Source organism: Leuresthes tenuis, unplaced genomic scaffold, assembly GCF_036924035.1.
Source record: "Leuresthes tenuis unplaced genomic scaffold, fLeuTen1.0.hap1 SCAF_9, whole genome shotgun sequence".
NCBI lineage: Eukaryota > Metazoa > Chordata > Actinopteri > Atheriniformes > Atherinopsidae > Leuresthes > Leuresthes tenuis.
Genome location: NW_027325363.1, coordinates 31,130,794 through 31,273,581, shown reverse-complemented (window position 1 = coordinate 31,273,581; position 142,788 = coordinate 31,130,794). Strand labels below are relative to the sequence as shown.

The window sequence follows — 142,788 nt, the reverse complement described above, 5'->3', positions numbered from 1 at the left end:
TATCCCACAGGTGGTGAAACATATTTGACCTGGTCATTTTTTTTGGTAGCCAAAAAAAATCCCACACAGCTGACTTTTTCAGAGGGAATAGCTCTTCCTCTTCCATGCTTTACCTCCTGTGGGACTGGGACGCCTCCGTCTGCAACCATAGACATATAAAGATATATATATAAATATTTATTTGTCTGTCTGCAACTGCACTGACCAAAAACAAAGCAACACAAGCGGTTGTTGTTTGTGTTTATGCATTTAGCAGACGCTTTTATCCAAAGCAACTTACAGGTAGGCAGATAGGGTAAAGGGGTCTTGCCTAAGGACCCCTACTGGAGGTAGTACCTTTCATGCAGAGGATTTGAACCCAGGTCTCCCACACGAAAAGTGGCAATCATACCACTACACTTTCTCTCATTCCCCCTGCTGTAGGGTCCTAAAGGATATTACCCATGTTAACTTTGTAAGTGTTGCTCAGCCATGCTTTGCTCTGTGTTTGTGTATGGCTACCTTGTTTCACCTCTCAACACCGGCTCATGACTTAATTTGAGTCCAGTCACCTGTTGCTTTGTCAATCATTCATCAGGATGGTTGAACTTTTGGTAGGAGGCTGTAATCTTTGATCTTCCACCACAGTCTTGTGAAAAGTGGCGCCCTTGAGTTTGGATAGTTCAGCTCAGCTTGTCTCATGTTTGTGTTTGCGACATGATTGCTTGTTGTGTTATTATGTGACTTGTATTTACACCAAGTCAGCCATGTAGAACATGTTCTTGGCATGTGTGACTGCTTGCACACAGTGTGTCCACATGCAGTTACAACATGTATAGTTAAAGTAAAGTGCTGTTCAGTAGCTTTGAATGGAATTTCTTTTTTCTTTATTTTCCTGTAAGAACACTGAGTTGAATTAGTTGACGTAAATGCATGTCGAAGTTTTTGTGTGACAGCTGTTGTCTGGTTTGCCTTTTCCTCTCACTGTGCTCTGTTTTTATGCTGCCTTCCAGGTGTTTTAAACAAATAACATCATTTCACTACAATAGATAGTACTGTCTTCTGTGTATTCTCTGTTGCTTTTTTACCTACCTCCCAACATTTTTGAAAGGTGGTACCGTATTGACGGACTGGAAAATCAACTTGTTTTTTGGCTTTTTTTTGTGGGAAAAAAAGTCAATTCTGATGCTCCTAAAGGTGCCTCATTAGTGCTAATCTTAAGCAACATTTTTCTGAGTTTGCGATTGAAGCTTCCCAACAGAACTCAAATTAGTTCAAAGCCCCCTACTGACATCTCCCATATTATGAAGCCTCTTATGCATCAGTAAGAATAATCCAGTGGTATTGTTAGAGAGCATGTACTCATAATTGAACACTGTCAAACAAAGCACTTGACACCCACAAGTGAAACTTCTGATGCATTCCAATTGTGTACGTCACTTTGTACTCCTGTCTGCAGCTCTGAGGATTGAAACCTGAGTTGTTTTACAAGCTAACAGCAGATTTTCTGTCCATCAGGTGAAGAACAGAACAAAGAGGCACTGCAAGACGTTGAGGATGAGGCCCAGTGAGACTATGCCACCGACAGCCAACTACTTGAGACCCTCCCCCCTCCTCCTCCTTGCACTCCTTGTCCCTCCACCTTTGTCTTCCTCATCCTCTCTTTTGGCGAGTCACCTTTCTTTTGCTCCTCCTCCCTTCCTGTTCCTTTTCATCACCTCTGCACATCCAAGGCCAAAGCAGGGCCATGGGGTTAACAAGTTCTTTCTTTTTTTATTTTTGTATTAGCCCTTAACAGTCAAATAAATACCACTTAATTGAGACAGGAAATACAATGTTAGAAAGACAAAGATAAAGACGGAGGTCCCTGGATTGTTAGCTGTTTTTTGTCCTGGTACAAGCAGTTCTGAAAATGTTATCTTTGTTTTCATTGTTGTATTTTTGTTTGTGCTTTTTCCTCAATATTTTTATCAGTTGCTGGATGTATTGAGATTTTTTTTTCTTAATGTAATTACAGAAATTAACTTTTATTACTGATAATGTTGAATATTAGTTATGGGAGCTGTTTTATCTGTTTTTAGTGAAATGTCTTGCAGATTATTTTACCATTTTATGGGCAGTTTAAAAACAGGTGCCCTTTTTGTTAATGTAGTTTTCAGAGGAAGTTGGCAAAAATTGTGATATCCATGTGGGGCAAAGAAGTGCTTAACTTTTACACCATAGCGATTATATCGTCATGTTTTCTAGTCGTCCTTGGACTGTATTATGTGCTGAAATACTGTAATCATGCACACTTGCTGAATCTCTGAAGGCTGATTCATCTCTCACTGGTGGTTTTAATTTACTAAAAGAAAAACTGGGCGTTCTCCTTCTTGTATAAAAGATGAGTCCCATTTTTGGCCCCGCACCTGGACGGAGAGCCTGAAAGCTTGTATGAATCCACACCTTACTTTCAGCTCCAACTCCCCTGCTTTTTACTAAAGCTCCTCTACGATCAGAGATTTTTCTTTCTTTTGTGGTTTTCTGTGTTGCTCTTCTGGTTTTACTTCATTATGTGTAATTTGGAGCTGATTTGTACTACTGGATATCTGACTGGAGCCACAGGCAGGGAATCTGTGTTGTTCTTTCTGAAACACAGCATGGAATTAACAATAAACAATCTAAATTAAAAAAAAATATACAAACCTACTTGTTAGTTGTTGTTTTTTTGCATGCATGCATGCATACCTTTGTCAGGCGGTGATTTGTTTACTAATTATTGAGTACTTTAACTGGCCCCGTATTACAGCCTTGTTCTAACGATTCAAACGCACGATGCACAGGTTTCCAAACCCTGTGCACTCTCACCACACAGCAGATGTTGCTACTGAAATCTGAGTTGGCAACTGAGTGTAATCATGAATGCATATGTTCCGTTTGTAGTCTTTGTGAAACATGCCTTGGTTCTGCAGTGTATTTACACTTATTGTGTGAACGGTTAATGGAGATGATGGTCAGAGGTCTGATGACATGAACAGAGTTGCTGTGTGACCAGCATGAAGATGAAACAGACTTTTACTTTTTTCTACTGGAAGCGCCTTGAATGTGACAAAGTCTTGGTTGTGTGTGATCATACGAGCCCTCTGTACCCCTGTTTCTTTTTCAAGCCCTCGCTCATGCATGTTCACTCTGCGGCCTTAACCTTTTACCTCCTCAGTTTCAGTTTCATCTGCTGCAGTTGCACTTTGTGCCACTCTTACATCACCCATCACAGCCTGAACTGGCTGGCCTATATTTAGACTCTCAGCTGAAAGTGGAGGAGCCTGTCAGACAGAGAAAGAGCAGTAAGCACCATCAGCCAGTGAAAGTGACATCCTTCCTACAGTGAGAGGTGCATCAGACTGTAAACTTAAGCGTTCTAAGCAGATCTCCAAGCACTGATCTGGCCATCACAAGGGGGGAAGAGTCCATGTTGAGTGTCCCGTTTACAGGCGCTTCCACACATGGAGGGTGGGTAGCATGCTCAAACATCTGAGCTAAAACTACTGGTGGACTCTTACTCATGTCTTCCCTGTACCAGGACACAACAACATAGTCACAACTTACCAGAGTTTGCATTTGCTGTGAATATTTATTTTCCTCAATTGACTTGATGGTCCACTATCCTTTTATTATGCTAAAGTAGCAGGCCAAAAGTTCTCAAGAAATCTAAATTTCTTCAGATCTAAAGGACCTCAAATGTATTCGACACATTTGTGTTCCCGTGAGGATGAGCCTTAAGCAATGTCAAAAATATTCTATCGTTTCATATTCCAATATGTAAACATGTTTGTGCTCCCAAGATGATGAAGCACAAACATTTGCATTTTTTGTTCAACCCTCTGAGCTTTGGTGAGAGGACTAACTTTTCCTCCAATACTAACAAGAGGTGGATGCTGTAGGTTTTCAATGAAACATCTCAAAGATCCCTTCAGGAGTCATTCTAATATTCCTGTGATGTCATCTTGTGTGATTCGCAGGAAAGTCAGATATCTCACAAATTCCATATTTAGTGGACTGGTCTGCTTTTGTAAGAATTGGTGAATGATTTTTAGGATCCATATGTGTAACTGCTGTGCCTTCCTTTCCTCCGCAAGGGGGCCATATGTGATCATGGTGACTTGCAGTCGGGCAAGAAGTTACAGAAAAAGTGTGAATGTGAAATGCCATCCACCTCCATCCTCATCTCACCAGCTGAATTCTTCTCTGTGAAACAACAGAATTTGTAATGTGGACAGAGTGTACAAGATACAGCATGTTTACCTGAGTAGAGGCTGATGGTGAACATGGGCATGGAGACATGACTGCCCTCTGCAGGCCAAACTAGTCATGTACAAGAGATTCTGACAACCCTTCAAAATGTTGAAAAGTGTTGATGTGAGTTAAGTTTTGGGATTTGAGAAGTCATAAATTAAACATCTGCTGATGCTATAGTTAATGTTCCTTTCCTACACTATGGCTGGCAGCTGTGTTATACTTTGCAAAGTGCATCAGACACCAAACACTGCTCATAACAATAAACTATCATTTCATTAAAAAAGTTCAGGTGACCCTTGTGCATTGGACATGTAAGTCATTATTTATTAATTCATCTATATCCAGTTTAGCAACTCAAAATGTGTTTGTGGCCTGCCTTAACGGAGTGCTAATCATCTCAAAAGTGACGATGTCCGTTATCACACTATAGTAGAATACATTATCTGTTAATATGTTGATGTGTCAGCATTCATGTTTATGCTTTGCCAGCATAGGTAAGACCAAAACATGTCAGGTCTGAATGTGAAGCTTTGAATTTTGTCTCTCACACAAGTCACAATGTACTATTTACCAAATGTAACTCTATCATAAGAACATAGTTAAATGTATAAAATATAGACTCATTTTCTTTTCTTTCAATTGTGTACTAAAGAAAATTAGTATTTCATTATTTCCAGCTTCTGGAGATTGTTGGGAATTAAATGTTGAGTTGTTGGGAATAAGGATCATTCAGATGAAATGATATGTAACACATCTTTTATATACCATGCTTCTTTGTCTTTGTCTTTGGGCTTGATGTAAGGATCCTGTCTTTTGGAAGTCAAAAAGCTCAAATCCAAATGGAGTCTTGAGTCACTAGTCTTGAAGTCCAAGTTGAATTGAATGTTTTTCTTTATTTTGCTTAATTTGAGCCTGAAGTTTTAATTTAGATTTTTTTTACTCAAGTTTATCCTGAAATGAAGCCAAATCTCTGCCCATCTGTCTTTGATCTGCCTTTTATAGTGGTGGCTACTGCCAGACAGAGGTCAGCAGCAGAACTATGAATCAATATCATCTCACTTTCCTACGGTCTGAGCTCTGCATCAGTTTAATACAACACAACACGCTTGCTCTGCTTTTCACACATTAGTCCAACAAAGACATTTCTTACTTTATCTTAGAGGTAGAGTTAGGGTTACAGTCCTTACATACTGACACAAAACATGTATCTGTGTGAGAGCACATGGCAGGTTTTTTGTAAGCCAGTTTATGTATAAAGCCAGAGGTAAGCAGTGGGTTATATGTTGAATGATCCTTAAGGACTGAAAGGTTAAAGTAGCTTAAAATTATTGATGGGTGAGATATCCAACATCAGCAAATTCTGAAGATGAATTTGCCTAAACTCAACTGACAGTTCAATGTTATTAATACATTTGAAACTGTATATTCAGTAATTGTATATTACTGAACTTTAAGGCTAAAGGTGCATCAGCCGTAAAACCAATTCCACGGACAGCTGTCCGAGCAGCACAAAGCGGTTTTGTAGCAGTTCCTTCATAATGTTACGTATTACATGTACTCTTATGGGCCTTTTGGGGATGTGTTACTGCCAGGTAACACCTCATGGTTTCTCCTCAACTGAGCATCCTGTTGTAATGTGAAACCTCAAGAGGGCAGTAGGTTCCAGCTAACCAGACTGTGCATCACTCATGTGGAGATATATTTCCACAGGATATGATGGTTGTTGGAAGTGCTGGAGGTGAACAAAACAAAGTGCAACTTTCCACCCACTTCACTGTTCTCCAAAGGGCTCCCTCTTCAACATCTGCAGCTTAATCAACATCCTGGAGCTTCCTGTGGAAGCTGCCACAGTGTTCTGTTATCACAGCAAGATTATCGCTTGCAGAGTGGGTCCCAGGGTACAAACGTCAATGAAATATTAGGAACTTCCTCTCCTGCTGCAGAGACAGCAGTTATTAATAGCTAGGGTTATTTTCAGGCATCACTTGGGAGATTTGCTTAGTCCTGGTCTGATCTGGTCTGAGCTGAGCCTTCATGTGGGTTCTGGTTACAGAACTGCACCACAAATATACAGCAGTATGAAGCTCTAACCTACAGACTTCTCTGTGCTGCCCACACCCTCAGATTGCTTGGCAGTGCTCATTTGCATAAGACATATATTGTTTATAAGTCTGTGTTACAGTACCTTTGCACCACAGCAAGCTGTTCACACAGTTTATTTCTCTTATAAACATGGGCATCTGCCAGGAAATATATGAGTTAAGCCTATTTACATACCCAATTTCAGAATTGTAGTTTTCTGTAGAGTTAAGGATGCAGGGGCATTGTCTGTGACACAGTTCAGGGTGCCAAACTCTTCTGGCTGATTTATCCTAGTCTTCTCAGATCTCAAATCTCCTTCCCTCTGGGCCACTTGACATATCCCAAGAGTGCTCATTTGAACTATATGTTAATGGTATGAATTATATAAAAGTGGCTACTGTGCCAATAAGTTTTCACATACTGTCATAAACCTAACCCTGTACATTTCATTCTTCCAGTCTTGACTAATTTAGATACTGATCCATTACTTTTAGCACCTGTTTCAATGTCTTGTGGGCATTAAATTAATACCCAGTCTATTTTGAAAAGTTTGTAAAATATTGTACATATTTAAACTTCCCTCTTGAAAAGAAATTGTATTGTAATTGTAAATAATATTGTAAATATACTACATTATTTTCAGGTGTTGGAGAGTTTTTAAAAGCTATTTCAACAGTAATACATTTTACATGTTACTGTAACACTTTTAGATAGGTATTTCAACAATTTATCTTGAAAAAAGTATCCAGTTCTGTATCCAGCTAACTTTTGTGAAAGGTAACATTTATTCTGTTAACAGGTTTTAGTTCAGTCTTTATTCTCACTTGCAATACTTCTCAATTAATAAGATCCTACTTGTGTTTGTACAATGTGTTTGAGATCATGAGTTGAAATGTATCAATGTAGCATTGGTTTGCAGTGAATAGGTTTACTCAAACATTTGTAATGATTTGCACTTTGTTAAGAGCCGGTCGGGTAGGTGTGAATAATGAGAAATAAGTCCATCCTTACTTAAAGACATTAGGGTCAATTCAAGAATCCAAGAATGTGAAACCAAGCATGTGTCTTTAGGAGCAGGTGCAAAAGTCATCGAATATTATGTTGAATCCATCCTAGGACATCTGACTTATCATCTGGAAGACTAAGACCAAGAATAAGTTAAATAGGAAACAACCTCTGAAATCACTAATTTGTAGCACCTAATATCAGAGTCTACATGATTTAACCAGGCCTTCGCAGTTGAATTGCTACAAAGAAAAATCTGCTGCAGGAGGCAAATAACAAGAAGAAAATGACTTGGGATAAGAAACACTGAGAATGGACACTGGGTTAGTAGAAATCTCTGCTTTGGTCTAATCTGAGTACAAATTTGAGATTGTTTTTGTTTCAACCTCTGTGAGATGCAGGAAAGAGGAACTATAATGTGAAGCATGGAGGATAAGGTGTGGTGGTTTCCACTATTTAGAAAGTAAAAAAACCTGTACATGAGTAGGTGTGTCCATTCATACGTCTTAATCTAACAGCTACTAAACAATCCAACAAATTCCTGTCTGCTGCTGTTATTATCTAATTACAGTCATTGAGAGAGAGCTGTACATTATTTTAAGATGAGTTTTAGGTTCTCATCATGGACATTTGTTTCCACCCTCCTGACTGACCATGTGTAGCCACTGCTTTGTTTAATTTCACTTTAATTTACATTACACAACAAGAGGGCATTCATCTTGGAAGTCAATCACAGTGAAACAATGTGTGTGTTTTTTTTAACAGTACTGAGAGAAGCCTCATGTTCTCCAAAACTATGTGTAATCGCTTGTGTGTGCCAGTGTGTGAAGGTCACAGATTTCCTGTTGATGCCAGGCTGTCGAGAAATCCTCCAGCAGAGGTCAGAGGTCAAAGGATGTGTCTCTTTCACTTCCCCCACTCCACACAAAGTAAACACAATACTGAACCCCACATCATTTGTTTGTTGAATAGTGAAATAACATTTCTTCAAAGCTATTTTAATATTATCTACGTTTTACAGTCAGAGCACTGAGAGCGACAACAACGAGCAGCAGAGGAACAGAATACTGTCTGGTCTCATATTTTACAGACATTGCATAAACTGTGCCCTAAAGCTTTTTTTTTATCATTTCATGTATCTCTTTTAAAACAGAATGTATTTCACTTTACAAATTATAATAGAGCAAAATACATTAAGTGCAACATTAAGTGGATTTGTCCCCCCACCTATTGCTGATAGCAGAGGGTTCATCTCAGCAGCAGACCTGTCAGGATGATCATCCTTGTGATGTATGTTTGTCTCTCAGAGGGGAGCTGTTTATATTTTTCTGTCACATAGACAGCAGTAATAGTTGTGTGTTGAGTGTCAAAGCCCTGGTTTGTCTTGTACTTCAGGACGTGTGTCTCACTAAGAGCACAATTTCCTGATTTGCTTTTAGAAAGCATGTAGTGCTATGCATGACTCTTGCTTGTATATCCTTTAGGAAATGCAAGTGGGTTCCGTCATGCACATACACGTATTGTGCATGTGCATCACAGACACTAAATCTTTGGGTGGCCACTGAAAACGTCTGAGGCAGGATGCTGTTTACACACGCCAGCCCTGTGTCTGTGTATGTGGTGGAGGTGGTGCTACCAGAGTTTTCACAGTGAGAAAGTCAACCATAGTTGTCTGAGAAAATGAGTCCACTTATAAATGCATAGTTTGTTTTTGTTTTATTTAAGATACAAATGTATTAACCACTCCCACTGAACACACACATTTTATCTGCCAAGACACACACACAGTTGTAAGACAAAAGACACATATCCTTTGCATGTGACACCCATCTCGAGACAGGCTGAGCTCCATATCCTCTCCACGATCCCTCAGCCAGAGAGACAACATCCTCTGGTGGCAGTGAGGGGAAGCTGGCCTCACTGACACTCTCCGCTCTCAACAGGTAACACCCCAACAGCAAAGCTCCACACCACAGCTTGAAGAAACTTGGTTGATGATTCTTGTGTCAGGAGGTAATATTTCTCTAACGGGTAAAGATGAAGTTTCACTTGTTACACTTATGAAGGGAGACATTTGTCATATACTTTGATGCTTTTGTGATGAGTGTAAAGATCTTTGACAATTAGATTTTTGCTTTTCATCCCTGAGGACGATCTTCCAGGCACATTTTCTTTCTGTCTGGCCTCAGGAATACAACAGAAGACGATTATTCTTAATTTCACATACTTAAAAACAATTGGAGAGAAATAGTGAGTACAACACAAGACAGGGTCGCTCAAGAGAAGGTAAGAAGATACGGGAGAGAAGAGAACAATGATGGAACTGAGGATCCAGCTGATCCCGACAGGGGAAATCATCCTTCCTCCAGGGAAGAATGGAGAAAACTACTGCCATAACTGCAAGGTCAGTCCAAACACAGCAGCCACATCTGAGGCGAGACCTGAAGTCAGACTTTTTTCTGTTCCTTATTCATTTCCCTGGGTTTTATGCAGCTCTAACAGCAGCAGTTAATGACGGCTAAATTTACAGGGGTTCATGTTCCTGTATAGCTAGAGCTGATACATTCAGTACCTGTGTAAACAACTCTAAATTACTCCAGTGAATCTGTTGAGTGAATCCCATCGATAAATTAAAAATATATATCACAATTAGATTATTCATGTTGAAATTGTCTGTTTCTGTCATTTCTGGACTGGCTATATGTGTTATGTAGCAGAGCATATATCTACATTGAAGCCTTCAGTGAGTTCACAGAATGTAAAGGGTACATATGCTAAATCCACGTTTTGACACAAAGTAAAAGAAAAAAAGACAATGTAAGAGATGAGATCATCATCAAATTTGAATTTCAAACCAAGAATGCATAACCTTGAGCAGCTCCGTATACATCCATATATATTATTTTTCTGTAGAGTTTCCTGATTCAAACTGATGACTCAAGAGGAAATTCACATCAAAGTTGCTATAACTGAAGTTGATAACGTAAAAATGCAAAACATCGCCTTTGAAAGTCAGGTTAAATATCAGTCTTAGATTATCAATTAAAGATATGGCCCTGTGAGTGAATCAGTGCAGGAGAATCTGCTATAAAAGAGGCAGAGATGTTGCTCTCTGCACCATCTGCAGCCACAGGGGATATGCTGTATTTCAAAGAGAATGTTTGAAACACCAGTTGTACATTGCATGCTCATCACAACATTTTTAGATGAATTAAGTTTGTGACCAGCTGCTGATCAAAGTGAAAGTAAAAAGCCAGAGTAGTGATTTGAAATGACAACAAACACTAGTGCAGATCTGAAAGATGTGTAAATTAGACGCTGATATCAGTGTTGTATTCACAGCTCGTCCATGCTTCCCAAAAAAATGTCAAGTTGACGTCATAACTCTACAATGAGTTATGACTATAACTCATTGTAACCTAATATTAACCTAATATTTTAGGCCCAAACTCACTTGGGCCTAAAATACCATTTCAACTCAGTCTAGAAGAAGCCTTTTTCTCTTGAGTAATGAATTGATATTATGAGTTAGACCCAGCTAAGTTTGCTAGACCCTGCTTCAGTCTGCAAGAAATCAGGGGATTTATTTGGAACACAACCCCTCCACAAGTTCAACTTAAAAGCTAGACATATTGGAACTTGCCTGGTTTATCTTGAAGATGGACATACAGATGGGAAAACTTTGAGGAGCTCATCTGGGATTTGAAACTGTGACCTTTAACACCTAAAGTGTTGATTATACTGTAACCCTGGACCAACGAGCCAAACTACACTTTTTGCAAATAAAATAAAATCAACTTGTTTTTCACAAGTGAATAAAGCAGTCACACATCTTAATGTTTACTTTGTTCAATTTGTAGGGAGGCCAGTTTAACAGTATGAGTCTCAGTGTGAATATGGGACTCAAATAGGGCCTCTTGCCTCTATTTGAACTAATTAAACATTAAAAAGGTTTTTGGGACATCTCCACTGTTAAATCACCATAGTAGCTTACAAGTGCATTTATCCTGACATATAGTACTCTTTTGTAAGTTTGCAAACTCTGTAAACAAAATATTTGTCAGAGAATAACTCCACTCAGGGTGTGACCTTGTCAGTGTCTTTTATCAGCCATTTGTTGGTTTAATATAAAAAAGGGCAGCAAAGTGAACCAGGGCCAAACGTCCGCTTTGAAAAACAAAATACAAGTGTGAACACACCCATAGTGATGTTTCAGTGCAGAAATGAGACCAGACATCTGCTGTTCCAAACATTCTGTGCTGCTTGCTGTATGTGCTAAGCTACTGTAGGAGGATGGTAATAAAGACAGCTGCTGTCTAATATATGTATGTACAGCATCTAAGGAATGAAGGGAGTAAGCTTTTTAAGGGCAGTCCTCCCTTGGTATAAGGCACCATTTGGTACAGTTAAAGCAGGGATTGACAGGATTTTTTAGTTACAGTAAAAGCAATGTGACATGGTGAATGTAGCCTGCTGTGACCCTCATTAGTTTTATGATTAGGGAGGTATGGAATGTACTGTAGCCTGGGCGAGAGGAAACGACAAAGACATTCCTGTACACAGCTTCATTTATTCCCCTTCCCACATTCCTGCAGGGTCAGATCACCCTGCCTCTCTGGATTTGTGTGAAAGGTATATGTTAGAGTCTCTGACACTGTGACTTGTGCCATTTGGTATCAGACGTTTCAATTAAGTTTTTCAATTCAATTCAGTTTTATTTATAGAGTGCCAAATTACAACAAATGTCATCTCAAGGCACTTTAATAATATAGTCCAATTCAAGCCAGTTGGAGTGCAATTCATTGTAATTATAATCCAATGAAATCCAATTAATTAATTTCAAAATAATCCAATTTAAATAGCATATGCATTTGTACATGATATCCACATATCATTTATATATCTACATGAATCCTATTCAAATTCATATAGAGCAAATTCAAAAACAATATCCTAGCTAAGGAAATCAACAGATTGCACCGAAACCTCTCTTCAGTCCAATCTCCCGTCCTAATGACTGTGGAAAGGAACGACTCCCTTTTAACAGGAAGAAACCTCTGGCAGAACCAGACTCAGGAAGGGTGGCCATCCGCCTCGACCAGCTGAGGTTTGAGAAGATAGAAAAGAGGGGCAAAAAAACACCATAACACCGTTCAAAGGATACCTGTTGGAACAGGGAAACACAAGTTAATGACCATAATAATGTCACATGTACATAATACCATTTGAGAAATTAAACGGGGGGGGGGGGGGGGGGGGGGGGGGGAGAGAGTATAGTGAGGAAAGGTGTGACAGATGAGGTCCCCCAGCCATCCCTAACTATAAGATTTTTCAAAAAGGAAAGTTTTAAGCCTAATCTTAAAAGTGGAAAGGGTGTCTCTTTCCTGGACATTTACTGGCAGCTTATTCCACAAGAGAGGGGCCTGATAACTGAAGGCTCTGCCTCCCATTCTACTTTTAGAAACTCTGGGAACCACAAGTAAACCTGCAGTTTGTTAGCAAAAGATGCAGTTCCTTTAATCCCAATAACACGTTCAAGTCTCTGTAACAAAATGTTGTGATTGACTGTATCAAATGCAGCACTGAGATCCAACAGGACAAGCACAGAAACAAGTCCGCTATCAGAGGCTAAGAGGAGATCATTGGTAACTTTCACCAGTGCTGTTTCTGTGCTATGATGCACTCTGAATCCTGACTGAAACTCTTCAAACAGATTATTTCTATGTAAATGATCACAAAGTTGAGTTGCAACTATTTTTTCAAGAACTTTAGACAAAAAAAGGGAGATTGGATATTGGTTGATAATTAGCCAACACTTCTGAATCAAGAGTAGTTTTTTTAAGTAAAGGTTTAATTACATCAACCTTAAAAGTCTGATGTACATATCCTGTCAACAAAAATAGATTGATCAAATCCAATATGGAAGTGTCAATTCAGGGGAAAACCTCCTTGAACAGTCTAGGAACAGTCTTCTATCAATAATGAATAATAAGCAGTTCTAGCTTTACAAAGGGCTTTCTTACATGTTATTAAACTATCTTTCCAGACTAATTGAGACTCTTCTAAATTAGAGGAACGCTACTGTCTCTCCAGCTTTCTTGCAGTCTGCTTTAAAGCGTGCAGCTGTGAATTATACAAGGAACCAACCTCTTATGACTGATTACCTTCCTTTTCAGAGGGTATCAGACGTTTTGATTGTCCAGTGTTGTATGCATTGAAACTATGGTGCTGTCTACAAGAGAGTCAAGTATTCCTGGAGTAAAATTTAGGTAGCTGTCCTTTGTCATATCTGCATATGGCAGTGAAGAGAAGGATGATGAAATTCACTCTTTAAATCTGGTTACAGCATTATCTGATAGACACCTTCTACATGTAAAATTCTTCTTTTGCAATAAAGATTACATATGATTATCTAAGCTTCCAAAAACAGTTTCGACAAGTGTTTTGTTGTTTTTGTCCTTCCATTATACTAGTGAGGTTAGGTGAACTTTGTTATGTTAAACCAGGAAAATATAGTGTTACAAACAGCTTGTGTCTATTGTGTTTGCATTGGCTGACGCTAACTCTACAGAAGTGAAGTAGAGACAGGAGAAATGCTTGGGTCTGGAGGTGGAGGGTAGCTGTCACAACCAGCCTTTCTGTCTGGTAGTAGTAGACTGTATAACATGACCTTGTCAACAGGACACAACTTGTGTGTGTGTGTGTGTGTGTGTGTGTGTGTATTTCAGTGTATGCTGCTGGCTGTTGGTTGTTTCATTGTGAATCGATCACTCCCCCCTCTGGCTGTGCAGCCATATTACAGTCGAGCTCACCTCCACAGGGTCAGTGAACATGTAACATAACCGCAGTAGCATCTGACAGGAGACTGTTTCTGTTTGAGCTATATGTGTGATGTGAAGGTCCTCCGAGCATTTTTAATCGTATCGTCACAGAGGTTATTACGGAAGGATTTTGTTGAGTTTTAGCAAAGAGTAGGTCCTTAATGAAGAACGTACATAAACTTCATGAAGAATCATAATCTAATTCTGGCACTTATCCCTTTATATTCAAACGTTGACATTTGAGGCCAACCATATAGAAACAGTTGAACTGGGAGACATATACTTTAACTGAATAAACATGTTTTTAAAAAAAGAAGAAATAACAGAGTACATTTTGTCAGTGAAGGAGGTGAAGGTGGAGACTTAGGAGAGGCCCTGCAGCGTAAGCAGGAAGGTGCAACTACGCCTTTATTGACGGCAGGTGGTGTCAGAGCTCTGTCAGGCAGATGCGGCTGGTGATGAGAGATTTCTGCCACGGTGGCTACACCCACAGTGAAAGAGAACTCTTTTCAAACTCATTATTTCATATTTGTAATGTCTATGTGCACCCCGATGATTCTCTCCTCATCCTTACGCGACAGTTGTACAAACTGAAAGTTTGCTCATACCAGACCCTGTCCTGTGGCTTCCAGTGTTTCGTCTGAAGTTTTGTCAGATTGCGGACAAATATCACGCGTATAGGTTTTGCGTGTAGAGAGAAAGGGACTTTTTAGCCGAGCATTAATTTAAGGGCTGGGGAGATGTGACAGCTGCGTTTCCATCCAACAGATAAAGTAAGAACGAAGACATGGCGCATCGCTGTGAGATGGATTTTTGTGAACTTCCTGGTTATTACAGGGTGTGCTGCCCTGAATGACAGAAGAGGAAGGGGGGAAATTATCACACCACTCCCATAGCGGGTTTAGGGGAACTCAGACTCAACAAAACCGCCCACCACGGACAGTGTGTTTCAGATGAACACAGTCTTATTAAATCCAACCTGTGATATAAGTGTGAGTGGTTGGACAGCCGGTGATCAGTAGGAAAAGCCATGTGCTGAGGCAGCAGTTTAGGAGAAGCCACAGCTGTAGCAGAGCCCACAGTGGTAGTGGTGGTGGTGGTGGGTGGGAGGGTCAGGACAAACCCGACAGGCGATACCAGCTGACAGAGAGCACACTGACCGGGCTGACACCCACAGCAGGGGGATTGTGCTAAGTGTCTCCCAAGAAGAGCACGCCGTTTTGACCTTCGACCGTTTTAAGGTACGTTTTCTGTACATACACTTCAAGAAGTACAAAAAGTTGTTTCCGCGCAGTCTGTTCAACCCACTGGTCTGTGAACGTTCATTTGGCTACCAGAAATTAAAAATGGTTCTGTCGTTCAAGGCTCCAAGTGACATTTTGGGAGTGTCTGCTTTATAATGAGTGACACTGCAGCCTGTGAGCAAGAGTTGGCTCGCTTGTGTACCGTATGGAGAAAACCGCGAGCCAAACGTCAGTCGGTATCCCACCGGGTTGTCGATGGAAAAAATAAACCAAATGTTCTGCCAGCCGGCGGACTAACTGAAGCTGAGTGCAGGCAGGGCTGTGGAACTTTCACCATCATCTGATTGGTCGTGTGGCCACAACATCCAGGTCGGGATTGTCTTTTTATAGACGCCGGTCAGAATTAAGACAGATTAAGATAGTTCATTAAATCTCACAGCCTTTCAGAGCTCAGGACTACTGTACTGTAAAGTCTCTTAAGTGTGCGATCACACTGCTGGAGGCAGAGCAGCGGTCATGTTGAAGTGATCTGCAGGTAATTCTATACATGGGCTGTTTTCCCTGAAAGTTCTTGATGACAAGGTCTGATCATCCAGGTACATTTTTACCTCTCCTAACAGGAGCCATGCAGTGCCCTGGCTGAGATGTAGTAGAGCTGTGGGTAGTTGTCTGTAGCTGGTCAGACTTCAACTGACTGGACACAAGTTGGCTGCCCCCCCATCTCTATAGTTGAGGAGTCAACAAGCTACTCCACCTGTTAATGTGTGCTTGGTAAACATGGGAAGCACCTGGCCTGCAGCACAACCTGTTTTTGTCAGAGGATGTTGAAGGGTGACAGATTTTATCCAGTGAGTGAGTTAATCAAGATGAGTTCTCTGAGTTTTTTTTTTTTTTTGTAAAAATGGGCCTTTGGATATACAAGCTAATGACCTTCATCCTGATAAATTAGCCAGATACTAAAGGAATGACTAACCTTGTGCTCATCATTAGAAAGATGTACATGCAGAGTGAAACTAGAAGAGAGAAGTTTGGAAAAGGACCCTGCATGGGGAGGTTGTTCTTAGGGACCATTTGTTCAGAGGGGCTGGCCTGCTGCCTGAAGGTGATGTGGAGGTCAGGGCCTCCAGTGCCTGCAGCTGCCTCCTCACTCTGCTGTCAGTTTGATGGAAGCTGGTGTAACTGAAAGCTTATGAGTCAGGGCTGCAGGTAGTAGCACATACAGTGGTTTTGTGTTCACCTTCATGTGTTGCTTGTGTATAATGTTTAGAGGCTTTGTGGCTTTTCAAGGAGACTAATTATTGCAAAATGTTCAGTGTGAACTTTCTGCCCTGTTATACAACCAGAGACAAAAAGATATGTCCCTGTGATGCTGTCAATACATTTTTCGAAAGCAGTCCCCCAGCTGTCCTTTGTAGTGAGAACCATTTAGCTGTGTTTTCCAGTGGAGCCATGTGCTGCAGAAACCTAAGGGCAGCTATTTAACCCTATTGTTTATTTTAATGTGGAGGAGCTGAGTTTTTATGTGATATTTCTAGTTTGTAGCAGTCATAGCTTATGCTGAGAGTGGCTACAGCTTGTCCAGGGTCAGAATGAGCTTTTCCCTCTGGAAATTCGTGCCTGTTTCTGCAGGCATTAGTGTTCTCCCCCATTGCCTCAGTTTGCTTATCTAAATGCAAACACATTACAAGGCTTTGTGAGATAGCTATGTGTTTATTTTAAATGATTAAGATGATTGTAGATGGTAAAATAAATGTCAGTGAGCTTATCTTGCCCACATTCTCATTTCTATCATGGATCTTTCACAAAGAGGGGTAAACAAGTCAGTTTTACTGGTCCTGGCTTGCTGTTTGACTGTTTATCCGATTAACCAATCTTCTACTGCTCCATAATGTCATAACAATAAATAATTCTAATATAAGAATGACTGTCTTACAGATCACCATTGAAAAGAGTTGATAGTAAAACCAAATATGTTTCGCAATTGACCTGGATATTGGTGGAAACTCTCATGATTCCTAGACCCAACTTTGAAAACTTTATTATGGTAGATGTGGGACCTGCCTTTGACAGGGTGAAGGTTTTTCCAGTAATAGAGTCTCTGCTACATGTCAGATGGATCCGGGGAGGAACCCATAGGACACACCTGATGGGCTGTCAGCCACATCTCCACCCTCACCTCCATGGCAGGACAGTCACACATGGCTGTGCAGGAAATGTTCAGCGGGGGTTATTTCCACATTACTAACCTTACAATGTTTTATATGAAATGTGTGAATGTCAGCTAATAGCATGGCTCTTAGGGACATTGCTGTCAAACTAAATGGCGTTTAATCTGAACATAACTGGAAGAAATGGGCGAAACACTGGTTTGTGGGTGTGAAGACGGGCGGAACCGTGACCATGCCACTGATCAACTGCATATACTTTGAGGGGTGTTGAATGTGGTCATGATTGTAGCTTTTAAAAAGAACATGTCTTTATTGTCATTTGGCTTTTTTGTTTTAAGATTAAGTTAACTTTCACCTGAAAAGTTGAAAAGTTTAGTGTTCGAGTGGAAAAAGAGCACCTGCTGTGCCAAGATGAAGGATTTCCACCAATCCAAAATGAAGTAACATTGGTTTTCAAGTCGAGACTGCCTTTCTAGTTATTGACTAGGTGATAGTTATTTTACTAGCAGAATGTGAGTCATTCATTGATTGTAGTCCAGAGCTTCCATCAGGAGCTTGTTAGTGACTGTCAGAGTGTCAGACTGTCCCTTACATCCAGTCAGTAAACTGTTTATGTCATGTGGCACAGCTGACCTGTGCTGAAACTCATTGTTGTCATGTGCAGGGCTGCTTCTTGGCTGGTGTGTTTCTGGAGTCTGACTTTTCTTGCCTTGTCTCAGCCCTGCAGTGGCAACAAGACTATTAGAGCTCCACTATCATTGTGAGAGTGTTTCTTCGAAAAATTGGTATTTAATTCTTAGGGTATGGTACATGTGTGAGTTCAGTTTATGGACAGAGGCAGGCCACTGCAGCTTTTCCCCTCCAGCTTCCATCTATTTGTGAAATCAAGCTGCTTCATATTTGACTTCAAAGCACCATTGCTGAAATGAGAAAACTATTTCTTTAAAATGCAATGCATATAACTTGTCATTGTAACAGAAAGGATCAGGAGAAAAAGTTGGGGGAAAAACTTGCATTTAGGGCCAGCTGTTAATTACCTCCCACTTGAAGTCAGTCATATCTCGTTTAATAGCTGGTATCTATGACTGCAGTATGAACCCCAGCATCAAGATATTGCCAGGACTTTGGACTTTTGCTTTGATAACATTAAACTCAGCTATCGCTTTAGACTATGCCAGCGATAAGGCTGATAAGGTCTGAATCCAGCCGCAGTTTGGAGTGGATTCACAGCCTTTGGACTAATTTCTGAAGACATGGAGGGACATAGTCATGTCATTTAGAGCCAAAATATATTTTCATGAGAGGCTATGGTCAATCTCAAAATCTTTAAATTTTACTACTATTCTCTATGTCATCAGATTCTCTAATGAAATGGCGGTTAGATTTTTAATCAATCTTTCCTCTCAAGATAGTGCTTTTTGAACTTTTGATTACCACACATATGAAACATTGTCTTCTCGTAATGTATTGAGACAGGTTTTCAGCAACACCAGGTTGTTATCGGCTCGGGTTTATACAGAACTCTATCAGAGATGGTGGACTTACACAAGTGAATATTTGATGATTTTTGGGATTTTTGGGACTGATAAAGTATTTTTTTATTTAATTTATCAATTAAATGACAAATAGGTTTATTAAAAGTGTAAGTATGATTAAACTGAGGGAATGAAATGGGTCCAGTGGGTGATGTTTGTGGTGTCTGTGGTTGTTTAGATGATGACTGCTGCTGGTGAACTGAGTCAGGCCTTGAAATGGGAGTGTGTTGGAGACACTGGAGGTAAATGACTGTTGATCTAAACTTCGCCAGGCAGATGAAGGCAGAGGAGATATTTTAGGCCTTAGAATGTCTACTAAAATCAAATTAAACATTGCTATCTATAATTCTTTTATCGGTCTTATCATTAACTTTTGCATCACCAAACATGTGTAATATTCATCAACTGTCTCACAAATAAATTCAGCACGCTTTTCACTTTTTCTGTTAGTCATCTCACCATGACATATTCATTTTACATTATCATTTGTGCAACCAAACCTGGAGCGACAGATTTAAATTTCCCTGTGCTTGCTGTTTTAATTTAGTGGTTGATGGATTTAAAGTCTCTGATTTAATGGCGCGGCTCTAGTTGAAGGGGTATTTGAAAGACAGACCCTATTAAAGGAGAGTTTTAGTTTTAGTGTCAACTCTGAAGGAATGGAAGTGTTCCAGAATTCAGTTGAAGTTCAAGTGCTTCTCCGTATGTCAGCTGACAGACTGATGCAGAGTGTGTTGGAAATTATGCAGAAACATTCTAACAGATTGGAAGTAATTAGAAGGATGTGCCTGATATTAAGTCAGAGTATATGTTATGTGTATGTTGATGGAGGCTATGCACTGTGCATAAACAAAGTGAGGTGTCTGCTGCTGTGGACAGTTGCTTCAGTTATTCCACAGAATTCTTTGCCACATCCTGAAGCCAGCCCAGTGGTACAGTGAGCACCGCCCTGCTAGGAATAAAAGTTATGAGTGACTGTGTCCTGCTTCTCTGTGGGACTAAAAACCACCCTGGACATGAGTCAAAATGCACACCAGCTTCACTGCCTTTTTTGTACATGCACTGGTAAAGATTGGAAGTCCTCAAATGACCTATCTGCTTTAGTTATTCAAACCAATGAAGTTTAGAGTTTTTTGCAGATGTGCGGTGCCAGAGATGTAACCAACACAGTTCAGTTTATTCTCGTGGTTCCTGACATACAGCTGCATCTTCAGTAGCTCATTGAATGTGTTTGAGAGGCTGTTACAGTCCACTTCATCAGTCTCTCTGAATGGCTTTGTTCTACAGAGTCAAGTCAATGTCAGCTGAGACCAGAGGTGCTTAATAATGTTTATTTACCGCAGTGCTGACCAAGTCTCTTCTTAATCCTGCTCTGTTGTATACACACACACTCTCACCTGTACACTCAGATTAACCCGATGATACATGATAACAGGTAATCCCATTTCATCTGTTATTGCACTTGGTTGGTGCTCAGTGCTGGGCATGAGGCAGGGGAGCTCTGTGTGTGTGTTAGTGTATGCTGCGGGTCTGTTCTGTTAAGCAGGTTTGTTTAATTCTGTTGTAACATGTTGAGCCTTATACTGGGTCAATAGAGTATGACTGTTTAAGTACTTATCCCCATATTGGTTACAACAATAATCTGACCAATAATAGATGTTTATTTTAATGTGAGTCACTGTATTCCAGCACTGCTTCCCATACATGGAGAGGATAGGTGGGCTGAGGAGAAAGAAAACTCTCCCTGAATGGTGTTAGCCATCTGATAATAGCCCCAAGACACCTGTAGAAATATGTAATTGTACTTTTAACCTTCTAACTAGGAGAACCTCTTTACTAATATGAATAGACTAATTCATGACTGAGAGCAAACACATCATCCATAAAGAGTGCGCATCCAGCTGTTAAACCTCATAGCTTTAGTTTTCTTCTGTGTGTGTGTGTGTGAGAGACTGTCTCCCCTAACTTTACTGTGAGAGTTGAGACACTCCCACCTGCTCAACTCAAATCTCGGTGTCTGTCGAAGTTGGCGTTCATTTAGTGGGTTTGTCTTTGTGAGTGCTGGTGACTACTCTGGAGCACATTGGAACATTTAATGCTGCTTTTAAAAAAATAATTCATTACAGAATAATTCCCTAATAACTGCCCTAACACAGTTTCAACCAGTAGACTTATTGGTCAACTTATTGCTTGTCCCTTTTTGGGTTAGTTGTGTTCATTTTAATGATGACCATAAGGCAGAAATTGAGAAATTGTATCTTTATTTTTTCAAATCTGGAGAAACTGGAATCTTTTGACTGGAAATGAGCTGGGGGAAAAAGATGCATAAACCAAGCTCAGTTAGAATATGTACTATGGTGACGACGCAGTGTTCTTGGGTACGACTTCCTCTCTCATTCCGGACCATTTTGTTAATATTTGTTAGTCTTTTGTTGTAGAGGAACAATGTCAATACCAGTACAGGCAGGTGTGGCCTGGACAGAGATAAATGGGCTGAGACAACGAGGGAGCAGTACGGAAAGAGAGTTTAAGCTGGTGGATGTTGAGGTAGAAAAGTGTAGAGGAAACAAGTGTACGATGAAGCTGCATGGTGAGGTTGTGAGAAGAAAAACTACATGTTGTATGAAAGTAAAGGCAGGCACGTACAGAAGGGATGAAGTAGTTACAGCAGCCTGAAGGAATGTAAACAACAGTGGATGGATGAGATTAGAACAGCCTTTAACTGAATAGGCTTCTGATGTCTAATACTGATATCTGAGCCATAAACACTCATTCCCTCCTGGCCTTGACCTGCTCCAAGCTTGACTCTTATGGTTACTATAAGTCCACATCAGTGGCACAGTGACCATAGCCAAGTTACTGTAATCTTTGGGTTCACCTGATCCAGAGTCAGTTCTAATGTGGCTCTGTGCATTTTGAGCTGTACAAACCTAACAGCATGTGAGTCTATTGGATTTCCTCAGGTTAATGTCCTAACTTACCCCTAAAGCCAAAAATATTTGTTACACTTAATATATCCAATACGAAAGACCTTATTTGAGCAGTTTTCTAAAGGGTTGGATTTTGTTTGAATGCTCTCTATCCCTTTTCTGATTATTTCCTGTTCCTATCAGCTTCCTGCTTGAAACCAAAAACATTTAGTCAAATGTCTTTATTTTAATCATCAACCAAATATTCACACAGTAAATAGAATCTATTACAATATAATCATTTTCACAATAGTATAAAGACACTCAATAGTTACTGATAAATCATGGACAGTTAAGTAACTAAATACCATTTTCCTTTGTAATCTTCCTTTTTGTTCTGATGACCAACACACACATTTTTATTTTGCCCTCTATTTTCTAAAACTATGACATCACCCTAATTCTCAATAACCATGAAATAGCATCTGGTCAAATGAAGAAATCTGGCTTGGAGAAAATAAAACATTAAACCCTCAATATTCTCAGATCTGAACTTCTGTTTTAAATGTTGAGTAAGATACGATTTTTCCAGCCTGCATTGCCCTTTGCATTGATGATGCCATCTTAAGCAAAGCCTCATATTTGACCGGTCAACATGGTCCCTCTTGGCATATACAAACAAGTGGCCACACTCTTGCGATGATGCATGATCCTGTCACGCAGGCTGGTCCTTGCAGAAAGCTGTTGATCTTGATACCATGCTGTCCAAATTATCTTAAAGTAGTCTGTCACCTTTGAAATGAAAGTGAATAATACTTTAACCCAAAGTTGGAAATTGTTGTTTTTGTTTGTTTCAGCCTCATCTTAAAAGCACAATTTTTTTTTAAATGAAAACAATTATTGCATAAAGGTAAACAAAAAAGGGAAATGCAAGTTTCCCAGTAATTTTCTAATTGAGGTTTGGCATGTTTTTTTTCTTCAACTGCTCTGAGTCGCAAACCTTTTTAAACAAACACAAATGGCCACCTTTACTATCTGACAAGCTCCAACAGCCCTGGCCACTGTGTGTGTGTGTGTGTGTCTTTGGTTAGATCTGACCTCACTAAGGTCAAGTTATTGTGGGTGTGGCAGTGGTGTGATCTACGCAGGACATTCTCAGAATGATGCTAACGCCACTGACTCTTATTGTAAAATGGAAACCTCTGTTTATCAGATCGTTTATGTTTGAGGTCATACAGCCCCCACTTTCTGACTTAATAATCAGTAGTATTCAACTGTGTGCGACATCAGTAAATTCTGAGTCTGTGGACCCCACACTAAATTTCTCAGAAATTCTTAGGCTGGTGTATGAAAGTACAGTCTATTATCTAAAGATAATCTGCTGCTAGTTGTTATGGCAGCATCCTCTCATACCCTCAGGCCCCCACATGCCGCCAGACTCTCGTCCCCACCCTCATACACAGAATGCCTTCCTGTGTCTATTTTTGAGACACTTGTCATGTCTCCGAGTACGTAATGTTTCATCATCATCATCATAGGTGAGCTTTTAGGACTGTGTGTGTCATGAGGGTTGTGTAGCTGTATGGTCATCACTGGCTGACTGTAACCAAATGACCTGCTACATCCTGGGCACCAGTAATGTGTGTGTGTGTGTGTGCGTGCACACCGAATGGCTGCTTTTTTTCGTTATGGTCACTGGGTGCTGAGTGTTTGGTACTGTGTAAGTGAACATGTGGATGTAAATGAGAGGATGGTGTAACTGAAGGTTCTATTAATAGGCACCTATAGGCACCTATTTGTAAATGGCAATACTGACAGTAGAGTGTCTCTACCGTTTTCAGCTGCGCAGTCTGTTTATTCAGATTGTTGAGATGTTGCAATAAACTGAGGGATCTTTTTGATGAACATCTTGTGTTGAAAGGGGGTCTGTGTTATGTTACTTTCTCCAGAGATTGCTCTCAGATTTCATGCTGTTCACACATAAATTAAATGTAATTTGTCATGTTTAAAGTAGAAGCATGCTGACAACTGTCAACTGCACTCTGAAAAGAAACTGGTGTCCTCTGAGGGGCTGTTACATGTACTGTCAAGTCGAGCTACAGTTACAGGTCGACCTGGCACATTTAATTGGCCCATAATCCTCCACCTGATACTCATGCTCAGGAGAAGAATTGAGTCATTGACTGAAGTATGTCTGACGCTGTGAACTGTGTGAGAAAATGTTCAAGACATTCTGCTGCTTCTAACCTCCTCTGTAGGAGATCATGGTACATGTAAGTACAGCTGAACTCGCTGCACAGATACTTTAATGGTGATTTTATCCGATGAGTCTGCGATTATAAAATCAGGATTTTATTACAGCAGAGCGACAGTCTGGAAATGCTTTAAGCATTCACCATCAGTTGACACGTGGTCTTAATGGGCTGATTTTCAGATCCAGTTTCTGACAAAAGAAACAAAAAATAAGTGAATGAGAGCAGCTTTATTGGGAGTTCAGCTGGATTAATATACACTTACTCTTTACTGTTTTAACTAGAATATGATGCATTGATAGAGCATCTAGGACTATTTGAGTCTAGCTGAGTGTTTATATATAGGAATGATTTTATCTGGGTGTGTTAGTCCAGTTTGAGAAGCTTGATTTGAAAATTATGTTTCATGCATTTTAACAGTTCAGTTTTGGTCAGACTAACACAATAATTTATTTTTTGTCTAGTTTCATGTAAATGTACTCAGTGTCACTCTGACGAATATTAACTTGTTTTCCCCACGTTTCTATCCCTAAAAAAGGCCTCATCATTAGTTGTCTCCTCTTTGAATGTTACATCTAGCTCCCAGAAAACATTACAATTAGTGTGTGAGTTCCTATGAGGTGATATGAAGTGATATTGATGTCAAAACAACCATAGAGATATGCAGCAACGTGTGTGTACGCATGATTATTTTGTTATGCGTGCATGCGTTGTTACGTGCAGTGTATTTCACGCGTGACAAGTAGATGCGTGTTTACACGCTGCTTCATACGACAGAGTTTGCGTACGTCATTTCCGTGTACGGGTGAGCGCGTGACAAAAATGTAAAATTATCTTCATGCGAACGTTAATGGTGTGTTCGCCAAAAAAGCATGGACGTAGTCACTACGCGTTGTGTGATTACAGGCGTGCAGTAGTGCTCACGAGTGAACGTGCGCGTGAGCGGGGGACAATTATAACTCAATGAGGAAACTACATTACACGTCAGGCGCCGTTTGCTGCACAGGCGTCAAAGCACGCGCAAGTGAGACGTTCAGTTGATAGTTGCGCACGCAATTTGAAACGATTCTGACGGCATAGCGTGCGTGCGCGTGTGTAAATGCAAAAAGAGAAAGATTAATGAAATGGAAGATATTAGAGAGGAAAAATAGGTACACTTATAAAAGCAGGACAAATTAAATGGGGAAAGATAGCAGTGTGATGTGATGTGCATTCGATCTCATCTGGTTTTGTTTTGTCCCATAGTTCAGCTGGTATTAATGCCTAATCAGCACAGAGGAAGTGCTCAGAGTAAACAGGAAATTCGCTGTTTGGAAACTTAGCAACTTAGCCCAAGCTGTTATAATGCTCTACGAATACCATTGACATTGTCATATTTCCATTTTTCTTCTATCATTCGAATCTGATGAAATACTTTCTGATTTACTTGATGAAGTCTGTGTGTTGGGACCCAGAGGGCTCAAAACAACAGAAATTAATAGGATCACACTTTTTAATTCAGTGAAAAAACACAGAGATGACACGAAAGGAATAATTTAACCTTTTTTTCAAAGGAAACTCCTCTGTCTTTTCTGTCAGCTTGAATAGTGGGAAACAACATTCTTCATCAGTCAGGTTCCAACTTTCTTGTACAGCAGTCGACAGATAAGCACTGCAGGATTGAGCCTTCATTTTTTAGATTCGGACAGTTTACTGGCCATGTCACTGAGCTAAAATGTCATTCCTCAAGAAAGGTTTGAACCCTCTTTTCTCTGTGGAAAGATGCATCACCATCTTGAAGAATGATCTCAGCATCACCAAACCTCCAATGGATTGATGGATTAAGAAAAGAGTCCAGAATGTCAGAGTCCATTTCCTGTAGAGTTACTGGCTGCCATCTTCCCTGGTCCTTTACCTGACATCAGCCCCATATCATCAGTGATAGTGGAAATGTGCTCGTTTTCATCTTCGTCATCTTTCTGTGTATCATTGAACCTGCACTTAACTAAAGTTCCAGCATCATCTCCTCATACAAAGCAGATTGGTGATTCATCTCTGAATATCACTTTCATCCAACCATCCACAGTCCATGACTGCTTCTTTTAAGCTCACTGTGACCTTGTCTTCTTCTCTTTAGGTGTTAGTGATGGTTTACTTTTATCCAATTTCCTTCACCCAGTTTCTTACAGTTCACTCATAAACATTGACTTCTGTTTTTGCCCATTTGTTTTTAATTTCTTTGTTGAACATTTTCAGACATAATTTGAGTTTTCCGTCTCTTTGACGTCTTCCTTGGTCGACCTGCATGTTTTTCCCTTAACAACCTTCCCATTTTCTTTGTTCTTGCTCTAAATTTCAGACACAGCAGACTGGGAACAACCAACATCTCCTGCCACAGTCTGAGTTGAATGACCCTCTTGAAGGAGTTTTATAATCCTTTCTATAGTTTCACTTTTCTTTAGTTTCCACTGTTTCCTGTTAATCAGCAGGTGCAATTCAGCTCAGCAAGAACTTTTAACTGCATATTTAGACTTGCCAGTGTTTGTTTTTTAAGAAATACTAATTTTTTTTTAAAATCTATAATGTGTTATAGCTGTGTAAATGGGCTTCAAAAGCACAACTATTAAGTCAAATTATTTAATTTTTCCATCAGAAATATGAAAGAGTACGCTGAAAAACTGAATTGTCTTGTCAAGTGAGTTTTCAGGTTTTATTTTTGTATATAAATATGAAAATGGAAACTATCAGCCTGAAAATGAAGTGATTGAAACCTCGTACTTTTCTGTGCTGTGTCTATAAGAAGTCTGTGTTGTAACTGTGATGGTGGCACTCGTTATGATGGAACAGCGACAGTGCAGGCAGCATTGTTTTTAGCTACACTACTACAAGCTCTTCTCTACATAAGGTCTGCTGAGTATAAATATGTCTGTCTACTACAGGACAGGAGGCAGAGCAGAGGTATGGAAGAGAGTGAATAGAAAAGATGAAGGTGGTAAAAGTGATAAAGACAGTGAGGTGGTGGGCCATGGAGACTGTGGCTGTTCAAAATAGAAAAGAGGATAAGCAGGAGCGATTTACACTGTGTTGTGGGAGTGAGGGTTGGAGAGGTTCCTTCTGTGCAAGTCACTACCTGTCCTGTTGACTGTTGCAGCAAAATCTATGTTTGTAATATTTATTTTTATTCTTTTACCAGTTTATCTTTATGGAGGCCAGTCCTGGCTATTACAACTATACATTATGGCCTGTAGATTTAAAGGCATTAAGTTGAAATTCGGTTGACTTCCACTGTACTTGTAAAGACTGACAAGGAGAACTAATCATCAACCAGAGATGCATCTCAGTTGATAAGATACCAGTCCTCTTGACTTCACACCAGTAATGCAAAACAGCAGTTTATTCTTTTAATATGCAGAGAATTGTATCATAGAAAGCCAACCAAACCGCACTGCATTTGATTAGCTTTTCCTCTGAGGTTCAGTATTCAGTCAGTTTATGATGGGCATGTTTGTGTCAGCAGCGCCACGTAAAGGCCTGCATGTGTCCCTTGGTTGATATCAGCTATGGACCCTGCTCTTAATGCATTCATGTGTGCATACACAGACTCTCCGTGAAGCCTCGTGCCTCGCCTAGATGACACTGATAACAGCAGCTGCAATAACTACAAGTGGGGATAGTGTTAGCTGAAGCTCTTACTAGTGATTTGGATGGAAGCATTCTCCTTCCATTCACACAGAAATATTCTGCAGGATCTCTGTCTCAGTTCTCCTTAGGATTTTGCTTTTATGACAGACATCGGAGACGTTAGGGAAATGCCTGCATGACCAAAGAGATGCAACAGTGGAAAAGTAGGTGTGTCTTTGTGCGAAGGACATAGAGTGCCTCCATAAAGGGTGTGTGTGAAAAAAAAAGCTGCTCAGTTTCTCATATTAACCTATTTTCAAACCTTCTTTTTTCTTTGGTCACTTCACTGTACATTGGCAACATTTCACAGTGCTATGGTCTGGTACACATGGACACACACGCTAACACACCCACTGTGGTGATTCACTTAACCCACACCAGTGAGGCCATGAGAGAGTGGTATACTAAGTAGGTAGAGGCAGAGAGAGAAACAGGAACAGCTTGAGTGTTTTTGGCCCCTGGGAAACCCCTTGTGATCTAGTGCTCGCCTCCCTTTGGCTGACAGACCTCCATTTATATAAGAAAACGCACACATTGACTTACTATGTTTGCAGGGACTCTTTAACTGACATGATGCCTAAATGTTATCTTGACTCTAAACTAGTTCTGCCCCTCAAACAGTTATTTGAATATTTTGGGTTTTTAACCCACAGGTATAGTGGGCTCCAGGTTTCAAACCCCAGAAGTTTAGCAAAAAAATAAATAAATCGCACATTTGCCCTCATTAGATAACTCTAGGCCTTCATTCTGAGACACTTTCACCATCTGCAACCAACTTCCTGCTTCTCATCCTCTTTTTATAATTTATACTTCCCTATCATCGTATCACTCTTCAGCCCTCTTTTCTCTGGTTCCCGACTCTCATTTGCCGCCCACATGGCTTACATTCTTTTGGTCTGACATCACAGCCGCCCTGCATTGCCTTTTTTTCAGTCTTGCTCTCTTTGGTTCCATGCCTCCTTTGTCAGCCCTGGATCACTCACTGCCTTCCATGGTGCTATTAGACAGTATTTCTATAATCTTTTGTAGTGAGCCATCCAGATTGGGTGGGATCACAGCTGAAGAACCTGAATCTACACAGATCATATTCTTTACAACGTTTGTCAGGGGATGATGTTTATCTTTACCTTAAAGTTGAAATGGCACAGAAAAAGGAAAGTAAGGCAAGGAGCATGGCTGAGAGGGAGAGAAAAAGATTGAAGGTGGGGCATGATGAAGGAAGAACAATCTTGCTAATGTGAAAGTTTGGATGCAAGTTCATATGGATGCATGTTGGTTGGTGGAGTAACAGTCTTACAGTGACTTAAAGCAGACATGGAGTGGTGTAAAAGGTGCATGTGAATAAGTTTTGGGTTTTCACATTCTATGATTTGTTGACACTGAGTTGGAGTTTGACTCTACTCTGGCTATTGTCTTGCAGATTGCATTGATGGGTCTATAAAACTTAAAAGGCAGGCTGAAAGATTATGTATTGATTGTTTTTTAAGTTTTATTTTTATTTTTATTACTTATATTGGTACCAACTACAAGAGTTGCTTTGTTGAGGTGGATGAAACTGGAATACAAAGGGAAAAAGCCAAGCCTGCCTGAATGCAACAGCACTGAAATGAGCAGAGAAACACATGGAAGAAGTCTGAACTCACAGTGAGTGTGTTTGCATTGGGTGTAAAATGTGCGCACAACAATTTGTTTTGCTTAGAGGGAGGCTTAAAGTTGCCAAACCTTTCCCCCTTAGTTGAGTTGACTCTAGTACATTTCTCCTTCCTTTAATGTCTTTCACTGAGTGCTGCTTTCAAGTGCAATGGGGAGTTCTGCACAAACACGATCTTCTTCATCTTGCTGCTCAAACGTTGTTGATTTTCAGGCCTACCTCCCTCAGATCACAGATTTTGGTTAATGGTGCTATTTATGTTTATGTATTTAGCAGACGTTTTTATCCAAAGCGACTTACAAATGAAGATATAACAAGCTATATAAAAAGCTAACAATAAACTACATAGAAGGAACCCACTAGTCTGACTATGTCAGAGGTGACAGAGTAGAGATAGGGTGCAGGCATAGAAAGAAGTGCAGAAAGATAAGTGCAGAGATAGAGGGGGTAGGGAAGTACAAGGTAAGTGCTAGGATAGGAGATGCTCTCTGAAGAGCTGGGTTTTCAAGAGCTTCTTGAAGATAGACAGGGTCGCCCCTGTTCTGGTAGCGCTCGGTAGGTCATTCCACCATCGTGGGACGACACATGAAAAGAGTTTGGATTGTCTTAGGCGTGGTGTAGGCACTGCTAGACGACAATCCTGGGACGAACGGAGGGACCGAGTTGTGACATAAGCCTTACATATTTAGCAACAATGAGGATCCCAATTCATATTATTGATGTCTTTGCCTAATATCTATCAACATTCTTACTGTGTAGGAGTCATCATGTTGAAACCTTTACAGCTTGGCCTGAAAATGTGCTGTGCAACCTCACAGTCCAGGGTGTGCTCAGCATAATGTGATGCAACAGTACAATACTGAGAGTGAGCTCACCCCACACACAGAGTGCTGTGACTAAATGAATGTAAAAAAAGAGAACATTTTATACCAAAAAAAGCAAATGATGATACTGTGATAATAGTACAAAAAATACAGTTCTATTAAATTATTAACTGGGTTGAAGGAAGATGCATATTTGATGTTAAAATTATGAAATGATGAAAATTACTCACCGGAAACGTTGTTAGGTGCTAATTGTTGCATTAGCACCTAAAAGGCCAGTCAATCTGATGTGTGTTCTTCAGGTAACAGATAAGCAGTAAAGTGCAGTGTGGGGTTAGCTTCTAATGACAGATGACTGTGTACTGTATAATGCTGCATGGCTACACATTCCCAAGCTTATTTCTGGATTCAATGGGTCATGCAACCAGTGGAAAATTTCTATTTATATCCAAATAATTTAGAGCAAACTTTGGTGGAGAGGAAATGTGAGAGGAAAGAAGAATTTAAGTGGAGGGATGCGGGGGAGGGAGAGGCAGTGAGCTCGAGGGGAAAGCCGAGCTCCAATTTGTGATTTCCCATGAAGTTTAGATCACGTGCGTTTGCCTGAAAGCCGTCGCTGGGAATTTGTGTTTTTTTCTTTCTTTTTTAAATTCCCTTTAGCAAAACAACATTGATTTGATGTTTTCCCTAAAACTGACAAATCAACACAGTCTTTGCTCAAAGAGGCAAGGAAGGACAAACACAAGCACACACATAAAGAGCTTGGTAAACCCTGCAATGATTAACCCTGCAGTGATCACAGTTTGGAATGAATAAGATACACCTGCCATGGTGCTGGTCATTAAATGGTTGTAGTAGGCTTACAAAAACCTGTGTTTGAAAAGTCCCACCCATCATCAAACTGCAGGCATAAAGCAATGTTTGTATTGTTTCCATGGATTTATGACCCACATAGTGCTGTTATGCCACATCGTTTGTCCTAAAGGAGATAGTGAATATGTTGTATGTGTGTGTGGAAGAGTAAGGGCTATCAGGCAGAATTCAGGCTGAGATCCAAGTGTGGTGTCATTGTGGATAAGAAACAGGACTGGTTAAAGTGTGACAGCTGAGCAAGATACTGCTGGTCCGATACAACCCCTCCTCCCTCCAGCTCAGCACAGACATGCTGCCTCAGCATGAGCCTGCAGACATACACAGAACACACACACACACAGAGAAGCACACACCTTTACAATCCCCACACTTGCCAGAAGTAGTTTGAGTCAGAGGCATTTAGCTTGCATGAAGAAATGAATAGATGTAATGACATGTTGACCTAGGTGTTAAAGAGAGCTGAGACCCTGAATCTTCTCTTGTGTCTTTGGCTGCTTCCTGCTGTCTGTCCAGTGAGTTCTGACAGTGTACTGAGAGTGAAACACATTGATGGAAAACCTTACTGAGATTTTGAGCAGAGGGCGGGGAGTCAAAGAAGGCAAGTTTAATCTGTATAGCAGACAGTAGTGACTCAAGTAGGAAGTGTGTGTTTTCTCTTGATACCACTGAGCATACAGGTAGTGATTATTTCCTGGCACTGACCGTGTTTTAAAACCCTTAGTTTAAATTCATGAGATGACCAGCAGAGGGCAGTGGAGAGGAGAGCATGTAAGTGTCTCCCAGTTGCACTCTTCTACTCTGCCCCTTTTCTCTTTGAAAAAAGTCAATTTGACCCATGTGTTTTTTCTAAATGACCAAACTTGACCCTTGTCTAACGTCATGGTGTATGCTGCTGTCAAGAACTTGGAGTTAAGTTATTTTGCTCCATTGACAAGTTTTGAAAAGAGCTTTTGTACGTCCTGAATCAGCCATGAAGAATCGTTTTGTGTGTGTTGGACAGCTTCAAGTAAAAATAATTAGAGGAAAGGTCAGAATAACCTTGACCAAGACGTCACCTTCACCAGAACTTCACCTGACTCAGGTGTAGAGACATGTGATATACAAAACAGTGGTAATTCTTTGGATTTCCAGGCGTATTCTCATAGATCCTCAGGAAGGGCAAGTCACCATAATGACGGCTATAAAACCTGGCTTTCCTGCTGCTGCGCTTCTCTTTGAACTTGTTGCTTCCTCCAGTATGGACCAGAATGTTCCATTTATCCATCCCTCCTGTGTTTTTTCTACACTTATCTGTTGACAACTTAATCTTTTGAAAATGATTCTCCAGGAGATGTCTAGCACCGCATGAAAATCAAGCATTTAAAGAGAAATCCTTAAAACAAAACTGCAAAAGATTAGCAGTTTTTAATTCTAAGAAGTCATTCATGCTTGAGACTTAGTGTGAGATGTTTTTTTTTTTTTTTTGCTGATATGAACTGAGTGAAGAAGCTTTCTCCTGCAATGATTCAAAACAAGCCATACTTGTTCAGTCTTTTGAACTTTGAACTTTGAACATGAACATTTAATATGCTAACTGAGGCCTGTAGAGTCTGATATGTAGCTCTTCGGTTTTTTGCAGTTGAACTTGCTGGGATGTCCACTCCTGGGATGATTGACAGCCATCTTGAATGCTTTCCACTTCTGAATAATCTTTCTCTCTGTGCTTTGATGGACTCCAAATAGTTTGGAAATGGCCTTCTAAAGCTTCCCAGATTGATGAGCAGCAACAATTGGTTCTCTAAGATAATTGCTGATGTCTCTCCTCCTTGGCATTGTGTTAACACACACCGGAATGCTCCAGACCAGCAAACGTCTGCTTTTATAGAGGTGCTTTCTCCTACTGATGATCTGTCAATTGGTGCATTGATCAGCAGCACCTGGCTGCTACTTACCCTCTGATTCTGTCTTTTGTCTCTGTGCTTTTGCTCGCCATTGACAATTTAGTATGTGATGGATTGTTTGTTTATCTGGTGTTGTAATTATCTCTCATTATGACCCGATAAGGACCAGGTGAATTTAGAAAATTTTGACCTGATACAATAAAATCTACACAGAGAAAAGGAGCAAGGGTGAAGGTGATGAGTTGATCTGATCACTATGTTGTTGTATTTTTACTCCTCACATTAGGCTTGGCCGGTATACTGGTACTGAATTTGTACTGATGTATTTAAATGCAGGGTGGTCGGGTGTGTATTGGGTTGTGCAGGTGCCCTATGTATAGAGGTTACAGTTCTCGCCGGTTCGAGTCCCGCACCGGACAGCCTTTGCTGCATGTCATTCCCCTTCTCTCTGTTTCCTCTCTCTCTTCTACTGAGCCATCCATTAAAGGCATAAAAAGCCCCCCCAAAAAATAATAATTAAAACAACGGTATTGCGCTAGGATGAGACTTGTACTTTTTTATTTTAATTTTTTTTACGTCTCCGTGTGACATCACCGCATTGTATTGTGAACCGAGGCGAGCTAGCCGGAGCAAGCCAAGTGCCCCTAACTACAGACCACACATTGAGCCCCGCTCGACTCCTTTTCGGGCGCCATCCGGTGGCGGAGACTATGTAGCACATTCACAAACAGCTATGCAGCACCTATGGCCAGAGTTGCCTAAAATAAAGAAACAATTATAATTATATATATTAGATGGATAGATCTTTTTTCTTCCTGTCCATAATTTTATCCATTCTGCCAATATTTGAAACAAAGTTTTTATAGCTTTTCCCCAGAACAGAAACAAAAACATATACCTCGTATAGAAACCTACAGTATATGATAGTACCAGAGATAGTCTGTACATCTCACAGACCATGTATGTGTCAGGAATTGCAGAGGACTGGACCCAAATGCAGACGTTGGTAGAGACAGGTAGGTGAACAATAAATTTTATTTTTACTCACAACCTGAACTCATAGACAACAGGAGGAACACAGGAACAGCAAGCACGGGGAACAGGCTACAACACAGGACAAAACGCAGGCACGGAACACACAGGAAGACAGAACACTGAATTTCAAAACTCAAAAGGGGTTAGGGTTAGGTTTCAAAGGCAGAAAACGCCTGCATTTGCCTTTTGTCCATAATTTCTCGTTAGCAAAGCGAAAAGGAACATGAATGGTTCCCTCAGCTCATCATTCTCCTCTGGATCCAGGCGATCGGACAGACAGAGTTCCATTGCTCGCAAGCGACCTTTCCTGTCCATGGAGAGGACTCGTAGAAGGGAAAGTTTCCCCTTAAATGTTGTGGTGCCACACCACCTTGCTGCCTCCACGGTGTCTTGAAGCAGAGTATCCTCCAAATCAAAAATAAAGCAAACAATTATTATTATTTAATTCAGTTTCAAAGCAAGCAGTCTTTTTTTGGACAAGGTGCAAACAAAATTAAAGCTGCAAGAAGCCATGAACGGTCCTCGCACATGCGCACGTTGGGGTATGCGCTGGACTCCGTCCGATGCACACAGCACAGTTTTCCGTCAAGTGTAGAGCAGGATGTGAGAATCCCAGTCAGCGACAGTTCTGGGTGGATCCCAAGTGCAGCCTATGATGTTTGGTGAAGATCGGACAATGTATGGAGAAGATATAAGTGACTTATTTGGCCACCAGTAGGTGGCGTTAAAAGCATATGTAATTTTGGTCATATGTATGCGTTCTGGTTGGAGCCCAATTGCAGCCTATGAAGTTTGGGGTAGCTTGGATAATGTACGTAGGAGTTATAAGCTTATTTGTTTTTAATGGCGAGCAGTGGCCAGTCGTTGAACTTTGAGGTTTCGCCACGGCCACACCCTTTAAGGTTTGAGAACGTTTTGGATACCTTTTAGTCCCCCATGACTGAAGAGTAACATGGCCAATTTTGAAACCTGTAACATGAAATGTGTAGGAGGAGTTCGATCATATGGAAAGTGTGGAAATGGGCAAAAATAGTGCCAAAACGCATGTTCCACTCAAAATGGCCGACTTCTTGTGGAATGCCACCATGCTTCTTTGTGCATCTGGGCATGATGAAGGCGAGTACCGAGTTTTGTCACAGTACGGCAAAGTGACCCCATTCGTTTGGCGTTATTGCAATGTTTTAGGTGATGCTACAGAGCCATTTTGTGACACCAGTGTTCGCGAACACCAAATTGCGCCGCTTCCCCCCACGACTGGCGTCCCTGCCGAGTTTCGTGAGTTTCGAGCAACTTGCGCAAAGAATAATGATAACTCCTTGTGATACAATAGGGCTTCGCTGCCTTACAGCTCAGGCCCTAAAAAATACTCTTTTGAGGGCACAAACAATAAAGGACAAAACCTGACTTGGGCATGAGAGCATGGGATGGAGTAGAGAGATAAATAGATAGATAGACAACTTTATTAATCCCTTTGGGAGGTTCCCTCCGGGAAATTGAAATCACCATCTCACTCACGCTCAGCACTGTTATATGTGAGTGTGTGTTTAATGTATGTCAGGTAGATGCATCAAGACATCTATTTATGAGAGGGCTTCTCTGGGTTTTGTTTCATCTTGTAAATCTGAGAGAAGAGCAGGGAGTGAAGGAAGATAAAAGCAAGGAGGAGGGAAGGAAAAGAAAAATCAAAGACTTGAATGGCTAATTTTTATTGACTTACTCTTTATTTACCTTTTAAGAGTTTCCCTTTTTAACACAATCACATGTAATCACACACTCTTTACCTCTGTGGACCCAGGGTAAATACATCCTTTCTTATTCCAGAGATATTGTGTGTGAGATGAGTGTGTGTGTGCAATATCTCTTGTTACCTTTCTTTTCATTTAAAGGCTGAAGAAGAAACATATAAGTAAGTTTCTTAAGTGAGTTAGAATGAAAGAGCTTGTTGGATTGAGGAAGGGGGGACTGGGGAAAAAAGGCAATGAAAGAAAAGGGGAAGGAGGGGGGTTGTGTGTCACCCAGCAGAGAAACTGTTTCCTCTGATGGGAGGGAGAAGAAAACTGGGTGAACAAGTGGCGAGCAAGAGAGTTAGAGTGAAGTGTGAGCAGCAGTAAGAAGAGAAGCTATGGCAGCTGGCTCTCAGTACAGAGGGGCGAGCTTCTAAAAACAAACTCTTGGCTAAATAGTGGTCTTGACGCAGCGCTGGAGGCCACATTCTTACAGCCAGAGTATCGCAGTGGTGGGAGACAGAGAAGCCCTGTCCAAATTGCTGAAACGCACTGCAGGAGCCATGAAGTACAGACCTGTGGTAAGACACCCAGACACATGGTCATCTTTGAGAAAAGGTTGACATATTTTTATGGTTCATTGTTAATTTAGAAGACAAGTTTGGACTTGCAGGTTTGCTTTTGGGAACAAAAGGTAAGATCTCTGCCATAGATTATTTTTGGTCAGGCTAGAGTTGCAGGGCTGAAGGGAGTTTTTGGGAGTCATTCTTCCAGTAATGAGTCCCCACGCTGGCAGATTGCATAACAAACCTTAATGGTGCATTTTTTAACTTGAAGGGCACAGGTGAAAGTGAAGTCCTGCAGTGTGGCTGGCTGCTCGCTCACCTGACATGTGTCTCATATATATTCGACTTTTAGTCAGTCTCATCCTTGATCTCAGCATCCTCGCACATCTTGCCTCTGTATTTGTCACATTGATGTCATTTCTGTTTGATATCTGCAAAGGTGTGTCCTCATCAGTGTGTTTGTGGGTGTTGGTTTGCACTGCACTGGGGCGAGGCAGTCACACACTGCTGTTGTGTAGCTGTGCTGCATTCTTTAGCTTTTACTGAAATCAAGAGTGAGCATGTTAATGAAAAATCAGCTTTTTGGTATTTCTAACTGCTGATTAATAGATTGTGGTTGATGGAGTTGTTTAGGAGAACCTCCATGTTTTGCGCAAGCTTATGCATTGATAAGGATTTCATTACCATCACTACAGTTCTTCGTGCACTCAGCAGTGTGAGTGGAGGATAGATGACTGACAAATGTCAGAATTGTGCAATGCACAAAGAAATTCCTGACACAGTTCCTGACACAGATGCAGTCATTGTTGGCCACAGGGCATTTGACTTCAACTCATTAGGTAGTTTATGTTGGGCTTGTCTCACTCTGTTCAAACTTCCTGCCCTTATCTCTTCTCAGCAAGAAGCAAGTCTCAGTTGCAATGAAATAAAAAGCTTTTGAACTCCTCAGTAAACCAACTTATTCTACGTGGATACTAACTTAATGACTTAAAAACTGCAAAGTTGTCTCTCCATGGAGTATTGTTGGGGTTGGGTAAGTAGCAGATTCTTGTGGACTGACTGATATATGGCTCTTAATTAATGATGAAATGTAACTTGTAGAGTAAAAACAAAAGCACTAACTCAAAACTCAAAAAGGGAAGGTAACGATTCTTGGAATTTTCAGTATTGGGCGAGTAGAATTGAATTTTTACCTGCATGCTGTGAATGAAGGTATGTGCTGTCGTTCATCTGCTTGCACAACACTGATAAATGAGAAGTAACCAGCCTCCACAAAAGTTTGTTATTAATAGTTTTAAGTGAGTTTCTGCTTCGGATGTTTCAGCAACTTGTGCTTTAAAAATAGGCTCCTTTTATGGTTGGGTAAGCCTATTTGAGCACATTATTATGTTCTTTTAGTCTTGCAAAAAGATAGCCATGTCACTGTCCGACAGAATGATAAAGAAAACAAGAAAAATGTGATCCTTAAGACAGTCCAGATTGGTGACATTGTCCCTTTGCTTGTGATTGAAATGGATACACCGAGTACTCCAGCTGCGAGTTGTGTTATTCTCGCCCTCATGTCTTCAGGTGATTTTTGCAGCAGCTCGTCCCACCTGTCTGACTGCTCTGTAGAACAATTTCACTCTCGTTAGAGACAAATAAGCCTTATAAATGTGCGTTGCCATGGTGAAAATAATTCAAATGGGCAAGGGTAGAATGCTTCCAGCATTGATGTACATTATATCATTTGTTTTCAGTTTTACCTACATAGGCTTGTATTATATGCTTCACCTCCATGTAATTGATCTTTAAATCTCAGTGAAAGTCAAGTTTTGACTGATAAGAACATCACCATGAACACATGTTTCCATTTATCAACCACTTCCTTTATTTAATAAAGTCTGTGGCTGACCTGTGATCCCAGCAAAGCTACCAAAGCATTAATCAGCTCGGGCATAGCGTCTGGTGTCACACTTGATTATGGCTGTATTGTATTTCCACATAAGCCATGTTCATGATTCAAAATCGGATCAGTATTTCTTAGTTTCTACCAGCTAGTGTAGAACCAGATGAGGGAAGAGTAGAAATCTGTGCCAGACAACAGATTCATAGTGGAAAGATGTAGAAAAATGGCAAAGCATTCTGTTGTAGCTAACTCGTCCCACTCACTTGGTTGTCATAAAACTGTCACAAATCATGTGAAACAGACATCTCTGACAGAAATTACTGCTACACTCACCCGCTCTCATTTTTTGCATGTAAAATAATTCCAGATTTCTGTGTCATGTCATGGATGACAGGGCCATATTTGCGCATGGAAAAGGATCTTTTCCATGCGCAAATACACAGATATCCAGATAGCACATCAACTAACACATATCCTTTGGCTGTTTTGTTTATTTAGTCAAAGTTGGACTAAATACCCTACAAACTGTATGCAGACTGACATACAGTTTGTAGCTTTGATCTTCTAGAACTATTTAATCCCAAGATATTTTCATCCATTTGATATATTGTTCTCTCCAGTAACAAGACTTTACATTTGTTTTAATGAAGTTCTTAAAGGGCCACTCAACAGATTTAGTTAAAAAGATTCAAGTTAATCATCTTCAGATCCTCTCACCCTGTGAGAGCATATATATGATGTCTTCAGAGCTCTGAAAAGTTTATTAAATACATGTTAAAGAGCCATCTCTTTTTCTTGGCCTTCCTCTCCAGCGGAGGGATGTTTTATTTCTTGTTGTTTTGTCTTTATGCTTTTTATGTGAAACACTTTGGTCCACTTCAGTTGTTTTAAGTGTGGTATATAAATAAAGGTGTATACAAAAGTAATCCAGTTGCCTTATGGGAAATGTAGGATCTGCTGAAGTGTTTGCACAGCTCTTATCATAATGGTAATTGAAAGAATACGGCTGCTGGTGCTAATTTTTGATCATACTCATGTTAATCTGTCTCCTCTGATTCCCTCAAATGTATGGCAATGTCCATCATTTGAGTAAGCCACAAATTTATTTTTAATAGGGGCACAACTATCTAATGACTAACAATGCTCCTTCAAAAGGTCAGTGTAATTAACTCATGTTGAGAACACAGCAGATTGAATATTTCAGTTGTACGTTTTTGATGATGAAGAAAGATCACACATCTGAAGCATCCGCAGCCACATTTTTAAATGTGGTTGCCATAGAAATACACTTTGAATTTCATCTTGAATGTTGTAATGGATTTTAAACACCAACCAAAAAGCGAATGCTTCATGGCAGCAGGTATACTCGTCTTTCAGATCAGGACTCAGTATCTACCAGCAAGTCACGAGGCACTGCAGTCGCCACCTGGATAATTATTTTCAGTGGAAATGCTGTCCAACTTGTCTTGTTTCAAGCCTGATTTTTCATGTTTAGCTCTGTGATACATCTCAAATTCTCATCCCTCTCCCTCCAAGCTTCCATAATGTGCACTGTATGCCTCATGGAAAGCAGCAGCTGAGATGAGGTTTACGTAAACAATGTGACATCTGAGCTGTGTGAGCATACGCAGGGCGATGTAAAGGTCAAGTAGAGAGTAGCTTTGTTCCCAGGCTGGCTGGATGATCAAATCCGACTGCTTTCTCCTCTTTTCTCTGCCTCTTTTCTCTGCCTCTTTTAGATGCGGTCACTTGTTCAGTCTGTTATATCAGAATGAATAGAGGTGCTTTAAGGAGGAAAGGGTGCATAGGAACAAGAAGGATGTAATATGAATCGTGTGTCTTGGTTGGATACTGTGCCAAGGAGGTTCAGTTTCCCACATGTCAAACTTATAAGTTAGCTAAGTTATGCAAAAACTACCAACCCAATTCTTGTGAAAATTGGTCTTGTCTTAGCAAAAATGAGCATTGGCATGCTGCTCTTGTTTGTGTTTATAACAGTTAGCTCTGAGGTCTTGGTCAGATTGCATACTGTTTATCTTCTCTTCTAACAGAGTTCCAGATTTAAGTCATGTTTCTGCATACAGTGACAGCTTTAAAGAAAACTATTTATATTCCTTAGATTAAAGTTTCTAAACAACTTGTATTACCTACTGTGTCTTAAAACTCAAGTATTGTGTAGCACTAGGATGATGAGATTAAATGTCTTCTGACAGACTAGTTGATCCGAGTGGTTGATGGTGTAAGTTATTACAATTCATTACAGTCCATCCAGACATGTCAATCAAATCCCCAAATGTCATTTTCAGTTTGGCACAATATAAAGAAATCATCAAAGGATACAGTGTCTTAAACTATGAACATCTTTCCAAAGATGTCTTCCCTCTTTGATAGATATTCTGAGATAGGTATTCTAAGATATTTCTGTCCAAATCAAAGCAGTCAATCCAACAACCAACAGTATTGTCCAAAAAACTCCTACAACACTGGTGTGGAAAGTTGTACCTTTTCCTCTGCTCTTCTCCAGCTAGCCTGGCTCCAAGCTGCTTTGTTTGCTGCACAGGATTTGGAAAACATGACGACATGTAGGAGCTGGGTAGGCACGTACTTTGTGTGTTCCTGAGACCGGGTGGAGGTCCATAGTGTGGCATAACCCTCAGGAAAGCCAAATAGTGAAATAAGCATTGGGAAACAATGAAGTAACGGAGAGAGAGAGAGAGAGAGAGAGAGAGAGAGAGAGAGAGAGAGAGGGAGAGATGTGGGGAAACGAGGCTCTGCTTTCTTTCCTCTGTTACCATAATATTTAAAGGGTTTTTTAATAAACCAGGACACTGTAAGGTAAATGAAGGTCAGTTTCTTTGCCTTCACAGTAACTTAACCCATTCCCAGATTTAATATTCTCTCATGTTTGGTCTGAACACCTGCAGTCTTTCCCAGGAAAGTGTGCTGCTAGGCAGGAAGTTGGCTTTCCTGCTGCAGTAACCACAGCATGTTTGAATGACGAAAACTGACTGGATCATTGAAGTAGTTGATAAGATAAACAAATCGTAATCAGCAGAAACTCCACAGTGAGATCTAAATACCACCATGCCTTTACTAACAGGTGAGAAGAGCAATGTGCAAATGTTGCAGCAATTACTAATAACAAAGACTGTCTAATGCCACTGACAGCTGCAGTCACTTTGCTTTCTACAGACGTGTGAAACAGCAGGTCGGCAAAGCTCATGGCATCCAGGGAGAGCTAAGGAGTCGGAGAGACAGGGATGGATGACAGGGCTATATTGCCACATTCACAAAAGTCACATGTGAACTTGTCTTTGTATTAATATAAAACATTAATACCCAGAGGTGTGGCCTCAAATCTTACGGTTTGTGACCAATAACTTTACTGTGTTCCAGTTGCAAATTTGAAAACAAGGAGGAAAGGCAACAAGCTATTGTTAGCAATACCAGCTGATGATAAGACATTTTTCTGTATTTCAACAAACATCATGGCAGTATGTTTACACATAGAAGTTTGATATTAATCTTGGTATATGAAGTTTATTTTTGGAATTGATACCATTTTTTTATGCGCAGCAATGTTGAAAATGAAGTTTGGATAAGTGTTCCAGCTGAAGTGTCCTACCAGAAACTTCCAAATTCTGAGTTCAGCTGGAACACTGAATTGAACATTACTTCCTTTACATCAGAATCAGCATCAGCTAGACACATATTACTGGGAGCTGTGTTTGATGGGTTTGATCATGGGTTTAGAACTGAACTTGAGATTAGATGGTCTTGAACTTGGTTACGTCTGTCATAACCAACCCTAAGACACACTTCTAATTTAAAAATACAATAATTTATTCCCACCTGTGTCACTACATGTCTTACAGCCACACTGATGCTTGTGTAGTTTATAGGTAATTGCTTCTCTCTGTGCCCTCCTATAGACCTAAATGACTATGTCAGACAGAGCCTCATCCTCACTCTTCTTTAACTGTAGCTGGCCTCAGTGGCCATTTACACCAGCCCAACAACTGGCCATTGGTTGTGTATGGAGCATTGGTCTGTCTCTCATATTTGTGGCATGTGTGCATGGTTAGCATTGTCTGACATGTTTTATTCCAATCAGATTCAGCAGGTTTATGGTGTTAAATAGGTGCCTGGTCTATTGGTGACAGAACTCCATCCGATTGGCTGTTCAGCGTACCAAATAGGCGCAATATGGGAAGTGGACGACAGTGAGACTCTGGTCACCACTGGTAGGAGCTCTCAGACTAACTTCAGCCTCATTTAGAGACTGTAAAGCCACCATGGGCTCTGAAGAAGCACACAGTGAATGTCAATGTGCAATATTCACTACTTACTCTATTTATTCTCTTCTATTTTAGTATGAGAGCTGAATATTTTAGCGTCCTATGAAATCCAATAGAAAAAACCTTCTGAACAAAGTTGTCTATACGTTGGCATTTTGCCATTCTTATGCCCTTGTGAGGACATGTGTCCAAACTCTGAGTCATTTTACAGCTTTAATTAAATAGTAAAAGGGGGCCGTCAGTGAAAGCTTGAGTCACCATCAGAGTATAAAGTTGTGAAGTGAGTCAGCTCTAACAGCCTCCTTCCCAGCCAAAAACTTGCCTTTCTGAAAGGCTGTGAAGATAAATGACGTGTTGTTTGTTTCATTAAAGAGTACAAATGTAAATGCCTGATGTTTTTAGGTGAAGATGCCTGCTGTTGTGTCACCTCTGCTTTCCTAAAGCTGTACTGTGGCTCATCGTCTTTTCTCCCCACACGTGAAGCTCAATGGGACACTACAGCTCCTCTTTAGATGCAGGGATCTCATATGTTCCTACATACTTGGGTGAAATTTACACAAGATGTTGTGCACGTGTGTGCCTGCCCAGCACTGAAAACACAGGCAGTGATTTAGTGGTCTGGGTGTTGTGTTGTTGAGGTGTGGAATTTCAGTGAGTTTTGTTAACTCTCCAGTAGTTTAAATGGAGTGATGGGGCAGAACTGGAGTCATAATCTATCATATCATCTGCTTCATTTTTTTCCTCCTCTTCATTATTTTCCCTCTTGACTCACCTGGCTCTAATTAATATGTTCTCTCCTCCCTCAAGTCTTCTGTATCTTGCTCCATGTCTTCATTGTCATCTCCTCAGGGATAAGACTGCTGCACTGCCTAACATAACAACAACAGCTGCTGTACTTTTGCGTGTGTGTCTTTGCCCTGCCCTGCCCTGCCCTTACACTGGCCTCCAGCTCCTCTACCCTTTATCACAGTTGATAGATTTTTTAGTTCTGTCCAGGTCAGCACATCTTAAACATGGATGTCAGTAACATTTGCAGTCTCATGCGCAAAACTCAAGTCTCTATTTTAGAACACGGCTTCCTGGGCAAACGCTTGGATGAGCTGAAACATGTAAGTGTTACTGTCTGACTTCTCTTCTGATACTAAATTTGTCATGTATACTTTTGAACATGTGGCTTGTTTCACTTTGGTTTAAGTGATACATTCCCTACACATTCATGCACACACACACATACAGGTGGTAAGATCTCTTAAAGTCTGTGGTAAAGGAAATTTTGGATGTTGTAAATCTCTTGAATGAATTTGAGCTCTGCGAGTGGTTTTTAGACATAAAGGAACTCTTCATTGTTGGGTGGAAAAAAATGAGGGAAACGTTTGGCAATACAAGTGATGTTTTCAAATTTCTTTTCCCTTGTTCTTTGTTTTATATTACTTTAAATTAAATGTCTTTAGGTTTGAGTTTTTCTGAACATAATGCCACCCTAATGGTGAAGTACTGTTATTTAACTACCGTTGTGAAAAATAGCAGGGTACCCTCCTTTAATTGTGACGCTTTACATATCAGGACATCATTTAAAAATCATTTGGTCCTTTTCAGCTTTATTATTGAAGAAAAATAGATAAATGATTAAATGATTTGTTTTTATAGAGGTGCTCACACTTTATGATAAGCAATTAATCAACATATGAGCTGTTACTCAACATTGGTTGTATTGTTGTTTTATTCAACATCTTTGTCCTCCTCCAGGTGGTGGCTAGTGACGGGGTGCGGGCTATGATGGAGTCAGCCCTGACAGCCAGAGACCGTGTGGGCGTGCAGGACTTTGTCCTGCTGGAAAACTACACCAGTGAAGCAGCATTCATAGAAAATCTGCGCAAACGCTTCAAAGAGAACCTCATCTATGTAAGTGAATGTAGTGAGGAGGGTTAAACGTATTGACCTGTGCCACCTGATTCTGGATTTATTGTTTTATGCAGTTCCTACTGACATTTGAGAGTAACCCTGCTTTCTCTAAATGTACATTTTCATCATCAGGAAAAGCACATGAACACTGTTTTGTAGATGTAGATTCTCATAAATTTGGGCTGATATAGAACTGTGACTCAGTGAGTCTGTTAGATGTAATGTGACAGTTATGTTTCCTTTTCTATCAGACTTACATCGGTTCAGTGCTGGTGTCAGTTAACCCATACAAAGACCTGGAGATCTACACCAAGAATCACATGGAACGATACCGTGGGGTCAACTTCTATGAGGTCTCACCACACATGTAGGTGCACAGCCTCAGCGGACCTTACAGAGTACAGCTCAGATACACATTCACTGCACAACTCTTTGCACTTAAGGGCTGATCAATATCCTCAAGTGATGTAGTTTCTGTCTGTGTTGGTTGAGTCTGAGGATAGCAGTCAGAGGCTTGATGCGTCATAAGAACATGCAACAGACTCAATCTCTGACTAAACCTTTAATAGTTGATTTGCACTGTGGGTAATGTAGGGACACAGCTTTGACAGTGTTGTAGGAATACATTTCTAAATTAGTGAGATACTTTTCAAACTGGCCATCACAGACACAGAAACACATCAAAGGTCAGGTGGGAGGAATTATTCACTGGTTGTACAGCTGGAACATGTTTTATTAATTGGCTCAAAAACGGGGAGTATCACTTTTGTTGGCCTGTATGTTAACTTTTGCCTTGTGTGTTTTCTCCCTGGAATTACATAACTATGTTCCAAATACTGCTACACTGCGCATAAGTGCATGGGAATATTTGCACTGTGTGCCGCTCTCACAGAGTCAGCCGTCTACAGAATGCTCACATGGTATGACTGCTCTCTATCTATCAGTCATATAGTCAGCAGGATGTCACTGCCACAGACAGAGTATGTGTTGTAAATGTTGCCACTGGAATGACCCCCCCCACACACACACACACACACACACTACCACCACCACCACCACCACCACACACACATGCACACACACACACTACCACCACCACCACACTCCTTTACTTCAGCACTTAAGAATGTGGCCATATGTTTTCTCTCCATTTGAATGGAAAGATATGTACTTTGGGAAAGTGAAGAGGGTGGATGAAGAGAAAACATGAGGAAGAGCTGGAATGTGAGCAGATGATGGTAACAGGAGAAAGATGTCCTTTCTCATGAGGGAATTCCTCTGATCTAAACATGACCCTCTTAACCTCCAGTATCAGACATGAATAGTATACATGCATGCATGATGCTGTTACAATCAAGCTGCTGCTCTTTATCTTTCAGCAATTAGTCTGGTGTCAGAAATGTGTCCAAACACACTGAAACAACAAAGCTGGGGTAGTGCAGGCCTGATGAATGATACTGCAATTAAAACTAACTGTATTTCCTTCTAGCCTTTTTTTGATTTATAATGTTTCTCAAATATCTTAGCATGTACACATCCTCTGTGAGACACTATCATATGTCACATTCCAAACACAAGTTTTCCAAATTCCAAGAGCAACCATATTTTTTAAGAGATCGTGACAGAGCTTTTATTACTTTGACTGTTTTAACTGAAGCACATTACCTTTGACCTTTTTTATTTAGTTATCTTTTTCTTAATGGTTTTTATTGTTTTTACTGTATGTGTATGGTTACTTTATGATTCTAATGTCGGAATTAGTATAAATTAATACTTTCTTTTCTCCTGACTGCAGGATTGTTGTACCATACAACTCTGAATGTTATAGACTTTTCTGCACCTTTTGCAGTAATTTTGTGTCAAAACTTTTGATTGATACTATAATACAACTACATTCGACAGTGCAAATACAGACATAACACTTTTTAACCCATTTCAGTGAAAAGTGAACATTAGAAGCATGAAGAAGGGAGGATTCACTGTGACAGCTGTATCAAAGCAAGTCTTGCCTTAGATTTGCCAACCCTATTGAGCAGTTGTTGTTTTTTTTTAATTCTAGCCTTGCCCTTGCTAATGTATTTTTCTCATGTAGACCTCATGTATAATGTGATCTAATAGCACATGTGCTTCCCCTTCTTCTCCAGCTATGCAGTGTCAGACAACTCTTACCGTTCTATGAGGACAGAGAGGAAGGACCAGTGCATCCTGATCTCTGGAGAGAGCGGTGCTGGGAAAACAGAGGCATCCAAGAAGATCCTGCAGTATTACGCTGTCACCTGTCCAGCCAGCGAGCAGGTGCAGACCGTTAAAGACCGCCTGCTCCAGTCCAATCCTGTCCTGGAGGTGAGAAGACGCATCTTTTTACCATCTGCTCCATACTGAGAAAAAAATTTCTGTTTCCTGTCCTTTTGTTGACTTGTGGACTGTTAAAATCCAGTTAAAGACCGACAAGATACCTGGATGATATTTAAACATGTTTGTTCAGAATGCAGTTGAGGATATTTTGAAAGGTTTTGTAAAGAAAGTTGCAGAATGTTTCTGTTTTTGGGTGAAGAGTGACTGTTGCAGAAAGGAGATAGAGTTGACCAAAGTGCTTTTTTAGGTGTCTGGTTGTTTCAGCACATGCTGTCCAGATGTGTTAAAGCTGGCGTGTGTGTGTGTGTGTGTAGACATACGCTACAGGGATTGTAACACCTCTCGATTCTCTTTGTTTCCTCCATTCCCCTCTTTTGTTTTTCCATCTTAATTACACCTTTCCCTCTACATACTCCTGTTATCTCTTTTCCTTAATCCACCTGTGCACTCCTCTCTTTATCAACTCTCCCCCCTCCAGGCCTTTGGCAATGCCAAAACCTTGCGTAATGACAACTCCAGCCGCTTTGGAAAGTACATGGACATTCAATTTGACTTCAAGGTGAGGAACAGTCATTTATTAAGGCAGCACTATCCAACCAGGTTTCTGTTTGAAATATAATTACCATTACATATTAACTATATGATGGTGGTAATGTAGTAAAGCTAAGAAAAGGCATTTTTTGAAATGCTTCATTTCACTCAACACAGTTAAATACATCGCCTCGAACTCCAATTTGTGGGTACACTATTTTATATATTTTTGTTATCATTTCACAACAATGTCCCTGTGGAACCTGCATGTTTTATCAACCCCACATGGCACCTCAGTACCCCAGCCTTGCCCTCACCTCCTCTTCCTCCTCACCTTCCTCACCCCTCCACCTCTGGTCTTTGTCCCGTCTGCAGGGTGCCCCTGTGGGAGGCCACATCATCAACTACCTGCTGGAGAAGTCTAGGGTTGTCCACCAGAATCACGGGGAGAGGAACTTCCACATTTTCTATCAGCTGATTGAAGGAGGAGAGGATGACTTGCTAAGACGCCTCGGCCTGGAGAGGAACCCCCAGCAGTACCAGTACCTGGTCAAAGTAAGAATAAAATACATAAATAATAATGAGTTTCTGCCACTCGTCAGTGCAGGTCTGCAGTGGCAACTGGATAGTGGTAAGATTGCTGCCCTTCATGTGGGTGACCGGAGTTCGAATCCTGACCTCACCCCCTGCATGAAAGGTACTACCTCCAGTAGGGTTCCTTAGGCAAGACCCCCTTACGCTACCTGCCTACCTGGGATATGAGTGTAAGTCGCTTTGGATAAAAGCGTCTGCCAAATGCATAAACATAAACAAGTTTGTCAGTTAATTAAATTTCATTGTTATTGAACTACATTCATGTGACGATAAGTATCAGCAGAAGCTTCAGCTCATATGTTTTTAACAATCTCTCTGTTTCCGTTGCTGTTTTTGAGTCAAATTAATTAAGATGATGTGAAAGGAAACTTTAAGAACAGCTATACACTAATTTCAAGACTTGAGCATTTATTTATCAATATAGCCACGTAATAGTATAGTGTGCAAAAATGTTGTTTCCCTTGGGCTCACATGGTGCTGCTTATGGACACAACTTTTTGAATCTCATCCAACCTGACAGAGAATAAACTGATGTGACTTGCCTGCTGTTTCAAGTCTGACCTTCAAAACAAACTCATGCCACTAACCACTCTATTTTCCCAGATATGATATAATATTCCAAATATTCCCAGAGATGAAAGTAATTCCTGAATAAGTGCTCTCTCTATTTTCCTATCGTGAATGTCCACGATTTCCATGTCCATGTATTTTTTCCAGTTTGGACTATTACTTGTTCTACAGTGACAGTGGTGTGAAAAGCCACAAGAAACATACCATAGGCTGCCACCCTCTAGTGCCACCCTCTGGTGCACTTCAAACCAGTCGATCAAAAAGTGTCTGCGATTTAATTTTTGCAGCTTTTCAATATCGCTTCAAATTTGCTTAGATGGTGAATGGAAACCTGGCTAATTATTTGTATGAGTGTGTTAGTATGCTCTCAGCTGAGGACTCTCAGTGCAGCAGCAGAAACTTTCCTCAGGGGAGAAATCTGCCTTTAGGCACTTGCTGAAATCTCGTCTCAGTGAACATGCAGACAAAATCTGCAACGGCTTCTGAACAAAAACACCTTACACATGTGTTTGTCTAAATAGGTGTTTACGTCACACATAAGTGGGTGTTTACCTGTAACCAACAATTACTTACTTTGTGGGTTTCACCTGACATGTTCACAGCCTTAGTCCAATCTACAAAGCTAAACTGTATGGAAAATAATTAGCCCTTACAAAATGCTTGACTTTGTTTACAAATGTGTGTGTGTTTTCCACAGGGTAACTGTCCTAAAGTGAGCTCCATAAATGATCGCAGTGATTGGAAGGTGGTGAGAAAAGCGCTGACTGTGATTGGCTTTAACGAGGACGAAGTGGAGGTGAGAACTAAGTAAATCATACCCGACATGTTTGCTTTGTCACCTCAGGTGGTGTGGGAATAGCTGTAGTGGTCTCTGTTTCCATGAAGTGGATATATAGGGTGGCAATTCTAGGCAGCATTTCTTACTTAAACTACTCCCAAAGTCTTGAAACCAAAAGTTGAAATTGAGCCCCAAAATAAAGCTGGCATAATCATTAGCACCGGGTCGATGTGCATTAATGACCACGCACCAGTCTCAAGCACAGCTTTCCTTACAAACACCGGAGTACTCCATGTGCCTGAGGGGGCTTTTCTGTCTCACTGCGGATGTTGATTAGACAGAACTGTGTGTGTAGCTGTTATTATATAGTTAGAACTCACTTGTGCTCAGCGTGGGAGTTTTCATACATGTTCATGAGCCTTGGCTTGCTTCCAAAGCTCTCTTAGAGCTCACACTGTTCACAGATTGAACACCAGGTGTGAGCTGCTCATGTATAGTACGTGGTTTGCAGATTGTTACATTCCTTTCCTGTTCTTATCTTATTCTAATTTGAATCAAAGTCAGGCTCATCAGTCAAAGATAGGCTCAGCTTTAAGTTCTGGTCTCTTTTCCTTTGACCTTTTGCTCTCCTTCTTTCCTTTTTTTCTCTCTCCTTATCCTGTTGCCTTACTCATTTTTTTCTTTCCCTCCTTCCACTGTGTTTTGTCTGTGCAGGAGCTGCTGAACATAATAGCCAGTGTGCTTCACCTTGGCAATGTGCAGTATGGTGGGGAAGAAGGCAGTGTCTGCATCACCTCAGACACACAGATAAAGTACCTGGCCAGGGTAAGACTCAGCAATAAGCAGCTTATGATAAACATTCCTCTCCATAACTGATTAGGCATTACTTTTATATATGTATACATATATACGTATATATGTACGTATAAATAGATAAATGCTGCCTCCTAAAGCATTTAATTTGATTATTTGAAGGCTTCATTAATTTGTTCCTCAGACTTGCATCAGTTCAACCTAATACCAGAAATAATAAGCAGAAAGTGTGATCAGGATGTCAGAGCTGCTGACTAGCATGACGTCTGTCTGTTTACTGGGCTGGAATATTTGTCTCTGGTGGGATTATTGCCTGTCCTAATGTTGTTGTTCTTTTCCAGTTGTTAGGAGTGAATGTGATGGTATTGACAGAGGCACTCACACACAAAAAGATAATTGCCAAAGGAGAGGAGGTAAGTTTGGATACAGACTGTCATTGTGTGATAAGCATTTGTTTACAAAGGTTTCTTGTCTGTGTAATGTCTGCTCTCGTCCAGTGTAATAAAATTAAAACTTTGTAGAAATTGTAACTTTTGCCTGAATTATTTTGTCTTTGCCTGAATCCATTTGGCCCTGTCTGTGTGTGTGTGTGCTTCATCAGCTAATGAGTCCACTGAATCTAGAGCAGGCATCATCAGCCCGGGATGCTTTGTCCAAGGCAGTTTATGGACGCACCTTCACCTGGCTGGTTAACAAGATCAATGCTTCTCTTGCATACAAGGTACACACACACACACACACACACACACACATGAGTCAAAGAAGAAGTTTTTATTTTCATACATGCATGCACACACGCACCCATGGTTGATCACACTTTGATCAAACCCATAACTTGGTGTGATGTCAGCTTTTGTTTACTAATCAAGTTATACAAACACTCACATCCTATCACACTGAAATCGCTTACTGAATAACACTGAATCATTAAACTGTGTAAGTCTTAGTTTTATTCTGTTACCACAGCTCCACCTTGTGGGAGTAACTCAGTATATAATACTATACTATACTATACTATACTATACTATACTATACTATACTATACTATACTATACTATACTATACTATACTATAATGTAATAGTGGTAACTAACTAATCTTTATTAAATTCCAAATTAATACCAAATATATTCTTATCATTACATGTCAGCTCTACAAGATGTTTTGTCTTGAATAGAGCTGCTCAGAATCTTTTTATAAAAGCTGCTGGGAACAACTAAACCACAACACCCACTTGTTTTTTCTATTTAATGTTGTCCTTTGGAGCCAAATGTGAGTTTTGCCCTGCATCTCCAACAGGATGACTTTCACAAAAATTACTCTGTTATTGGCCTGCTGGACATCTATGGCTTTGAGGTCTTCCAGCATAACAGGTACACTTATTGAGACCGAAACATTGAGAGGTTTGCGCTTCTAAACAGATACCTGTTTTTCTCTGCTCGACATCAGTTGATGTGATTTCTGTTGCAGCTTCGAGCAGTTCTGCATCAACTATTGTAACGAGAAGCTGCAGCAGCTCTTCATCGAACTCACCCTCAAGTCAGAACAAGATGAATACGAGGCTGAGGGCATCACGGTCAGTCTCCAACTTCTACCTCAGCGCCCTTCCTTCCCCCTCCACCTCTCCACCTTTTTAAGGCCACCTTCAGCTCTTCTGTTTTGCTTTATATTTCCACGCATTTTGTTTTCATCTGTTGTCATCAGTCAGAGTTTGGTCTTTCCAAAGAGATCCTAACTTGATTTTAAAATTATTGATTGAATCAGCTCAAAGTAATTTTCACAAAGTGCTTATAGCTTTTGCAAGATGCAGTCCATTAGAAATGAAACCTTTAAACCTGTTAATTCATTCATTCTCAGATTAAAATCTTGAATCATTTAAGAACGGTTTAGTACATGTCAACACAGGTCAGCATTGGAAGATGATTCCAGACCCTTTTCTCTACTCCCCATTTGTATTCTTTGCTTTAATGTTGTTTTGTTTTGCTTTACTTGAACAAGGGCTTCTTGTTTTCAGTCTCATATAAATGCATGTGTTCAGAGAGCAAACAGGTTGTGGGTGAAACTTGGACTCGCCCCTCAAAGAGTCCATTATGAGGAGACATGAGGGCTGTGGGCCGCTCTCTCTGTCATCTCTGTGGAAATTATGTGACAGAGCTAACATGAGCTAAAAGTCAGCCTGTGGAGCACTGTGTTCATGTGTGTGTTCAAAGCTTCAAGGGTAAGGGGTGTGTCTGCTTGCCAGGATTCTTGGCATTCTGTGAATGTTTGGATGTATGATACTATAACAGCTGTCCATCCTCATGAGAATCCAGATTAAAATCAACATTTTGATGTTGTGTTGAAAGCGTACTGCTTATATGCTTTTTATATTGTAACCAACCAAAGTAGTATTTGTCTTTCCAGTGGGAGCCAGTTCAGTATTTTAACAACAAGATCATCTGTGACCTCGTGGAGGAGAAGTTTAAAGGCATTATCTCCATCCTGGTGAGGAGACACAATGGGGCTGTCTGAGCTAACCTCCCCTCCTCTGGGTGTCCTCCTGTAAGATAATTTCTCTCCTTCCACTGAACACAGGATGAGGAATGTCTGAGGCCCGGAGATGCCAGTGATTTGACTTTCCTGGAGAAGCTGGAGAACACTGTTGGAGGACATCCACACTTTGTCACGTTAGTTTGATACTCGCCTTCACTCCTTGTACAATCCCAGTTTGATCCACAATGTTTAAACTAAAGCTCTTTGTTTATATTTGGAATGTGAATCACAGAGTCTGTGTCTGTTCGACTGACCGATGAATCCACACTCTGTGTGTGTGTGTGTGTGTGTGTGTGTATGTGTGCGCCTGTCTCCTTGCAGTCATAAGCTGGCTGATGGAAAGACCCGGAAGGTAATGGGCCGAGAGGAATTCAGACTGCTGCACTACGCTGGAGAGGTCAACTACAATGTCAACGGTGTGTGTGTGTGTGTGTGTGTGTGTGTGCACGTCTATTATGTCTGATGTTGTGTTTAATTTGGCACTTAGGTGCATATGTCACCCGTCTTTCCAGTTCTAAACACCATCATTGTTTTCTGCTGGGACTCCTCTTCATAACACAACCCCTAACACAACCTGATTGAGTTGCCTCACAGTAGATCGATGGATGTTACAATCGACACTACAGCTAGTTAAAGCAGGTTCTTAATAAGATACTGAAGACACTTATATGTGCTTTAAATGCTCTCATGATGAATTTATATTAATTAGCTGCTATTCTGAGTCTCTAAAAACCTTTTTCTCAAACAGTCAAAGTTTCCTAACCTGATCTCATTTCCTGCCTAATCTACTTTTTCTTACCCTTCTTATATCCAAGCTCATTGTCAGTTTAATTTAGGTTGCTGTGTGAAATGTGAACAGAATAATTACTCTTTTTTTTATTATTATTCTTTAGAATATCTGTCCTCATATTGAATTCGATATCATAAATAAACTTCCTTAAAGTTAGAAACACTCCCAGTTTATAAGGCCTGTTGGCAGCAGTAACATGAATGATTATTAAAGAAGCATCAGCCTGACAACGAGTCAGTAAAGATGAGGAGAGGTTCACAGCTTTGTAAAATATTGTGTGGGAAAATATATTTTTCTTCCAAACATAATAATGTCTGTCAGTGTGAAATGGCAAGAAAAAAGAGGAGGAGGATAGTTATCACGTGCAGGACATCAGTTATTAGTTGTATGACAATAAATTTGACATATCTCAAGAGTAAACCCTTAAATCCTCAGTCACATCTTTGACTGGATGATCTAGTTAGCTAGCTATATAGATAGATCTTTAGCTGTTTTAAAGCACAATATGTATGGTTACATCAAGTTATTATTTAAGACCCGTTTTTGTTCGATATGTCAGATGAAGACTGTTTTCAACCACCTCCCCTAACCTACATTTGCTTCAGACTTACAACTAGAGATATTTTTTTACAACAGATAAATTGATAAAATGAAGTCACTATTTAGAACTGAGAGACAAGATGTTTGGTTATGTTTGTCTGCAGTCGAATAGTGTATGAAAATGAGTGATACATCTCTGTGTAAACTCAAAGTAAAGTACTGTAGAAATGTCAGGAGGTGAAAAAATGATCTTTTAAAGTGCTTACAGAATTTTATGAGCAAAGACCTGTCCAGGCGTGCTTAGTGTCTCCGACACAAACTCAATAGCATTAAAAAACAGCAACATTGAAGCTTCCTCAAATTAGTTAGAAAGTTACAGCAGAATGAGAACAGAATGATGTGAATATTAGACTGCACTCATCAATGCAGCAGGGTAGTTTAGAGAACTTTTTGGGTGTGGACTAAGAGTAAAACCCCATCAACAGATAATTTAGTGGTGTGGTGTCATATATATTATGCAGGTCTGCTCCATTGTGGAAAATTACTTTTGATTATATGAATACAGAACAACAGGATCACTTGATCAGCCAGTGACAGGTGATATTGAGGGCTACTGTTTTTTTGCCACATGTATGAAAATAAAACTTCTTCTTTGACTCAGGATTTTTGGACAAAAACAACGACCTGCTCTTCAGAAACTTGAAGGAGGTGAGATTAGTTTGGATGACATCGGAAGAGGACGCATTGCAACATTTAAATGCTGTGTTGTGTTGTCTGGTGTGGAGATTCAGCATGTGCTGTGTGTACACCTGCAGGTCATGTGTATGTCAGAGAACAAGATCCTGACGCAGTGTTTTGACAGGGAGGAGCTGAGTGACAAAAAACGGCCTGACACGGTGAGAAACCTTACTGTGTTTGTGTGTGTATGTGTCCTCATGTTCTAAGGTTCTCCCTGTTGGTTTTCGACAAAATCCCTCCATGCGTTCCAGCTTACTTTCCCACAGCACAACAAACAGTGGTGTGTTTCCCCTCTCCGCTGTTGAGTGGGCAATCTGATAGGGATTCTCTGCGCCTGCCAACTCACTGAGGAATGCCCTGCACACACAGCACTCACACATACACACACTGATGCAGGGTCCTGTCACTGGCTGGTGAGTTAGCATCCCAGTCCTTCACACTGGGCACAGTGTTCAGTCGCATCATCCACTGCTCTGCTTACTTAGTTCTTTTCTACTCTCATACTAACTGACATCCTTTTCCACCCTCTAACCTTAATCTCTCCTTTCCTTTTTAACCAGCTTTCATCCGTTTTCTGTCCGTTTCTGTCTGCCTCTCTAGGCAGCCACCCAGTTCAAAGCCAGTCTGGCGAAACTCATGGAGATCCTCATGTCCAAGGAGCCATCGTACGTCCGCTGCATCAAGCCCAATGACTCCAAGCAAGCAGGTAATACTGCTTTATTTTTGCCTGTATATTTATTTTTTATTATCTTAGAGAAAGTTGCACAGAACTGCAGAGAGTCACTGTTGCACAGAACTGTCAGAGATTGTAAATACTTATTTCAACCTCATAAACAAACTGTCATGAATGAACTTCAGCAGTAAAACACCACATCCGAGCATCCAACAGCATCTGACCTGAGGAACATTCAGTCGGTGTTGTCGGTTATGTAAATAAATGAATCTTTCTTTCTTTCTGGGGAATCAGAAAGAAACAACATGAACATGTTTTTTTTTTCCTGCGCTGGACGCCAGGAGAAGGAGTTGGTTTTGGTGGGATGATAAATACAGTCATTGGCACTAATTGTAAAGTTGAATTATTGATGAATTGTTAATGTTGAAAAGTTGATATCCCCACAGCATGAAGATGTTTCAGCTTGAAAACCTGAATGAATGTGGTTTGGGTTTTACTAAGTAATCACAAATGGCTGTATTTGAACAATCGGATGCTTTTATCGCTTTGATAATATGCTCAATAAGCATATTATTGAAGGAAAAATTACACAGAAAATTATTCTGATTTACTTGATAAAATATTTAAGTTCAATAAACTCCCTGGGGTTTGAATTGTTTTATTATATGCCCCTATATAAAGACCGTTTTAATGGGATTCTTGTCAGTTTAATGTAACGGCTCTTGTAAACACAGTAGCAGTAGCTTAACAGCTTCAATTCAAAGTAAAAACACAATAAACTTTTGCTACAAAAGAAAATGGACCAGATTCAGTGAATAATCTCTATAATCCCTATGTCATTGGGCTCATCAGGTGGGAACCTCCTTTCATCACTGTTTCGTCTAGTTGAGCCCACGACACCTCCAGGAGGCTAGACAGTGATCACTGGCATCCCAGAGTCACTCCCCTAATGCCAGCCATCACTGCTCCTCACACCACAACAACCATCTTTTTTTTTCCACAACCACAAGCTACCCCAGCCTGTCACCAACTGCACACCAGTCATAGTGGGGTGGGGATACAAACCCTGGTTTGGGTAGGGGGTAGAAATAGAAGAGGTGAAGATAAGTAGGAATGGGATTCAAACCCTGGTTCTTGTAGGGGGTAATGAAAGTATAGGGCGTGCCAGAGGTGGAGGCAGGACAATTAGCTAATTTGTTTCCAACAAATTTTAATCCTGTGCTTTCACTAATTCCAACCCAGACAGTTTGCTTTCTGCTGCATCAGGAGACGCAGTGTGTGACGCAGTGTGTGGTCGTCAGTATATCAGCCCGACCTTTGTTTCCCTCCACACTCGGCCTTTTGTTGGTGTCACACTGTTTCTCTGTCTTCAGTCACTCCTACTGTTGCTATTTAGCATTTACTCACTCTCTGGTTCATTTTGCCTAACAGTCTGTTCCATTTTTTTTTCAGTGTGACTTGACTCTGATCTCTCCCTTACGGTCTGCCCCAGGTCGATTTGATGAGGTGTTGATCCGTCACCAGGTCAAGTACCTGGGACTGATGGAGAATCTGAGGGTGAGGAGAGCTGGCTTTGCTTACAGACGGCGCTACGAGATCTTCCTTCAGAGGTGATGTATCGTGTACCGGGTTCTGTCACAGCTTCCAGTCACAAACAATAATGATGTTTTCTTGTGTTGTGTTGCAGAATCATGAAACACGCACTGACTCTTGTCTAAACAACACTCCAAATCTTGAACAAAGTCACATAAGACAAAGAAAATCTTTTATCTTTAGAGGCTGGGATGATTCTTTGATTTTGCTTTGAAAGAATGAAAGTTAGTGATCAGAGATGTTTTTAACAGTTTTCCTTTGCCTGACATGTCTTATCACCAGGACTCCTTACTGTTGCTTCTTGATATGGTGCTGTGCCAGTGCAGATGTTATTGGCTCATGTGTGAATTGTAGAAGCGATGAGTATCTTAACTTCATTCTTTGAACCAAAGGACGCTCTAGTATTTACTTGTGTTTGTGTATGTTGTTTTTGGCCTGCACATGCACAGGTATAAGTCGCTATGTCCAGACACGTGGCCCAACTGGCAGGGGAAGCTGGCTGATGGAGTGTCCACACTGGTCAAACACCTTGGATACAAGCCTGAAGAGTACAAACTGGGGAGGTTGGCAGCACACAGATGTTTCAGACAAGGAGCCGTCTTTCTTTTTCTTGACTGTGTACTCAGAGTGCTGTTACAAAGCACTCAGTGTTTGAAATATTTGGCTTTTCTTACCATATAGATCCAAAATCTTCATTCGTTTCCCAAAGACCTTGTTTGCTACTGAGGATGCACTGGAAACCAGGAAACATAGTCTTGGTATGAATCAGTGAGTCATGTCAAGATGTTAACACCTACAGTTCTGCAGATTCTAACTATTTGTCACCTCACAGCCACCAAGCTCCAGGCTAGATGGAAAGGCTACAGCCAGAAGTCCAAATATCAGAAACTCAGAATCTCAGGTGAGGAGTCTACTGTATACTTGCATCTTATGTATAACTACCATGTCAAACAAAATGCAACAGCACTTCTTGTCTGCTGTCTGGTGCAGCAATTGCAATCCAGGCGTGGTGGAGGGGCATCCTGGCCAGGAGGAGGGCACAGCGCAGACGGCAGGCTGCTGATACTATTCGCAGGTTTGGACTATACAAGGCTGACCAGCAGATGATGGACCATTCTGCTTAGTTAGAACACAAGTTTGGGCCCACATTTGACTGGAAAATATCAGGGAAAGAAAGCCTCATCTTACTTCATATCTCCCCTTTATCTGCATCTCTCCTCATATTAATCTACTGAACGCAACCTCAGACGTTGTTTTCCTGTCCATTGAAGGAACTGTGTATTGGTATGAATTGGATGGTCACTTCCATGTGTTTTCTGGATTGTTTCAACCATTTTTAAATCCTCAAGTTGTTTCTTTCCTCAGGTTTATCAAAGGCTTCATTTACCGACACAAGGAGCGCTGTCCAGAGAACGAGTATTTCCTGGATTACGTGCGTTACTCTTTCCTCATGAAGCTGCACAGGAACCTACCCAAGAACGTCCTGGACAAGGGTTGGCCGACACCTCCTGCTGCTCTTGCTGAGGTGGGAGGGGTTCATATGTTTTTGGATTGTTGTGTATCATACCTGTATTTTTTGTTTCGCATTTACTTGAAGTTCAACTTATAATTATCACAAAACAAATTTGTACAAATGCATGAACTGAACACCGGTAAAGACCTGCTTTAGTGACTTCTACTCATACAACTGCATAGTGATTCGATGTACTATGACAATACTGTCTGTGTTCTCAGGCATCAGAGCATTTGCGTAAGATGTGCATGCAGAACATGGTGTGGAGTTACTGCAAGAAGATCAGTCCTGAGTGGAAACATCAGGTGAGAAATGTCTCATCTTTGTAACCTGACTGTAGGGGTTTTTTTTGCTTCCATCTTCATTTTTACTGTCGTCAATCTGTTTGAAAAGATGGAGCAGAAGATGATCGCCAGTGAGATCTTTAAGGATAAGAAGGACAACTACCCACAAAGCGTGCCCAAACTGTTCGTGAGCACGAGGCTCAGTAAGATTCAAACATATTTCCCAAAACATTGCACTTCATATTGTGCACTTTAAAAAGACTACCGTAAATGTGTTTGCTTCTGCTCAGATGGTGAGGACATCAACCCCAAGGTGCTACAGGCTCTGGGCAGTGAGAAGATGAAGGTCAGTGAAGCACTAAGTGTTGTCTTGAGTCCTCCATGAACAGTGTGATGACCTCCGTCTATTCTGATCTCAGTATGCAGTGCCAGTCACCAAGTATGACAGGAAAGGCTACAAGGCTCGGCCCCGCCAGCTGTTGCTCACCGCCAACAGTGCCGTCATCATAGAGGAGGGCAAACTCAAACAGCGCATTGATTACAGAGCCCTGAAAGGTCCAAACATAGTACCATGTTTGAGTTAAATGAAGGAGAACAAATCTCAGGGTTATATGAAGAATCATACATATTTTACCAGTTATTTGATTTAGCATCATCACAGCTGCTCTGCTAATGCTGCATCACTCACGTTCTTTCTCTGCAGGAATCTCAGTCAGCTCTCTCAGCGATGGCTTGTTTGTTCTGCACGTGCCCAGTGACGACAACAAACAAAAGGTGAGGCCAACGGCATGTCACAAGTGTTCTTACACATCTTCATGTTGGTTTGTGTGATTGTGAGTATCCACTATTCCACCTGGTGGTTTCCTCCCAGGGTGACGTGGTTTTGCAGAGCGACCATGTGATCGAGACCTTGACCAAGATCGCCATTTGCGCCGACAAAATCAACAGCGTCAACATCAACCAGGGAAGGTGAGAAGCAGAACAGACAGAGTGTTTTCGTGTATGCCGTTTCCTGCTGTCACTGTCTCACTGTCCCTGTGTTGTCCCTTCAGTATAAAGTTTACAGCCGGTCAGGGGAAAGAAGGGATCATTGACTTCACGCCTGGATCAGAACTACTGGTGGCCAAGGCTAAGAACGGACACTTGTCTGTGGTAAGTGGATTTGGTCATCCTTTTTATAAACTGAGAGCTACAGAAATACAACACAGATTTTATTTAATTTGTTCAATTTGAAATGACATAATAGTTGATTGGAAGACATAATTATTTTCAGATCACATTCACATTTTTTTTCTTTAAATAGGATCCAGAGGTTGACATGTTGTTATAGAGTTGAAGCTTTTCTGGTTGATGCTGATAAGTTGTAACACATGCACAAAGCAGAACTTCCTCTTAGTGGAATGCAGCCCTCATCTGTGCTTGTCCTATTTAAAGTGAATGTTTTTATAACTATAACTGATATGTAAGATTTCCTCAGTGACCATACAGAAACGTCTGTTTGGGATTGGGTTTAAGCACATTTTTACTGTTTTTATGTGTTACTTCCTGCTTCTGTCCTGCTGAACTCTGACTTAGCCGCTTTCTTCCAGACGGCTCCCAGACTGAATTCCAGATGATGAACACACACACCAGGAACCCCTGACCTCTGCCATCCTCCAATCACACGACCGCAGACCATGCTCTGCCTAAGCCAATCAGACACCAGCTGTCACTACATGGGTGGCTTTCGCTTTCAATTTAGAACAAACACAAAAATTATATAGGAAAAAAAATAAATAATCCAGCTAAACTAATTGATATATTTATGTTTATATATAATATTTTTGGGGTTAATACTGTTGCTGATTGAATATTCTGATTTTATATATGAAACCAAAGAATAACAAATATTTGTGGTGCATTTTTCTTGCACTGTGCGTGCTTATCATGCTTTATTCGGGAACCAGAAAACAATGAGGTTAGAATAGAAAAGTTAGAATCAGAGTTAATTAGAAAGAGAAAGTTGCCAAAGAAAGTCAGGGTAAGCTGTTGCCTGTCACTTCCTTTTCTCTTATTTACTTTTATTTTCCTTGACTAATGGACTTGATTAGCTTCCTGACACTACTTTTCTAACCGGGACAGATGAAGGTGTGGAGATCAGAGCTGACAGGATGTAGAGTGGCTGTTAAGAACTTCAGGGAAGAGGAGGAGTCACTTTGATGCTTTTGCCCTCAAAAGCTGTTCCTGTCACACCGTGACTCGCTACATCTGGATAAAAAGCTGATGTTTGAGTGAAAAACCTGCCATTTGTGTGGCGTTAGTTTATACCGTGAATGCTGCAAAAATATGAACAAAGTATGTGAGACGTGGTTGTGGTAGAGGCTGAAGAAAGGTGAAAAGAAAGCACAGCAGTCATTTACCTTAATGCCCCGTGCTTGTTGCCTTTTTGCTTAACTATTTTTATACCTGTTTAGGAGCTCTTAAAAATATATGAAACTCATGACACTCCATCACCTACCTGTTTTCTGTCCCAAAGAATCACAGCTCCCAAATTGCTCTGATGGCTACATCTAACTGGAGTTTGACCAATAGGAGTTAACTTAGCCAAAAAGCTATGAGAGCAGTTTATTTGTCCTTAGTATAGAAAGAGCCTCAGTTTTCATAGTGGGAAAACCTGTGGGACAGGATTTCAACCTACTTGTGAAACTAAAAGTCCTAATTTCAATCTATTTGATGTGTCAGAAGTTGTACTAGTTCAAATGTTCATGAAGGCCAAAAGCAGTGATTTTTAGATTGGAGCTTTATTGTACAGATGTTTTTCTTTCATAAGCGAGTAATTTGACATTTTTGAGAAGGCTGTCTTTAGCAAGTGTAGTTCTTGTCCCAGCAGAACCAGTTGGAAGAATAGCTGCTCATTTTTAGGCTAATTCAAGCTTACTGTTTTCTGGCTGTAGCTTCTTATTGAAAGACATTTGTGTGAGCAATGAGAAGGAAATCTGGTATCATGCAACACTAAAAGACTTCAGTAACTCCCACTGCAGGTCTCCTTGTTCAGACCTGCAACAGACCAGCTCTACAATAAACATCTCTGCTTAACTCCAACCCCTTTAAGCCTGCATATGAGACCAAAGTTTGGTGGAGAAAAGCGGTTTTGAGGAGCCTGAAAATGTCTCCAATATTCTTTTTCTTTTTCCTGAACTTGTCAATGACAAAAATTTTTCCTCTACATGGCTCTGGGTGGTGAGGCAGGACTGTGCTGCTGCATATACCAACCAAAGATCCTGTTGATTAAATATGATTCTGTGTTTTATGATTAATATGGTATAATTGTGTTAGTGCTGAATATTTAGTTTACAGGGGGAGATGTATATATTCATATATATATATATATATATACAGTTTGTGTTCTGTGTTATAATTGACCAATTCAAGTCAAGTAAGGTTTGGTGATGTGAAAGGAGAGAAAAAGCTTTTAATGTTGCTCATTGCAAATTTGTTCATGTGCCTTTGTTGGACAGTGATATGAGATGTCTGTGCTGAGAGAAATACCTCTCTGACCGTCAGAGCAAGGTCTTTGTTTCTAAAGGTTTCTCCTCTCTCTGTGAACAAGCTTTATTCAAACCAAGTCTGATGATTGCTGATTTACAGACACAATCCTCTGTTAGTAATGACTTACAATGTGCACCAAATAAATGTATCATTTTGCCAACCCACTAAAATTCTTAAAATTTGAAAATAAAATTGAAAAATACTGACAAGTGGCTGCTGGGTAAGTTCATGTTCAGTTTTTTATGGTTCCAGGGTATAACAAAACTTTTTTTAAAGGTTTTTGCTCAATCAGATATTCGGGAGAGCATCTTTGAGGAATTTGATCATATTAAATTTCATGACAGCAGTCAATCTGCTGACAAAGATTGAGTGATGCAACTGACGGTTCCAAAACAGAGAAGCAGCACCACTTTATGCAAAACTGCACTGGTTGAATGCAAGTGTTCATAAGCCTGAATTAATTTGTGAAATCTTCCAGTTCTCAGGTTTTATATATCAGGACAAAATTAAAAATTAAAATGAGAGGGAGAGAGGGGTGGGTTTGGCTGACAGGTGACAGATTGGAGTGATAAAGTTTTTAAATTAAGGACTGATAATGTAAGTCATCAAAGGCAAACCAAAGGCCTGGATAGTGTAGTGGTATGATTGCCACCTTAGAAGACGTGGGTTCAAATCGACTGCATGAAAGGTACTACCTCCAGTAGTGGTCCTTAGGCAAGACCCCCTTACCCGATCTGCCTACCTGTAAATTGCTTTGGATAAAAGCGCCTGCCAAATGCATAAACATAAAGATTAAACAAAGCCTTGTGTGAAGTGGAGCCGGGGGAGGAAAGTTCATTAAAAAGAAAAAAGAAAAGAGGACATTGAAGCACTGTTCATGAAGAGTTTTATTAATGCCCAATGAGCAAAGACGTGGAACCGGAAGGCAGGTACTGAGTAATGTTGACTTGATTTTAAATATTGAGAAAATGCTCCATAATAATGAGCATATTTTAAATCAAATCTTTTGGATAGAGCCACACAGTGAACACCCTACGCTTTCAGACAAGGCTATGAGGTTCCTTTTCTGCCCTTGCCGTCTTAAAAACCAAACAGAGAAGCAGGATAGATGTAAAGCATAATCTGAGACTGACACTAATACTGACTGATCCAGATAATCGCAGGACTGTGTTTACAGAAGCAGGCGCATTCTTCTCATTAGGCTCTTTGGTAACGGCTCTCTCAAGTTTACAATGTGCTGGTCAACTTTAACACAATTTGGAAGTAATCAGACTTTTTTTTTTTTTTTTAATTAGCTGGTTGGTAGACAAGTTGCTCACTCCCTATACTGTCCATATGTGAGAGGGCACAGACATGAGGACTGTGGTCAGGGATTGTCCTTGAGTTGTAAGTTTAGGTACCAGTTCTGAGGGGTGTTCCACAAAGCTGGATTTAGGGAAAGCCTGGCTTATCTCGATAATTCTGGCTCATTTAAGAGAGAGTTCCGTTCCACCAACGTGGCTTGTCCGGAATGTCCGACCGGCTGTAACAGACTCCCGAAAGAAAGTTCCACCTGGGAGAATTCTGCGCTCCCGCAACTCATGTCTTTTGTAAAAAACAAAACAAAGCAAAACTTGTGGTTATCAATTGTTTATGATGCCGTTCCCATTGCTTTATTGATGGCAGCTAATTACCTTTTCTGGTGATTACACTTTTAAAATCCTCATACAGCTCCATCAGTATTCTTTGTTCAGCTGCCGAGAAAATGACAGCCCTTGTCTTGCTTTTCTTTATGCAGAAAAGTTCACTGAGATTTTGCAGCAACATTTGCTGCCTTCAAGACCACATCTTTTCCAGGGACGTCCATGCATTTTTCAACAAGACAATGTAAAACCACATTCTGCATACATTACATAGGCTGAGGAAGAAAAGGGTACTGGACTAGCCTGTCTGCAGAATAGTACAGAACAAAACAACACCTGAAACACTTCATCATTCGGCATCTTCAATGTTAGAAGATGTTTTAACTTAGAACATCTTTTAAGTGTAGGAAGGAATAGAAACATTACAAAGCCCCTCAGTCACAGTGGAGGTGCAGATCCAAATGGAGAGAGAGTGAAGCAAAAGCTGGCAGATGGTGTTGAGGCTTTTATTTGATACTCACTGAGGAAACTGAGGCAAAACAAACAGAAACACAGGAAATCATACAGGCAACATGGAAATCATCTGACAAGGATTAACTGAAAGCTGGGAGTAGATATACTGAGGCAAATAATTACAAATGCACAGCATGTGAGGCAAACACCAAAGGAAACCAGGTGTGACAGGGAACTGTAATCCAACAGAAGTGAACAAAAGATCAGGGTTTACCAAAGTAAAACAGGAAATAAATAAAACATAGGAAACAAACACAAAAATCCAAGGATCACGACACCCCTTCCTGCTTAGAGAATGAAGTGAATAAATACAGAGAAATATTACAGTTTAAGAAGTTCATTTACTCACGTGGACAAAATTGTTGGTACCCCTCAGTTAAAGAAGGAAAAACCCACAATTCTCACTGAAAGCACTTGAAACCTACAAAAGTAACAATAAATAAAAATTAATTGAAAATTAAATAATCAAAATCAGCCATTACTTTTGAAATGTTGATTAACATAATTATTTAAAAAAAAAAATTATGAAATAGGGCTGGATAAAAATTATGACTATTTGACCAGAGTGACATGATTAACTCAGGTGTGTCCTTTAATTGACATCACAGGTGTTTCCAAACTCATAATCAGTCAGTCTGCCTATTTAAAGGGAGACAAGTAGTCACTCTGCTGTTTGGTGAAAAGGTGTGTACCACACTAAACATGGACAACGGAAAGCGGAGGAGAGAATTGTCCCAGGACATCCGAAAAACAATTATAGACAAACATCTTAAAGGTGCAGGCTATAAGACCATCTCTAAACAGCTTGAAGTTCCTGTGACAACAGTGGCTCATATTATTCAGAAGTTCAAGACCCACGGGACAGTAGCCAACCTCCCTGGACGTGGCCGCAAGAGGAAAATTGATGACAGATTGAAGAGACAGATCGTTCGAATTGTATCCAAAGAGCCCAGGACAACCTCCAAAGAAATTAAAGGTGAACTCCAAGGCCAAGGTACATCAGTGTCAGATCGCACCATTTGTCGTTGTTTGAGCCAAAGTGGACTTCATGGGAGACGACCAAGGAGGACACCACTGCTGAAAAAAATCATAAAAAGCGAGACTGGAATTTGCAAAAATGCATGTTGACAAGCCACAAAGCTTCTGGGAGAATGTCCTTTGGACAGATGAGACCAAACTGGAGCTTTTTGGTAAGGCACATCAACTCTATGTTCATAGACTCAAAAACCAAGCATACGAAGAAAAGAACACTGTCCCTACGGTGAAACATGGAGGAGGCTCAGCAATGTTTTGGGGCTGCTTTGCTGCATCTGGCACAGGGTGTCTTGAATGTGTGCAAGGTAAAATTAAATCTGACGACTATCAAGGCATTCTGGAGAGAAATGTGCTGCCTAGTGTCAGAAAGCTTGGTCTCAGTCGCAGGTCATGGGTCTTCCAACAGGTCAACGATCCAAAACACACAGCCAAAAACACCCAAGAATGGCTGAGAGAAAAGCGTTGGACTATTCTAAAGTGGCCTTCCATGAGCCCAGATCTGAATCCCATTGAACATCTGTGGAAGGAGCTGAAACATGGCATTTGGAGAAGACACCCATCAAACCTGAGACAACTGGAGCAGTTTGCTCATGAGGAGTGGGCCAAAATACCTGTTGACAGCTGCAGAACGCTCATTGACAAATACAGAAATCGTTTAATTGCAGTGATTGCCTCAAAAGGTTGTGCAACAAAATATTAAGTTATGGGTACCATCATTTTTGTCCAGCCCTATTTCATTTTTTTTATAATTATGTTAATCAACAATTCAAAAGTAATGGCTGATTTTGATTATTTAATTTTCAATGAATTTTTATTTGTTACTTTTGTATGTTTCAAGTGCTTTCAGTGAGAATTGTGGGTTTTTCCTTCTTTAACTGAGGGGTACCAACAATTTTGTCCACGTGTGTAAATGTTTGATTGGCTTAGGACAGCTTCTGGGCTGCGTATACATACATTTACTTCCTGTCTCTAGTTTTGAGGTTTTTCTCACAAACAATGTGAGCAAACAGAATACCATCATATGGAAATCAATAAAAGATATATACTTATTGCATGATAAGCCTTGTCTTGTTGCCTGCACCAATATGTGATTGAATATGAATTGAGTGCCTCTTTCTCGTTACTCCTGCATGCGTGATAACCATCATGTGAATAGATTTTGCTGAGAAGACCTACAGATCTGTTACTTGTAAACTTGGATTTTATCAACTCAATGTAATTAATCCAACAGTAGCTCATTGTTAGGTGTAAACAGCCACAGAGTGTCGCCCTCGCAGTACATTTCCCCAGTTCCGGTGTTATTTTGTTTTCAGCTGGGCCATGTGAACCCCTCCTCTCTATTTCCTGGAAGTAACATTTGGCATGAAGCAGTAAGTAAACAAGGCGTCACCTCGTGGAATGAAGTGCTGCGAATAAACCGAGAACCTTTAAGCTCTGAGACTTTGGTTCCAAATGCAGAACCCAAAGTAGAATAAGTAGTTGTTCAAAGGCAAAGTGACATTTATTTACACTGAGTAACAGACTATATATGTTCATTCACATTCAGCAGCTGCCTTCTGTCCGCCTTTTGTTGTTTGATGTGACTGTAACCACTGCTTAAACAAACAGTTTTGCTCTTGGTCCTTGATTATGACGCTGTTTTTGAGTCTTTTTCAATGTCGTCATATTTTGTTCAATCTGTGCCCAAACATTCCATGGAAGCTGTTTTTCTCTTAGCACATGTTTTAACATTGAGAGTCAACACCCGTGTCTAATATTGGAGCTTTCCTATTGGTTCCGGCCCGTCTCTAGCTCGGCCACGGGCCAATAGGAAAGCGGCAGTGTTTGTGCGCCGTCGCGGCGATGCTATAAAGCGGCGAATATTAGCCATAAGTATGGAAACATTGAGTCAGAGAAGCAAGCAAGTAAGCAAGCTTACAGCCCGCAGGTTAATTCCCATCACTGTTTCATCTGCTGGTCGTCGGGGGACATTTGGACCCACAGAGCTTTTCTGCTGTCCCCGCGCTCAGGTGAGGCAGTCTGCACCAAAGATGCTCCGCAGCGGAGCGCCTACACACTCCAGTGGAGGAGAGGATTACTTCTATTTTGCTGCCTTTCGTGAAATCATTTACCGCCACTCAGAAACAGAATATAACCCGTCACAAACAGCAGTATGCAGCGAAGTGAACTCTTAGGCTGAGAGGCATTTCCTGTCGTGTCTGCTTTGTTTTATGGCAGCAGGCACAAAGTGGAAGCTGCAGCAGCCTGTGACACCGTTTTACCAACTTCAGGTGTGTCGGTGTTTATCCGCAGAGGCTCTGAACGTGGAGCTGCTTCATCATATTAATCAGCTCAGTGTGGTTTCTGTCATTGCAGTGGCCGATCATTTCACCTGCCCCCCTCTTAATTTTGCTTGGATTCTGAAAGCTGCCCTGTTATTCACCACTGAAAGAAAGTTACATGTTCACCGTGTAAAAGAAAATGAAGGAAGGACCAGAATATGGCTTTGGCCTTCAGTTTCCGGTTAGCTCCGAGTGAAGAGTCTTTGTTTCAGGATGGCGTTCTCTCTCCTGTTATTGACACCGAACAGCTGAGCGCTTCTTGCTTTGATGCATCAAGTTGCGGAGACGCAACCTTTAATACCGGAAAAGCTATGTGATCTTCAAAATAAGAGCATCTGAAGTTGGCGTTCTATCAAGGCAGAGCAGTGGTGCCTTTTTGAAAAATACTGATAAGTGGCTGCTGGGTAACATTTCACCTGTTTTTTTTTTTTGTTTTTTTTTGTTTGTTTTAAAAAAAAAAAATTATCGGTAGATTTTTATAGACCAAGCATTTAACCTCGATAGAGATGTGTGTTATTTATGTTCAAATTACACAATTTCCATTTGGGATAAGTCAATTATTTTAAATTTGTATTTCTACAGCTAAAGTTTTGAAGCTGCGCACAGGAAAACAGAAGTGGGGTTCTGGTTAACTTAACAGAGGAAGGAGGGCGCTTGAGAAGATGCAGACTCGGGTGGGTGGGGGTGGATTGTGCGGATAATTTCTGTCCAGTTCAGACCAGTTTCAAGACAGCTATTCACTCACCGCAATGTACTTTGTGGAGTTGTGCTCAGTGTGATGAATCGAAGCAGAAAGCACAGGTGAAATGTGCTCTGTGTTGTTGAACGTCACCAAAATGATTGTTCTTCATTCCACTGTGCTGAAGGCGACTGCGGAAACGGAAAGAGTGCGTTGGGTGCAAAGTTTTTGTTTTTGACATGTTATGTGATTATTAAATATATATTTTATTTTTTGGGGAATTTTCTATTTTTTCTTTCTTTCTTTGTAACATTAGCTGTAGTTTAATTGTGGTGTGCTCACAGCAGTAAGGGTTAGGGAAACCCAGACGCTCTGGCTATCTCGCGCCGCACTGGTTCGAACTGGCTTCAGTTAGCGCTGCATTCACGTGCAGTGCAGTTTTCTGTGAACAGATTATTTTTAAACCTATTATAATAGCGTTCCCATATGTTGAAGGATTATCACACATTCCAAGCAAATTATCCACACAAACGTCGAGGAAACCAAACCAAAGAATATATTCCTGTTTCAGTGGGCTGTTTTTAAAACACAAAGTTAGTGCATCACATTTTAATGTATCTACACCGAAATTAAGTCCGTTTACAAGTGTGAGAATTGAATTCTAGTGAAAGTGAGAGATTTGAATGGAAACGATAATTTCCACAATATTTTCTGCCAGTAAACACATCTACAGTCTTGTTCCATCCAGCTGTAAAGCAGGAACAACCTCACGTGTAACTGCTGCAACGGCTATGTGACCAGCAGCCAATAGGAGACTACCTTAAAACCAATCAGACATCTCCTTGGTGGGGATGTTGGATATTTATAGGTGGGGTTTGTTTCTGAGAGAGCTTCTTCTGTTTGTTATTGTTGTCATCACTCTTGCCAGTCATTATCAACATCATCAGGGTAGAACAATGGATTTATTTTTTTTTTTGTGGTTCTTCCCCAAAAAATAATCCCAGACACCTAATGACATTTAAACATCCTGTCTGGTTAGTGTAATATCCGCTCTGTCATCACATTCTCTCTTTTCCCTGTCTTATGTTTTAGGCGTCAGCAGCCTCCCTCACATCCAGTCAAGCAAACCATCCTTGCCTCCAACCCAGCAGATATGGCTCCCAGCCTGGCCACAGCTTTCTCACGCCGCTGGTGGATGGCTGTCACGGCTGTCATTGAAAACCTGCTTTTCTCTGCAGTGCTGCTCGGCTGGTCGTCCCTGCTCATCATGCTCAAGTCTGAGGGCTTCTACTCTTACCTTTGCCGAAGACCAGGTGTGTTTGCATTGCCTGGGTTATCAGTCAGTCAGAGGGTTACATTTGGTCAAATGACTTGTCACTTTTCTGTAATTCCACACTCACAACATTTAAAATTTTCATTCTTTTAGACTTCAGGCTGAACTGGCACTGAGTCTGAGGCTGTTTAGTCAGATGTGCAATGGTACAATTTTATATTTTAATTAATTATATTAGAAATGGGCCCTGTGCTGGACGGACTACCTGCCCAGGGTGTACCCCACCTCTTGACCAATGGCAGCTAAGATAGACACCACCACCTTCCACTTGTGGATTTAACAAGAGTTGTCGTATGATATTATGAGAGTATTCATTGAGTCTTGTCAATAGTCTGGTTTCAACATTCAGGGGTATTTTATGCAGTCTTGATGTGGTGAAATGTAGATTTAGGAAGTGCTTGGATTTCTGCTAACTTTGCCACATCAGCCTCTGTGCAATATGTCATTTCCTCATCAAGGACAGCAACCAGTGAGGGAATCGGTTGCTGCATATACCAGTTCCAATATGCTGTGTAAAATCTTAATAATAACAGAATTCAATGATTTACAAATATCATAAATCACTATTATTTTTAACAGACAAATTAACATTACATTAACGTGTCAAATGTTGAAAGTGAGAGATTTGATTATTTTATGAAAAATGTTAGATCATCATGAACATGATGGCAGCAACATGTCTCAAAGTTGACACAGGGGCAACAAGATACTGGAAAATATGGTACAGAAAAGAAAAAGTTAGAAGAACATGTTGCAAGTAATGAGTTTAACTGGCAAACATTATTTGGGTATAAAAAGAGCACCTCAGAGGTTCAGAAATCTGTTTAAAAAAAAAAAAGTGTTTACAAACTGTCGAGCAATTTCAGAAAATTGTATTCAAATTTATTTTTAATGTAAAATAGTGAATACTTTAACTATACCATCGTCCCTAGTACATCATATCAGTTTAAGATTAAGAGAATCTGGAGAAATCTCTGAACAAAGTCGTACAGCTGAAAATCAGTCCTGGATGTCTGTGATCATCTGGCCCTTAGGCAGCACTACATTAAAAACAAACATGAATCTGTCCTGGAAATCACTGCATGGGTTCAGGAACTCTTCCAGAAATCGCTGTCTGTTCACACTGTGCTATCCACAAATGCAGCTTAATGCTCTATCATGCAAAGAGGAAGAGACAAAGTAGAAAACTGTTTTGTGGTCAGGTGGATCAAAGTTTTTAATTCTTTATCATTAATGAGGCATCCTCTAGGCTAGAGGAGAGGGACCATCCAGGTGGTCATAGGCCCTTAGTTCAAAGCCTGCAACTCAGATGATATGGGGGTGTATTGGTTCCTGTGAAACTGGAACCCTGCACACCTGGAAAAACTGCATTAATGCTGAAAAGTATATACAGGCTTTACAGTAACATATACTCCCATCCAGACTATGTCTTTTTCAGGCAAGGCCTTGCATATTTCAGCAAGATCATGTTAAACCACATACTGTATCTATTCCAACAGCATGGCCTCATAGTAGAAGAGTTCAGGTGCTGGACTGAGCTGCCTGCAGTCCAGACCTTTCACCAACTGAAAACATTTTAAAAAAGACCCAGGACTGCTGAGCAGCTAGAATCTTATATCAGACAAGAATGAGACAACATTCCTCTCCCAAAGGTCCAGCAGCTGGTCTCCTAAGTTCCCAGATGTTTTCTGACTGCTGTTCAAAGAAGAGGGGATGCTACACAGTAGGATGCAACATGGACCTGTCATCAAATTCAGATGAGCTAGTATCTTTAATGAAAAATTTAAATAATGATGATAAATCATTACGTTCTGTTTTTATTTATTTTTCACCCAGCGTCAACTTTTTGGGGTTTGTTAGTTAACATTGGACACAGTGTCCAGTATTTGTGATCTTCTAGTAGAAAAATAGTTATTACACTAGCAGCAGGCTGACTGAGCTGGTTTCATAAACAGCTTTGAAGAGCTCCTGCACAAAAAGCAATAAATTCCTCATATGAACACATGCATTCTGCCCTCGGCACCCTTTGGTTAAAGGTGACATGGTAGTGTGCTGGCCCTCAACGGGTCAGTACTAGGTTTTGATAGTGTGCTTTGTCTGGGAACCTTTCACCAGATGAAAGCTTAGGTTTTTCCATGCTAGGATTTAGCAATCAGAGCTTGTCATAGTAAAAATGTAGGTCATAACAATATACTAGGAAAAAGCTTGTTCATCTCCAGTAATGGGATCTGAATTTACTCTGTAACTAGTCAGCAGCAATGGCACCATTCATCCCTTCATTCTGCACAGAGATCATCACAGAAACTATTTTCTGTCCTCTCTTTGATCCTGTTTGTCTCCATGTATTTCTCTGTGTATGCAACAAAGGAGAATTGATGAAAGATTTTTAGATTAAGTTATGTATATGAAACATTTTGATATTTCTCTCTCTAAAGAAATAATCTTGATAATCTGGCAAATAAATAATTGTATTCACTTTATTTTTTTTACCATGGCTTAGTTAAGATTTATGCTACTATCAGGTCTATCTATCTGTGAAATTACAGCTTCCACTGGGATGTTGGCTAAACTAGAAGTCCCAAAATGTTAGTCATGGATCCCCAGTTTGAAGTCAGACAGTTGTTAATTGTTGAGCTGAAGCATAATGTTCTAACAATAATGAGTCTGAATTATGAGTCCTCAGTGTGAATGATATGTAACTTTCCTGTTTAATCGTCTTGCATATTTTGGTCAACTCTCCGACTAAAGCTTTTATTTCTGCTCTTTGGCTTTGCTCTGAATCTCTCTGTTGATCATCAGTTCAGTGCTGCTTGCTGGCTTGCTTGCTTGTGGTTGCTTTGCTAGTGAAGACCAATCATGTGCACATTCCTTCATCTGCATTTTGTCTTTCTGTTTGTTTCATGGCTCAACTAGGGTGCTCAGTTGTTTCACTGAGATCTTTGTCCTGTCTCGCAAAGATAAAGCCATTAGTCACTTGAAAAGCGTGATTCTGTTTGCTGTAAACGGAATGTTGGTCACAAAAGACAACAATGGGTGGGGGGTGGCTTCAGGAGTTAGTCACTTCTTACATATTGCCTTTGGTGCTGTGCAGCTTTGTAGCCATAATTCTCGTCTACATAACATAACTACATAACAACTCGTCTTGCATAATCATGACTACATCCTTTTAAATAAAACACTCGTTAAGATGAAAGGAGACAGTTTATGAGAGGTGGCTGGTTCCCGGTTGTGTACATTATAGCCACTGTAACATGAGTGAGGTCTGTGGCAGATCAACATCCTTTGTGATTACCCCTGCATGTCAGTTGGTGCACTGCTTCAGTACATTGCCTCCTGGGTTAAGCTATGTGCAGTATCTGATGCTCTCTATTGAAGTATAAAAAGACAGCTTCTGGAACAGAGCTGCTAGCAGATTTTATTCATTCTTCTAAATTACTGTGTTGAGGTGAGCTTATTTTTTACAGGAGAAACTTATAGAAACTTGCATACACAAGTTTTTACTGTGTTGACATTAACAATCACCAAAGACTGCCTGTAAAGTCTGTGTGTGTGTGTACAGGGTTCTTCCCTTACTGACTCAGGTCTGCTGTGAGCATTTGATTAGTCAGCAGTTGGGGTAGCTGGGGAACAGATGCTACTGACTGCTTTTATGCCAACAATCGGCACAGCTCCAATATACATTAGATATCAGAAGGCAGAGCAGAATATCTGCTCATTGTCAAAAAACACCAATCACAAAAAACCCTCACCTGGTTCACCTATGTTTGAGATTGGAAAAACTAATGCGCAGACATTGACAGTGCCCAGAGGATGGGCTGAGTTTGAGACCTGTCCTGTTTTATCATCATAGCAATATATCCTCTTATCTAGTGTAAGTCATCTTCCTTGGTGAGTCATCACAAGTCAGTTGTGGTTTCCCAATGACAATTATTGTTCATTCCCTGATTTATTATTTTTTTATTTCATTATTTTTTTTAATTGTATTATTTTATTTCTATTTTTTATTTACTCTAGCCTGAGTTTGCCATATATAAGGTGTCAGGTTGTTATTTATAGTTTGTTGCTTATCATTTGTATACATTTTGCATGTGAAGCCAGTCTTTTTCATTAAGAATTAACGTTTTTATTTCTCACATGTAAACAGAATGTCGACAGCTTTCTGTTGTGAAGAAGTTTAGAAGTTCGTTTTTGGAAGCAGCGGCTAACAAAATAATCTTCCCATATGGCCCATTTAACAGATTATCCCGGGTTCTTGATTAATAGCTGCTAGAGTTTGAGATGTTATTGCAGATCTGTATGATTTATGGATGGAAGGATCTTTTAACTACATTCAGGATTTACATGTAAAAATACTTCAGCTGTATATCAAACAGTAACTGGGCACTGATCATTATATTATATCCCTCAGTGAATTTATGTGTCCACATAGAACAACACAGCAGTTTTCAGATGTTGATTAAGCCACGTTACCTTTCACCTACTTACATCCTCTCAAACACATCAAGATGCATTTTATTTGAAACAGATGCCTCCTGCCCCCCCTTATCCACAAGGCCACCGTCAACAACCTCATCCTATTCCTGGGAAAAGCTGAATCGGCGAAGGCAGAGGTCATCGTGTGACTGTTGGAAAGAGCACTGAGGGGAAGCAGGTCTTCAGTTGTGTTTTTATTAGTCAGGGCAAATTTTTTGCTTTGACAAATTGCCTTCTGGACTGAAATGAAGAAAACACTCAGATGACTAAGTTGTTTAAACTCCCTTCGCCCCCTCTACATGTGATGCACGTGTTAACTGTTGGTTCTCTAATGTTTGGTCAGGCATTTTGACAATAAACAAGTCTGGGTGAGTGAGGTGCTGCTTTCCAGTTATTTCTCTTTTGGGCCTGTTGACAGCTGTTGTTACTGGCAGAGTTTGACAGAGACAGCAGTCCAATGGCACTCAGGGACAAAAATAGGCTCCACATGAACTCAGTGGACTGTTTACACATTCAGCAGATGGAGTGAAACTGTTACAGAGTTCCCTTCACCATGTAAGGGTTCAGCTCAGACTATTTCTGGTGCCTGTTTACTCAGTATTGTTATTTTTTTTCCTCTTAATTGTGTTGTTGCCCTTTTGAGTCTCGACTTTTTAACAGCAGGTCAGCTCTCCTTTTAATTTTAGATGATGGCAAAATGTCTAGAAAGTGTGTGGACAGTCCCTTGGTGTTAATAGTTGGTTAGAAAATTGACTAGTCATACAATAGATCCCACAGGTTTCACAGCAATATGCTACCAAATGGACATGCTGACAACAGAACGTGTTTTATTAAGTGTCTTGTCAAGTGAAAAAGCACCTAATGAAGTATTTCCTTCTTTCTTTCTCTAAATTCAGAAAACAACTCCAGTCTCAACATCTCCAACACGTCCACCTCTGAGACTGACAGCACAGTCGAGGAACAACTGCTGATGAACAACTGGCCCATCTGTAAAGACCAGGATGAGATGCTGAACCTGGCCTTCACTGTGGGCTCATTCCTGCTGTCAGCTATAACTCTGCCCCTGGGGATTGTCATGGACAAATACGGGCCTAGAAAATTACGACTTCTGGGAAGGTGAGGTTGGAGAAGGACATTTGACCTGAGATGCATGAGATAGTTACAGTTAGGCCCAGAAATATTTGGACAGTGACTCAATGTTCATGAGTTGGGCTCTGCATGCCACATTGGATTTTAAATGAACCAACTGAGATTCAAATGAAGTGCAGACTTTTGGGTTTAAGTCAAGGGGATGAAAAAAATATATCATATGAAACGTTTAGGAATTGCAACCATTTTTCTAGAGTCTCCTTGTTTTGGGGGCTAAAAAAGTCATTGGACAAACGTTCATTTTTAACACTTTGTTGAGAATCCTTTGCAGGCAATGACTGCCTGATGTCTGGAACCCATGGACCAAACGTTGGGTTTCCTCTTTTGTGATGCTTTGCCAGACCTTTACTGCTGGCTGTCTTCAATTGTTGCTGCTCTGATATTTTTTGGCAAAGTCTAATCTGGCCTTTCTATTTTTGAGGCTGATTATTGGTTCGCACCTAGTGGTGAACCCTCTGTATTTGCTCTTATGAAGTCTTCTCTTTATGGTAGACTAAGATATTGATGAGTGTTCTTCACTTGGGTGGATGTTGTGAAAGAGTTTTTCTTCACTATGGAAAGGATCCTGAGATATTCCACCACTGTTGCCTTCCGTGGACATCCAGGTCTTTCTGAGTTCCCGAGCTCACCAGTGTTTTTTTTTTTGTTTTTTTTATTAATTTTTTTTGCAGCCTAAGGATATGATCTGTTTCACTTCCATTGCGAGCTCTTTCGACCACATTTTGTGGGTTCACAGCAACAGTTTCCAAATGCAAATGCCACACCTGGAATCAGCTCCTGACCTTTTACCTGCTTAATCGATGATGGATTAATGAGCGAGCAGCCCATAAAATAGCTTTTCAGTTAATTGTCCAATTACCTTTGGTCCCTTGAAAAAGAGGCGGCTACATATTAAAGAGCTGTAATTCCTAATCCCTTCCACCAATTTGGATGTAAATACCCTGAAATTAAAGCTGAGAGTCTGCACTTTAAGACCATATTACACTTATATTATATAACTGTATCTTACATATGTTTTGGTAGACTGCTAAAATAACAAAACTTGTGTCAGTGTCCAAATATATATATATATATATATATATATATATATGGACCGAACTATATGGTCCAATTTATGTATTTAAAAACAAACAAACAAACAAAAAAAAGCATCTTATTCTTAAACATTATCTTATGTTTTCAGTGCCTGCTTTGCCTTCTCCTGCCTCCTCATTGCCTATGGTGCCAACGATCCTAACAGTATGTATCTTTGCTCATGCCATCCAACATACACTATTTAAATGTTGCTGTGAAGTCATTCAGAGCAGTGCCGTTTGACATTCTCTTCCCAGTCAAGTCGCTGTTGTAGGTGACCAGTGCCATCTAACAAATTTAATACAAAGTACAAATTTTGGCATTGACAGTATCTATTAGCCAAGAGTTGTGGGGTTGTTTGATTTAATGGCAACTCTCTGCACTTTGTCTTGCAGATCTGTCCATCCTGATCTTCTTTGCACTGGCGCTAAACGGGTTTGGAGGCATGTGTATGACCTTCACCTCTCTGACGGTAAGAAAGTCTTTTACTGATTACTGTATTTGCTATACCTACCTATTACATGTTCTGAAAACAACATCTTATCCAATAAGACACCAAGCTCATTCACTTTAGTGATGTCTGTATAATTAGCTGTTGTTTAATTAATCAGCACTAATTCAGCACCTCCTGTAGAGTTCTGATTTGGTGACATTTGGCCTTTAGAATTATGGGAATAAAGATGACTACATTACAAAACTGTGGAAACATATTTGCTTCATGACGCAATCTACTTGTGTATTGTAAAAGTGTACATTGTAGCATGTAAAAAAAATATAGCTATATAAACATATATTTCCTAAGCTGTTATCTGATTTTTCTAGGCGTTTCTGGTTAGTGAGATAGCTAGCTTCCTAACTTGTAAGATAACTGGTTGCTAACCAGCTAGCTTGAGGTGTAACTTTGGCATACTAACATGATATAGCTTGCTAGATTGTTAGCAGTTTTCTCACAAGTTTGCACATTTTATTTTTTTATTTGGATCAAGGTGAAAACCTGATATCGGAAAGCTGACTTTTCGCCAAATATATAGCATACAATGACTTATGAATAACAATATGAATGCTCTAAGGCCAAAACCACACCAAAAGATCTCTTTATAGCTGTATTATCACAGAACCTTCACTCAATTTTGGCCTGGCACCTCATTATCCATCCATCCATTACACACTGTTTATGGTCACAGGGACCTGAAGTATTAACACAAAGACAAAACTTGCATGTCTTTGAATTGTGAGAAGAAACTGCAGCATTCAGAAATACACACACACATTATACAAACAATACTGAAAAAAATGACAATAATTTGAAAAGGATCAGCTGTTGACTAAACATGCTAGCAGGTTAATTTGATAGTGGTAGTTCTTACTTGGTTACTTATATCACATGATGTTCTGCTTGCATGTCGTAGCGGCCTGAGCTGCCCTGCCTGTGAAATTTGAAACTGAATTGAAGTTTAATCTAATCTAAAATGAGAAGGAATGATACTGAATAAAGTATTGAAGTTAAGGAAGAGCTAGAATATTTCTGATTAAATTAGATTGCCTTGATAATGGACCATGAAGCTGTGAAGGGATATCGTCAGTGGAAAGAAACAGATGCATGATGGACGAGAGGTGGCTGGGAGGATGTGATGAGCAGTGACGTGTGGAATAGTGAGGGTTAGAGTGAATAAGCAAAGACAAAGACGTCACAGCCCAAAAATACCTCTCTTCATTACCATTTACTCCTGATGAGGTGTGTGTGTACCAGCTGAACCTTTTTAGGAAACTTCAGAAAATGAAACTTTTTTCCTTACGCTGGATGTGTGTTAGTATGTGCTCCTTTGCTGCTATACGGCTGCCGTTTCTTTCAACAGTGTAACTGGCAGCATTGTTGTTGCTTTAAACACAACACAAACGCACACAACAGAGACAGACTGGTTTAAAAGTGACAAACAGGAAGCTGCAACAGAAGTGAGCGTGGATGCGTGTTTTCCCACTCAGTTTTGCTGTTTCCTGTTGGGACCCTGAATAACTTACACAATAATGTAAATGTCTCAGCCTGTTTCATTCCTTGTCACTCCTCCCTTCAGCCTCCCAATGTTAACTCTAGTTGTTTTTGTCTTCTCCGGTTTCAACTGCCCTCCCCTTCTCAAGGCAGGGCCAACATTATTAAAACTGTCTCATGTGCATGCAAGAGTGCTTACTGTATGTTGCTGTTTGCCCACTTTGTGTGTCCCTCTGGCCCTTCCTTTTCCCAAAGGTCGCTACAGGAAAAAACAACTATTGTATGAAGCTTGTAACTTTTTATTTCTTTGAGGCTGAATCTGGGGCATCTTTGGTGAAACTCCCTCACTGTGTGAGTGTTTCAGTTATTTAGGAGAAAAATATTTTTTTTCATCAACTTTAGTCACACATTCTTACTTTGTCGCTGCTCCTTTCTCTCATTTTTATTTCCTCTCTGTATCAGTCTTTGCTTCACTCCTCACTCTCCCCCATGGATGCAGACTCAGCACTTGGTGTCACAGGAAAACGGGGAGTAAATCTATGGAGAAGGAGTGGATGAGAGGATCGAGGGAGGGAGATAATTTTGTCTTTTTTTTTTTTTTCACCAATTCTATGTACATAAACAGCACCTCGTTACAGACGAGCCCCTCTTTCTTAGTGAACATACTCGGACTTTCTCTGCACACGCATACAGTACTGTTTATTCACACTCACAGGAACACATGAGGGTCCTCCTCCTTTTGTCTAGTTGGTGGTGCATGCTGGAGCCTACTCTGCTCCTTGGGTTTGTTATTCCAGACTGAAGTTCTGCTAGCAGCCTGTCTTTTTCCAGTAATGTGTTTCCTTTGCTCACAGAGCTTTTTTTAAAATCTCTGACCATGTGGAACATTCTAAGAAGACTATAGCTGGCTGTGTGATCACCGTTCTAATGCCCTACCTGTTAAATCTACCACTGATATGACTTCTGGTGGAGAAGTCTAAATGTTGTAGGTGGCAATGAATAAACTTCCAACTTTGACAGGGAGCTGAAGGTGATATATGGACTATAATTATTATGCAGGAGATGGAAGAATGAGATGAAGTACAGTGACATGTAGTACAATAGACAAAAAATAGAGGGCAAAAAAAAGAATAAATACCAAAGGTAAATGTGAGATTAGAGCTGGTCAGACAGAACAGCAGTTACTAATAAAGACGATCTCTAGTTTTCAGAGTTTCAGAAAACCTTTTTCCTTGTAGAAACATTAATATTTTGTTTTGCTTTATTACATGAAAGTCCAGTGGTTTAAGTCAGAAATATTTAATCTAAAAACAAAACAAACAACAAATCTTGTAAGAGGAAACATAAGACGACATCAGGGTGATGGAGGTATGCGGTCTGGTGTTCGGCTCTTGGTGTTTGTTAATCTCACAGCCCACTTGGCTGCTCTTTATGATGAAAGGAGTACTACTCTGTGCATCTGGACAGGACCGGTCAGAGCTGGTTCTCAATGGACCAGCAGCAGGCAGCTGAAATTTTCAGTTGTTGCAGCAAAACCCCTTTTCCTTCTTTCGCTTCTCTGTTCTTTCCTTCCGGATGGATGTGTCCAGTTTCCCCTTCTTTTTATTTTTGACCCTACCCTGCTCAAAAAGGCCCTGTTCAGCATGTTTCCCACTCCCTTAGTCTGTTTGTCTTGTCACATTCTACTTTTTCCATTATCAATACTCGGTACACACAGTGTCTTAGAAAACATATCCAGAGGAAAAAAAAAGTTGCAGTCACATGGCAAACCTGTTCACGGAACATGTTCCCAGTGTAAACCCAGATCAGACAGTAAGGCCAGTCTTCCCTGAAGCACTGCTGAAGTATCATCAACAAGGGAGCTCATTGCATATCAGGAGATCACATGGTTCACATGTCCTTTGTTTGTACAGATAACATTCAGCACTCTCACCCATGATGAATACGGCTCACCAGGTTTCAACTTGCCCACATATTAGGTAAACGTCACTGAATTTGGTTTTACACTGCAACTCTTTTATAATTTCAAGGATATTTTTTCTCAGGTTCACTTTGATATCCTGATGCCTTTTTCTTTTCTTTTTTTTACACATTTTCCAAGACAAACTTACATTCCCAAAAATGTCTGCACGTGCTACTAACTGAACCCTGTCACTGGTTCCTAATCTCTTATCTCCAGGTGGCAGCTCTGAAGCTAAAATAAACCTTTAGTGATTGTTCAAACACAGTCCCATCTACGTGTGCACTTTGTGCATGGCAACACTATGAACTCAGAACTAACAAAAAGCTATTCAATGAGGAAACAATGACCAAGTCAGTTATGGGTGTTATTTTGTAAAGGTATCAAGGCAGATGGTTTGTGATGCAGCACAGATTAGAAGTAGTTAAGGTTTAATAAATCCTGGGATTAATGAGGTAGAAAAGGGCAGGGAGGGGGGGGCACATTTAGTGCCAAGATTTTTCATTTGTCCTAAACAAAACTTGTGAAACAGTGTCAACACTGCATCCATATTATAACAGTTATCATAATTAGTTTCCTGTACCACGAGTTAGTTGTGCCATTTTGCTGTATGAGTTATATAGGAGTTTTTTTTAATTTTTTTTAAATTTTTCAATAATGGGGAGATGTGGCCTACTGAGTTGTTGGCAGAAATACATGAAACACTAATTTGAAGGGGGGAAAAATAGTATATCCCCCCCCCCCCCTCCTAACATGGTTTAATATCCACCTGTTATTATTTTCATGCAAGTAGTCATTTCATGTAGTCTTCTAGGTGTTAGTATTCAGCTTTAGCTCTGAAGAACAGCTTCACAGGCTGGCTGAGGAGATACGGCCAGAAATATACCTGCGTTTAAGTATGATCTTGTGTGTGTTTGACTGGGTTAGATATCCTGCTTTGGTTACGCACGCCCTCAGAAATGAACACTACACAAACGCACAATGTGACGAAGTTGGGCAGTATTTGGGTAAATGTGACAGGAAGTCCAATAAATCTTGATAGGGCGCCTTCCATACCCTCACTTTTTCAAAGTGAAAGTCAACTTTATTGCCATTTACAGTTAGAGTTCCTTGTTGTGACATTCAAGTATTTGAGGAATTATGACCACAGAGGAGTCTTTTGCCTGCATGCTTAATAAACAACCATTATTTTATTTTATTTTTTTTTTAAGCTCGAGCTATAAAAACACTGTTATCTGCAGTTTATCAAGCCTGACAGCTGCTCCTCCCATCAGCAACCTCACTCACACTTTGTGCTGCTGACTCATTAATCTGTGCTTCTTCTTTCATGGGCAGCAGACCAACCCAGACTATCCCATGTTTTTTGTGAAACATTGTTCTCAGCAGGGGCTACACGATAGTGGGGTAGTTTGCACCATCACCTCACAGCAAGAGGGTTTCAGGCTCAATTCCCAGCTTGGGCCTTTCTATGTAGAGCTTGCATGTTCTCTCTGGGTACTCTGGCTTCCTCCTACCATCCAAAAACATGGGTGCTAGGTTAATTAGTGACTCTAAATTTGATGGTTGTTTGTCTCATTTGCCAGTACTGTGATGGACTGGCAACTTGTCTAGGGTGTACCTGGTGTACTGCCTCTTACCAAATGACAGCTGGGATAGGCTCCAGCCCACCCACAAGCTAAATTAGGTTAAGTGGGTATAGGAAATGGATGGATGTTCTCAGAATGGTGACTGACTCTGACACCTATAGAAACTCAATGAAAGTCCCAGTATGACGTAAGCTCATTATCAGGCCAGTGCTCTGCTCCTTCAGAATGTAAGTGCATGGTTTTGTTCTGATTTGATCAGTGCTGTTCTTTAACATGATTACGTTGTCTCCTGCACACCCAAAGGAAAAAAATATAAAACCTGCCATGTTGAGGATTTCATACATATTTTCATGAACTACAATATTAATAATGCTCTTGCACAAAACTAAGCTTAAAAAATGCCAGCCAGAAGATGAGGAAGTGGTGAAGCATCAGTGGGCAAATCTGCTGACTCTGCATGCAAACTTAGTTGGCTTTAATTCGTCATAACACCAAATCTGCAAGGATGGTGATTAGTGCCTCTTCTTTTCTCTTCTCCATCAACTGGGCCAAAGGTGAGCCGTCCTGTTGCCAGCACTCCTGTCTCTGAATCAGTCAGACTGTGTAATTTGTCAAAACTGGACTCTTTTGGTTGAGTGCTGTTGCAGGAAAAAGTGGAGAAATCTGGGGGCCTCATTATATTGGATGTCAGGGCAGTGGCGTAACGATTTTTGTAGCTCACCTTTCCTCTAATTCGTCTGGAGAGTGACGTCTTTGTGGGGTGAGAAGGTTGAGGCAGCTGGTTAACAAGCCTCACCCCTGTGGTGAGCACAGCGGCTGGTTGGATGGTAGATGGACAGGTCATGACAATGAGAGCGGGCCTGGAGGGAGTTTTCTGAGCAACTTTGTCATTTATGACCCATAAAAATTCTTTTAGTGACCAATTTCTGTCCAATTTTAACCCTTCACCCCACAGACACATGCGCGCACACAAACCTTTTAGCTGGCATACATCACACCAATGATCAACTTTTAAGCCACATGTTGCTCTCTGCTTTGTTTCCTGGAGCAGAAGTTTACAGTATGAAGCTGCCTGGTTAAGAATGTAGTGCTCTTTTCTCACCTTGAGCAGGACTCTGGCTTCTCTATGCCTGCTCTGCTGCAAACGCTGGAAAAAAACAAACAAACAAAAGAACAACACTGTAGTGACAACCTAATCAATAGTCAATAATGTGGAGCACTGTGTGCCCACATGTTTGCAGCCAGCTGCACCCTTTCACAGTGGGTGGCTTTTGGTAGGTTTCAGTGGGTTTCATATCAGAGGAAATGAGACAAAGGTCAGTGTGCAGCCTAATATTCTGTCCACGAAGCAAATATGAAATGAATCTTTTGTGGCTAAATCTAATTTATAGATATAATTTTGGGCAGCAGCTTTACAGCTGAACTATGTTAAAAGGCTTTCACCTGGAGACTGAATTTGTCAGCACACATATTTTGCAGATGTAGATAAGGTCATGTTTGTAACTTTTACTTAAGAATAAATGTTTCATTGAGTTATAATAAAATACCATCAAATGATAAAGCTGAGCATTCTCTAATCAGAGAATTTCTAAAGTCAATGCTACCTATTTTTGCAAAAGTCTCTTGACCTGACGTTGAAGTTCTTTGAAGTAGTGCTCTGAAATTCCAGAATACCAAGTCTACTCTATGCATCGGAGAGTTGTGAATGAGTGTATTGTGGGATTTCCCCCATTAAAGTCTGAGCTAACAGATGATGCAAATCATAACCAAAGTGTGATTAAGTGAGCTATCAGTGATCTGTTTTAATTGTCCCCTTTTTTTTTTTTTTTAGCTCCCCAACATGTTTGGAGACTTGAGGTCAACCTTCATCGCCCTGATGATTGGATCCTATGCTTCATCTGCTGTCACTTTCCCTGGCATCAAGGTAACATCTGTGTCACCTATTTCGCCTGACTTTACTTAGATAAAATTCAAGTAATCATTGCTCATCTTTCATACAAAGTTGGTTCATAAAAGGCAACATTAACTGAGAAAGGAGAACACTGCTGCTAGAGCATGGATCATTGATTGTCCAATGTGAGGTTTTTATTTTGGCTTTGTGTCGCTGCCTGTAGGTGATCTATGATCTGGGTGCCACCTTCATCTTTATTCTGCTCGTCTGGGCTGGCTGTGCCTGCCTCGTCTTCCTCAACTGCTTCATCAACTGGCCTCTGGAGCCCTTTCCAGGCCCAGAGGACATGGATTTCACGTAAGACAAAGAAATGCTCACTCTGGCACAGACTAAATAGGATATACAAACATATCTCGGCATCAAGTTATCACTATTAAGCAGCCACTGTAATGTTATTGGCTGACTTGAGGTTATACTTGCTCTAAATTGGTTCCATCTGAGCCCGAACTTCCAGTATTCTCCACAAAGATCACGTGCACGTAGGCAAACTCACTTACTTTACTAGGCAAACTCTCTTACTTACTCTCTGAGCTTGCTGAGCCCTAAAGGGGAAATGCCATAAAACCAGATGATCGGCCAGCTTTGCTTTCATTCACCTGGTTCTTTTCCTACTCTCTCTGCGTGTCTGCTGACTTTTTCCAATTTTTCTCAGCTGGCTTTCATTTCACTAGATTTACATGACACTAGGAAAAAAAACAAAAAACTTTTGTTAGTCCGACCAAAACCAGACTTTTAAAATGTAGGTAAACTTAGAAGTCCACCCAAAATCATACAAAATAAAGCTTTTCAAAACCGGATAATGTGGTTAGAAATCAAGTCATTCCTACATATACTTGCGATACTCTCTACTAGATGGACCTTTGCGCCGTGTACATGGTCCAAAGTTCCATCGATCTACATTTTTTTAGTATGTATGTCAGGATAAAGACAGTCTAGTCTAGTTTAAAGACCAATTGGAACTGTAACTGTAGCTCAACGGCGAAGTAACTGTAGTAGTTTTTCTTCTACAATGCACACTCACAATCTCCTTTAAACTTTTCTTTTCGTACTTGTGGTCTCTCAGGGTGAAGATCAAGTTCAGCTGGCTGGGCTTTGACCACAAGATCACTGGGAAGCAGTTTTATCGGCAGGTGACCACAGTGGGCCGTCGTCTCAGTGTGGGCCACTCAATAAAGCAGCCGCAACAGCCACCTAAAGATTTGGCCACGCAGGAGGCCAACAAGCTGTGCCTGTCCACTGTGGACCTAGAGGTGAAATGCAAGGGCCAGGAGGAGAGTAAGTCTGAGAAAGAAGATCTACCTAAAAAATGTTCTGTAATCTTATGGTTCTGCAGTAAGCTGGTAGTGAAATTAAACCACTTTTTAAAATTGAGCTGTCATCAAATGCATATGGCTTGGAAGATTTCTGGCCATTTCACAGCTTCTCTTCAGATGCTTTTTCACCATCTAGTCTTTAAAACCGGCGTCCTCAACATGCTACTAATAGAATGTCACTCCCGTTTGTGAGAGACGAGAAATCTGAACATAAATGAGTCAACATAAGAGCTCCTTGTGCTCAAGAGAGTCAGCCCTGAGAGGATTCAGTCTCACAATTTGTTGTTTCCTTCTCCAACCTATGAATATTTATCTGAGTGTCTTAAAAGCCAGACGGTTGGTGGGGCTGTGAATAAAATGTTCTGTGTCTCAGATTTGTCTGAGAGGTGACAATGGTTTTCCACACTTGCAGTCCACCCACAGAAGACTAGTGATATGAGCTGTTTCTACAGATCCCTATTTTAAGCCAGGTCAGCTATGTACAATCTCAAACTAATTTTATGAAATGCATATACGCCATAGTATGCTTTGACATTTGCCATTTACAAAGTAATAATCCTCCATGGTAGTGTTGTAGTTTTGTACTTACAAAGTCCCAAAAGATGGCAGGAAAAAAACAAAACAAAAACTTATACACACGTGGACAAAATTATTGGTACCCCTCAGTTAAAGAAGGAAAAACCCACAATTCTCACTGAAAGCACTTGAAACTTACAAAAGTAACAATGAAAATTTATTGAAAATTAAATAATCAAAATCAGCCATTACTTTTGAATTGTTGATTAACAATTATTAAAAAAAAAAACAACTAATGAAATAGGGCTGGGCAAAAATGATGGTACCCATAACTTAATATTTTGTTGCACAACCTTTTGAGGCAATCACTGCAATTAAACGATTTCTGTATTTGTCAATGAGCGTTCTGCAGCTGTCAACAGGTATTTTGGCCCACTCCTCATGAGCAAACTGCTCCAGTTGTCTCAGGTTTGATGGGTGTCTTCTCCAAATGCCATGTTTCAGCTCCTTCCACAGATGTTCAATGGGATTCAGATCTGGGCTCATGGAAGGCCACTTTAGAATAGTCCAACGCTTTTCTCTCAGCCATTCTTGGGTGTTTTTGGCTGTGTGTTTTGGATCGTTGACCTGTTGGAAGACCCATGACCTGCGACTGAGACCAAGCTTTCTGACACTAGGCAGCACATTTCTCTCCAGAATACCTTGATAGTCGTCAGATTTAATTTTACCTTGCACACATTCAAGACACCCTGTGCCAGATGCAGCAAAGCAGCCCCAAAACATTGCTGAGCCTCCTCCATGTTTCACCGTAGGGACAGTGTTCTTTTTGTCGTATGCTTGGTTTTTGAGTCTTTGAACATAGAGTTGATGTGCCTTACCAAAAAGCTCCAGTTTGGTCTCATCTTGGCTACTGTCCCGTGGGTCTTGAACTTCTGAATAATATGAGCCACTGTTGTCACAGGAACTTCAAGCTGTTTAGAGATGGTCTTATAGCCTGCACCTTTAAGACGTTTGTCTATAATTGTTTTTCGGATGTCCTGGCACAATTCTCTCCTCCGCTTTCTGTTGTCCATGTTCAGTGTGGTACACACCTTTTCACCAAACAGCAGAGTGGCTACTTGTCTCCCTTTAAATAGGCAGACTGACTGATTATGAGTTTGGAAACACCTGTGATGTCAATTAAAGGACACACCTGAGTTAATCATGTCACTCTGGTCAAATAGTTTTCAATCTTTTATAGAGCTACCATCATTTTTGTCCAGCCCTATTTCATTAGTTTTTTTTTTTTTTAAATAATTATGTTAATCAACATTTCAAAAGTAATGGCTGATTTTGATTATTTAATTTTCAATGAATTTTTATTTATTGTTACTTTTGTAGGTTTCAAGTGCTTTCAGTGAGAATTGTGGGTTTTTCCTTCTTTAACTGAGGGGTACCAACAATTTTGTCCACGTGTGTATATCCCTTTACCTCTGATCTATATCCATGCAAAGTCAGCTCCTTGTTACCCTTTGCACCTGTAGGCCTCTGCAGGCCCTCTCACCTCTCTGGTTAGGGTCAGTCACTCTCAGCAGGTGGTCAGTAGTTCCCTCTTTGCCTTTTTGGTACCAAATGGACCGTGAAATGGGTTTGGACTGTGTTCTTGGAAAGCTGCTCTGTGGGAGCGCGAGAGAAGTATGGGTTAGTATCAGCTGGTCCAAGTGTGTATTTTTGTGTGTGTTTGACACATGCATTCAGAATGCATCTGGTTGGTTTCTGCAGCTGGATGTTTTTAGTCAGAGGCTTGAAAGAGCGCCATACCACACACTCAAACAAACCCTTCTCTTCTCATTTTGCTGATTTGATGGAAGCTGTTTCAGACTGTTCAGGTTTAGTCTCTGTTTACCTGCTTCCTGAGCTCTGAATGTCCTCATTTGAATTTTTATACTATGTCCGTACGGCCATTTGATTTGTTTGTTACAAACCTACAATGTCAGTGGTCGCAGCGTACTAGTTTGGTATTTAAACAACACTGTTTACATGGCACTGAAGACAGAGAGGAGGCCTTCTTCTGGAACTCTGGTTTCTGGTTTCCATTTGTTGCCTAATATTGTTTTACACAAGTTGGTTCATGTATAATGCTCAGGTTATAATCATACATGGCTTAAAGTGCTTATAAATCATTACAGTGACTTGTGAACACAACAAACAGTTTCTATAATTAAGCCTGAGATGGATACCTGTTGGTGAAGGCAATAAAGTCATCTGCTCCATCTGTGCACCCACCATTAATTGGTCTCTCCACTGCTTCACCATATGGACAGATGTCTCCATTTTCCATTTATATTCATAACATTCATTAATGATCAACTTTTCCTAGAACTTACTTTTCTTTGAATCCTCCAATCAACGTCTCTCATTCACTATGGTACCATGACACCCAGGAGCCAGTGGGAACATTTAGCTGATGTAGTTTTCAATCATGTGAAAATAGTTTCTACCATGAAAAGAGACTAGGAGGAGTTGGGGCATGTTTGGGCTTGTAGCTGCATGCAATGCACAGGATGAGATGTCCAACCCATTATCATCAGGTTGTGTGTTGATATACTGGGCCACTATGCTGTCTCTGATTTTTATTCACACTGTTAGTCCAGCTCCATGGATCACTAAGCTGTTTGAATAGTTCTTTGTGGGAACAGTATAGAAGTGAAATATCTTACTTGGACTGCCATGAAAGCTTGTACTAGTCTTGATGGGCTACATTGGACATGTTTGGTGATTTTTCTTGATCAAACTCGTTCACATATTTAGAATTTCAGCCAAGCTGATGTAGAACTGGTGTGTGGAACCTGCATAGACTGTAGTCTTTTGGCGTTTAAATTTTGGCTGTTGCCATAGCGATGTCAACCACTGGTTAATTTTTCTGTTTTGAAGCACTAAGTTTTGCATCCACCAAGACTAGTGTTAGAAAAATTCTCTCAAAATTAGGCTCAGAGTCGCTGGATACGATTAACACAAAACATTTATTTCTTGCAAGAAAGAGACAAGTCCGCACAAATCCACACAACCTGTCGGGAAGATCGCTCAGAGTTGTCTCCTAGACCAAATGGTGCTCCCGCTATTTATGTTGTTTATGCTTGCTGATCACACAATGTTATGAGAAAAGGCACTTTTCTCACCATTCATTATTATGGGAAGGAACATTCAATGTTATGGGAAAAGGTGCTTCTCTCCCCATTCCTTGTTATGGGAAGGAACATAAAAGGTGCTTCTCACCAGTTAATATTATGGGAAAGACTAGTACCAGAGTCAAAACACTTTTGCTTGAATCATAGAAGAAGAAAAGATGGAGGGACTCTTCTGTCATAGTATAACTATATAATTTTTCCAACAACTAGATTGGGCACAAATGGTTGTCCACAAAGACCACCAACAGATTAGAGATTACAAGCAGTACATTTAATTTTCTAATTGAAATACATTTTTAGATATAATTTTTAAAAGTGGTACCACATTTTGGTCACATTGTATCCTCCATCCTGTGACCTGCATAGTTCAGCTTTAATTTTCCAGTAATCTTATGTTTTGATGTGAACAGCAGATAAATATTAGGTCATGGATACAGAAGACATAACCTCTACCTGGATGAGATGAGATTTTCACAGGAAACGTAACTAAATCACACAGTGATTTATGTAGCGCAGGCTTACATTATGGTTGAGGTAACGCCTTGTTTTTCAAGGGGAACTTGACAAAACACATTACAGTAGCAGCACTGAGAATTGATGAGTAATGTTTCACAAAGCTGTGATCAGGAAAAGTTTTTGAAAATGTTTTTTTTTTTTTTTATTTGATATCCTTCTGTTATATTACAAAGAGATTTGATCTAGGCCTGACTCTTATTTCCTTTCTTGTCTCATTTCCTCTGCAGCTCAGTCGTTCATGAAGAGTGTCTTCAGTCTCATCTTCTTGCTGAGCCTCATCACTATGTGTGTTACTCAGCTACGGCTCATTTTCTACATGGGAGCCATGAACACCATCTTGGAGTCTCTTACAGAGGGAGACCTGAGCACAGGTCTGTGTCATTGTTTGCAGATTGTGAACCTGGCTACACGTGAAGTCACAGATGTTGTTTTGTGGGCAATTGCTTTTATCTTTAACACCTCTTTAACATCCCTGTCATGCTGGCTTCCTCCTGCTGTTGCAGTGGAGAGGATGCAAGTGGGTAAGAGACCCAAGGACAGACTAACCCCCTACATTCATCCTTTCCTCCACTCTGTCCTCTGTAGCTGTCTTGTATAAAGCATGAGGTCTGGAGTAAGATTTGTGGTCACAAACCCAAAACTTCTCATGCCATCCACAAAGTGTTGTTTAATTCCTCTCAGTGACAACATACATCATCTTTATGTTGTTGATATGTTTTTTCAAAATATAGCATCATGGCAAAATAACAACTTTGTGTCAACTGCCTGTGTCTTAGTGAGTGTGTACACCTCCATCTTTGGCGTGCTCCAGCTGTTGTGTCTGGTCACCTCGCCTGTGATTGGCTACGTTATGGACTGGAAACTGAAAGACTGCGAGGATGAGAATGACAAGACTGTGAAAAGGTCAGTGTGTATGCATGTAGATTAAGCTTGAAAAGGCTGAGAAAACGTGGAATAATAATAAAAAAATTCTGTTTTTCTTTCATCAGAGAGCCTGGCCAGCCTCGTCGCCCTGGCAAACAGATCCAGAAGATTGTTAATGCCACTAGAGCCTTCACCTTCACCAACCTACTCCTGGTTGGCTTTGGTGTCACCTGCATTATCCCCAACCTGCCACTCCAGGTATAAGATCATGCACGTGTTGAGGAAGAGAGAAATGTATCTTTTCTTTTGTTTTTGGGGGGAATTCACATTTCCCAGCATGTGCTGCTGTAGCCCCTCCTGAGGAGAGCTGACACTGCAGAGGAGACAGATGCACACAATGTTCAAACAGAACACACTCACCAGGCAATGCAGTCCATGATGTTGTCTGGACGGTAGTGCCACCTACTGGGCAAAAATGTCATTGTGTGCGCTTTCTTACTTTATTCCTTTATTTGTGTTCAGATCTATTTGTGAAAGATCAAAAGCCAGTTCTTTGCAAAGACAGGCCAGCTGTGATCTGATGTGGCACTTAATTGAAAAAATATCTGTTTTCTCTTTAGATTCTGTCCTTTATCCTGCACACTATTGTCAGAGGCTTCATCCACTCTGCTGTGGGAGGTCTATATGCTGCCGTGTAAGTGTGAGACTTGATGACAACCTAACATTACACAGTGACTGTAAAGACTGACATAGCACCCCATATTCTGATGCAGCAACACTCATGGAGAGACTTTCCACAAGATTCTGGAGGGAATCTCTCATTCAAACACAAGTGCACATACAAAAAAAAAGGGAAAACCATAACCGTTAAAATGTTCTAAAAAGTCTTATACAATACTTAAAAAGGATATTAAATGGAGAAGACATGGATTTTGTGATTTCACGTCAACTAGGACATTTGAGTTGAGATGAGGTAAAGTTGTTTCTTAGATCCGTATGTGGTTGCATCAACTGGTTCCAAAAGGCCTGACTGAAGAGTGTCCACTGTACCTCCTGGGAAAGTGGTTAATTGAATACACAATTGTTGTTTGCCAGTAAAAAGGAGTAGTTATAAAAAGTAAAGTAAAGGAGGAGTTATTAATGTTAACCGCAGATTAGTCCTGTGACCTCTCTTCAGCTTTTCCTCTGACACTTGTCCCCTTCAGGTACCCGTCCTCTCAGTTTGGCAGCCTGACGGGCATGCAGTCTCTGATCAGTGCTCTGTTCGCCCTGCTCCAGCAGCCTCTCTTCATGGCCATGGTGGGACCGCTGGAGGGAGACCCTCTATGGGTAAGGCTTCACAAATATCTGTACAACAGCTTAACTGAGTGTGGTTTACATTTACAATTACTGCATGATTATTATCATTATGTCTACTCAACATGTAGGTCAATGTGGGCCTGTTGGTGCTGAGCATGCTGGGATTCTGCCTGCCCCTCTACCTACTGTGCCACAGTCGCCACCTTCAGCGCCTCAGAGACGAGTGTGAGGAGGATCCCAAGATCTATGTCAAGATGAACAACAGCAGCACAACCGAGGCCTGCGTCTAGAGTGGGAGGAAGAAGCATTTCTAAACAGCGATGAGCCACACTAAGACAGAGCGAGTGTGGCAGAGTTCACTTTGCCTGTGTGATCATTTCCTTCACTTGGAGGCTGCAGCATCGCCATCTCATAGACCAACAAACCTCTTACACACAGATACACTGTCTGTCTCTCTCACACACACACAACCAATATCTACATGATATTGGTATGCACGATATCTCACACACATTGTTATAGCTACATGAGAGAACACTGTGACACCAAATTTCACCCTTCGTGATGTTCTGTATCTAAAACAAAAAACTCTGACAGACACTGAAGCCACACGGGGAGCTCAAAGTCCCACGACTGCACCTCAAACACGAGGAAACACTGAGTAAAGGACAGAAAAGAAGCTGTGGTGGGCTGTGTACATCTTCCCAAATGTTTCCTCCTCTTCACTAATTTTGATGCTGTTTCAACTCAGTTATGTTCTGCTGGTTTAGCCTCTGCCTGTCCTACTTAAACAGCATGGTCGAAGAAGAAGAAGATGCTAGCCATAATCTCAAGACAAATTTAAGATTCTCAGTGACTCAGTATTGGTCTGAACATGTTGGACTCCAGAAACCACAACAAGCATTGTCGTTCAGGATTGTTTTAGGTACTGCTCATTGACATATAATTGGTTAATATTTCTTTGGAAAAAATCCATGTAGACACTCACACATATGCATACATACACATTCTTTTATTTTTTTTTGTATTTACTTACAATATTATATCAGATGTGGTTGTTAAATCTTTGCTCCTTATCCCATGGTCTCATGAAATGAAGGAGAAAATGTGTTCAGAGCAGATAAACAGGATGGAGTGTCTTTTTAAAGATTGGAGTGGTGTTTTAGAATTGTTATTCATTTTAGCAATAAATGATGCAAGGTGCTGGACACTGGACGCTCACACAAACGCAGGTGAATGCAAATCTTTTATGGATTCTGGTGCTAGTTAAATAACAGAAACATGTTGCTTATATTTTTGCTTGAAGGTGCTGCTGAGGTAATTTTTCAGCACTTCACAAATTTCCATCAAATTACTAACAGCGTTTCTTTTCATCTACACAGGGTAAATTCCAAAGAGCCAGTTATGGTTTTGTTAACTTGTTTCTTTGTCTTTGATCAGTTTTGTGGTTATTCTGCACTGCAACACAAAGCGCAACGGCAGCAGCGGCTCAGGGGAAACTTGACTGCACCTCTTGCAGACCTAAAGGGAGACTTGCTCCAAGGTAGCAGAGTGATAGATGCATTCTTCTATCTTCTGAGAAAAAGTTGTGTGTGTGTGTGTGTGTGTGTGTGTGTGAGGGGACGAAACATAGACATTAAAAAGTATTTCCCTTTTGGAGAATCCCTGAACAACAGCCTGGGTTTTGTAGGTGACAATGCTGGGAGATAATTATTCAAATGCCATACAGTGAAGCTCCTCACATTTCTCCTGTCTGGTAGTAACTGAGAGAGGTGAACCGTGGCCCTCAGTGTTCCCATAGGCGATGGGAGGAGTGGATACAAACAGGATGCAGTGCACCAATTTCCTGCTCACTGGATTTATCAAAGCCATCTGATTATCACTTTCTTCTGTCCATTCATTCATAAATATTGTTTTGAAAGGCTCTCTAGTGACACAGCTGTGAGACAAGCCTCTGCTGCCCACACATGCACCCAGCAAATTACTTCACTGGAAAAAAATGAATGGCCCGTGATGGCACATGATGCACTTTAGACCCCTGAAATGGACCTCGGTCAAGTATTTGTGAACAGCCTCTCCCAACTGTATCCCGAGCACAGTGCATGACTGCATACTGGTGGTGCACAATGCAAAGAATGTAGACTCAGAGCTTTGGATGTAGATTTGTAATTCTAAACACAGGAACAGATAGATGATCTTATTTTTTTTATACACAGGGAATAAAGACTTTTGCTTTACATGTTTGTTAGATTGCCTTTATGTGCTTGGGCAGAGAAACAGAGTCTTGTCTCTCAGTTCAAGAACCTTTAGAAGACACACCAGTGAGCACATATTCATACTTAACTACATTCTTGAGTTTGTTAAGAGGAAAAGAGAATTGTAGGTAATTGAAGTCTGGAAATTGTTAGTCTGGAAATGAGAAAAGGTACATTTGTAAATAACTGTTTTCAGACTTTTTTTTTTAAAATTTCCATGCTGCCATTTGCACATTGCGCACCTGGTAAAAAGCACTTTGTTTTGTTAAAAATGGGACTTTTTGGTCATACATCCCAGTCAAAGTCCACAATAGAGAATTTGGATTTCCTGTAATAAACCGCTTCACTGACAGTGTGAGGGGAAAATGTCCAAAGAAAATGACAGTACCACAGAAGTGAAATTGGTCAAACTTTAATTGTGATGCACAATTCTCCACCAACAAATGTACATGTTTTGTTGTCATTTCTCAGCTGCCACTGATTTTCATTGACATTGCTTATTTTCCAGTTTTTTTTTAACCCATCTTGAGCTCCCTTTCAGTACTGTGTTCATGTGAGTTACAGGACAGTTCTTTTTTTTTTTTTTTTTTTTTAATTCTCACGTGAGCCGGGGCTGAATGAGTGATGAGTTAATTCCCTGAAAATGGGAAATCAATCAGCACTTTCCTGTACTGTTGTACCTTAAAGCCTGTCTTCACCTATCCCCATCCTGCTGGAACATGTGCTCTAGTCTGGTTTGGTCTGTTGATTGATGTTGAGTTGTTTCCTTATGCTTAATCTTCGGTGCCAATCTTGGCTTACAGTTGTTATTGTTGTTATGTTTGATAGTGAGTAGGGCTTTGAGCTGAAGACACCTTGTTTCCCCTCACTTGTCATTCTTTGTTTTTTTGTTTGTTTTTTACCTATACTTTTGGTGTCTTTTTGAGTTTTTTTCTTCTTTGGTGTTTACAAAAAAAGTGTATTTCCATGATCTGACCTTACATATTTTGCTTTCTTTTTTCTGTACCACAGTGTTATTAGACTTTTCAAGACATGCTGTTTTGCTGGGGAAAACCCCCCCCATCAATATATGAAACAAAATAAACACATTTTTTTGTATACATGTGTCTTTTATACAACCTTCGGTAAAGAAATATGGAATCACTGCTCTTGGAAGGATGTTCATTTGTGATTATTTTTTGTACCAAATAGAAAGTCCACAGATATGACACAAAACTCTTATTTAACAGCTGAACATTTGGATTTGTTAAAGGAGCATAAAAAGTTAATGAGCTGTTGCACCTGCTGATTAACAGGAAACAGTGGAAACTAAAGAAAAGTGAAACTATAGAAAAGATTATAAAACTCCTTCAAGAGGGTCACTCAACTCAGACTGTGGCAGGAGATGTTTGTTGTTCCCAGTCTGCTGTGTCTGAAATTTGAAGCAAGAGCAAAGAAAATGGGAAGGTTGTAAAAGGGGAAAACATGCAGATCGACCGAGGAAGATGTCAAAAAGAAGGGAAAACTCGAAGGATGTCTGAAAATAGAAAATGTTCAACAAAAGAAATGGGGGGGAAAAAAATGTGCAGAAACGGAAGTCAATGTTTGTGAGTGATCTGTAAGAAACCAGCAGAAGGAAATGAGATTTCCATCGAGAAAAGCTTAAAGTAAACCATCACTAACACCTAAAGAGAAGAAAACCAGGTCACAGTGGGCTGAAGAGAAGCAGTCCTGAACTGTGGATGAAAGTGATATACACGAGATGAATCCCCAATCTGCTTTGGACAAGGAGATGATTCTGGAACTTTAGTTTGGTGCAGGTCCAATGAAACACAGAAAGATGACGAAGATGAAAACGAGCACATTTCACTATCACTGATGATATGGGGCTGATGTCAGGTTAAGGACCAGGGAATATGGCAGCCAGTAACTCTACAGGGAATGCACAGGTGGACATTCTGGACTCTTTTCTTATGCCATCAATCCAAAGGAGGTTTGGTGATGCTGAGCTCATTCTTCAGGATGATGATGCATCTTTCCACAGAGCAAAGAGGGTTTAAACCTTTCTTCAGGAAAGACATATTAGCTCAGTGACATGGCCAGCAAACGGTCCGAATCTAATAAATGACTATGCTCCATCCTACAGAGCTCATCTGTCAACTGCTGTACAAGAAAGTTGGAACCTGATCGATGAAGAATGTTGTTTTCCATTAATGAAGTTGACAAGCCGACAGAGGAGCTGAAACTAAGGACTGACTGACATATTTTAAATTGTATCTACTTGTTTTGTTTTTTTTTGTTTATGATTTCATAATGTTTCTTCCACCTGACCTCGATTCGAGGAGAGGAGACAACAAACAAAAGGCCAGCATTCCAGCATTTAAGTAAAAATAGTTTTTATCCTCATACTCAGTGTTGATTCCATTTGTTTTCCCATAGGTTTTAAAGTGAGGGACAATACTCTTCCAGAGCAGCAGGTGTCAGGCTTTCACTTTAATTTCGATGCTCGAGTACCTACTTTTTAAGAGAATTTTTATAATGAATCTGTTTCTTGCAGGGGTGACTTCTGTAGGTAAACCCGTTGGACTACAGCCAGTTTCCTCAAAGTACACGTAAATTTAGTCGCCTCAAATAAGCAGGTTGAACCAGAACTGACGGTTTCTCCCTGAACTGGTTTGACCACATCACGCGCCCGACAAACCCTCCTTTTGTTTGATATCATCATATCTGTTAGACTGTAATCTGTTAGCTTGAAAATTTCGTAAAAGTTTCATTTTGAAAGTAAAAAACGTTTCTCCACATCGTCATTTGATTTGACTGCTCTCAATGGTAGTAAATGTGGACGAGAATGAAGAAACTCGGTTCAAGTGAGTGAAACTGGCAGAGAATGTTCCGACTGCACTTAAACTGAGTTACCTGAAACTAGGTGGGTGTCTCCTCCTGTTCCTACGCCGCGCCCCTTCGTACAGAAACGACATCTTTCAGGAAGAAAAAGGCGCTGTCAAAGCCGTAAATGAACAACTCCAGTCAGGTTTTTTTCTGCTGCTTTTGACTCTCACTTGCTGCAGTTTCGACGGAGCCAGTCAACATGCTCATTAAAGAATTGTGAGTATTTTTAACCTCACGCGACAGCGTCGGTTCTTCCTAGTTTGATGCGCCAAACGGTCGTTTCTTCAGTGAAAGCTTTCAAACTTTTCTCGAGCTGTTTACCATCAACAAGACAATGTTGCCCGGATAATGCTGCTTTTATTCAAACTTCAAATATTCTTCTTCTTTTTTTTTTGGGTGGCGGCTGCGACTTTATCTGTTGGGTTTTACCACCTTAGTTTGGCTGAATCGTCGAAACTCAGAATTCTCACCAACATTCTGGCTATTTATCTGAGTATTTCATTCACAAAGGTGTAAAAGGCTCACAGTTTGAAATAGTAGCTTTCTTGGCTACGGGAGAATAAATGTCATGTCGGCATAGATAGGTTGAGCTTTATTTTTGAAATGGCGGTGTAACTGCTGCTGTCAGTGGTTAATTAATAAGCCCTCTCAGTCTGATGGGAGCAGAGGTTGTGGGTGCAGCGAACAAAAATGTTCTCGGTTCAGTTTTCTCTGTAGGAATCCCCCATAACATGGCGTGTGATGGGGGATCCTTTGGGTCTGGCTGAGGGACATTAATGAATTCGTGACAATTTTTTTTTTCTTAGTCCAGAGGCGCCCAAGTCAGGCGGCGTTATCACAGTCATGTCAAATGCACATAATTGTTGGGACGAAATCCAGTGCTGGCTGTCATCTGACAGTGGTGCAAAGTACATTAACAGGTTCAGCCATGTTGTATTTTTTCGCTTAGGAAGTGCCTCATAACACACTGGTTGTTGAATACAGCATGGGCCTTTTTTAACCTGATAAAACTGTTAACACTTTCTTGGCAGTGTGTGAATGCAGAAAAATATCAGATATTTTTCATCACACCAACCATCGCCTTCTGGAAGGCTCCTTTTCCACTCTGATATGTCCTTATGAAATATTCAAGCCCTGCTACACTGGCAGTGGGTGATTAACTGGCTATTGTATGGTGGCTCAATGAAACCACAAAGACGCACACATACAAGGTTTCCACTGTAACGTCCAGGCTTGTTTGTGCTCTTGCAGGATCAGCCTTGATTGCAGCTTCATACTTTCCTCTTTCTGGTGTCCTAGTTCCTATGGCAAACGTAAACAGAGGACAACTTGTTTTGTTACATAATTATGTATAAATCATTTAGTCTAAATGCTCTCTTCTAAGCAGTACTCCGATCAAATCCCTATGGATTAAAGCAGCAACATATATTATCATTGCTTCCTCCATGGTCTCTGCCTGCCTTCTCTACAGACCAGCTCATTGACCTCATGCCTCTTTATCAGTCTAGCAGATCATGCTAAACTGCCCATTACTGGGTTAAATGAATCCTGCTACAGCTTTGTGTTTTTTCTGTCTTTAACTCGTGTTTATCGATATGCTGAGATTATGTAATCAGAAAGCTGATGTTTAAACTAAAAGACAAGGTGTGCATATCCTGTCTTATCCTCATCCAGATGTGGCAGGTCAGCAGTACAGCTGTAACTTTAGTTTTCTCTTTGCTGCTGACAGTGATGTGTGTGCTCTTGTTCTTAGTCTAAGTGCTCTCTTCTAAACCAGTTTTTTTTTTTTGTCTCTTTCTGTCTCACAGCCGGATTGTCCTGCCCATCTCAGTGGAGGAGGTGAGGGCTCATTTATTTACTTTAATTCTATCAGTGACCGTACATGATAATTGACAAAAACAGAGTGTACATGTTCCATGTTTAAATAAATGGCTGACTTCCTCTCTCCTTATCTGGTGGGTGTTTGCTGTTCTCATTGACTCACATGCTGACAACTACAGCCCAGAATATCTACATCAATCTTTTTTAGAAACGCAGTGATGTCACATCTAGGGCAACTAAGCATCCAGCATTAGACAACAGTACGTTAGAGCTGTTGTATTGTGTGGAATAACTCCCAGCAGAACTTTGATCGTAAAAAGGAGCATTTCTTCCACTTCCGATCACACTATAATTGATCATCACTTCCTCTTGTGGAGATTACCCATTTTCATAATTTGTGTCCCTTTTCATGATCTCAGTGACTGATGCTTCTCTTCAGTTTTTCTTTGTGATGCTGGTAGATGTTTTCCAGGCAGCTGGCTGAATCTTGCCAGTCATCACTCAGTTCCTAATGTTACTGTTTTGTTTTTGTTGAGGTGGTTAAAGACAGCATGGCTGCCACTCAGTACAGCTTGCGCACTCAACCTCTCTCACTCTCTGCCCTCAAAGGTGAAATACTTACCTGTAGCTTTAACTCAGGATCAGGATGTCTTTGGCTGAGTGGCAGGTTTCAAACCTTTGAGAGAGTAGCTTCCCCCCTCCTAACCCTCTCCTTCATTTTTGCTTATTGCAGGTTGTAATCGAAATGTCACATTCAACACTGAACTCTTTGTTATTTCCGTTGCTTAACCCTGAGTAGAAGCCGATATTTCACTAAACACATAATCAGTTTTTTTTTTGTTTGTTTTAAGCCACCAGCTTTTCTTCTGATCCTCTCAGTGTGAAAGGTTGGATGTGGAACCCTTGTTTAGTTGAGTAACTGTCTAGGACATTTACAACATCCTGAGCTGGGTCAAGAGTGAATGGAGTAGAGGTGTGGCCTGTTATTTGTATCCTCATCTTCTCTTAGTCATCAGCAGTAAGGACTGGTTGGTCACATGAATCTACAGTTGACGCCCAACAGGATTGAGCCAAATAATTTTGTTTATTGATGGACTGCTATTGAAATATAATCAATGAATGATAATAAATAGATGAATGAATGAATAAATAAATACATGTTATCATCAGGTCCTTCCTTCCTGCTGCTGTCAGACCCCCCCCCCCCCCCCCCCCACACACACCACTGTATATAATAATAATATAATAACGATGTGCAATTTTATCTTTACGAGCCCATGTGCACTGCTGATACTGGTGGTATTATCTGCTATGTCTCTGTTGTCTTTCCTCTTTTTGTCTCTTGCTTGCTGCTGTAACGTGTGAATTTCCCCACTGTGGGACGATAAAGGAAATCTAAATCTAAAAATAGAGAAATGATTTTTCTGGGGATTGCTATCCAAGCTGTAAATGGGCTCACCCTTCTTTTGCTTTACTAAGACTCACTGCACTGACATGAGACAGGCGTTAATCCTCTCATTTTGTTCTGAAAAAGTTTGCCAAAAATGTTGAACTGTTGTTTTCATTGCTCAAGGTGTGTTGTGGGGAAAAAGAAGAATGAGTTGAGGTTCTGACTCACATTTCAGTCTTAAGTCAGCTGTCGATGTAGGGATACTCCAGTGTTGCTTCTCCATAAAGACCTGGCACTAAAAGAAACAGACCTAAAGAATAAAATTAAATCAATCAGAATTAATTCTGATCAGATGAATTCACCTGAGACCAACAAATCTTGAATCACTTATTTGAGATCCAAAAAAGATTATTCTCATAATACAGCTCCATGGCGTCTTTGATTAGACCCAACTAACAAGAAATGGAAATGATTATAGTATTAATGAACTGAAATGTATTCATAAAGGTTCTGAAAGTGTTTTCCTGGTTTTGAGTATTTTATTTTACTGGAAATAATTTCACTTCAGATATGAAAGATGGAATGCAGGTCTTATTCAGCGATGAATGGGGAAAAGCTGATGGTGACTTAAAAATTTTAATGTGCAATTGCTTGAGTCGCTCTGATGGTTATTTGTGACTGAATAAGATTTTAATCCAGTGAATCCTCTTGTCACAAAGTAATAGAACGTTCTTCACAGCACGCCTCATTTGTTAGTCATTGTTATGCTTTGATCCAGCAGGTTGTCTTGTCTCTGATAAACCTAATACACTGAGTACTATGCCTGAACATGTTGCTGTTTTCTTATACCGATTGTGGCTCACAGCTGAAGATTGTGTTCTTGTCTGTATATGTTTGACTGTCTGTGACAACAACAAGACACACTGGTTATACTGGGCAAGTCACATTCCTGAGTTCTTGCTCACAGAGGCAAAGCTGAGCAACAGGCACAGCATGTTTTTTTTTTGTTTTTTTTTTAAAAACTTCAACTAAACTGCAGCAGATGTGTCTCCTTAATTGTTACACCAGTGAACACAAACTTAATGAGAGGATAATAAATCCAGCAGCTGCCTCAGAGGACCAGATGTTTCAGTATTGTATAAAACATCCTGTTGTCGACTTATTTTTGACAAATAGGGTTTCTGTGCGTCTTAAGAATTATCATGTTGAACGAGCGAAGCTGACAACACCCTTGATGTGGGTCACTGTTTCCAGCGTCACAATACTTTTGCCTGACTCAGGAGGGGCCAGGGTCAGGGAGCAAGAGGAAGAGAGACGGATAAGAGTCAAGAAAAAGCTTACTCTGCTGTTTTTTTTTCTACTGCTGAAGCCTGAGTCTGGCAATCTAAACAGTGGTCCTGAACATTTCTTTTTTGACTATTGTAGTATTTTTTTTTCTTCCTTCACCACCTTGAAGTACTTTTGCAATTCTGTTTGTTTCATTTATCGGCAAGAAATGTAGCTGTGAAATCGCAGCAAAGGACATTTCACTTGTAAAAACAAATGGCCTTTAGACCTTTTTAGTAATTTCACACTGATGTGACTCCATTGCTAACAGCTCATTTGCTGGCTTCCTTACGTAGGAAATTCTCATATCAAGTGTCACTTTTTCAAATGACCCTGTACACAATCCAGATAATAACTTTGTAAAGACATGTTTTTCTTTTACTTTGTCAGGAAAGCGTGGCACAGCTACAGTAGCTGCTAATTTAGTCTGCAACCTCTTGCTATTGCTGAAAACAACACAGCAGAGTTGGTTACTGTTTCATAATTTTTCTTCTTTCGACTTTCTAGTACCAAGTGGGTCAGCTGTACGCTGTAGCCGAGGCCAGTAAGAGTGAGACGGGTGGAGGAGAGGGTGTGGAGGTGCTTGTCAACGAGCCGTATGAGAAGGATGGCGAGAAGGGACAGTACACCCACAAGGTGTACCACCTGCAGAGGTAGGCATCTCCCACATTTTGAGTTCTGGCTGCTTGGACCTTTTGTTGTGTACCAGAATGACATCCCTCTCCATATTTCCTGTCTGTACGTCCACTGACAATATCAAAGGCTAAATCCCTTCGTATGACCATTCTTAGCCAAAAGTTACAGTTAAGCAGGTAGGATTTGCATGTTAAAGAGCTCCAGATCAGAACTTTGACATCTAACATGAAAAAGCTGAGAGGACCACACTGAGTTTCCATTTGAAACAGTGACTTGACCCCACATTAAGATGGTTTCAATGCTGTGACCAGCTCGACAGTATGCTGTGCTGTATAGGGCTTATTTTGTGCTTGTACATTTAGCTGCACAACATACACATGCCAAGACGATGAAAACTATAAAAACGATTCCTGTTTGTTCTGCAGCAAAGTGCCAAATTTCATCCGGATGATCGCTCCGAAAGGTTCTCTGGAGGTGCACGAGAAGGCCTGGAATGCTTATCCATACTGTCGAACCAGTGAGTCCTTTTTCACACATGCTGGCTGACAGCCACCCTACATGTCTGTTAAGAGGCAGTTTTCAGTCAGCCCCTCCTGCTTCCTCTGTAGATGAAAGTACACTGGCAGCTGCACATTTCCAGTGGTGCTGAACCTTTATAAAAGAACGACTTTATTAGTAAAGTTTGTGGATAATTGAACTGTTTTTTCTATGTTTCTGTCTCTGGTACTTCACCTTCTCATTACGATCCACCCTTTTCCTCTGATGCAGTCCTTACAGTAAGTATCCTTTCACATTTAGTGTCCAAATTAACTTTATTCTAAATAAGCCTTTTTTTTTTTTTTTTTTTTTTTTGTATACGGCCATAAGTCGTTGAACTAAGAAGTGAATGTCAAATAGAACTTAACCAGAAAAAGATAGAAATAGCTACTGCGGTAGCTGAAAGGAGACACTAAAGTGCAGTGATGAGCTTGAGTTCACACCATATCTGCCTTTCAGGTGTTTGCCTTTGGAACAACAGTATGATTGTTGACTGACCCCATTATGCATCTCTTCCATTATTCCAGAACACCTACATGAAGGAGAAGTTCATGATTAAGATTGAGACGTGGCACAAGCCTGATATGGGGGATCAGGACAATGTAAGTCAAGATGTTTGTCTGGGGTACTAAACATACAGTGTAGTATAGTAACAAATGGTTATTACCAGATAATAACAGCTCTCTTTTAAACAGGTGGTAAATCAGGCTGAGCATGTGATCTGCTGCAGAGACGTTTTGACATTTAGGTTGAATTGTTTGTCAAAGCACCATCTTTGAGTTGATTCTTGTCCTAATAATAATGTCCCAGATAGAAAAATCAAACGGAAGCATCATTTAAATGTTCTCAAGGGTTTGGTTTGAAATCTTTGATGCCCGACATTGGAAACAAATTGAAAGTGACACTGAATTCAACAGTTCAGCCATCATCCTTAAAGTGAATGTATACACTGCATTTGGATGTTAATCAAGTGTTGACATTTACTTTACAAATTTAATTGTGACACTGAAACATCTATTTTGAATAATCTGATCCACCATGAATTCTAATGTGAACTAATAATCAACTCTTTTGACTAGAACTTGGTGTCACATTAGAATCAGCTGATTCTCAGCTGTTGAGCTGTAATTTGACACAGAGGGAACTTTGTAGCTAAAGTGAAACAAACTGTTTCATGAACTGTATATTTCTGTATTTCATTAGGAAGTCAGTCTATTGGCTACATTAGTGCACTTCTAATGAATGAAGTGAAACATCTGATTCACTCTGTCACATCATACATAAACAACAGACAGATATTAACTCCTAACTAACAATATTCTCTCAGATCTCAGTCTTTTCTCGTCTTAATTGCAACAACATTTTTGCCTTTTTCTTTCACACCTCTCCATTCAAATCACCTGTGTTTCCAAGGAGTAATTTTTCAGGAGACCGATGTATTTTGTGAGGAAGAACCAAATGTGTACACGAGCATACGCAAAGCCTAAAGAGGAAAGCATGAGTTAACAAGAAAAGATCAGAACCAATGATGTTGTACTCATTATTCCTAAGTTGGGTTTTCCATTATGTTGAGCCTGCAAACACAAAGAAAACCAGGTTGTGTTGAGTTTGCTTTGTGGTACACCCCTCTGAAGAGTTCGACTTGGGAAATAAGCTTTTTGTAAAGAGATTGCCGCTACAGATGTTGTCCTGTTTAGCTGCTGTGTTTACAACTTAAAGAATAAATGCAAATAAACTGAAAGTAGCATAATAAAACTATGTGGTATCAGAGGAATGTTTTGTGCTCTGTGGACTATGTTGGCAGCAGGTCAAAGTTTTAGCAAGTTTACAACATTTTCAGCGGCACGGCTCTAGGAGTCGGAAAGTCGGTCTGTTTGTTGGTCTGTTCACATTTTTGCCAAGATTATATGATCTCAAAAGCTAATACGTAAATAACCCATCAAAGTTATCTGCTGATTTCAGTACAGGACAAGTGGAGGAACACTGGATGAACTAAAAATAACATTACATTTAGTCTTAATTTACATTTCATAGCATCCTATATTTATTTATTTATTTTTGGAAATGATGCTGCTGACTGCATTCATCACACCCTCATTCATTACATTTTCCATGACCTGTTCCCTGCCTTTACTAATCAGCTGAACTGACTTGATGAATTTTCGTTCCCTTTTCCTTAGGTACACAAACAGGACAAAGGCGTATGGGAAGGAGTTGAGGTTATCGATATTGACATAGGTGACAGAAGCTGCATCAGTTCAAAGGTAAGAGAGAACTGTAGAAACAAGTGCTGAAATCTGTCTAAATTGGTCCCATCGGCGAACGATCGGAACTGATCAGTTACAGTGTGGCTCTTTGCTAAGCATTCACTATAATGGTTTGTTGTAAGTTGTTTCACATTTGCCACAGCTACATACTATATCACTGTACACACTGAACTCATTCTTTAGGACTACAAGCCAGAGCAGGATCCTGCCATCTTTAAGTCAGAGAAGACAGGCAGAGGGCCCCTGGGACCTGACTGGAAGGTACCGTTCCTCCTGTTGCTCCTCACTTTGGCTCATTTACTAAAGAAAAGAAGTGACTGAGTTTAAGGTCATGGAGATGAAGTATTTTCATATTTTGTCTGTGCAACTGTGTGTTTGCAGAAAGAACTTGCTAACAACCCCAACTGTCCACACATGTGTGCCTATAAGCTCGTTACAGTTGAATTCAAGTGGCTGGGGCTACAGAACAAGATGGAGAACTTAATTCAGAAGGTACACACTTGTTCTTCTTTTTTAAATTTGAAAATATGATTTTCTTATTTTTTTTTTATTTATTGCCTCCTGGTGGCCAATATAGGAATTTTTGTGTTGTGTCTTCACATGGTCTTTCTGACACACACCTTCCAGGTGGAGAAGCGTTTGTTTACCCACTTCCACAGACAGCTGTTCTGCTGGATCGACAGATGGATTGATCTGTCGATGGATGACATACGGTGTATGGAGGAGGAGACAAAGAAGGAGCTGGATGAGGTGAGTGAAAACTGTATACGGCACTAGTGCTGTGGGTTGAAGCAGTGATGACCTTAGTCAAAGCTGCATGTGACATTTCTGCATCTGCAGGAATGTTACAGCCACTATGACAACAAATATTTCCCTAGTTTCATTTTGAAAAGTCTTTGAAAACTAGAGGATTTTTTACGGTAAACTTCAAACTAAAGCCTTTTATATCACAGCCTTGGAAGAAACTAGAAACGCGAAATAAAATTAATTTGAGATGTTTAACCCTTTTTTTGTTGTTGTTGTTCTCTTGATCTGTGTTTTAAAATAAATACATATGTAATTGTTTCTGTGCCTTGAAAATTTTGATACAATGCAGATGTTGCATTAAGCTTGAAAGGTAAAGGCGCACAGTGTCACATCTGGTCGTAACTGGTCAGAGTTGACCGTCAGGACAGGCTTCAAAGGTTCAGTGCAGAGGAGGCAGAGATGCCTTTATATAACTGCACAAAATGACCCACCCTCCTCTAACTCTTAAAGTGTCCAGAGGAGCTACCATTCTCTGTGAAGAAACACATGTTCCATAGCAAGTGTCTTGTTTGTCAAACATAATAGAAAGGCAAGAGGGCAAATTGAGGCTTTTTTTTGTACAATTAGCTTAATTAAATCATAACACTTCTTATTTCATGTACTTTTACACCAATGAATAGACAGTTATGGATATTATATTAGATTTCTGCCATCAGATCACTATAGATGTTGCACACTGAAACTTTAAGACCTACTGAATGTTTCAGCACAAACATGGCTGGTTATACAATTGAGGCCTTGAGACCGCTTTAGGTGAGCAATTACAGGATAGTCAACCTACACTGTATGGTGTATAACCCATGCAGGGCTGTACGTTAACTTTTTCAGCACATAGCACTGGTGCTACAGAGGCTGACAGCTTTTTAGCACAGGACCAGAGAGTTGTAGCACACCCTAAAAATGCGTATCACCTCTACAGCTTTGTCACATCAAACTTTAGCCGGGCCAGGGCCGGAGTGTGACTCATTTTCTTCCCTGGAGTTTCATGCCTCAGACCGGCCCACTTTAGAACACAAGCTATTATTAAAATCATGTAATTATAACATTACATTTAATATGGAAAACACATTTTGACTTAACCAATTAAGATATTTTCAATGGCAAAATATGCAGGTTTAATTCATATTACTTTCATCCTAATCCCTTTCAATTGTGGACTTTGTGTATTTACTATCTTACTTTTAATGATGAAAGTATAACGGGTCACCGCTATCGTTTGGGCATAGAAAGTGGTTATATTGTAACCATTGTAAATTGTAAATTCAGGTGATTTGCATTAATGTAGTGCTGAATCATCTAGCATCTCTGGGGACTTTTTTTCTTTACAGCATTCTCACAATAATATTCACGCAATGAGTAATCCTGTCCACTCTGGACTTGTGGGCTCATGGCTGGTGCTTGGTGCTGTATCTTCTGACTCTGAGGGGCTACAAGACAAAGTTTCCCAGTTATGTGGCATTGCATCATACTATTATTTAAATTATATAAGGTTATGTTATATGCCACACAATTAATTGACTTGATAATTAATTAACTTGCAGTGGTTTGCGGGCAAAGTTCAACGTATTGCCTTACCTGTTTCATCGTCCTCTCATTTGACGTGACAAACCGCGAGCTCGTTTTAGTTAAAAAGTAGGAAAACTCCTGCTCCCACTCGGTGTTGTAGCTATACGTTTTAGCTTTCAATTTTGTCGTTGCCGCGTTTTCGGTCTGTGTTGCTGGGTCCTGGGGTGTCTTTCATTCGTTTTGTGTTTATCAACGCGAACAGGTTGAAAAAAAAAAAAAATCTCTTCATGTTTGTTGGCTCGTGGGAATAACGTTAGCCACTGTGTACCTGTGCCAACCCAGCCGCATGGGACGGAGTGCGAAGCTGCGATCGTGAGGAATTAGTGTTAAATACACAAGACATAACGTTAATCACTGATCACAGTTGACTACAACTACCAGGAAGGGTAATCGTATTACCATCGTAGACATACATAAGGATTTTTTTTTGTGGCTAAATCTACCCGTAGCACCCATGCTACAGGGCAGATCAATTCTTAGCACAGGCATGTTTTGATGTACATATATGTCGCACTGTACAGCCCTGCCATGTAATATATATCTGAGAGACCATGTTGCTGTGTAAGTGTTGAGTAACTCATGTCGATCCATCATTTTTATTTTTTTTTATTTATTTATTTTTTTTTACAAACCAGTAAGAGTGCAGTTTGTATCTCTGCATATTTCTCAGTAACGTGTTTCTCCATGTCACAGATGAGGAACAATGATGAAGTAAAAGGGATGTCGGTTGATGAGTGATGGGAAATAACTCGGTTAGTATCTAATTGTTTTTATGAGATTTAGCATTTATTTGAGGTGAACAGTTTTAATTTCACATATGCTGTCCCTTTCAGACCTCTTTGGTAATGGAGGAGTTGACTTCATCCAGTAAGCTCACACTCCACTCGTCAGACTGATGGGAACTCAAACAGCTTCCTAGGCATAATCAAGATTGCCACTCTCACATTCTAAGAAATGCTCTTAATAAGAGCTCAGTGTTGTAGAGCAATTGTGCATATTTATGTACTACATTTGAATACAACTACAGCTGCTTTTAGTGTTTTTAAAGGGGCAAGTTTACCAGGGATCTGTGTGGAGGATGATATATATTTCTTGTTTATGCCTATTTAGTCATCTTGAAACATTTAGGCAAAGGTGTGGGTAGTCTTTCAAGCAAGATTTCCAGTTCCACATTGTTATCGGTTTGGTTTATCCTCTCAATTGTATGTTTACAGTTATATATACAAGGAATTGTATTATTTGTTTATTATGACTAAATAAAAGAAAATTCATTGTTTTTCCAAAATGTAATTTTTTTTTTTTTACACAGTGCACTTGTTGCTCTTTTCTGTTTATTTGAAAATTCCTTCCACCCTTTTCCTACTCTTGAGGTCCTTCATCATGATTTGGTGGCTTGAGACGAAATGTTTATGAATCACATAAAATTATGACAGAAACAGTTCGTATAATCCTGGTCTGACTTGACTTGCCTTCTGTCAAGAGCTTGATTAAAACCTGTTTTTAAAATGTTAACCTTTGGCTTGAGGTTTTGACTGTTTGCTATTGTAATATTTATACAGAACCTGAACTGAATGACTGTCAAATGAGGAAGTTCTGACTTGATTAATTAAAATGTTTGGTTGTTAAAAGTCCTGTCCTGTCTTAAATGTTTTAACCTGGATTTCAGTGCCGTGGGATGTGTGATCATGCGTTATATTAAAGGAAATTGATGTATTTCTATTGTATATTTTGTCTTTACTTTACTTTAGACTTTTTTTTCTTTTGGAATCCGATGGAAAATGCTCGTGGGGGGGAAATCCTTCAGAATAAAAGCACAGCTGCAAGCATTAACGGTTGTATCACGCTTATGTCCAAATCTTGTCCAGATAGTGTATATCAATCCTTGTTTTTATTCTCACATCATCCTCAAATCAATTTTAATTTGTGCGTGACCTTTGTCCCACTGTGCTAATCACAGGATTTACTTGAAACTTTTCAAAAACTAGAATATTAACTGCAATTCACAAGAAAATGTATCTCAATCCTCAGTCACTTCACAACTGACAAGGAAACGTTAATTATTGCTTTTACTTTGAAGGTTAGTATTTTGTCTTCCGGATAAGGGGCGTGAACAATAACAAAATACTGTATATACTCTCACAAACCGGGGCTTCTGGACTATTGTACACTTTTTTATTTTTACACGTAGAAAAACAAAGAGAAACAATTGCCACCAAAGCGTACCAGGTAGTGTGCCACAAAACACCTCCATTCGTACTTGTTCTTTCGAGCTTGATATGTTTGATGAAACATTAAACTCAGCTTAGCTTGCTGCGCAATTTTGCTAGCATGGTTTATCTTTAAAAAGACAACACCACAGCAGTAGGTCATGATGGCCGCTGGTGACGACGTGTTTTTGGGATGCTCGCGAGATTTCGGTGCGGAAGGATAGTTTGGTGGAGTGCGGTAAATTCAAAAACAACACGAGAGGAAAAAAGTGAAATAAGGAGTGTTTAACATCACCACTAGAGTGTAGAAGGTAGGTAGAAAAGTAACTTACGGAGAGTAGAGTGGGGGATATCCTAGCGCTACTTTTGGTAAGCGGGTGTAAAATGGAGGGGGATAAAGAGAGCTGTAACAATACGGTGAAAAGGAGTTTGAGATTAATAAAGAGGGTGGTGAGTGGGAGCAAGTAGGGAGAGGAGGAAGGGGTAAAGGGGAAAGTGGGAGAAAGAGAAAGAAAGAAGATAAAGATAGCGTAGAAGACACGGAGAGTGAGGGACAGGAAGATGAGGAAAGGAATAGGAAGAAGGGAAACCTTAATGTTGTAGTGAGATTTGAAGGTGAAGGGGGGGTTAAAAAAATGGATCCATTAAAAATTACAAAAATAATCAGAACACAAGTAGGAGAAGTCAAATACGCTAAAGTGTTAGGAGATGGAAACTTGCTAATCGGGTGCAACACAGATACACAAGTGGAAAAAGCTCGGAAAATGGTGAGTGTAGGAAAAATGAAAGTTACAAAAACGGTGAGAGTTGGTGAGCAGAGAAGTTTTGGATGTAAGGGAGTGATAACAGGGGTTCCCCTTGGAGTCAGTATGAAAGTTGTAATAGAAAACATGAGAGTAAGAAATACGACAGTTAAAGATGTTAAAAGAATGACAAGAGGGCCTGAGAAAAAAGAATCAGAAACAGTGGTTATAGAATTCGATGCAAAAACGATCCCAAAAGAAATTTATTTTGGATTTATGAAGTATAGTGTTAGAGAATTTGTCCCAAAACCAATGAGGTGCTTTAACTGTCAAGAGTACGGACATATTGCTAGCAGGTGCACAGGGAAAAGAAGGTGTGCAAGGTGTGGAGGGGATCATGAATATGGGAAATGTGGGACAGGTGTGAAACCAAAATGCTGTAACTGTGGAGGAGAACATAGTGTAGCATACTGGGGATGTGAGGTTATGAAGAAAGAGATAACAGTGCAGCGGATGAAAGTGAATGAGAAAATATCGTATGCTGAAGCTGCCAGGAGAGCGGGAAAGGAGAATGATAAGCAGAAGCATAGAGAGAAACAAGTGGTGACGGATATTGGGCAAGAAATTGAAAAGAAAATGGTGGAGCAGAAAAAAAGATTGGTGACATTCATAACAGGGGTCATAAATGCGACTGCAGATCTTAAATCTAAAACAGAAAGAATACAAATCATAGTCATAGCAGCAGTACATCATCTGTGTATGAGAGGGATACGATGGGAAGAAGTGAGAGATGAGTTAAGTGTTCAGGCCAGTCAAGATTCATCATGTATTGGATAGTATTAATAATAATGATAATCCTTCAATGGAATGCAAGAAGTCTAATTGCTAATGGTCAGGAATTTAAACAATTCATATATAGTCAGCAAGAAAAACCAGACATATTGTGCATACAGGAATCATGGTTAAAACCAAATTTAGATTTTATTATCACAGGATACATGGCAGTCAGAAGGGACAGAGAAGAAGGGGTAGGAGGTGGGTGTGTCACATTTGTTAAAGAGGGCATTCCTTACAGGGTTATCGATATTGGAGTTGAGATGGAGAATATTATAATAGAAATATGGATAGGGAAGAGAAAGTTGGCAATAATAAATTTTTATAACCCATGCAGGAAGTTGGATATAAAGAAACTGGAAGAAATGGAGGGCAAGAGCAATGGAAATACAGTGTGGTGTGGAGATTTTAATGCACATAATACATTGTGGGGGAGTGAGAAAAATGACAGTAATGGAGAAATAGTAGAAGAAATGTTAGATGGACAGAATCTGGTTTGTGTGAATGATGGAAGAGGGACAAGGATAGATGTAAATACTGGGAAGGAGTCGGCTATAGACCTGACAATAGTGACGAATGTATTAGCACCACTGTGTGAATGGAATGTGTATCAAAAAGGGACCATAGGAAGTGATCACTACCCTATATATATAATAAAATAAATATAGAGACAGTACAGGACACGGAGAGAGTAGGGGGAAGATGGATCTCACAAAAAGCAAATTGGATAGAGTTTACAAAGGAAAGTGAAAAAAAATCAGGATCGGGTTAATGATAATGTGAAGGTGGAAATGATGGAGAGGGACATAAAGCAGGGGATCATATCAGCAGCAAACAGATGTATACCTAAAAGTTCAGGGAGAAAGAAAAACAAGTTAGTACCATGGTGGGATGAAAAATGTAAACAAGCAATAAAAAGTAGAAATAAAGCGTTTAAATTAGTTAAAAGATACCATAACTTTCAACACATGATTCACTATAAGCAAGCACAAGCAATGGTAAGGAAAACAATAAGACAAGCAAAGAGGTCGTATTGGAGGAAATTTTGTGGATCGATTGGGAGCAAAACTAAGATAGGAGAAGTATGGGGAATGTTGAGGAAAATGGGTGGGGATAGGAAGGATTGGACTTATCCAGTCCTGAGTTCTGGAGAGGAAGTGGCTATAACTAATAAAGAAAAGGCAGAATTAATGGTTAAAACTTTTGTTGCGGTGCACAGTTCCAATAATTTAACTGAGGAGGGAAGAAATGGAAGGAAGAAAAAGAGAGACGAAAACAGGGAGGTGTTAACAAGAAAGGAAAGTAGAGAAAACGAATTAGATGTACCATTTACAATTAGAGAAATTAAACGAGCAATAGAGAATACAAGAATGAGTGCGCCAGGCAAAGATGGGATATGTTACTCTATGATCAAACATTTAAGTGAGGGGGGATTAACAAAGATATTAACATTATTCAATAAAGTCTGGAAAGAGGGGAAAGTACCACGAAGTTGGAAGGAGGCAATAGTAGTACCAATTAGGAAGCCGGGGAAAGATCATAGTAAGACAATAAATTACAGGCCCATAGCACTAACATCCCATATAGGTAAGATAATGGAAAGAATGATAAATGAAAGAATGATGTATTATATAGAAATAAGGGGATTGGTAACTCGACATCAGAGTGGGTTTAGAAGAGGTCAGAGCACTATTGATCCAGTAGTATGCATTGAAGATGATATAAGAAAAGCACAAGTAAATAGAGAAACAGTGGCAGCAGTGTTTTTTGATGTGGAAAAGGCATATGACATGTTGTGGAGAGAGGGATTGCTAATTAAAATGCATCGAATGGGAATTGAGGGAAACATGTTTAACTGGACTATGGATTTTTTAAATGAAAGAGTTATACAAGTTAAAATAGGGTCGGAGGTGTCAGAGAGCTCTATGGTAGAGAATGGCACACCGCAGGGGAGTGTGATAAGTCCAACGCTATTTACAATAATGATAAACGATATATTCGACAGTATACCAGCAGGAATGGGAAGATCTTTGTTTGCAGATGATGGGGCATTATGGAAGAGGGGAGGCAACATAGATCACATAGTTAAGAAACTACAGGAAGGGATAAATCAAGTGGAGAAGTGGGGAGAAGAGTGGGGTTTTAAATTTTAAGTGGAGAAAAGTAAAGTAATGTTCTTCTCAAAAAAGAAAATTAGTGAAAATAAAAAGTTAAACTTGTACAGAAAGAACTTAGAGAGAGTAAGCAGCTTTCGATTCTTAGGAATGATAATGGATTCTAGATTAACATGGAGGGAGCATGTGAAGGGAATTGTAGAGAGAAGTAAGAGAGTATTGAATATTATGAAGTGTTTGGCTGGGTTAGAGTGGGGTGCGGATTTTACAGCATTAAAATATATATACATAGCATTAATAAGGTCTAGAATAGATTACGGTTGTGTGGGATATGGATCGGCAGCAAAATCAGTCCTCTCGCAATTAGATATAATTCAAGCCAGAGCATTAAGAACTTGTCTCGGAGCAATAAAAACAGCACCAATATGTTCACTACAGGTTGAAGCAGGAGAAATGCCATTAGGGCTCAGAAGAAAACAGCTAATAGCCAACTACTGGATAAATTTAAAAGGACACAAAGAAGAACATCCAGCAAAGACAGTTCTGGAGATGTGCTGGGAAAAGGGGAAGGAGGAAAAAACGAGTTTTGGGTGGGTCAGTGAGGGTTTAGCAGAACAACTAAAAATACAACATGTGGAATTCAGCCCAACAGTTCTTTGGACAACAATACCAAAATGGATGCTACAAGAAACAAATGTAGACTTAAACATGTGGAACATCAAGGAAAGAAATAAAACAGCAGATATAGTGCAGGAATTTTATAACTATGTGGAGGAAAAATATGGAGAATATGTGTATATACAGATGGGTCCAAAGAACAGGCAACAGGAGTAACAGCAGCAGCAATGGTGGTTCCCATTTATAATAGGACAATTTAAAAAAGAACATCAGATCATTTAAGTATATATGCAGTAGAATTATGTGCAATATTGCTAGCAATAGAATGGATGGAGGATGTGAGGGATAGGAGAATAGTTATATGTAGCGATTCATTTTCATCACTCTTAAGTATTAAAAGCGGAACAGCAAAAACACATCAGGAAATTTTATATGAAATACAGTTAAAAACATCCAGGTTAATGCAACAGGGGAGGGAAATAGTGTTCATGTGGGTACCAGCTCATGTAGGAATAAATGGAAATGAAAAAGCAGACAAAGCTGCTAAGGATGCAGTAAAGAAAGAGGTGGTGGAAATGAAAGTAAAATTATCAAAAACAGAAGGGAAAAGTTTAGTATGGAAAGAAATAAACAATCAGTGGAATCAATATTGGAAGAATCAGGAAAAAGGAAGACATTTATATAAATTACAAAGTGTAGCAGGAGAGGCAGGGTGTTATGGACAGAACAGAACAAGTCATTATTAGCAGGATAAGAATAGGTCATTGTAAACTGAATAATCCAACTGGGCAGTGTAGCTGTGGGGAGAAGGAAACAGTGGAACATGTGTTGATAGCATGTCCCAGATATGGAAGGGAGAGGGAAATAATGAAGATAGGGCTGCAGAGGGCAGGAATAACAGAATGTAATTTGAAAAACATAGTAGAATCTGCTAAGTTTAAGGAAGGGAGGAGAATAACAATAAGATTCTTGGTAAATACTGGAATAATTAAAAGAATATAGAAAAGAAGAAATAAGAAGGAAAAAAAATAGAGAAATTTAGTCCAGTAGATGGCGGCATATGCAACACCAAGGATGCCAGCTGCCATTAAACATCAAAGAAGAAGAAGAAGAAGAAGAAGAAGAAGAAGAAGTAGGTCATGATGACATCGTTGGGTCAGTCATATGTGGTTAGCAAGACATAAATGAATGCCACCAGCTGGGTCATAACAGAGTTTTCTGAACTCAGCGGTGAACAATAAAGTGAGGTACGCTGTGTAGTATACCTCAAATACCCATGAGACACGTTAGCGGTGTTAGCTGTTGCTGTCCCACAACAAAAACCTGAATATTGCATGTGTTCCAGCCAGGTGTAGAGATGATGGAGGAGAATGAGGAGCAGTCAGACGCCCATCAGTCAAAGCTCTATTTGAAGGAGGGACGCTGCGAAGAGGAAGGCATCAGGTTGGTTATCCACCGGTGATCACGGTCACTTTTCAACAAACATAGGAACCATGTAGCACAGATACAGTCAGCCACAACATGAAAGCCACTGACACGTAAAGCGAGTAACTCCGCTCAGCGTTTTGCAAAGAAATGTTGCTGCTGAGAACACCTGAGTCCTGGCGCTTACGTGGGCGTCACTTTGACAAGTTTGTAATAGTAAACTGTTACGGATAAACACGAGAAATTTTCCAGTGCAGGGGGGACTTGGTGTAAGTCATTGAGCGAGAAGTATGGGTCAGTATCTGATGAGATGTGATTACCTGCCTCATGAAGCCCACTTTGTGTTTGGTGCACATTTTAGGTACTGAAAGAGTTTAACAGGTCTTTTCAAGCTTGTCCACTTTCTCTCAGTGAATCTCTTGCTTTTTCATGATGTCGCTACTGTATGATTTTAGCAGCTTTCAAAGCTAATTTCTGTGCAGTGACAGATGATGGTCAGAAAGGCATGTTTTTACATCGTCAACCTTATTCAGCATTTTTTTTTCTTTTCAACTTGTTTACTTCTGATATGTGACGTTCACTTTTCCAGCTGCTGAATTATTCTCTTGCTTCACCAAATCAAAGAATTGCAATATATTAACGGACTAACCCTTTTGTTTCGTGCCTGGTAATCCGAGAGCTCCTCTGAAAAGCCTAATTGTCGGTGTCATGTAGAGTTGAATGTGCTCCAAGACTAAACACAGTGCAGCGTTTACCAGTCCACAAATCTGACTGCATTCTGGCAGGTGGATTAGGTTGCCCAACAAATACACACCTAATGCGGATTTGGAATAAAAAAACAATGTGTTGCTCACCAGCCTTAGGAAAGAGCAGCTGGGTACTCAGCAGCTTGCTAAGGAGCAGCGAGTTTTTTACGTTCACACATGCAAGGTGGTTTCTCAATTTTTAAATGGCTTATTGTTGAGACAATGAGATTAGAAGTAGTTTTATTACACAAAGGCGACTTGTAGACAAATTAACAAATTCTGTAATCACTCTGTCCCACTGTAGAGCACCCAAATCCTCCAGCCTGGACTTTCCTCACTTCTCTCAGTAGTTTGATTCTACTGTCGCAAGGCTTGCTGCTCCATTGTCTCTCTTTTAAATTAGTTTAATTTGATACATTTCTCTCACTGTCTTGGTGCACTTCCAGCTGTTTTTGATCCTTCAAGAAATACTTTTGCGTTTTGCAACTTCAGCATTGGATTATTCAGGAGGAAAGCTGACCTTGCTACACTCCATATCTTGAGCTGGAATGGATGAAATCAGTCGACTGTTTGGCGCCATAGGCCGTGTTCGCAGTGACACCCTTTCTTCAGATGCCACACACTCTACAGGGAGCAAACTGGCTCTGCGCCATCGGATCAGCCAGCTAATGACCTGTGTGGATGACTTGGACCCTAAAAATGAGTTGCAAGAGAGGATGGTCAAGACCCTGGACAACGCCTTCATTGTCTGTGCCAAGAGAGCCAACAAACCAAAAAAGGACAGTTTCAGGTGGAGGATGATGCAGCCTCTCATTGAGCCTTTCTTCTGAATCTGGAGCTAGTCTTTGTACAGGATTAATGTTACTTTGTCTCCTTTGTGATTTTTTTTCCCTCAGGGTTTAATGACCTGCCTTATAACCCGCCAATAACAGACTCTCTTTGTTCTTGCTAATAGAAACCTGCCAGTATAATTTATTCCTTTGAATTTCTGCCTGTTTTATCTGAGAATAGCCATAGGAATGACTAGTCTCATCATATGCTAACTGTAACAGCCTGGTCTGCATGTAGTAGCATTACACAGCTTATATTGCAGCAGCTTTTGCACTCAAGCGGGATGTGCTCATGTGTGGTTGTGGTCATACTGAAAGAGCTGCTGTGATTGTGAAGCCCACAGTATGGTTAATTTGTTTTCTTTGGAATGTGTTACAGCTGAATGTTTTTCAATCAGTGGATGGTCACATAATGTAGAAAGTGGGAAAATGTTTGAAAAGATGATTGTTGTTGCTCAGAGCTTGTTCAGGTTGACAGTTTTTATTTATTGTCCGTACCCACAGGCTTCACATGGTGACGTGGAACGTAGCCACCGTTGACCCTCCAGATGATGTGACCTCGCTTCTCCACCTCAATTCACCAAAAAGTGCAGACCTCTATGTCATTGGGTATAGACAGTTTCTGACATTTGTCATTTGTTTATATAAGTGGATATACAGCAGACATACAATCAAAATTGCTTGTGAATTTAGTCTGCAGGAAGTGTACTCGGGGCCAATGAGATTTGTGTCAGACATGGTATTTGATGACCCGTGGAGTCATCTTTTTATGTCCACCTTAGCGCCACGGAAATATGTCAAGGTACAAATTGTGTCACATGTATGCACACACTTTACGACCGGAAGTGACTTTCTCAAGTAAACAATAAGAACTTACAAGTTTCAAATATTTGAAACAAGTCTGCCTGAATTCTTGATCGTCAGTGTTGTGGTGTGCTTTGTTTAATATGTGTGTGTTAACAGGTGTCATCCATGAGAATGCAGGGTCTGCTGCTGCTCTTCTTCTCCAAACTGGAGCACATACCCTTCATCAGAGACATCCAGGCAACATACACACGCACAGGCATCTTTGGTTACTGGGTGAGCAATAAACGGACTCAGTGTGTGTTAACAAGTATTTCAGTGATGTAGCATTACGCTTAATACTGTATGATATATTCCACTGTCAAGAGCAACAAAGATGGACTTTTAGAATTGAGATAGATTTTTTCTGTTTTTTAACCAATTAAACTCAGTAATTATATCTTAGCTAACATATTTGGGTAGCTGTATCCAAACTTACCGGTACTTTTACCATGTATGTAATGTGGACACAGATACTGCTACTGATTGATGGCATCATGGTAACACAAGTAAGATGCTGAGCTACTGTCCACAGCACATGCCTGAGCGGCTGTGCTGTCAGTCACCTCAGATTTGCCATGGACCTATCCTGCCAGCGTTTGTTCATGTGACAATTAACTGTGAATATCTTCAAAAAAATGATAAAGCCACGCTGCCTGAAAGGCATCAGGAGCTGTCTGCCCCTGCTCCCTAACACTATACCCCAATCAGCCCCAACATTATGACCACTTGTCTAATACAGAGTGTGCTTTCCCATCCTGCCAAAAGAGCTCTGATCAGTTAAGTTTTGGTCAAAGGACATCTGAAGGTGTCCTGGAGTGTCTCATACCAGAACCTTAGCAAAGAATCCTTTGGGCCCTGTGGGTTGTTGGGAGAATCTTCGTGTATTGTGCTTGCATCCCACGGATGCTATCAGATCCCATCAGATTGGTATCTGGAGAGTTAAGAGGTGAGGATGTTGGTCTGCAGAAATGTTTAGGAAGGTGTCAAAGTGAAATCCATGTGAGTCCCAGGACGCAGGTTTTCCCATCAGAACATTGCACTGGGTGAAGATGAGAAGTGTTGCTCACTTCACCTGTCAGTGATTTTAATGTTATGGCTGATTGGTGTATATTGTGTGGGTGAATAAGTGTGCAGCCTGAACTCAGCCCTTCAAGACATTCATCTGTCAATCTTTGAGATGGCTACAAAGCTCCCAAGTGATTGTGTAGCGTGGTACAAAGTGAAGTTGTCCTCCACTACACATTTAATTTGAAAAAGTCTTTTATTTTTGTTCTGCAAAAAGCAAAATATATATATTATTTATCAACGTTACGCCACATACATCTTCACACTCAGGTGTGTGTTCTCGTTCTCACAGCGTATTCACATAACACAGAAAAATGATGAACATCTGCACAAAACATCCAAACAATAATCACGACCTTTACATTGCTATTCCAGACCAATTGTCTTATCTTGTACATTCAATATCAATTTGTTTCTCCAATACACAATCAGCCATTCATATCTACCAAAATTATCACATTAACGAAATAATTTATGTATCTATCTTATTTATTTATCTATTAACAATACGCGAACAGTCTTTCCACCGGCTCATAGCTTTCTCCAGCCTTATGCTTGCTCGCGGTTGCTAGGCAACGAGTACTATCAACTGATAGCCTATTTCCGGACCGTTAGGTTTTCTAAACCAGTAAAGTTTATGAACAATATGACATAAAATTCAACAGAGACCATAAACTCACACTTTACACATTCACCCATCAAGCACACAATTACAACTCTCCCCTCTTACCTGCAAAAAGCAAAAAATATATATTATTTATCAACGTTACGCCACACACATCTTCACACAAGTGTGTGTTCTCCTTCTCACAGCGTATTCTCGCGAGACTTCCATTGTCCCCGTACATAGTGTGGTGAACGCGCCCTCTGCTGGTGAAACTTATACACTGCATCACCATAATTGTCAAACAATAAACGAACCTTTCCTGATCAGACAACACCCAGACAATTTTCAACACTCTCATGACCTATACTTAATGCAAGTAATATTAAACATATAAATAATAAAAATGTGGGTATATCACTGATGGCTCTGTATGCCAAAATTGCAGAGCCAAACATCACACCAAACTGGCTCTGTATCTGTCATGGAAGTCATTAACATTTTAATAACATTGGACACTGCAATCTCATTGGCTCATCAACTACAGTTAACCAGCAATTTACTTCAGAAGACAAATGATTCAAATCTAAGTTTGTTTGATTTAACATATATATGCACGTGGTTTGTTGTAACTATGGGCATTAATCAGCTGATAGACATTCTAATTTTCCCAGTGAATATATTCCCTTTCAGGTGTATTTAACCCTGTGATAACAAACGTACAGAAACAATAAGGACACAGTTGCTGAACAGAGCTCAAATTAGTTAAAACTGTTGTGAATGTGCTGTTAGCACCACCGGATGACCTGCTGATCGTGCACCACCCGCTGCAGCAGAGAGCTGTGCTCCCCAATATCTGTACTCGCACTTTGATGTGTAAAAGTGGCACACTTTATGCCAAACAACGTATCACATGGTGAGTCTAAGTTCGGAACTGGAGCTGAATGTTGAATTAGCACATGACTTCTTTTTTTTTTGTCACAAAGCTGCAGCAGTGAAGAAGTAGTGCACAGAGGCTGAGCACATTCCCAGTTTCTCACTTCTTCCCGTTTGTCCCTCAGGGTAACAAAGGTGGTGTGTCTGTGCGTCTGTCTTTTTATGGCCACACGCTCTGCTTCCTTAACTGCCACTTGACTGCTCACATGAAATACGCCACAGAGAGAGTGGATGAGTTTGAGTACATCATGGACACGCAGAGCTTTGATTGTAAAAACGCTCCGAGAGTAACTGACCACAGGTGAGAAAAGCACAGACTGCCAACTTGAGTGTACCCATATATTTATACATTTAATTGTACTTGCTTAACATTAGTCACAAATTTATTTTCCATAATTCTTCAGACTTTTTCATTTGTATTTCCCTCAACCAATTTATCTTCTTCTGTCCTCTGTCTCTGTGTCCAGGCTGCTGTTCTGGTTTGGAGATCTTAACTTCCGGATACAGGACCATGGCATGCACTTTGTACGCTCCTGTATCAACAATCAGACCTACAACCTGTTGTGGAGTAATGACCAGGTTTGACCATTTAAGCATCTTTCAGCTCTTGTTCATGTGAAAACTTCAATGTCCTACAAAACACACAATCACCCTGACCAGCTTGGGTGAATCAGTTTGAAGTTTTGAATTCTGTATGTTGTCATTTTTAGTTGAACATGATGAAGAAGAAAGAACAGTTGTTGCAGGAGTTCGAGGAAGGGCCATTGGACTTCCAGCCTACATACAAGTTTGACTTGAACTCTGATACTTATGACAGCAGGTAACCATTTCCAAATACGACACAGGGTGTCTTATGTCTTGATTTTAAATCCTGTTTTCATTTGAAGTCTGTTGTGTTTGTTTTATTTCACTTATTTTTAACTTTACAGGCTCTACGGGACATGGTTTGCCTTTAAGTAAGGGTTCAAAATACATGCACATTTCAGTCTTTAACCACACTTCACTATGTGCACACAACTACTTTTAACCTGTTGGTGAAAGTAGTGTCTCTTTTTATGCAATACAGTGTTATGTCTTAGTTGTGCTTCTGAGGAATTAATGAAAATTATATTAATCTGTAACATGACAAATTTAAATGACAGAAGAAAAGCAGAGAACTTAACACTTTTAACAAGACTAACTTGAGCTTGTCTTTGCAAAGGCAGATTGAAATGTATGTTTATCTAACAGATTATTCACATTACTGTTGCTGTTATAGGTGCCCTTTGGATTTTTGGACCACTACTCACATCAAAGTTTTCATGAGTGAATTTGTAGCACAACATTTGCTTTGAGTTGCAGATTCCTGTTACTGTAACCGTTTTTATTTTGTCCAACTGCTGGAGGACAGTTCGTGGTAATAATGCAGAAAGAAGCTTTCCATCGGCCCAGCAAAAAGCAGATGTTTATCAGATGTTTTCATGGCATGAATGGATATTAACAGTGGTCATTTTGATTTATGAAGACAGCATTCTGCATGCTCGTCAGACTTCCCAGATAAGAGGGAAGAAAAATGTTTGTCACGAAACAACAAAACTTCTTTGGGTACCTCATAACTAGCATAGCCTCCATTAACCAACATTAAGCCACAATATTTAATACCATCCTGCTGCTGGTTAAGCTTGTTGATACAGGGTAGACTCAAGTGTGTTCAAAGTAAACACAAGCTTAGCTTAGCTACAAAAGAAAATGGATCAGACTCAGTGAATAATCCCTATAATCCCTATATAGACCAGTGAGCAGTGCTGACCAACATGTCATTGGGGTCATCAGATGGGAATAATAACTAACATGCATGGCCCTAAAGAGATGTTTTTGTAATATGGGCACTATGATGACTAGATCATTTTCTTTGTGTGTGTTTTTCTTTATGCTGTTGCAGAATCTCACCCACACTTATGGTCTGAACATACCTCTGCAGGGTCTCTGCAATGGGGCGTCCTCTACATGTTGTAGCCTACTGCTGCCACTTGAGGGCAGTATTAGAATGATGTTGAACTGCCTGAGCTGTGGGCTGCTGTTGATTGGCGCTATTGGTTCTTTAGCTTTGCTGTGGAAAAGACAGATTTCAAAGTGGACAAAGATCTCCTTTGTGAGGAAGAGAAACTAATCATTAATGACGATACTGAAGATTTTCCACTGCAACTGTTGTCTGTTTTTCACCTTTGCTTCTTTGTTAAGAAGCCTTTGTGTGGCACTTTGTCTCTTTTCTTATGAAGTCAATAGTTTTGAGCCCTTCAAACTAAGGTTAGGCCAGTCATCATCTCTCAGGGCTAGATGTTGTTTTTTTGGAGGACAATGGCCGTTTGTAAGGGCTGAGAGTGATGCAGACTGAAACCTCTATGAGGGTATAAATAGTGCTAACTGACTAAGTCTGATATAGCTTTTGGTTTCTTATTTCAGTTTTATTGAATTACTACAATCACAAACAGTGATGGACATTTAGTGTCAGGCTTTTTAACTCAAATAAGACCTTGAATGCAACATATCCGTGAATGTGTCTTTCAAACTGGATTTGGGCTTCATCATTTTCAAAACACACAAAATACATGTTTTTTTAAAAAAATTATTAATAGTAAGACAAATTCAATCGGTTACGGTAAATCTAAATGTTATATCTTTCAATGGTATTTTCCATCGCATTTCACATTTTTCAGCGGTTGAGAAATAAAGGTAATTTTGTACTGGATAAGGACAATTCTGTCATGTTTCATGAAAGGAGTTTGAGACAGGATATCATGTTGGAAGATGGTAAAATGTGGTCATAAGAAGATTCACGTGGTTAGCAATAACTTTGATAAGATGTGGTATGACCATAACTGATCTGGATGAAAGGGGTCTTAAATATGAGAAGAGAACATCTCTGCCCCATTTCACCATCATTTGCAGCCTCAGCTAAAATCAGAATTCATCAGACCATGTTCCCTCTTTTCCACTCATCAGCTGTCTTCTTATTGGGAGTGTGTGTCCGCTACAGCATCTAATTCTGGTTCTTGGAGCTGTTGTAGCCTGTTTACCTCAAGGTTGCAGTTGAGTTTTTAAATGCTTTTCTGCTAAGACATATCTGTCTGCAGAACCAGTGCTTACAGAAGTTTTTTTTCTAACAATGCCGAGTTCACCTGAGGCTTTCGTGTTAGAAATACAGTTGATAAGTAGTTTGAGAAAAAAAAAACAGGCCCTCTAACATCAGCGATGTTTTTTTTCCCTATGCCCATGTTTGACTGAAGCTACTGACTTTTTAGGGAATATCCTTCACAAAATTGCTAAAACCTCCCTTTGGATTAAGACTGCTTTGACATAATCTAATTTGATCGATTTTCTTTGCTCCTTTTCTGTATCTTGATACCTACGTTGTTGTGTAACATGAGGCAGTTACGGTTTCAACTTTACTTAGTTTAATGCTTTTTTGTTTATCTTAAAGTTGATTTTGTCGGCGAACTGAAGCAGTCCTCTCTGCTCTCTGTCCATGCATCCTCTATAACCATGTGGTTAGCAGTAAGAAGCGAAAACCTGCCTGGACTGACAGGATTCTGTGGCGTATTCGACCCAAAGCCCCACCCCCTGAAGGGCAAGAAGAAAACACCAATGGAGCGGATATAAAGAAGGTCAAACAGATTGAAGAAGATGAGGAGTATCCTCTGAAGGTCAGGCAAGACCTGTACACCAGCAACATGGAATACAGCATCAGCGACCACAAGCCTGTCATTGGCATCTTCACACTTGAGGTGAGAAATTAAAGCTCAAGAGATTGAAGATACGGAGCCGCGTAGAGAGAATATATACAGTATCTGACCCCAGTAGCAAAATGAAAGGTGTATAGCTTTTCTAAGTGGCTGTTTTGAGCTCTTAAAGTTGCTCAATGCCATAATTGATCCTTTTTGACTCATCAGTGAAACTTTCACACGTTTGACCCATACTGGCCTAAAAAACAGGGCGTGCAAATCTCAGCAATCACAAAGTCTGCACTGTCAAGAAATGCATGCCCTCCTTGTGTTGAAATACTGACACTTAAGGGGCTAATTGTGTATCCATCATCATAATTGATCTATTTTGATGTAGCATTGTAGGTTTCATGTGTAATTTATATAGTGGCTTTAAAAAAAATCTCAGCAACCCCAAACTCAGCACTGACAAATGCATTCTTCAAGAAATCTAATGCCATACATAGCTTACCCATGGCATCATTACAGTGAGCTTTAAAACGTAAACATCAATTGCCAGGTACATTTAGCAGAGAGTTGACGTAGCAATTTTTCACGAGTGTGTTAAATGCTGTACCAGAAAAACAAAACGCACTGAGCACAGAAAAAAAGTTTGACCAGATTAAGCAAGTAAGTGGAATAGCTCTAAATGATGTAAACTACAGACTCCAGATAACGTATGAAACCTACAAACAATGGTGCATCGATTTTGACCTGTAAACGCCGCAATAAATCATTGCAATGAGAGACAATAACTAGTAGGCTCTGTTTTTTTAGCTGTGCAAGTTCCTGTGATGGGCATGCAGTTCTCGGCATAATAATGTTGCTGCTGAAGCAGTGAGTTATGGTGGGTTGCACTCCAATTCAGGGAGAGGAGAAATGGGAGGATTCAAGGCCCTCTTAGTATGATTCTAGCATATAAATGATATCGTCTATTCCTATACCTCGTATAAAAATTATATAGATATAATTTAAAAATTGGAAATATCGCCCATCCCTACGTGGAACTTACCACATCCAGTTTACTGAACACAGACAAAAATTAAGTTAATCAAGAATAGAATCAGAATCGAAACTGAAGCTGAACAATGAAACCTCTTGAATTTGTTTCAAATTTCGGTGTCAGGATAAAAGTCATGCTAACTTGCTGTTTTAGACGTTTTCTACATTTAATTATTTACTTTCTAATACCAAAGTAGTTCAAATTTCTGAGTGGACCTCTCTGTTCTTTCAGCTGAGGAAGATGTACGAGACTCCTCTGGTGCGTCTGCAGGCAGAGGGTGACTGGAGCGCTGACATCGATGCCATGGTTCTCTACAGCCCCCTGCAACCATTCCCCTCCAGTACCTGGGACTGGATCGGACTCTACAAGGTAGGCTGTTTACCTTTAGCTGTTTGAATTTTCTGTTTTCTTTATGAAACCCCTGATGATGGCATGAATTTTAGATGGGGTTCAGCAGTGTGTCAGACTACATCACCTACACGTGGGTCAAAGACGATGAGGCAGCTTTCAATGAGGAAGTGATGCAGGTAGTGGTCTGATGAGGTGGACTGCAGTTTGAACTCATGAGCTGAATCTGCAGAGGATTTACACACATCTGTATTTGTAGGTGTTTGTGAGTAAAGAGGAAATCCCTGTGAGGGGAGGGGAGTGTGTGCTGTGTTACTACAGTAGTACTCTCCAGAGCATCATTGGAATTAGTGAACCATTCAAGGTCAGTTATCAGCAAAAATATATGGCAACTTAAACAGATGTGTTCAAAAAAGTAAAAACCTCCATCTTCTCCTTTAGGTGCTTGAGTCCAGGGTAGCCCTTGAAGAAGGCTTGCTGCCTGAGAGGACCAATGAACTTGAAAGAACTGCAGCTTGTTGAAGCAAGCCTTGTGGATGTGGTATGGCTTTGAGATGAATCTAGACGTTCCATTCCTTGAACAATAACTTGTTTTTTGTAGCTGTTTCTTAGCCTGCAGCTGACAGAGGAGGAAACAACCTGTTTGTGTTGTCACTCATCCCTACTGACCTCTCCCATTCATCTGTGTGGCTCTTAGATTTTTACACCTCTGCAGCCAAAACAGTATTCTGTTCTGACTGGTCTCAAAGGTGATTGACCAGTTACTGTATGTTTGTAATATTACAATGGATATTATGTTACAATATCCTATTGGAACATTACAGTAGAAATTTTAATATATTATTAGCATGAGAAATAACATTGATAAAATGAGAAAGAAGGACGTTTTCAGATCTCTTCAGGTGTGCTGCTGTATGTGATCAGCTCCGTGATGAAACATGTAAGGCTTCATTTTTAAGATTGGCTCATTTAGGAAGGCAAGAACCCACCAGTCAACTATCACTTGACTGCTATAGTGACAAAAAGGGAAAGGGAGTGTTCTGAAAGACTTAATTGTTTCACAGTGGAGAATGAAGTGTCAGCATGCACTGTGGACCTGATACATAGAAAGAGATTGGAATCCTTGATGTCTGTCCATGGTTGTATACCACTAATCTGCTTGTTCAAGGCAAACCAGAAATGCCTTTGATAGTAGCTGAACATTTCCCATAAGCTAATTTCCACCTGACTTAAAGCTTTACATTTAAAGGCAGCGCTCAGACTACCACCTAAGACTGAAATTTCAGTCCATGTGCCTTTAACACATCTCAGCTTACACTCTGTTGGCTCTTGTAGGAGGTCTGAACATGCAGTGGTTCTGTGAAGTCAGTAATTAGCCTTCTCTTACAACCTGTGGTCTACAGCCATCGTAGACAGGAGTAGCTCTTAGTGCAGGAAGTGCTGATGATTGAAGATGAAATGGGAGAGGTCCAGTTTTTGGTGAATAGTGAAGGATGTTGTTCTGTTTTGTGTATTTGAAGATCCTGCACACCTAGAACTTTGGATGATAATGTTTGTTATTGTGAGACTGAACTTACTTTGCAGTATATTCACACATAAGTGTTGAAACAGTCTCTTTAACAATAGAAACCATTTTCATTCTCTACTGCCACTACTCCAGTCTTTGAGACAAAAAATATTCAAATTATTCTCTTTTAATGCTGATTGTGGCATCACGGTGAACTTAAAGTAATATTGCACTGTTTATTGTTCATGCACCAATATGTATAGTTTGTTATGTTATTATTAGTGTTACAGAGAAAATATGAATATTTTCTTTTTATTGACCAAAATGGATTGAGTAAGTGCCTTTGAAATTATGATTGCTTTGAATGAACGCTGCTTAATTTTCTTATAGCTGATCTGTCACAAGATGGCAGCATTTTCATGGCCTTGAGTACACTTCTGAGTACTTCTGTTCTTAACTTTTAGCTAAATCTGAATGTTGTTACTGTTCACTGGAATCAGTCGCTTTGTTAGCAAAACAACATTGTTCTTTTTTTCATAGCTACTTGTATTATTAATAAGTTATTAAATTATGCACTGTAACAAAGTACCGACAACTCACATCGTTGCAAATGCAAATATTAAAACAAGTATCACCTGAGTCGTGTGTTTTGTTGATCTTTCTTTATGATATGAAGTTAACATGGTTTGGTAACATTACCTGCTGCTTTTGGGCCCACCAGATAAAGTGTTTTTGCCACATTGTAAAACAAACCAGTAACTTCTGAATGATACCGTTGGACTGTACATGAATATAATATTTTGACAGTTTATAGTTCCATTGTTGATGCTGCTGACGGAAAGCGTCCGGCTGAAGTGTAATAATCGGTTGCTATAGTAACCGTTTGTTTTGCCACTTCCTCACTCCCGTCAGAGGTGGCTGTGAAACTTTGGGGGTTCCAGTTGGACAAAACAAGGTAGGGGTGCGAAACGTTGAATCTTTTGGTTGGATTTTTACTGCGTTTATGAAGTCTGGTTCAGGTTCGAAGAAAACTCTTCAGCCAGCAGCAACAGCAACTTTGCGGCTAATGCTAACGCTAGCTGATATGGCCAGAGTTTCTTTCAAAAGAACACTGGTAACTCTATATCTTTATTTCTTCTTTGCTTCCGTGGCGCATCTCTAATGAAATTGTAGCAATTTAATTTTGTAGCAGAAAGATCTGACATATGACCGAGCCAACTTCCTAATAAGCACGCTACACCAAATGTCTTTTTTATTTTTGTCTGTTATGAAACCGTTTGAGACTGAATCTAGACTTCTACCAAGCGTTACCACTGTCTCAGAGATGATGAGCATTTGTTATTGGTGTCCGTATTTTTTTTTTAAGTGTTTCAGAAATGTTATTTCTGACGTCTCTTATAGAAAAAAAATCACTCGAGTGACCAGTAAAACCAGTTAAGATTCATACATATTTCACTGGTTTTCTCTAAGCGAGAGCAGTAACATTGTTACCATTTCCTCTTTAACCTTCCTCTCTCCTGCTCACACCGATTGTCAGCGGAGAACCATGTCTGTCCTAGACCACAGTCCCCAGCAAGGTGGAGGACCTGATCTGGTGAACATTGAGGTCATGCTGAACCACTCTGAGCTCTTCAGAGCCGAATGCAAGAGGCTGATCCTGGAGACTGACAAAACATGCAAACGCATGCAAGACGATGACAATAAGCAACTTGGTAAGTAGCAGAGCACCAGTCAGATGGTGTCTGTGTTTAGCACACAATGGAGATGCAGATATTTCAATGAGGAATTATGTTTTTCACTGCTCAGACCAGCGAGTCAGAGACATCCAGTTTCTGAAGAAGGAGTTGGAGATGAAGCTGGAGGATATAACGGAGGAGACTGATGTCCTCATAGCTTTGCAGAATAGAGTTATGAAGGCCCTGGAGGCGAGCAAGGAGCCTCTGAGAGTCACCAATCTCTGTTTGGAGGAGAGGTGAAGTTGCCAGATGATGGAGAAGAGAGGATTTTTAACAATCTGAAACCTACATTTCTTTAAATCAGAGCTACCTGCCACACCACCAATCAATAGATTTGAAGCCTTTTTAATTTTTTTTTTTTTTTTTTACTGGTTTCTGTTTTTTTTTCTACTGTCTATCCTTGTTTGTGGACCTTTTTATTATTGGCTTTCACACTGCCCAACTACTTTGGTTATATTGGCTTAAGTAAGCAAAAAAACAAAACAGAATGAGTAATGAAAACGCAGGCAACATGAGAGCTAAAAACTTTATTTGTGTTCACAGAGGCTGACCATCATAGCAATTGGGAAGAGAGAAGTGTATAATATATTTGGATTAGTTGGATGATTAAGGTATCTTTGTTATGGGACTTGCAGAATGAAACGTGGCCATTCTGAAAGGCTGCATGACAAGGTGGATGGCGAGCTGTTGAAAGAGCGGGAAGTTATTGAGGGAGTGGCTTCCCTTCTACAGCGTGTGTTAGAACAGATCTCTGAGCAGATACGGTAAAAAAAAATGGGACAAAGTACTCACTCCATAATGGGGGTCATAGAATTATGCAGACCTGTTACTGGTTTTCTAAAATACAATGCATTTAGTGATTAATTACGACAAAACCTGTTTCTTTATATTCCAGCCGGAACCGATCCGCTAATTACCATTTAGAGCAGGATCTGAAGGGGAAGTTCGAAGCTCAATGCATCGACAACTCCTGTGCCTTAATGACAACACATTCTATCAACAACCTGCAGAGCTCAAAAAACAAGATGACTGTCGCGCCGAGGTAAACTACCAGCTGTATGTTGTTTCCTTTAAGACACAGTTCAAACTCTTTTAAATGTTTTTTATTTTTCAAAGTACAACCATCGATCATTATAATGAGCCACTGGCAGGTTTTGTGAATAACGCCTATCATCTTGCTGAAACCTCAGGTGCTGGCATTCACAAGGATGCCACACACATGCCGCAGCACGTACACTTTGCTGCGGATTGAGCACATTCTCTCAACAGGACAGTGTCCCTTACGACACATCAAAATGGGCTCAAAAATGGCTCAATGCACACGACATAAAGCCCAAGATCCGAAACTGTCCTCCAAATCTCCCCAGATCTGAACCAGATCAAGTGTACATAGAATGCGGAAAAACATCTTGATCCAAAAATGCCCTAACCTGCAACATACAGAGCCAACAAGATCCACAGCCAATGTCCCTGTGTCAGACACCACAGGATGCTCCCATAGGTTATATGTCCATGCCCCGGCACCTACTCAACACTCATCAGATGTTGGTGTTATGGCTGATTCTTTCCTTTTACAGTGGATGTCCAGAAGGGGCTGAGATACAACACATGCTTTTTACAGGATCAGGAAATATACAAAAATAGAAATGTTCAGTTCTAAATCTTCATGGGTTTCTGAACATCTCTTAGCTTGGCAGTGACTCCAATGCAGTGGGAGAATTTCTCAGACATCAACATAGCCAAAGCGGAGCAACAGAAGACCAACTCCATGTCCCTGCGGGCCCTGGTGGAGTCTGTGCTGGAGCAAACAGCAGCTGACATGCAGAAGCAGGTCCAAGCTACATCAGCAGCCATTCAGCTGAACGTTCAGCAGATCAAGTCTGCCAAGAGCCAGATGGAGGATAAAATGCCCAAGGTAGGGAACGGTGTACGGTATATTGTATGTGTGACAGAGGGAGTGACCAACAAGGAGAAACTAAATGAGTACAACAGATGTTACAGTAAATACTGATTTCACCCCTGAAGGATAGGCCAAGAGACGTTAAGACTTTTTTTCTTTATTTTTAAATGGATTATCAGCAAAAATGTGTGGCTACTATATGTGTGGATACTAATATGACTTTGATAGTACAGGGTACTGACACCCTCCCAAGAGACATTATACTCATTAACTCAAGCCTGGAACATTACTTAATAATTATTAAATAAGTGTTTAGTTCAGTTTTTAACTTCAATATTCTGTCTAATTCAAAAGGTTGATGTGTGTCAGATATATACAGACAAAATTGTGCAGTTATTATGCTGCATGTGGCAGCTACAAAATGATACCAAATGCTGAATGAGTATGTTTTTAAAAATTATCTCGATAAAAAGGCACTAGAGGGGGGATGGAGCCTATCCCAGCTGTCATTGGGCAAGTGGCAGAGTACATCCTGAACAGGTCACCAGTCCATCTCAGGGCCACAATGAGACACACAGCCATGCACACTCTCACTCACTGCTAGGGTTAATTTAGAGTCACCAATGAACCTAATGGTGGCAGGAACCTGGAGTGCCCAGATGGAACCCACCCATGGAAACGCCATACAGAAATAACCCGGCAGGGATTCGAACCAAAGATCTGGAGATTTTTTGCTAAAGTTTGAGGATTAAAACTAATATTGTTCTCTTGAGATTCATGTAAGTTTCTACTATGCTTGTTTCAAGCATCACAAGTATGTTTTCCTAAATCAGATTATCAGATTTACTTTGTGTGGTAATCAGATTTAGTATTCAAGTGTGTTTTAGAAGTTTACCTCAAGTAGCAGTAATTTGAAATGGTTGGGTGACCCTCAAGTGATGCCTTCATTCCCTCTAGATTCTGTCTGAGATTACCAGCCAGCAGAGGATTAGAGAGGATCTCCACATGGCCATCACACAGAATGAGCATTTTTTGAGTTTGGCCCAGGCCCGATTAGCTTTGCGCCACCAGAGACCTGGCAAAGAGCAGTGCCATGATCCAGCACAGACCCAGCTCCTCACTGAGATCCAGCTCCTCAGTGCTCACATCAACAAGTAAGGTTCCTACACACCTGTCATGGGACAGGGTGCCCAATATGTTTAAAATTTGAAGTATTTTATCTTGTATAGGCTGCTCCTATATCTAATCTAAATATCTAATATAGATACAACAAATAGGGGGAATTGATGGAAACTTTATGGATGTAGATACTGCTGTTGAGTGCTCATCATCACGTGGTGTATCTTATCTCTGTGCTCTCAGACTGCGTGAGGAGGTGACCCAGTCAGAGGAGGGGCAGAGGGAGCTGGTTCGTTGTCAGCTGAAGCTTCAGGAAAGCATCAATATGAAATCCAACTCTCTTTACATTGATGAGGTGGTCTGCATACATCACAGGGAGCCCATCATCATACATAAATTCTGAAGAGTGAGCAACAGCAAAGGTTTTATCTGTATGTGGTATTTATTTCAAAATACAGTCCTATAAAATTCACTCTGAAGTGTCTGTCAGTCTGTTTCTTATGCTGCCCTAATGTAAAAAGCCTTTTAAGATTTTTTTTATTCAAAAGATGAACTGAAGCAGTGTTTATTTTTTATGTTTTTATTAATGATTTAAATTGATAAACTATCCCACCTACTGATTTGTAATACAGCAGAAGCTGCAGTTCTCTGTGTAAATGGGTTGTAGCACAAAAACTGGTTCTCAGTTCTGTTACTAAATATGTTCAGCCCATGTCTGCCTACTGTAGCTAACTGATAGAACCCATGTTACCTCGCTAACATGCTGTCAGATTCACTTAGTGAGAAGTGTAACATTTTGTGAACTAATATATCACAATCTAGCTGAATTTATGCTAGCAATTTTAGCATACATCGCCAATTAGCATAATTTGCTCATGTGTTTCCCTCTCTCAACACATATTTCTCAAATCACAGATTTACATATTATATTTTCATATTCTACGTTTTATTGAAAGAAACGGTTTTTACAAGTTAGAAAGTATTCATCAAGGACTGCAAAAATGCTGCTCAATTAAGTACAATACAACAAATGTTCAAATTCTTCTCACAAAGAGCATTCCATTGACTGACTGCACTTTGTGTTAGACTTTTGTGGCTGCTCTTGTATCATAAAGTTGCTAGCAGTGTCAAGTTCACAAAAAGGTAGACTAATACATTCTGAAATATATTTTCTTCATGTAGGCATTAAAGTCATGTGTCTGTTCAAACTATAAGTCATTAAAACAGAACATGATCCATCCATCCATTTTCTATACCGACAGTCCGTTAATCGGGTAGCGGGTGGGCTGGAGCCTATCCCAGCAGTCATCGGGCGAAAGGCGGGGTACACCCTGGACAGGTCGCCAGTCCATCACAGGGCCACATAGAGAAAAACGAGACAAACAACCATGCACGCTCACGGACAATTTGGAGTCACCAATTAACCTGATATGCATGTTTTTGGATGGTGGGAGGAAGCTGGAGTACCCGGAGAGAACCCACGCATACACGGGGAGAACATGCAAACTCCACACAGAAAGGCCCCAGCTGGGAATCGAACATGGAACCCTCTTGCTGTGAGGTGACGGTGCTAACCACTACACCACTGTGCAGCCCAACAGAACATGATGTAAACATTAATTTTGATGAAAGGAGAAGCAATATTACACTTGAACAGCCTGAATGAGACAGCGACCCATTCTGACGAGTTCTCTTCAACTCTCTCTGTATTTCAAGAGAATGTGGGTTTGGCATTTCACCTAAAAATACACAGAGGAAGAAAAAACTCTTACTATAGGAGCAACAAAGTACATACAGCTCATATGTGATCCAGGAGCATTACCTCATGCCAATGCAGTGTAAAGAGGGGCAGGGCCAGATGACAGTGTGGGCAGGTGCTGATCTCGTTTGGGTCTCTTCCTTCAACCCAGGGACCACGGCTGGGTGTGTGTGTCAGGGAGGCTGCCTGATAGGCGTTGCTTAACTGAGGAGTGGCCCCCTGCCAGGAGAAATCATCCTCATCCTCCCTCTCTTCCTCCTTTGGCTCAGCTTTCTCATTGTCCCACCTGGTTGCTAGAAAACACTCCATCTGGTGTGACAGGTGACACATATATTCATGAATTTTTATAGTCAACTGCTGCACAGTGGATTTGGGCTTTAAATAAGTGAGAACAAAAATAAGTGAGAACAAAAATCACATTCTGCCTTACAGAGGAAAAATCACAACAAGTGAAATGCATGTTTATTAAATTCATAACACTCAGGGAAAATCAGCATGGAAGTCACTGTCACTGTGTGACACCACATGTACAGTACGTCCAAGAGTACAGAAGCACCTGGAATTCACAAAAATAAAAATACATCTTAGCAGTATTTCTCTAAATTATGACTAACATTTGCAAAGCAAGATTTTATAATTTTATAATGAACCGTTGTTCGTTGCTAGCAATGTTCGCAATCTGGGGTTACTGCCCTAAAATCGTCATATTTTTAAAGCACAGTTATTCTGCCCATTTTTCACAATTTGCTGAGGTCTAAAAGAGACATCTGACATGCTTTGGTCAAAATAACATGGAGATACAGAACAACAGCTCCCTTTTCAACCATATATTCACAGCAGCTGGTTTGAGGAGGTAAAGTGAGCAGTTCAATATCCCTCTTTTGCAGGCTGTGTTTCTTTTGAGATCTGTTCAACAGCTTTCAGCTACCATACAAATGTAAACTTGGTCATACACAAATTACAATCAACAATTCGGTAAGAGAATCATGCAGTGCACAACCTGAGAGTTCAGACCACAACATGTCAACCTAAGAGAAAAATACTTGAATGGCTGTTTTATTCTCAAATTGATTTTCCACTTCTGCAATTGAACCACAGTTGGTACTGATTTGTTTTTTTTAGCCACAATCTTGCCACGAGTCGTGTTGAACTGACGTAAGTCATAAAACATTCCACTAGCTGATAGGAACTGTTTAGTAACACAATGGACAGTCAGCAGCTGTGGCCAGTAAAAAACACACAAGAATACCTCTGCACTGATGCCTGGACTGGATATCTGCAGCTGCAGCTCTGAATTTGTGTGTTCTCAGGACTGAAGAAATATACGAAAAAGATCTATTCCAATCATGTGTTAGCCCCCAGAAATAACAGTATGAATATGACATATTTGCCTAAAAATGTATGCCGACAATGCTTCAATTTCACACAAGCAACACCTGATGTACACCACCAGAACACCTATCCCTGGTGAGCACAAATTTTGTGCACCATGACAAAGGGCTTGAACTGCCAAATGTTTTAAAAATGAATAGAAAATAGATAAAAAAATAAATGTCTTAAGCAAAAGAGGCCAACAAATGATAACCTAAAATCATTAAATAATTAGATATAGTTAAAACTTACCGTTAGGTACAATTATTGTGTTCAAATAAGTGTTTACTCAAAGAGTTAGTAAATTTGAGAAAAATTAACTTATGAAAAAAATAGCATATATATATATATTGTATATGACATAATGTTTACCTTGATAAAATGTAGTAATAAAAGCTTGAAAATACCTCATGTTTGTCCATATCCTCAGCTGGAAATGACAGCACACATCTTCTACAGCTCACTGTTATTTTTGCTGTTGAGAGAAGCACAGTGGGAGTTGAATAACAGGGAAAATATATTCTGCAGATTCAAAGGCACTAGAGTTTTGGCTTAAAAATACTTTTCATAGCTGTATCCGGTGCACTGCTAGCAGTCTGAGGTGGACCTGAGTTCTTGTCTGTGTCTGAGCAGATTGAGCTGTGCTCTTGCTGGTCTCTCAGTCTGACATAACAACCACAGTCCCTGCAGAGCTCAGTGCGACTCCCGCACACCAGAAGGTGGTCCTCCAGCTCCTTCCATGGCACCTCCAGCTCACAGAACTGACACTTCTGCAGACGCTCCACACAATCATCAGACTGGAAGGCAGAGCAGAGTCAGACTGAGGCACACTGTGCGCTACATGTTACTGCAAACCTGGTATCAGACAGTCAGCGATCAGATGTTTAAAAGGTAAGAGTTAAAATTAAAGCAGCAGTCCCTAGTAGCTCCACAATCACTGGATCCCACTCTAAGCAATGTCTGTCTTAGCAACCCGAAAATGTCCCTCTCATATAGGTGTTTGTCGTCTTTCAGTAGTTAAATGTTTTTCTTCAGTTATTGAACATATATACCTTTCTGCCAAAATACTGAGATGAGATATGAATATTGTGTTACAGTACATATGTTCTCTGTACAGTGCCAAACTGTATGTTCATGTAAACAGTCCAATGGCACTCACCTCATGGTCCAGCAGGTGACATCGTTCCATCTTCTTGTTACATTTGGAACATCTCACCTTCAGAGAGTTGTAGAAGAACAGGTCAGGTATGGTTGAGTTTAGCGTAGGTCTCCAGAATATGAATGCAAGTCAAATATGCCCTCTGACATGGTGGAAACGGGACCGTGTGTGTTGTGTGTGTGCACCTGGGTGTGCTGCTCTTCTCTGTGTTCGTTTAGCTGATCTATGGGAACTGCTTCTTCACAGTCAGGACAGAGACATAGGAAACGGCTGCAGTGGCTTTCATGTAGAGTGAAGTTGGCCTCCGCAACCTCCTTGTGGCTTAAAGAAAGAAGCATACTTGTTCTAAATCTTTTTCTAAGTTCACGTTAACAGCTGAAGAGCGTCTCTCTCTCTCTCTCTCTCTCTCTCTCTCTCTCTCTCTCTCTCTGTGTATTAAAAGGAAGTTTTAAAAGAAATGCATAACATAAATGGCAAATTGAATTATTTGACTCTAAATTCATCACGTCACCTGCCACATCGTGAGCACTCAGGAAATTGTTATATTTTCATACAGGACGCCATCCTCTCCCTGACAAGCAGGAGGGAGAAGTTCTAAAAACGAAAGCAAAGGACTTGTTTTCTAGTGACGACTGTACACTAAAGTGAAATTATGCACTCACTGTTTTTTCTAAAGTATTTCTAAAGATTTCAAGAAAAATGATTTAACTATTACAGCTTATTAAATTGAACGTCCTTATTATATACCTTAATTCTCACTATACTTGTTTACGTCTTACGTTCTGAATATTCATGCCATGATCTTTAAATCCAATTTAGACAACACATCTTTGACTGTAGCTCGGTGTGTCTTCCTTTAACAAATATGTAAACTCTTACCACTGACCGCAGGTGAGTGTTGCTTCCTTACTGTCCATCCTTCACTGTTGATCCACTGAGTGTGGATAATTAATCTGAGCCAACACTTCAACCACAGTTCACGATAACAGAAAGCGAAAGCATCCGCTCTACCACGCGCTGCTGTTCGCCACGCATGAGCTCAAGAGCGCGGTGCTTTGCGGACAGAACTATCAACGCCACAGAAATCAAACCAGCGCAGGTGGAGTTTTGTAAACTTAATTATGCTTGTTTGTATAGAGATGTGATCGTTGGGGACTGGAGTTTTTACCAACTGTGTATGACGGGTCTGATAATAATAATTATACCTGGATGGACAAGTATTCAAATCTTTTTCATAACTTCGAGACAAATTTGACTTACCTTCAAGAGATATATATAGATACTTACAAATCAGACATTATGTCACAGAAAATTCAGATTGGGAAAATATACGAAAGGAACCTACAAATATAGAAAGCTATTTCATACATCTGTTTGAACACAAAAAACGAATATCCCGTACAAAAAATTAATGATGGATATGTCAGACAATACAATACACATAAAGCAACGATGGGAAATGGAGCTGGATGTAATAATAGATGATGACTCTTGGGAAAACATATGTTCCAGATGTCACAAGGCGAAGAATTTGACTGGAAAGTCAAAATTAGGTTCTTCAGGACACCACTAACAACTTTTGTTTCCAAGAACAATCCCAGCAACAAATGTTGAAGGAACTGTGGTATGGTCAGCGACCATACTCATATATTCTGGGAATGCCCGAAATTACAAACATTTTGGAAAAATGTCAAAAAAAGAACTGAAAAAAATGTTGGCAGTGGACCTTCCTATGGACTCTTTGTTATTTTTATTAGATGTGTTTCCTGATCACCTGTTCACCACAGAACAATGTTATGTATTACATATCCTGTTGATTATTGCAAGAAAAAATATTACTATCAATTGGATGAAGACTCAGTGGTTACAGAAAGTAAAACATGTCTACATGATGGAAAATATGACTGCCCAATTACAGCTAAAAGTACCTGCTTTTATGAGAAGGTGGACCCCAGTTACTGACTATCTCACTTAGGATGCTTATACACTGTATTCATTTATCATTATTACTTTATTTTTATTTTTTTCTTTCTAATGTAAAATATCCCCTTCTTTTGGAGTACAGAACTAGTGAGAATATGTGCTATACCCTCTACAGTGCTATCTGTGTGACAATGAGACCCACTCTCAAGATTTTTTATTGTTTTTTTGTTTGTATTCCTTTGTGATGTTAATTGCCTGTTAATATGCATTTAAGGCAATAAAGTTTTTTAAAAAAAGATAACAGATGCAAGGTGATGGTTAGTGTGTAGCAATTAGTAATGTGCATTCAGATGTTCAGAATGTTATGGGCGTGGTGGCATGTTTTAGGATTTAGAAGTCTAATGACCTGAGGGTAAAAAAATCTCTTGGTGTAAATGTCCTGCAGTGATGGGAGAGTTACCCTGCAGCAGCATCCCACTGCATGGGGATGGGCCCACTGTAGGGCTTTTTGGTCCTGTATACAACTATTCCCAAACCAGGAAGTGATGTTCTGTGACAGAATGCTCTCAACGGCGCCTGAGTAGAAAGTCCTTAGGATCCCTGAAGAGACCCTAAACGTCCTCAGTTGTCTCAGGTGGAACCTGAACGTGTGCAGACCATGTCAGGTCCTCTGAGATGTGGACATCAAGATACTTAAAACTGCTCACCCTCTCCACTGGAGTCCCTTTGTTGTTAAGGGGCCAAGTTCTCCCTCTCTTCCATATAGGCCATCTCACTGTTGTTTGAGATACGGCCCAGCACTACCATGTCGTCCTCAAACTTGACGATGGTGTTGGAGCTATGAGTTGCCACATAGTCATGAAATTATAGGGAATAGAGCAGAGGACTCAGTAAGCACCCTTGTGGAGCACTTGTGTTGATGGGGATACTGTCAGTGATATAGACACAGTTGCCAACTCTCACCACCTGTGATCTGCCAATGAAGAAGTCCACAACCCATGCACACAAATGGCTGTTGAGTCCTAAATCCCTCAGCTTTGAGAACAGTCTATGGGGCATTATTGTGTTGAATGCTGAAATAGTATTCAATGAACAGCAAGCTCACATAGTCGCCTTGTTTCTTGTTGACATGGCAAAGAGTGGTGTGCAGGACATGGGAAATGGCATCCTCTGTCAATTTGTTGGGGCGGTAGGCAAACTGGAATGATGCTAGGTTGCTGGGAATGGAGTAAGAGATGGAGTTCTTCAGCAGCCTCTCGAACACCTTCACGACCACTGATGTTAATGCAACAGTCCAGTAGGCACGAGGGTTTGTTGTTCTCGGGCACGGGGATGATGGTGAAACCAGAGGGGTGTTCCACAAAGCTGGATTAAGGGAAAGCTGTAAGTCTGGCTCATTTAAGAAAGAGTTCTGTTCCACCAACGTGGCTTATTTGAATGCCCGCTGAGTAACCATGGTAGTTTATGCCACTGAACTGGCCTGCTCCTGGGCAGGCTTACGTTCAAGCTTAGCTCAGCTGCGTCAAAGAATTTCCGACCGGCTGAAACAGACTCCCGAAAGAAAGTTCCACCTGTTAAGAATTCCGCTCTCCAGCAACTCATGTCCTGTATAAAAAAACACTTTCACTAACTCAAAAAATCAATAAATCAATCAGTTAGTGCCAGCGCAAATAAAGAAACGTAACTTTACAAGTACTGAACATTAAATTAAATTAAAAAGAACATGATATTCATTTAAACTAATTGATACCTTATTACATCTCCATCCCACATTTCACAAACACCCGATCTGCACCCACCCAGGACCAGACTCAGAAAAATGGGGGACAGGTCCTTTCAGGCTGCTGCTTCACATTTAAAATAGCCGATAATATAAAACAACCTACTGGCTGACGTATTTGGATTAAGTTCATCATCTCCCTCAGGCTTCCCCAATGTTATCGGTGCACTCAACTGTAACCATGTACGCATCCAGGCCCCTGCTCGACCTGTGGAGGCTGACTACGTAAACCGAAAATTTTTCCATAGCCTAAATGTACAGGTATGTATTGGGGATAATTGTCCATAGACTCTGAACTGGATTTCGCATTTGGATAAACACCACATCAACCCCTTTGAGTAATGCTGAGCAATGTTACGTTAATGCCCTGTGAAACCAAGTACCTCATCATTGACTCCTATCCTCCATGCATACAGATGATCTATGATGGAGATAATTTAAGTGGCTAAATGGATCAGTACATGGTTCTAGGACATGATCAGTACATGATTCTTGGACAAATTAAATCCAGGTTAATTGCTTAAAGTTCTCAGGCACCATGGCTGACTTCTGACAGAGCCATCTTAAATTAATAGTATTTTGTACATTTTGTCTTGCTTCATTCCCTGCAGGTTCCAGTGCCTGAAAGGACTCGGGGTTTCACCTGACACAGTGAGGGACCTATACAGGGACACATATTTCTGTCGATCCTTTGAGTTAGAACGTATTTTCATAATTTAGCATTGACACAGTAGCAGTTTAAATTAGAGCAAGTGTAAGAAGGCTAAATAAATAGAGATAATTTATAATTTTCCAAAAGTTAGGTCATGGCACCCCACTGTGAATATAAATGTATAAACAAATTTCTAACACTTTGCTTGAACCATACAATAAGTTTCAAGTTCAAGTTGTGTTGAATTGTTTTATTATTCATGTTTTTCAAGTTGTGGAGAGAAAACAGAATTAAATACAGTTCACACCATGACCTTCTCCTTTGTCAGAATTTAAACTTACATCCCTCTCCAGCTTCATGTATTCCATATCTATTTTGGTGCTCTCTATACCCAATAGAAGTTTCCATTTGTACAGAGTTCGGACATCATATGATAGAGGAAATGTGTCTGTGAGAAACGAAGTATGTAAGTAGTGATAGTAAAGTGAAGAATTACTTACTTCACTCTTTGCTGCTGGAATTTGTGTTCCTGTGCAACCGGCAGTTAAGTGTATTGCTGATAATTAGGCCTATTGGTATAGAATAGGTAGACTGCAGGTGCATCCAAACGTTTCACATTTTTAATAATAAATAGCCGACCTGTGGCATTTATGTGTCTACAGACAGTTTCATCATCGAATGCCCAAGATGTGCTGGGGCCATCAAACTGCATACAGAGAAACACTGCAGTTGTTGAAGCAGGAGATCACAGGGATGCATGAGATGCATAGTATTTCCATCAAAAGAAAATTAAATAGAATACAACTGGGTTAGGGATGTCCTCTGTGGTCTGGGGATCAAGCAGGCAGATAGTGTCTCCCACCACTGACAGATATGGGCACACCATCATTATAATTGAGAGACTGACAATTTGAGGGAAAGTGATCAATACCTTCTACATACTGATCCTGCACACTTTTGGGAACATATCCCAAGGAGGTCCCTCCCTCTATTACTTCCACCAGTGGCCGCCCTTGATTGCTGGTTAGAGCAAGTTCCTCCACTGGTGTGAGCTTTTCAGGTGAAGGACCCCCACCAGTGGCAGAGGCTTCTGTCTTTTTTTGGGGAGGTAATATTCAACTTATTTACATCTCAGCACATTTTTTGGACAAAGGCAACTCTGAAATATGTTCTTGTACAATACTTTCACCTGCTGCTAGGTATGCTCTTGGCTGTTAAGATTGCTCCTGTTGTGTATATTTGTGCAATACATCTCATACAGAGACAATTTAGCATGCTTAATACAAAAAATGTATAACACAAAGAGGAGAGCATAAATACACGAGGACACTGAAATAAACACGTAGCAATTGACGATGGTATGAAACTTGTATAACTTACGCATTTAGTCTGTTGGCAATTGATTACGGCCGTTTCTCTCGCTTTTTAAAATCGCAGCTATATTACCTTTTCTGGTGATCACACTTTTAAAATCATTATACAGCTCCGTCAGCATTTTTTATCCAGCTGCCAAGAAAATTACAGCTCTTGTTTTGCTCTCCTTTTCTGCCATCTTCTTTTTTCCACTATCCACTAGTCAGTGGGCACTCTCACATAGTGAGGCTTTGTAAGTGTCGCTTGAATCAGCCTCGCTTAGATGCAGCTGAAATGTCCTAATGGGACGACTTGAGGCTTAATTGGGAGATGGTGTTAGTCTAAGAGAGGCTTTCCCGATACAGCCTGGCTTTCTCTAGCTATTTTTGTGGAACACCCCTCAGGTCACATTTTTATCATTTTCTTCAAATAAAGCCCTTACCAATTATTAAGGGAAAAGGAAATTTTCGCATTTCAAATAAGTGATTTGGTCAGATAAATTGGCTTGAAGTGTCTCAAAGAAAATTTTGATGTTTTTACTTAATTATCAAATTCAGTCTCTCTATGCTGATGTCATACCCCATTGAAATAAAACGGTCTCACCTTTGTGGTCTGAAGGCTGCTGCAGAGTCTGTTTATTATCTGAACCATTAATATGTTTTTTAAAGTATTTATTAACTGTAAATGTAAATTTTTTAAATCTCACCGAATTCCCCTTTTTCTCGTTTCATTAACCGGTATGATTAAGAGGAAGGTTACAGAAAGAACAAATAATGCAGTTTAAAATCTACTTGTTTGTGTCCTCATCAACCGGTGGTCACTGTGTAATTACCTGCCGAGGTTGGGTGGGTTTCGAAAAAGGGGGTGTTTTAGCATAATCTGTAGCCAATTAACTTTGATTCAATTGAGTTTATTCCATCTCCTCTCTTGTTTGTACTTTTGCGTGTCATTTCACGCTACACATTTCGAGGAAATTATGTCTCGACCTGTACTTTAGCCCTAACCCTAACCATTTCATGGTATGTACAGTCATTTTGATGGTATGTAGTGTGATAGAAGGAGACCCTCCACCATACTGTACTCGAACCCTGATCATTTGCCATGTTGTCAAGCTTGAAATACAAATGGCATGAGAAAAGTGCAGACAACATTGCCATGAGAACACTTGGTTGATTTTATGGCTTTTAATTGAATTTTACTCACAGCAGGCTGAATGAATGTATGAACGCAAGAAAT

The 142,788-nt window shown here is 40.3% G+C and overlaps 7 protein-coding genes and 1 long non-coding RNA gene across 18 annotated transcripts in view; 6 read left to right on the top strand and 2 right to left on the bottom strand.

Annotated features, from left to right (window-relative positions):
- Positions 1-2,655, top strand: part of ywhae1 (tyrosine 3-monooxygenase/tryptophan 5-monooxygenase activation protein, epsilon polypeptide 1) — a 10,851-nt gene extending 8,196 nt beyond the window's left edge. The window contains exon 6 of one of the 2 annotated variants that reach the window (XM_072393060.1): positions 1,495-2,655. In XM_072393060.1, coding sequence (XP_072249161.1) covers positions 1,495-1,550 — 56 coding nt within the window. In that variant the 3' untranslated portion in view covers positions 1,551-2,655. The remainder of the gene's footprint in view (positions 1-1,494) is intronic. The other variant, XM_072393061.1, reaches the window with a different exon arrangement.
- Positions 2,656-9,515: 6,860 nt separating this feature from the next.
- On the top strand, positions 9,516-60,521 carry LOC140314707 (unconventional myosin-Ic-like). 3 transcript variants are annotated; one of them, XM_072393057.1, is made up of 32 exons: positions 9,516-9,745; positions 44,416-44,571; positions 44,823-44,938; positions 46,716-46,914; positions 47,405-47,485; positions 47,833-48,012; positions 49,319-49,417; positions 50,114-50,224; positions 50,554-50,625; positions 50,814-50,933; positions 51,512-51,585; positions 51,683-51,788; positions 52,616-52,696; positions 52,787-52,878; positions 53,066-53,160; positions 54,736-54,782; positions 54,890-54,970; positions 55,413-55,518; positions 56,978-57,095; positions 57,528-57,641; positions 57,760-57,836; positions 57,911-57,979; positions 58,069-58,153; positions 58,444-58,603; positions 58,813-58,896; positions 58,985-59,078; positions 59,166-59,221; positions 59,295-59,430; positions 59,579-59,649; positions 59,747-59,844; positions 59,928-60,027; positions 60,465-60,521. In XM_072393057.1, exons 1-32 carry the CDS (start codon positions 9,656-9,658, stop codon positions 60,489-60,491), a joined length of 3,195 nt encoding a protein of 1,064 aa, XP_072249158.1. In that variant the 5' UTR covers positions 9,516-9,655; the 3' UTR covers positions 60,492-60,521. The 3 variants fall into 3 exon arrangements, with proteins under 3 accessions (XP_072249158.1, XP_072249160.1, XP_072249159.1); XM_072393059.1 differs by lacking the exon at positions 9,516-9,745 and adding an exon at positions 15,024-15,403; XM_072393058.1 differs by lacking the exon at positions 9,516-9,745 and adding an exon at positions 36,282-36,498.
- Positions 60,522-67,396: 6,875 nt separating this feature from the next.
- LOC140314706 (large neutral amino acids transporter small subunit 4-like) lies at positions 67,397-92,576 on the top strand. 2 transcript variants are annotated; one of them, XM_072393055.1, is made up of 15 exons: positions 67,397-67,582; positions 69,666-69,886; positions 75,276-75,495; positions 76,712-76,767; positions 76,998-77,074; positions 83,967-84,059; positions 84,250-84,383; positions 85,150-85,361; positions 89,826-89,969; positions 90,102-90,119; positions 90,375-90,501; positions 90,588-90,720; positions 91,083-91,156; positions 91,668-91,791; positions 91,890-92,576. In XM_072393055.1, the coding sequence occupies exons 2-15, from the start codon at positions 69,727-69,729 to the stop codon at positions 92,049-92,051; spliced, it is 1,734 nt and encodes a 577-aa protein (XP_072249156.1). In that variant the 5' UTR covers positions 67,397-67,582; positions 69,666-69,726; the 3' UTR covers positions 92,052-92,576. The 2 variants fall into 2 exon arrangements, with proteins under 2 accessions (XP_072249156.1, XP_072249157.1); XM_072393056.1 differs by lacking the exon at positions 90,102-90,119 and having other exon boundaries at positions 67,399-67,582.
- Positions 92,577-96,970: 4,394 nt separating this feature from the next.
- Positions 96,971-108,947, top strand: LOC140314705 (phosphatidylinositol transfer protein alpha isoform-like). The gene is made up of 12 exons (XM_072393054.1): positions 96,971-97,100; positions 98,693-98,723; positions 101,929-102,074; positions 102,483-102,574; positions 102,826-102,833; positions 103,122-103,196; positions 104,775-104,858; positions 105,045-105,122; positions 105,243-105,353; positions 105,489-105,611; positions 107,928-107,986; positions 108,068-108,947. The coding sequence occupies exons 1-11, from the start codon at positions 97,084-97,086 to the stop codon at positions 107,970-107,972; spliced, it is 810 nt and encodes a 269-aa protein (XP_072249155.1). The 5' UTR covers positions 96,971-97,083; the 3' UTR covers positions 107,973-107,986; positions 108,068-108,947.
- A 395-nt stretch (positions 108,948-109,342) lies between these two features.
- inpp5ka (inositol polyphosphate-5-phosphatase Ka) lies at positions 109,343-127,430 on the top strand. Of its 7 annotated transcripts, none has more exons than XM_072393050.1 (14): positions 109,343-109,460; positions 115,100-115,193; positions 117,256-117,360; positions 117,445-117,553; positions 117,715-117,831; positions 120,328-120,503; positions 120,670-120,781; positions 120,913-121,022; positions 121,132-121,158; positions 123,735-123,966; positions 125,177-125,314; positions 125,389-125,472; positions 125,553-125,657; positions 125,735-127,430. In XM_072393050.1, the coding sequence occupies exons 2-14, from the start codon at positions 115,108-115,110 to the stop codon at positions 125,813-125,815; spliced, it is 1,482 nt and encodes a 493-aa protein (XP_072249151.1). In that variant the 5' UTR covers positions 109,343-109,460; positions 115,100-115,107; the 3' UTR covers positions 125,816-127,430. The 7 variants fall into 7 exon arrangements, with proteins under 7 accessions (XP_072249151.1, XP_072249149.1, XP_072249152.1 ...); XM_072393048.1 differs by having other exon boundaries at positions 115,096-115,193; XM_072393049.1 differs by lacking the exon at positions 109,343-109,460 and adding an exon at positions 114,075-114,997 and having other exon boundaries at positions 115,096-115,193.
- A 232-nt stretch (positions 127,431-127,662) lies between these two features.
- tekt1 (tektin 1) lies at positions 127,663-132,027 on the top strand. The gene is made up of 8 exons (XM_072393052.1): positions 127,663-127,755; positions 128,338-128,512; positions 128,607-128,772; positions 129,172-129,300; positions 129,432-129,578; positions 130,226-130,451; positions 131,394-131,590; positions 131,799-132,027. Exons 2-8 carry the CDS (start codon positions 128,347-128,349, stop codon positions 131,956-131,958), a joined length of 1,191 nt encoding a protein of 396 aa, XP_072249153.1. The 5' UTR covers positions 127,663-127,755; positions 128,338-128,346; the 3' UTR covers positions 131,959-132,027.
- Positions 132,028-133,135: 1,108 nt separating this feature from the next.
- xaf1 (XIAP associated factor 1) lies at positions 133,136-136,829 on the bottom strand. Its single transcript, XM_072393053.1, has 7 exons — positions 136,724-136,829; positions 136,030-136,165; positions 135,845-135,901; positions 135,248-135,482; positions 135,093-135,160; positions 133,378-133,623; positions 133,136-133,294 (listed from the first exon to the last, which is right to left on the bottom strand). The coding sequence occupies exons 1-7, from the start codon at positions 136,759-136,761 to the stop codon at positions 133,250-133,252; spliced, it is 825 nt and encodes a 274-aa protein (XP_072249154.1). The 5' UTR covers positions 136,762-136,829; the 3' UTR covers positions 133,136-133,249.
- A 3,955-nt stretch (positions 136,830-140,784) lies between these two features.
- LOC140313807 (uncharacterized) lies at positions 140,785-141,241 on the bottom strand. The gene is made up of 3 exons (XR_011917090.1): positions 141,131-141,241; positions 141,002-141,063; positions 140,785-140,905 (listed from the first exon to the last, which is right to left on the bottom strand). It is a non-coding gene; the product is annotated as an uncharacterized lncRNA (long non-coding RNA).
- Positions 141,242-142,788: the final 1,547 nt, after the last annotated feature.

Coding starts and splice junctions, on each gene's coding strand:
- tekt1 (XM_072393052.1), top strand. CDS start 128,347: ATGTCTGTCCTAGACCACAGTCCCCAGCAAGGTGGAGGACCTGATCTG. Junction 129,579..130,225: donor AAGATGACTGTCGCGCCGAG/GTAAACTACCAG, acceptor AACATCTCTTAG/CTTGGCAGTGACTCCAATGC. Junction 130,452..131,393: donor TGGAGGATAAAATGCCCAAG/GTAGGGAACGGT, acceptor CATTCCCTCTAG/ATTCTGTCTGAGATTACCAG.
- LOC140314707 (XM_072393057.1), top strand. CDS start 9,656: ATGATGGAACTGAGGATCCAGCTGATCCCGACAGGGGAAATCATCCTT. Junction 9,746..44,415: donor ACTACTGCCATAACTGCAAG/GTCAGTCCAAAC, acceptor GTCCTCCTCCAG/GTGGTGGCTAGTGACGGGGT. Junction 53,161..54,735: donor GGTCAACTACAATGTCAACG/GTGTGTGTGTGT, acceptor TCTTTGACTCAG/GATTTTTGGACAAAAACAAC.
- LOC140314705 (XM_072393054.1), top strand. Junction 98,724..101,928: donor TGCCCATCTCAGTGGAGGAG/GTGAGGGCTCAT, acceptor TCGACTTTCTAG/TACCAAGTGGGTCAGCTGTA. Junction 104,859..105,044: donor GAAGCTGCATCAGTTCAAAG/GTAAGAGAGAAC, acceptor CTCATTCTTTAG/GACTACAAGCCAGAGCAGGA.
- xaf1 (XM_072393053.1), bottom strand. CDS start 136,761: ATGGACAGTAAGGAAGCAACACTCACCTGCGGTCAGTG. Junction 136,166..136,723: donor ACACTCACCTGCGGTCAGTG/GTAAGAGTTTAC, acceptor TCTTTCTTTAAG/CCACAAGGAGGTTGCGGAGG. Junction 135,161..135,247: donor ACCGGATACAGCTATGAAAA/GTATTTTTAAGC, acceptor TTCTCTCAACAG/CAAAAATAACAGTGAGCTGT.
- LOC140314706 (XM_072393055.1), top strand. CDS start 69,727: ATGGCTCCCAGCCTGGCCACAGCTTTCTCACGCCGCTGGTGGATGGCT. Junction 69,887..75,275: donor TTACCTTTGCCGAAGACCAG/GTGTGTTTGCAT, acceptor CTCTAAATTCAG/AAAACAACTCCAGTCTCAAC. Junction 85,362..89,825: donor ATGCAAGGGCCAGGAGGAGA/GTAAGTCTGAGA, acceptor TTTCCTCTGCAG/CTCAGTCGTTCATGAAGAGT.
- inpp5ka (XM_072393045.1), top strand. CDS start 116,470: ATGGATGAAATCAGTCGACTGTTTGGCGCCATAGGCCGTGTTCGCAGT. Junction 123,967..125,176: donor TTGGCATCTTCACACTTGAG/GTGAGAAATTAA, acceptor CTGTTCTTTCAG/CTGAGGAAGATGTACGAGAC. Junction 125,473..125,552: donor TCAATGAGGAAGTGATGCAG/GTAGTGGTCTGA, acceptor CTGTATTTGTAG/GTGTTTGTGAGTAAAGAGGA.